The sequence below is a fragment of the Curcuma longa genome, chromosome 21, assembly GCF_044706935.1.
Source record: "Curcuma longa cultivar G26 ecotype Majalengka, Jawa Barat chromosome 21, ITB_CL_G26_1.1, whole genome shotgun sequence".
In the NCBI taxonomy this organism is placed as follows: Eukaryota; Viridiplantae; Streptophyta; class Magnoliopsida; order Zingiberales; family Zingiberaceae; genus Curcuma; species Curcuma longa.
Window position 1 is genome coordinate 12,866,718 of NC_133881.1, and position 133,528 is coordinate 13,000,245.

The 133,528-nt window shown below is 37.7% G+C and overlaps 18 protein-coding genes across 22 annotated transcripts; 8 read left to right on the top strand and 10 right to left on the bottom strand.

Moving 5' to 3' along the window:
- The first annotated feature begins 150 nt into the window (after positions 1 to 150).
- LOC141815561 (thioredoxin H2-2-like) lies at positions 151 to 1,049 on the top strand. Its single transcript, XM_074703512.1, has 3 exons — positions 151 to 333; positions 464 to 586; positions 724 to 1,049. Exons 1-3 carry the CDS (start codon positions 178 to 180, stop codon positions 856 to 858), a joined length of 414 nt encoding a protein of 137 aa, XP_074559613.1. The 5' UTR covers positions 151 to 177; the 3' UTR covers positions 859 to 1,049.
- A 3,543-nt stretch (positions 1,050 to 4,592) lies between these two features.
- On the bottom strand, positions 4,593 to 5,339 carry LOC141814305 (uncharacterized). Its single transcript, XM_074702240.1, has 2 exons — positions 4,979 to 5,339; positions 4,593 to 4,760 (listed from the first exon to the last, which is right to left on the bottom strand). The coding sequence occupies exons 1-2, from the start codon at positions 5,253 to 5,255 to the stop codon at positions 4,684 to 4,686; spliced, it is 354 nt and encodes a 117-aa protein (XP_074558341.1). The 5' UTR covers positions 5,256 to 5,339; the 3' UTR covers positions 4,593 to 4,683.
- Positions 5,340 to 6,513: 1,174 nt separating this feature from the next.
- LOC141815248 (uncharacterized) lies at positions 6,514 to 7,934 on the bottom strand. The gene is made up of 3 exons (XM_074703160.1): positions 7,773 to 7,934; positions 7,616 to 7,682; positions 6,514 to 7,494 (listed from the first exon to the last, which is right to left on the bottom strand). The coding sequence occupies exons 1-3, from the start codon at positions 7,836 to 7,838 to the stop codon at positions 6,647 to 6,649; spliced, it is 981 nt and encodes a 326-aa protein (XP_074559261.1). The 5' UTR covers positions 7,839 to 7,934; the 3' UTR covers positions 6,514 to 6,646.
- A 681-nt stretch (positions 7,935 to 8,615) lies between these two features.
- LOC141814934 (protein disulfide isomerase-like 2-3) lies at positions 8,616 to 19,809 on the top strand. Its single transcript, XM_074702894.1, is given in 11 exon segments — positions 8,616 to 8,764; positions 8,888 to 9,046; positions 12,064 to 12,177; positions 14,006 to 14,042; positions 14,045 to 14,162; positions 16,507 to 16,606; positions 17,299 to 17,475; positions 17,550 to 17,695; positions 18,995 to 19,141; positions 19,243 to 19,462; positions 19,571 to 19,809. Coding segments are annotated over 10 exon segments (1,305 nt in total). The 5' UTR covers positions 8,616 to 8,647; the 3' UTR covers positions 19,433 to 19,462; positions 19,571 to 19,809.
- A 704-nt stretch (positions 19,810 to 20,513) lies between these two features.
- Positions 20,514 to 29,286, top strand: LOC141814185 (ubiquitin-like protein ATG12). Its single transcript, XM_074702136.1, has 5 exons — positions 20,514 to 20,628; positions 20,726 to 20,784; positions 25,972 to 26,040; positions 26,130 to 26,192; positions 29,177 to 29,286. The coding sequence occupies exons 1-5, from the start codon at positions 20,595 to 20,597 to the stop codon at positions 29,234 to 29,236; spliced, it is 285 nt and encodes a 94-aa protein (XP_074558237.1). The 5' UTR covers positions 20,514 to 20,594; the 3' UTR covers positions 29,237 to 29,286.
- Positions 29,287 to 30,183: 897 nt separating this feature from the next.
- LOC141815621 (uncharacterized) lies at positions 30,184 to 35,286 on the top strand. Its single transcript, XM_074703571.1, has 8 exons — positions 30,184 to 30,381; positions 31,215 to 31,364; positions 31,475 to 31,609; positions 31,716 to 31,765; positions 32,891 to 32,957; positions 33,071 to 33,160; positions 34,887 to 34,977; positions 35,081 to 35,286. Exons 1-8 carry the CDS (start codon positions 30,184 to 30,186, stop codon positions 35,284 to 35,286), a joined length of 987 nt encoding a protein of 328 aa, XP_074559672.1.
- A 1,673-nt stretch (positions 35,287 to 36,959) lies between these two features.
- LOC141814181 (phosphatidylinositol/phosphatidylcholine transfer protein SFH12-like) lies at positions 36,960 to 42,564 on the bottom strand. Its single transcript, XM_074702134.1, has 14 exons — positions 42,519 to 42,564; positions 41,580 to 41,829; positions 41,304 to 41,403; positions 40,670 to 40,936; positions 40,328 to 40,405; positions 40,128 to 40,229; positions 40,007 to 40,056; positions 39,722 to 39,815; positions 39,479 to 39,574; positions 39,274 to 39,405; positions 38,546 to 38,651; positions 38,066 to 38,430; positions 37,361 to 37,438; positions 36,960 to 36,983 (listed from the first exon to the last, which is right to left on the bottom strand). The coding sequence occupies exons 1-14, from the start codon at positions 42,562 to 42,564 to the stop codon at positions 36,960 to 36,962; spliced, it is 1,788 nt and encodes a 595-aa protein (XP_074558235.1).
- Positions 42,565 to 46,727: 4,163 nt separating this feature from the next.
- LOC141814184 (serine/threonine-protein kinase 52-like) lies at positions 46,728 to 49,989 on the top strand. The gene is made up of 6 exons (XM_074702135.1): positions 46,728 to 47,167; positions 48,028 to 48,149; positions 48,262 to 48,458; positions 48,617 to 48,791; positions 49,390 to 49,524; positions 49,601 to 49,989. Exons 1-6 carry the CDS (start codon positions 46,921 to 46,923, stop codon positions 49,808 to 49,810), a joined length of 1,086 nt encoding a protein of 361 aa, XP_074558236.1. The 5' UTR covers positions 46,728 to 46,920; the 3' UTR covers positions 49,811 to 49,989.
- An 8,099-nt stretch (positions 49,990 to 58,088) lies between these two features.
- Positions 58,089 to 63,118, top strand: LOC141814387 (proline-rich receptor-like protein kinase PERK10). Of its 3 annotated transcripts, none has more exons than XM_074702344.1 (10): positions 58,089 to 58,154; positions 58,267 to 58,338; positions 58,422 to 59,481; positions 59,671 to 60,081; positions 60,180 to 60,266; positions 60,362 to 60,432; positions 60,530 to 60,612; positions 60,729 to 60,876; positions 62,377 to 62,538; positions 62,704 to 63,118. In XM_074702344.1, exons 3-10 carry the CDS (start codon positions 58,653 to 58,655, stop codon positions 62,887 to 62,889), a joined length of 1,977 nt encoding a protein of 658 aa, XP_074558445.1. In that variant the 5' UTR covers positions 58,089 to 58,154; positions 58,267 to 58,338; positions 58,422 to 58,652; the 3' UTR covers positions 62,890 to 63,118. The 3 variants fall into 3 exon arrangements, with proteins under 3 accessions (XP_074558445.1, XP_074558446.1, XP_074558447.1); XM_074702345.1 differs by having other exon boundaries at positions 58,103 to 58,168; XM_074702346.1 differs by having other exon boundaries at positions 58,103 to 58,168; positions 58,647 to 59,481.
- Positions 63,119 to 63,650: 532 nt separating this feature from the next.
- Positions 63,651 to 64,545, bottom strand: LOC141815203 (transcription factor RHD6-like). The gene is made up of 4 exons (XM_074703121.1): positions 64,264 to 64,545; positions 64,083 to 64,178; positions 63,864 to 63,995; positions 63,651 to 63,782 (listed from the first exon to the last, which is right to left on the bottom strand). The coding sequence occupies exons 1-4, from the start codon at positions 64,543 to 64,545 to the stop codon at positions 63,651 to 63,653; spliced, it is 642 nt and encodes a 213-aa protein (XP_074559222.1).
- Positions 64,546 to 73,799: 9,254 nt separating this feature from the next.
- Positions 73,800 to 83,945, bottom strand: LOC141815392 (uncharacterized). Of its 3 annotated transcripts, none has more exons than XM_074703341.1 (3): positions 83,628 to 83,945; positions 82,355 to 82,819; positions 73,800 to 73,925 (listed from the first exon to the last, which is right to left on the bottom strand). In XM_074703341.1, the coding sequence occupies exon 2, from the start codon at positions 82,798 to 82,800 to the stop codon at positions 82,360 to 82,362; it is 441 nt and encodes a 146-aa protein (XP_074559442.1). In that variant the 5' UTR covers positions 82,801 to 82,819; positions 83,628 to 83,945; the 3' UTR covers positions 73,800 to 73,925; positions 82,355 to 82,359. The 3 variants fall into 3 exon arrangements, with proteins under 3 accessions (XP_074559442.1, XP_074559443.1, XP_074559441.1); XM_074703342.1 differs by lacking the exon at positions 73,800 to 73,925 and adding an exon at positions 80,660 to 80,868; XM_074703340.1 differs by lacking the exon at positions 73,800 to 73,925 and adding an exon at positions 80,660 to 80,873.
- Positions 83,946 to 85,763: 1,818 nt separating this feature from the next.
- LOC141814277 (protein ASPARTIC PROTEASE IN GUARD CELL 1-like) lies at positions 85,764 to 86,801 on the bottom strand. The gene has a single exon (XM_074702213.1). It carries the CDS (start codon positions 86,799 to 86,801, stop codon positions 85,764 to 85,766), a length of 1,038 nt encoding a protein of 345 aa, XP_074558314.1.
- Positions 86,802 to 87,954: 1,153 nt separating this feature from the next.
- On the bottom strand, positions 87,955 to 89,413 carry LOC141814276 (uncharacterized). The gene has a single exon (XM_074702212.1). The coding sequence runs from the start codon at positions 89,367 to 89,369 to the stop codon at positions 88,176 to 88,178; it is 1,194 nt and encodes a 397-aa protein (XP_074558313.1). The 5' UTR covers positions 89,370 to 89,413; the 3' UTR covers positions 87,955 to 88,175.
- Positions 89,414 to 95,790: 6,377 nt separating this feature from the next.
- Positions 95,791 to 100,050, top strand: LOC141814275 (phosphatidylinositol 4-phosphate 5-kinase 2-like). The gene is made up of 8 exons (XM_074702211.1): positions 95,791 to 97,166; positions 97,249 to 97,416; positions 97,507 to 97,672; positions 98,052 to 98,162; positions 98,270 to 98,463; positions 98,556 to 98,656; positions 98,751 to 98,850; positions 99,543 to 100,050. Exons 1-8 carry the CDS (start codon positions 96,016 to 96,018, stop codon positions 99,847 to 99,849), a joined length of 2,298 nt encoding a protein of 765 aa, XP_074558312.1. The 5' UTR covers positions 95,791 to 96,015; the 3' UTR covers positions 99,850 to 100,050.
- A 3,242-nt stretch (positions 100,051 to 103,292) lies between these two features.
- On the top strand, positions 103,293 to 110,018 carry LOC141815241 (O-fucosyltransferase 7-like). The gene is made up of 12 exons (XM_074703153.1): positions 103,293 to 103,445; positions 103,722 to 103,820; positions 104,011 to 104,110; positions 104,202 to 104,269; positions 106,992 to 107,080; positions 107,525 to 107,705; positions 107,799 to 107,927; positions 108,017 to 108,150; positions 108,225 to 108,438; positions 109,242 to 109,426; positions 109,512 to 109,607; positions 109,687 to 110,018. The coding sequence occupies exons 1-12, from the start codon at positions 103,293 to 103,295 to the stop codon at positions 109,808 to 109,810; spliced, it is 1,572 nt and encodes a 523-aa protein (XP_074559254.1). The 3' UTR covers positions 109,811 to 110,018.
- Positions 110,019 to 110,723: 705 nt separating this feature from the next.
- Positions 110,724 to 113,978, bottom strand: LOC141814535 (putative protein phosphatase 2C 9). Its single transcript, XM_074702489.1, has 5 exons — positions 113,735 to 113,978; positions 112,062 to 112,301; positions 111,678 to 111,954; positions 111,168 to 111,322; positions 110,724 to 111,069 (listed from the first exon to the last, which is right to left on the bottom strand). The coding sequence occupies exons 1-5, from the start codon at positions 113,786 to 113,788 to the stop codon at positions 110,929 to 110,931; spliced, it is 867 nt and encodes a 288-aa protein (XP_074558590.1). The 5' UTR covers positions 113,789 to 113,978; the 3' UTR covers positions 110,724 to 110,928.
- A 4,785-nt stretch (positions 113,979 to 118,763) lies between these two features.
- Positions 118,764 to 123,214, bottom strand: LOC141814534 (lipoyl synthase, mitochondrial-like). Its single transcript, XM_074702488.1, has 4 exons — positions 122,766 to 123,214; positions 119,694 to 119,905; positions 119,219 to 119,598; positions 118,764 to 119,096 (listed from the first exon to the last, which is right to left on the bottom strand). The coding sequence occupies exons 1-4, from the start codon at positions 123,206 to 123,208 to the stop codon at positions 118,971 to 118,973; spliced, it is 1,161 nt and encodes a 386-aa protein (XP_074558589.1). The 5' UTR covers positions 123,209 to 123,214; the 3' UTR covers positions 118,764 to 118,970.
- Positions 123,215 to 124,231: 1,017 nt separating this feature from the next.
- LOC141815236 (LRR receptor kinase BAK1-like) lies at positions 124,232 to 132,813 on the bottom strand. The gene is made up of 11 exons (XM_074703146.1): positions 132,475 to 132,813; positions 131,372 to 131,504; positions 131,238 to 131,309; positions 130,766 to 130,909; positions 127,461 to 127,532; positions 127,297 to 127,368; positions 127,091 to 127,203; positions 125,956 to 126,090; positions 125,532 to 125,873; positions 124,999 to 125,393; positions 124,232 to 124,758 (listed from the first exon to the last, which is right to left on the bottom strand). The coding sequence occupies exons 1-11, from the start codon at positions 132,566 to 132,568 to the stop codon at positions 124,444 to 124,446; spliced, it is 1,887 nt and encodes a 628-aa protein (XP_074559247.1). The 5' UTR covers positions 132,569 to 132,813; the 3' UTR covers positions 124,232 to 124,443.
- Between the last annotated feature and the right edge of the window lie 715 nt (positions 132,814 to 133,528).

Genomic DNA, 133,528 nt, shown 5'->3' on the forward strand with positions numbered 1-133,528 from the left:
AATTTATATATATATATATTAACAGTACTGAAAATTAAAAAAATATATATAAAAAAGTAATTTTCCCCTAATTACCTTTACCATCTCTCCCTCTATATAAGCATGCTACCATGCTTCCTTGAGTAACAACCATTCTCTCAACTCTGAGCAGAGAAATAGAAAGCCAGATAATTAAGCATGGGCCTTGTCTTCTCCGGCACCTCATGCAACCTTGAGGCTACCCGCGTCAAGGAGGCCGACGGCGCCGACGACTCCTCCTCCTGCGTCATCGCCGTCCACTCCGCCGCCGAGTGGTCCCAGAACTGGCAGTCTCACATCCAATCCAACAAGCTCGTAAATATCAAACAACCTTTCATTCATCGAAAAGAAATTAAACTGATGACACAATAATTTTGCTTTTATTTCAATTAATTAATTAATCTTTCATTGCTTTGGTATTTCTTTTTCTGTCCGGTTAATTAAGATGGTGATCGACTTCACTGCGTCATGGTGCGGGCCGTGCCGGACGATGGAGCCGGCGTTCAAGGCGATGTCCTCCCAATTCTCCGACGTCGTCTTCCTCAAGATCGACGTCGACGAGCTCCGGGTGGGTCAATGATATATACACATATTCAATATTCCCCCACTTCATGCTTTAGCTTTTTTATTTGCTTCGATATATAATTAATACGTACAATGGGACGACGACGACGACGATGATCATCATATCAATGGCTAATGCAGAAGGTAGCGCAGCAGTGGAAGGTGGAGGCGATGCCAACATTTGTGCTGGTGAAGAGAGGGCAAGAGGTGGATAGGGTGGTGGGGGCCAACAAGGACGAGCTCAAGAAGAAGATCCAACTCCATCTCACCAAGTGAATTAAGCATGAACTGATCGATTAATTATTAGTCGATCGCTATATATATATATATATGCATGTAAGCATATACTGCATACCTCTCATAATGCAGGCCTGTGAGTGTGAGCTCCAATAGTACGTTAAGGAAGTGCATGTGACTTATAAGTATGAATCAAAGGAGAGCATGGTGTGAGTTTATGAATTGTATTTCTGATCTAAACGAAGAGATATATAATATCTTCTTATTCTCTTCCTTTCTCTTTTTACTCGTAAAAAAAAAAGTTTTTATACTGCATAAAAAAAGATAAAAAAAGAAGAGAAAAAAATTAAATGTTGTTAATATACAAACAAGAAGTATATATATATAACTGTTTGGTCAAATACCACGGATGATCAAACCATCAATCAACTAATTATCTGATGCGGACGATCTCTGGGTTGGGCCAAAGAGCGGGACATGATCTGAACCTGAAGCACACTTAAAAGAAGAAGTTAGACTGATGCTGAAGAATTTCGGCAGGCCATTCCGATGCTCAAATTAGGATTTCGATGAAGGTAGTGTAAAATGAGAAAGAGAGTAGCAGTAGTAGAGTTTCAAGGATCGAACCTCGAACATGGTGGTAAGTTGGTCCTTTTATAATCTGCACTGGGTTTCCTCATGTATGGCAAAGTGACATCTTCCCCCTTGCCTGCGGCCGCCTACCGAAGAAGAAAATTCCTTCTAATTTCTCTTCTATTTTGGTTGTATGTGCAAGAAAAAAGGAGGGTATCGGAGGGAATCAGGTCTGACACTTGTGCATTCTCCTTGGCCTTATGTGCAGAAGAGAAGGTACCGACAGAGACCATGCCTAGACAATCTGGTACACCCTCTGTCCGGATGTGCAAAAGAAAAGGTATCGGAGGGGACCAAATATGTGATGCCTGCGAATATATTCTCCTCCGGGTGGTTGTGTGTCACACTGGCACTTAGGGGGCTTGAGGTGGGGGCCCAATACGAGGTAGAGCGAGGAGTGATTGAGAATATAGGTTTGAGATGGCTGAGACGAGGCTGGCTGAGATGAAGTTAGTCGAGACGAGGTTGGTCAAGATGAAGTTGGTCGAGACAAAATTGGTTGAGACGATTACGACCGAGCTAAGATTTGCCGAGATGATTATGGCCAAGATGAAGTCGGTCGAGACGATTACGGTCGAGACGATTATGACCGAGACGAGATTAACCAAGGTGGGCTTGGTAGGGGGGATGAGATTGGGCCCACCCGACATCTCTACTACGGTCTAATTGAACTCAAGGCATGAGTCATTTCAACTTGATGGAGTTGGATTTATGTTACTGATCTTGACACCTCAATTTAACTATGATCACTGTCTTATTCTTGACTTTCCTTCCATCGAAAGTCATGTCATCTATATCATCCGCATCAAAGAAGTACCTTCAATTCTGATCTCATATCTAGCAGGACATGCTTTAAGACACGAAGAATAAAACACGTTATTGTACAGTCGCATGCATTCGGATGAAATTGAATATATCCATCGAACCAAATTTTTTAAAATTGAAATTAATCGATTTCTTTTTTAAAAAAAAAATCATGGGACACAATATGCTGATTCTTAAATTGTTTTTTTAAAATCATTTTTGATAATTCTATTAATTTACGGCGTGTGTTATGTGTACCTTTACCCTCTCTCTCTATAAAAGCATGCTGCCATGCTTCCTTTGTGTAATCATTCTCTCAACTCTCCGGCACCTCATGAGCTGATGCAACCCTGCCGCCTCCCGCGACGAGGAGGCTGATGGCGCTGACTCCTCCGCCGCCGAGTGGTCTCTCAGAACTGGCAGTCTGATCACATGCAATCCAACAAGCTCATCAATATCAAACAACCCTTCATCGAACAGTAACTGACACAATTTTCTTTTGTTTCAAATAATCTTATAAAATTCTTATGAATGAATATATATTCATTCAGGATCTAACATGAATAAACTCCAATGAATTATTCTTGAAATTTTACATGTTCAGCTCATAGCAACCAATAAACTTCGACACGAGATATATTAACTCTAGAAAATCTACCTTAGGATATGTGCATGCATGTTTCTCTTCGCTAGAGGTGTTGTCTCATGTAAAAGAATTAATGCCCTTGAACATCAAAGCCTTCAAGTTTATATATATATATATATATATCAAAGTTATGATTATCTTAAATATATATCCTTTCTAAATATTGAAGAAAAAGTTTTATGATGATCAAGTTCTTCTATTTCAGTCAAACTTTTAGCTACAACTAGTCTATCTTTATATCTTTCAATATTATCTAAAACATCTTGTTTATTCTTTATAATCCATTTGCAACTAACTATTTTAACCATATAACAGGATATAGTTTAACCAGTTTTAATAATATTTAATATTATGACTTAAATAATTTGTTAACCGGAGCAGAGAGTTTCCTGTGTTCTTATCGTGAAGCCCAAATCATGTGGATATGTTGTAACCAATTAATCAACATCAATGTGCTTTCAGGTATAGGTTGAAGTTAAACATCATAACAATAATAATTGATCCAACTTTGTGATATCAAGTGCTTATTTTATGGCGATTCATAATTTGTTTTATTTACAATATATATAATAGTTAAAGATGATCTACAAGAAATTAATTTGTGTTATATATAAAAGACTAAATTTATAAGAGATAATTTTTCCGTCTTCACATCCTAAAAGAAGAAAATATAATAATGGTGTTACTAAAATTCTAGACCATGTGATAGGAATCAAAGATTCCGAACTATATAAAATCGAGATATTATGCTTGTATTTTATTTTTGTATTTATTTCTTATTTTTCATTGTGCATTAATAACAAATAAATTTAATTCATAGAGTACTCATTAGAGAATACAGTACAGTGTGACACATAAAAATATTTTATTGAGGGAGTATACTTATCAGAGTCCATGTGCTCTATAACTGTGAAGTGATGATAATAGCCCCCGAGCATAACTGAGTTGATTACGACGTAACAGAGTTTCAGAAAAGGACAAGGGTTCGAATTCTGACGAAGCCAGACAATACCCTCCTGCGTCATGATCAACTGCAGTTTCTAATTTTATCTTCTCACAAATGGTCGTGAGACCGACCGTGTGAAGCCGTTAAGGTAGCGGATTCCACCTTTGCAGAAGTGGAGTGATGGTAATAATAGAATAATTAAAATTGTGGTAGGAATATGAAAAGATAGACTTAATGGTCTTCTATGTGTTATTGTACTTCCTACAGAATCTTTGGGATTCAAAGGATATACTTTTTTATGGTAAAAAGCTCAAAGTGTGAAGCTCAAAGTCTAATCTAATATAAAGGTCATGACTTTCCATCAAGTTCATAGCATAAAGTTTCATTAGCTATAGACTACAAAGACTCCTTCACTAAGTAATCTCAAATGTCTCATCGACTAGTTCTTCATAACTTGTTCCTGGACACAACTTGTTCATGGACAATCATAGCTGGAGATATGTTTCTACTGGTAAGCAAAATTATGCTTTTGGAAGCCTTCAAATTCACTACACATAGTCTACACATTTTTTTATATATGTTTCTTTCATGACTTGGACTATTCAAATTATATACAGAAGCCTTTCACAAGATTGTAGCTCTTTTTGAAGGTAAAAAATTCCAATGCATTGTAATATATATCAACAAACCCACCTGCCAAAACACAAGGGGCCAATCTGATCTGGACTGTTGGCCTTTGCCAGAGATGCTCCCACACATGCCACAATCTCCAGCCACTCTTAGCACACTGACTGAAGCAAAGCGCTAATGATTTCCCTCACTCAATTGTAGCTACTTAGCTGCCTACCTTCTGCTTCATGATCTCCACCAAAGATGAACCAACGACATCAGGCATGGTGCATTCTGTTTTTCCTGCAAGGAGAGACACTATCATTGATCCATTGACAAAGGAGTAGTACTCTTCTGGTACCGACCAATCTTTGCCACCATAATATAATCTAAAGTTGGATTATATTATCACTTTCCAACTGGAGGTTCATCCATCATATGCACAGCTTTGGCCAAAGACACCGATTAAGGATGAAGAGTTGGATGGGCAAGAGAAGGCGCAAGGAGCAGCAGCAGTTTGCCAAGAGGAACGGCAGGCACCACTCCAGCGGGTGCTTTTGCTGCAGCTCCAGGCTCAGTGTCTCCTCCTCCAACAGCGGCATCAAGAGCTCCAATGACTCCGAGCAGCTCAAAGCACTGTCCAGCCTCGCGCATGGCATGGTGCAGGCCCGGCTGGAGCAGATGATCAGCCATCACTGGGATCCAGGCGTGCACCGCCAGCGGAGAATGAACTCTGCAGTAGGCGAAACAAGCAGAAGTAGGTGCAGTTTGTTGATCGCCATGGACAGGAGGTCTCATGATCCCAAGAGGGACTTCAAGATGTCGATGATTGAGGTTATCACGTCCAAAAGGATGGAGGAGCCGAAGGAACTCCGGAGCCTCTTGAATTGCTACTTGTCGATGAATTCCTCAGAGCAGCGGCTTGTGATCCTTGAAGCCTTTCATGAAGTGTGCTCCAGTCTTTTCTGTTGTAGAGATAAGTGATAGCTAGAACAGGAATGCAGAGAAAGATGTAGACAACTCTGAAATAAACCCTGTTCACGCTATGTTTAAGGCTGTCAGTACTCTTTTGTGTTTGGCATCATTTTCAACACAGGGAATGCAAAGCAATTAGCTAGGAAAATATGCTGAATAGGAACCTGAAGCAACAGGAAAAAATTGAGGATGCCAAACAAAAATTCATGGATCTAAGTTGAGATTCTGCGCAACAAGAAACTCAATTAATTGACGCCGACCAGCCCAGCTTGCATCTTCCTTCATAACATCTGAGGCACAATCCTAATGTAGATCTAACAGCAAATAATATAATAATAAATACACAGCTTTAAACCACCAAAAGTTAAAAACAATACCAAGAAGCCAACTTCATTCTTCCAACAAAGAACTACAAGAACAATGTATTTTGTGTCAGCTTCAGATACTCCAGCTATCTATAATATATAATATATATACATATATATATAGAGACAGAGCAATATATATTCATAACCTTAATCTTAATGATAACAAACATGTAGCTTGAAAACTTGGATGTTACAACAAGAGATATTCAAGATAACCATCAGTAGTATAAATGAAAATTTAATCAATTTCTAAAGCCATATAAGCTTCAACAAGCATAACAGAGCAAATAGGGAAGACTACTGGGAATTGTAACATAAGGTGCGCTAATTTTAAAGCAATGAATAAATCAAGGTACATGTGGGAGCAACCGAACCTTAAATCGATATCACTGTAAGGGGAATAAAGCACAAGAATTCACCATAACTCAATATGTTACCTGTGGTAAGCTTAGGAATCTGTTCATTAATGCCTAGACAAAAGAAAAGCAATAAAACAGTTAGATTTTGATTGAGTGAAATGGAATTCTAAGATGTGAGAAAAAAGAGCTCCATGCAGAAAAGAAAGAGAATAAAATGATGCGGAAAAACCAATTTTAATATTGTACATGACAACCTAAACTATAAGAAACAATAGGTTCACATTAACAGAAGGTGCAACAATTATACTCCAGAAAGTGTCCAGAATATAGAGATCCAATACTGCAACACCAGTCTATAAGGCCCCTAAAAGATATTCACATTCATCTTTGAGAAAAAACAAACTCTATAAGAGCTTGATACCAGCAGCATCCTCATAAGAGATTACAATAACGGAAAAGAGAGAGCTAGAACCATCCTTCAGCTATTCTAAGGTCTTGAAGTACATATATGAGACAATTGCATTTGCAGAACTGGAGGCCCTGCTCCTCCCACGTTCACTTCCACCATTCCTCCTGGGAAATAGTTGTATTGCTTCCTGCATCCAGGACAACGACCATCTTCCTCGAGAATTCTTTTGTGGCAGAACAGGCAAAGCCGAAATCCACAAGAACAAGGAAGAAAGCTCGAATCCGTCAGATCTAGATCCTCACAGCAAATAGGGCAGGGAATTGGCAAGGGAAGGATACCCTTTTGTTGGGAAATCCGATGGTCCCGGCCTGCATTCATCGGAAGGATCCACTGTTTGGAGATATTCGGAAGGCTTGGAGGACGAGATGTGTCATCTGGTCCCCAAGCTCTTTTGGTGTCACGGATGGGCTCCGGCATTGTCATTCTCCCTCCACGTGAGACCTCAACTGGGACACCAGGTGTGGCAGCTGGCTCAAAGGGAGTAATTTCATGAACAGAACGATGACTATGGTTAGCATCACCAACATCCTTAGTCAGGGCGTCAGCGACCGCCTCCCAATCATCAAGGATCCCGTTTTCTTCACCTCTGTTGTCTATATACTCTTCCTCTTCACCATCGCTAATGCTTCTCGAGGTGGAATCCAAGCTGCTACTTCTGCTGCTTCTACTGACGCCTGAAGAGACATCCCTTCTATGATGATTACCTACAGTAGGGTTACGGAACGAGGAATCCATATCCCTGCATTCGTGCAACGATGAAATGCCATCTCGGCCCTCTTCTTCTCTCATCATCCCTTTTGGAGCCAAGGGAGGATCTTGCAAATGAAGACCGGCGGTGACATTGGAATCATCATCCTTATCCTTACCTGATCCACAATAGGAAAGAGAAAGAAAATACAATTTTTAAAAACAATGAATATTCAACGTTAAAGATCGCCGAAATCTAAATACTAGAAAACAGAAAAGGGGGGGAACATCGGATCGAACCATGAGAGAGCCATTGCTCACGCCGAGCATCGAGTTTGCACTGCTTCAGCTTCGCAGATCGATTTGCCTGATGAAGAACACAAGGACTTCGATCATTCACTATATGAATCATTCCATTGGCATAACAAAAGTTACAAAAATACAATCTTTGACGTACCCGCTTCTTCTTTCCGGACACCATCGACGGAAGCGCAGGAACGTTAGCCATCGAGTCGTAACCCATCGATCGATCCACCTCAAGAATCCACCTTTTCCTTTTCTCCTAGCAAACCCTAAAAACCGGCGGACCAAAGTAACGGTAGCGGTTTCGCCTCTCGCTTTCTTCCTGAGCACGAATGGTTTCCACAGATCTTCTGCCCTAAAATAAATAGGCAGAACCGAAGTTACAAAAATATCCCTACAAGGATCTAAATTTACCCACTGATGCGGAGCGCAAAGAAAGGGACAACAAGGCTAAATCCGGAAGTAGGTTTGAAGTTGGTGACCTCCCGTTGACCACATCGTCACCCCACGTGGAGTCCAAAGACGTCATGCAGTCAGCGGGCGAGTATAAATCTGGGTTGCTCTCGATCAAAAAGTATTATTCCTTAAAATTAAAATATATATATTTTTTATTTTAATTATCAATGATATATTTAGTTAACAAAAACAATAATTTGGCAATATTAATTGGGCAACATTCGAAGGAACAACTCAAATGATTTTATTATTTTTTACTTAAAAAAACTAATAAATAAATATAAAAATAAAAATTCTAAATTCTAAACTCTAAAATCCTAAACAGACAGTCAATCGTGTGCGTTGAAAAAATCAGCCGGGCTTAGCCACGTCTAGCTCGCCCGGTTTGTGTCCGGACCGATTCGATCGGTTTTGACATGGAACCCAAACGCGGGATAATCCACGTGGCAGCTCTTTATTGGCGAATGTACGTGTCTTTTTGTTTCAGGAACCATCTCGCCGTCGCAAAAGGTTTTTCCACAGCTCTTCACTGTCAGCGAAGCATACGCAAATCAATTACACTTGCTGAGAGAAATGTTGGAGGCTCTCCTCCTCTTCTCGTCCCTTGCCTTCTTCGGCTCTCCGGCGAACGCGCTCTACTCGCCTTCCTCCCCCGTCGTTCAACTCAACCCGTCCAACTTCCAATCCAAGGTTTCTCCCCCACCTGCCTCGTGTTTTTCTTCCCCCGGATGACGATTTTACGTGCCTTCATCGTCGCATCTAGATCCAATTCGTTATCTGATATTTTCGAGGGGACTGATCGATCGGTGGCAGGTGTTGAATTCAAACGGGATCGTACTGGTGGAGTTCTTCGCCCCATGGTGTGGCCACTGCAAAGCTCTGACCCCTACCTGGGAGAAAGCTGCCGCCGTTCTCAAAGGTGTAGCCACAGTGGCTGCTCTCGATGCGGATGCTCACCGTTCCCTTGCTCAGGTAAATATCACCATTCCAATTTCTTTTTTTCGAGATCGTGCTAAAGATCGTTTTATTGTTGATGAATTTTCTCAATATTTTTTGATGATTAGTTGGTGGATCTTATATGGTCAAAACTTGGTCTCTGGCAGTATAAGCCTTTTTAATTTCTCTATCAATCTATTTATTGCACACAATTCATTTGTTAGAGGCAATGCATAAAGCTCATTTGAATTTAAGATTGAAACTTGGTCTCTCCTAGCGCAAGATCAATCTGCTATACTTAGTATAGGCGCAGAATAAGATATTAGATCTAATCTAAACTTTGAATCTGACAGCAAATGCTAGAGAATATGTTGTGTCTCTAAGAACACTTTCTATTCTCACGTCAGTCCTAATCCCTAGTCTTCCTTCAACACAATATTAAAGGGCCAAAAATCAATGAATTATCCCTGTCTAGATTTTCCGTGGTGCTAGATGGATGGCTCAATTATAAGATGTACTAACTGCATGGTATTGGTTTCACCTCAACCAATTCAGGCACGGATAAAATTCACCTATTGAGCCTGTAAACTCCGGGCCTTGCATGTAGGCTGATGCTTGGGAGGGCTTGTCATTCTTCCTTGTGTGGTCACTAGGCTATAACAATGGAGGCAAGAGCTGGGAGGAAAACACACATATACAAAGTGATAAAGAGAGAAATTGAGAGATTTAGAGGGGTGTTAGCATAGAATAACTAGAGAGAGAGATGTAGAGAGCAGTGACGAGAAGAAGAGACATACTAGAGAATGAAAATAAATTGTTTTATTGCTTGCCTTCTAGTATTATTTTGTGATCTGATTGCAAAAAAACTTTACAATGTATTCTTATTCAATTTGATATCATTCTTGTCTCATTCCTATTATTGCGTTCCCCAAATGTCCATCCTGCCGAGTCTAGATTTTGTCAAGTTTATAGCTCTTGATGATCTTAACATTCCCTGTCCCACTGAAATTGTGCTTATCCTCATAGTTTATGGTGCAAGCTGATGGTGGTTGGGACCTATGTTATTGGAGATTGGGGAACATCATTGCATGTCCCGTTAGTGCATATTCAAGAAATATTTTTGGTTTTTCATCTTTGTAAACTTTGTCTAGGGTGAACAACTGCTTGTGCTTGCGGCTACTTGAGAATAATTTATGACAATTGAAACAAAGGCCTTTGGCACATTGTTTGTCCATCTTGGGATCGGTATGCATTGAATGGTTTGTGGTTGTGGTTGTGCATTAAACTGCTATTGTGGTTGTAATTCTCTGGGTGCTTATGATCTCTTTTCATAGTGATGCACTGGGAGACCTGGATTTCCTGTGTTACTGGAAGGAGGGTTGGATCAAGTCTGTACTAGTTTTGTTATTACTAGTTGCACCTCAAACCAGATTAGGCACTGAATGAGTTCTGGAGGCCTGCTGATCTTGTGGTCTCTGATCGTATAAAGGTGGGGGACGTGGGAGCACTCATGATTTCCCCTAGCCTTAGCTGCTAATTTGCAGCAAAGGAGGCAAGAGTTAGGCAGACAAGCATGCAAAGAGAGAGATGTTTTGAAGAGAGAACTTGAGAGATTGAGAGGAGTGGTCTAGATGTAGAGATATGTTGAGAGAGGAAGACATAAATTAGAGGAAAATTAATTGTTTTATTTCTTGCCTTCTAATATTACATCATGATCATTTTTGTTGAGAAACTACAATTTAGTCTTATTGAATATCTCATTGGTTTTGTCTCATTCCCAATGATAAGTTCTCCAAATTTGTTTGTTTTGCCAAGTCTAAGTTTTCCCAATTTTTTCTTGTCAAGTCCATATTTTACTGGGTTGTGTTGGTGCCCTGGTTTCACCCCCTCTAGCCGGTCCAACCTGATCCAACAGGTTGGTTTTGGCGTCAATTCGGCTGTCCTTGGTTTTGGACAGTAGTAATCAAATAAATAAACACACCAAATTGGCATCCCATTCCGCCAAGCTCATACACTATTTCTCTTCTATCCCATAAAAGAGAACAAAAAATAAAAGAGAGAACCTTTGAACCACCATGCCTAAACTCCCTTTTCCCCTCATCTGCATGCCATTAAAGAAATGTCTCCATCCCATGACTTCTCCAAATTGTGACTATTCCTTTCTCACCCCCCCCCCCCCCCCCCCCCCCCCCCCTTTTTTTTTTAATCTTTTATAGATGAACTTCCCTTATTCTGTACACCCACACCTCTTTTCGTTCACCTCATCTACCCCCTCCTCCATGCTCCCTCATTTTGCATGCCACTAAAGAAATCATCTCCATCCTGTGACTTGCCCCCTACATTTTGACTAATCCCTGCTTTTCTTCCCTTTATTTATCTTCCATAGATGAACTAGCTTGCCTTTATTGTTCTGAACGATCACTCTTCTCTTCCCCCTCCCCTCATAGAGAGTCTCTCAAAGGCACCCTTTCTGCTGCAACAGTTCTCTACTATTCTCTTGATGACTCAAGCAACTCAGTGGACACATGTCAGCAACCCATAAACCATATCCTCCTCCCTCATCCCTTCTTCTCGTTTCCTCTTCCAAGCATCACACTTCCCCCTTCTCCCTTCATACCATTGTCACTACGTCACTCCTTCCTCTTGGCATGTGACTCATATTCTCGCAGGCAGAGGCGGCGAAAAACGGCCACGCGAGTGCACACGCATCGTGCTTCTAAAGGAGACAAATACAGCCTAAAGAGTATTTAAAAGGGAAGCTATTTTTATAGCCATGAAGAAAGCCTGCACTTCAGCTGTTTGCCACATATTTGTTTTGGACATATTTTTATTTATTGTGATAAATTTTTGCAGCTAACTACATTACTTAATAATATTTCCAATGAATTTGCAATCTGTTCAGATTACATTTTCAGTCAATTTTTCATGCTTCCAATGCAATAGTCATCTGTGAAGTATTTTTCCATTAATAGTTTGCTGGAACACGGAATTGTATGCTTTGTTTTACTATCTTTTTTTGCTTTGCTTGATATCTGTTGATTGTGTTCTTTTAGGAATATGGAATTCAAGGATTTCCTACAATCAAGGTATTCTCACCTGGCAAATCACCAGTGGATTATCAAGGAGTAAGAGATGTAAAACCTATAGCAGAGTTTGCTCTCCAGCAGGTTTTATATTTTCTTCAGCAATTCTTTTTGGAATTTTCCATTTTAAATTTACTCAGCAATCATGCTTTATGTTTCCTATTTCTAGTGCTTTATTGCAATGTTTTGACCATGAAAGGACTCGCATACACAGAGGTTCAAATTTATTTATGTGATGTATTCTTCAAAGAACAATGCCACAACTTTATCCTTCCTTGTCCTTTGGTTATTCTATATCATTCATGAGAACATAATTTAAATATTTGGATAGTTTTTCATGATTGTCATAATGCTAACACTCATTCAAGTAAACTAAGTTTATTTTGAATAAAAATGCATTAAGGAGATTTAAGTGAAAACAGTTAAGACAGTCATTTTTTTTTTAATCACAGATGTTGTTCAATGTATGTTATTTATTTCTCCAATTGTATCATAAATAGCGAGTATATTCTGAAGGGACCAAGGTGATCTTAGCATAACCATATATTATGGGTGATTGCCTTTAGCACTAAAATAGATGGTAAACTTCATGGTAAGTAAGGAATAGCTAGCATCATTTGCTGACTTTATAATTTGTATATTTGCATAAGAGCAACAACTACTTGCTTGTATTATTTAAAACTTAAGGACATCAATCTTTGTTAATGTGGAATATCAGCAAATGGATGGCATTTATTTCTCTATTTAAGCCATAATAAGGACTAACCATATGTTGTAGGTTATGACCTTTAGCATTAAATTTAACATAAACTGTATGCATAATGAATCTATGTTTTCTTTCATTAGATAGGTTTTGTGGTCTATGTTAAGACAAATTAGTAGTATTGTACAATTATCTTTATACATTGATAATCTCCAAACTGTATCTTAACATCTTCATCATCATAGTATAATTTGTTTGTTTGCTAATAAAATCTTTAGCTCTTTACAGAGTGACATATCCAAAAACCAGGCCACTTCATTTTTTTAAAGCACTCATAATTAACTTAATGGGTGTTTAATAGATTAACATTCAGCAGTTGGCATTCTGTTAGTAGCTTCCAAATACTTTTCATTGTTTCATTTTTGATTTTCTAAAACTTGTCCAATTTCTGCATATGGTATGCCAGTCATAATAATATGTATTTGAGACCTGATGGTTAAACTAATAGGTGGTGATCTATGATAGTGATCTCAACTCTCTCCATCATGTGACAACTTGTTATTGCCCAGTACAGCTACATATGTTTACACGCTTGTTAGGAACTACAATCATAGGCATCTATTAAGATTCTGGAATACTCAGCTTGTATTGCTACCAAGTTCAGTTTCAAGACTGACTCAATGGATCCCAAATAGTCTTGACAATGTGGAACTAAGTAATCATTTTCATTATTCTTGATGAGTATTACCTATTTTGAATTTTGTCATTCAATAATAAAGAAGAAATTTGATAATTTTAAAACTCGTGATCATATGACTTTCCATTCAGCCAATGGCTCAAAATTTTTGAATTGTAAATATTCTTAAAGACTCATGAGTTTTGGTGCTTTATTCTAGATTTGGAGTGATAATAATAAATTGTAGTTATGAGTTATGTCATACTATGCAATTATATTCGATTATCACTTTTTGTAATAACATATTTACACAGATCTATCACTGCTTCCCCAGTAACCCTTGGGTCCTAGATCCGCATTGTATCCTAACAATGCTTTCTTACTTAATAGACAGCTCCTAGCATCTAATGTTTCTGAGTCAAAGAATTAGTTGATTTGGAATTTATTTTCATTTCATCATTAGAAACATACCTACTTTCCATAGAAAAGGAATAATTGGTGAAACTTACATGTCAACCTTATTTCTATGGTAGGTTAAAGCTCTTCTTAAAGAGCGTTTGAATGGAAAGTCATGGGAGATTCAAGTGAGAAATCTGAACCAAGTGCTTCAATTGCACTGGATTCTCAAAACTTTGATGAACTTGTCCTGAAAAGCAAAGACTTGTGGATTGTGGAGTTCTTTGCACCATGGTATGTTTCTGCATGTACTTACCCTTCCTTAAACAACATAGATATTATTTTTTTTACTTTCTATTTTTTTCTGAGAGAATGTTATCGATTCTTATGCCTTTCTTTCATTTCAAAGGCCTTTTTTGAAACTAACTTGTTTCCAAGGGCAGTTCTTTAGAAAGGTCAACCTACACGAGGTGTTTTTTAAACAGCTTGCAAAAAGCTTCCCTCAAACAAGGAGATTCTCCTTAGCTAACTACGGATTAATAGGATAAATTCCTAATCTTGTATCGTCAATTCATTTGATTAAAATTAATCCGAAGTTTGAAGCATAAAATTTGTAACTGTCATAGAATGTTCAAGCATACTAGTCACATATGATCCATCACTTTTTACTGAAAAAAGATAAACAATCCTGAAGGTAAATTGTAACGACCCGGCCCAGCCCATTTGGCGGTCCATTCGGCGGCCCATTTGGCGACCCTGGTGGTCGTCGACCGTCGACCGTCGGCCCGTCGACCGTGTCGTTACTCATCTGGACTTCCCACCCCTGGAAGTGGGTTTTTGCCTTCCCCAGGATTCGAACTCTAGACCTCCAGGCTAAGTACTAAAGTTTATGAATCATGGTACCAAGTGTTCTTTTTTATTGTAACGACCCGGCCCAGCCCATTTGGCGGTCCATTCGGCGGCCCATTTGGCGACCCTGGTGGTCGTCGACCGTCGACCGTCGGCTCGTCGACCGTGTCGTTACTCATCTGGACTTCCCACCCCTGGAAGTGGGTTTTTTGCCTTCCCCAGGATTCGAACTCTAGACCTCCAGGCTAAGTACTAAAGTTTATAATCCTGGTACCAAGTGTTCTTGAGAACACTTGGTACCAGGATTCATAAACTTTAGTACTTAGCCTGGAGGTCTAGAGTTCGAATCCTGGGGAAGGCAAAAAACTCACTTCCAGGGGTGGGAAGTCCAGATGAGTAACGACACGGTCGACGGACCGACGGTCGACGGTCGACGACCACCAGGGTCGCCAAATGGGCCGTCGAATGGACCACCAAATGGGCTGGGCCGGGTCGTTACAATAAAAAGGCGCCTTTTTATTGTAACGACCCGGCCCAGCCCATTTGGCGACCCTGGTGATCGTCGACCGTCGGCCCGTCGACCGTGTCGTTACTCATCTGGACTTCCCACCCCTGGAAGTGGGTTTTTGCCTTCCCCAGGATTCGAACTCTAGACCTCCAGGCTAAGTACTAAAGTTTATGAATCCTGGTACCAAGTGTTCTCGAGAACACTTGGTACCAGGATTCATAAACTTTAGTACTTAGCCTGGAGGTCTAGAGTTCGAATCCTGGGGAAGGCAAAAACCCACTTCCAGGGGTGGGAAGTCCAGATGAGTAACGACACGGTCGACGGGCCGACGGTCGACGACCACCAGGGTCGCCAAATGGGCCGCCGAATGGACCGCCAAATGGGCTGGGCCGGGTCGTTACATAAATCATGCTCAACCAGCTCAAATAAGAATTTTAACCACTCTCCTTTTATAAAAAGGGAAGCCCGGTGCACGAAGCTCCCGCCTTGCGGGGTCCGGGGAAAGAATCCACTCTCTTTTTATATTCTACCAAAATGGAGTTCTTTTAAAAGCCTGCCACATATTATATACTATAAATTAGAGTGATTGTCAGTCTATGTAGGGTTAACATGTTGAGAGAAATAATCTAACTGTGAAAACACATTGACTTTTCAAAGAAGTGAATATTGGCATGTTTAAGAAATGAACTGTTGCCATCTGTCCACATCCTGATAGTACTGTTTTTGTATTTTCAAGCAGTTAGAGGTGGAAAAAAATATTCTGAAGAACAGAGCTCAAAGTTCTATGCACTTAAGATCAACTAACAACTTCTAGATCCCGTATTCTCCTATGAGATATAAATTCAAATCATGGCATTAGATTAGAGTTACGCATTATTGCAGAAGAATGCCCTTAAAGTCTATTAGATGGAAAAGATTGATGATAGTATGATACTCTTATTCAAATGAGTGAGAGTACTGCAGATGATTCCATCATGTAACATGTGGATGTCATATACAAAAATCTTCTTGTGAAATTGATGCTTGATACTCCATAATCTTAGGTCTTTTGCCTAGAGCTTTAACATTAATGCTACAGAAACTGTTGGATATTTTTTAACATTGCTGTATTATATAAACTAAATGATTTTTTTTTACTTTGTCTTGCCATTGAATAGTTTACTCCTTTGGATCAGTTTGCATTTCAGCTGTTCAGACCTATACTTTTGTTGGCTTTGATTTCTTCAACATCTGTTCATATTTTCCTTTTGAGTTCCTAGATTCTTTTATTTTTATATTTAGGTGTGGACATTGCAAGAAACTAGCACCTGAGTGGAAAAAAGCTGCCAATAACCTTAAGGGGAAGGTCAACTTGGGTCATGTTGACTGTGATGCAGAAAAGGTCTGTAATATTACACCAATGACCAAACTGCTTTCTGTTGGCTCTTCTTATGTTATCCTTGCTTTATTTGTTTATATCCGTAATTTTGGCTTTTCGGTAGCTTCATTGATGTATATATAATTTTAATGCCTATTCCACTGTAACACGAGGGTCAATTATGCAAGGAGTGTGCTGGCCTACTATGACCACTATTTGCACAATTGCCCTATAGTGCAAATTCATACATCTTGTTTGTTTCATAGGCTGGTCCATATGAAGTAGCGCATTATTGGTAAATGGAACAACGGTTAACTCTTTGGCAGAATTCATTTGTAAATGCTTGTTGGGTTATAAAGATTATAGACATCAAGGTTCACTGCCTTTTTAGTTAAAACATGAGCTGAGTCTATTAGTCAGTATCATTTATAGCAGTAAAATTAGCCAATTATAATCACTTATATGATAAATCAGAGTAACTGTACATTGGAGTATATAGATGCTAATCATGCCAGGACGTTCATTTATGGCTTTGTAACCATAATACTGGAATTGTTATTATACTTCTGTGATGTACTAAAGGTCACAAGGGTGAGTTTGAATATGTAAATGGCCATTGTTCTGTATTAAAACAATGGAAGTGACAAGTATCTGAAACAAAGTTATAATATGTTAAATAGATATATGTAAACTGTGCTAAATTGCAATTCTGGCAGTATTTGATGAGCAGATTCGATGTACAAGGCTTCCCAACTATCTTGGTATTTGGTCTTGATAAGAGCAGTCCCTATCCTTATGAGGGACCTAGAACTGCTTCTGCAATTGAGACATTTGGATTGTATCAACTTGAAGCCAATCTTGGTCCTGCTGAGGTGTTTGAGTTGACTGGCCCAGTGAGTATAATTATCTTTACTTTGTCATTTTGCTCAAAGTTCAGTGATGTGATAATGGCCGTTTTCTGTCGTAGGATGTGATGGAAGATAAGTGTGCTTCAGCTGCTATATGCTTTGTAGCTTTCCTTCCTGATATCTTGGATTCAAAGGCAGACGGAAGGAACAAGTACTTAGATCTTCTGTTGTCAGTTGCTGAGAAATTCAAAAGGAGCCCATACAGGTAAGTGAGCTAGCTCCCTTTATAAAAAAAATATAATCTTTTATAAATATAATCTTTTAAGATTCTCCCTATTCACCTATTGGTGATAACTTCTGATACTTCCAACAGCAAATGATTCAAATATACACTCAAACCTGTAAGTATATCAGAAGAAAAAGTTACGAGGAAAACCAAATAAAAAAAGAAAATGATGCCACTGGATTATGCTGTGGTTATACCAAAGAGCCAATGGTACTGTTCCAATGATTCTGTTTTGAATGATGGCAATGCATTCTGTCACTTTCTAGCTTATGATATTTAACATTCTTTAATATTCTTACTAGTATTCTTTCTCTGGTCTAAGCGCTTATGAAAGAATGTCAGAGTGAAGAATCAAGCTTCAAAGGTTTATCATATCAACATAAAATAGGATGATGTCTAAGTTATGGCTGGCTTTGTGGATAGCCAAATCTCTGTTGCTTCCACCATTGTTTCTTTGCAGTAACCACAGTGCGGGATAAGTGCTTTTACAAAATCTGATTCTAGGTCTGAATAGTGTTGACTTCTACCCAGAGGATGAGATATTGAAGTTTGGTGGTGTTAAGGCAAAAAATGGTGGAAGTATATAGAAGAGGTTTCAGCAGGTGGGATAAGTTGATTTTTTTTAATCTAGGTATTTGGGCTTTCGGTTCAATTAGTGCCGGAGGTCGGAGGCCTTCCTCTCGGTTCACCCACTAATAAATCCAAAAACACAAGTAGCTTTTGACATGATAACCCAACTGTTTGAGTAGTTTGAGCGATGCGGATGTAAGGTTGTCCTGCATGAGAATCGAACCTTAAACCTTAGGTGCATGGGAAACCACCGAATAGTTTGAGCTCTTGGTTCGACTGAGTCTTCATATGAGTTCTTGGATACGTGGCTGCCTAACTGAGTTTTCGATTATGTTAGAATCGTTTGTCTTTGCTAGGTCGTTTATATTAATTAAAGAAAGAACAATGATATGCAGTATGAAAAAATGCAGCATGAAATCAACATGACACACTGTATGTAGTGGGTCCCACATCCATGCAGTGGGACCCACAATCATGCAGTTGAGTGTGTCATGTTGGTTTCATACTGTATTTTTTCATGCTGCATATCATTTCTCTTAAAGAAAATATTTTCCAGCATAACCAACAATTCAACATTAAATAGTCATTAAAGTATCTAGAAAGAACCTAGACATTTTCGGAGAAACAAAAATACTGCATCTGATACAACAGCATCACTGATTGATGTATGTTTTGAGCTCCATGAAATTAAAGTAGTTCTCCTTGCAGCTTCGTTTGGTCGGCTGCTGGCAAGCACGCTGATTTTGAGAACCAAGTTGGAGTTGGCGGTTACGGGTACCCAGCTATGATAGCTTTGAACGTAAAGAAGGGTGCTTATGCTCCACTCAAAAGTGCTTTTCAGCATGATCAAATCATGTAAGTCTGTTTCTCATTCCTTTTTTATCAATTTATGATCGAAAGCTCCTACAAGACAAATATTTCACCTTCTCAAGTAAACTAATGAATTGTTTTTGCAGCGAATTTGTCAAAGAAGCAGGTCGTGGTGGAAAAGGCAACCTGCCCCTCCAAAACGCCCCAACTATCGTCAAAATAGAACCATGGGATGGTAAAGATGGGGAGGTCATCGAGGAGGATGAGTTCTCCCTCGATGAGCTCCTGGGTGAAGATAACAGAGCTAAAGATGAATTGCAACCGCGAGAAGGGTAGTGTAGGTGATTTTTGCACGAGTTGTTCAAGGTTAGTTTCCAATTCTACTTCCCTTGTAATCCCTGTGACAGATTACGTGAACTAATTAATCTCTCGAGATTTACATGGGGCTTAGCTTTTTCTGATTTGTGTAATCAGGAACGAGAACCCCGTGTCTGCGTTTGCCGAGTGATCCAGGGGAGGAGGTGGCATGTATTACTGCTCGATTCGGATTTGGTGTTAATTTTACAAGTTATCAAGGAAAAGCCTTCTGAGCTATTTTAATATGCTATTTGGATTCTGGAATGTGCTGGGCCTATTGGTCAGTCATCATTTCTTAAATCTTATAAATACGTGCACCACTCAAATATAAAAGGCTTGATTCCTAAATGCTAAAAGTTTTTAATATTTCCATCACAAATTTTCATTGTTCATAAATTTATGCATGTATTTCTTCTATGCATTGCAGCAGTATGTCTTGATTTGAGTTTCAGATTCATTTCAGGGGGTTGGTTAACTAGCTTTAAAATTCATTAAATGGAAAAATGTCTGCTAAACGACTCTAAATGGTTGACTGATAGAAAGTTTATGAAGGATGAAGGGATGATCTTGTAGAGAACTCTCAAGCATCATGATTTTTTTGATCCTATCGTTAAAGTAAATAATAACCGTCTTCTAACATGTAATGATTCTTGCAGAATAATAACATCAAATTTTGCTTACTGTTGAATTGTTCACAACTTAGACAAAAAAACTTTGCACACTGTTGAATTGCAAAAAAAGGGACCAAAAAAATAGTCACTACATTTTTTAGATTGATCAATTACTCGACTTTAATTTTCTGGTCACTTTTACTTCAATGCCCGGCTAGCCGCCGCCGATGCTTTGAAGGCCGGCTGCCGAGGACTTTTGAAGCAAGGGTACTTTTGATATTTAAGGCATTGTTTAAAAAAGGTATTATAAAAAGCGAGGACTTTTTAAGCAATTGCCCATATTATTTCATAATTAGTTTAACGAGTCTAGGCGCATCCCTTCGTGCCGCTCTCGCCGCCGATTTCCGCTCGCATCGATCCTTTACTTTGTCAGCAGCTCTACCTTTTTTTCTTCCTTCCCCCTGGTTACAGTGATCTGAAGCCTGAAGTCCATCGATCTTTTTATCCCTCTGGTTTTCCGCTATCGGCATATGGCGGCTGATTCGCCCACGGCTGACCGGAAAGGTACGACGATACGCGAGGTCAAAGTGAACAAAATCCTTCCTTTCCTTGTCATTGATCTTTTGGTTTCTAATTCCTCTTCCTTCAAAATTGATTGCAGTGGTTGTTCACCTGAGGGCCACTGGCGACGCTCCTATTCTTAAACAAGCCAAGTTCAAGGTACCTCGTTTTGACCTTGTTGCTGTTCCTTTGTACGAGGTCATTGTTCCGAAAGCCTTGTCAATTGAAGGCCCAATCTAGAAAGCAAAGTTATAGTGTGCTAGTTCTGAGGATATATTATTTAGATCCTTGTTACTATCCAAAGCTCAATACAGATTGTTACTTTATTTGTGTTAGAATGCATCATTCCCTGCACAGGTTCCACATGCAGTTTACTTTTTTTTTTTTTAACATGAGGATCAGATTCCATCATTGATATATTGCATTTTAGCAGATACAAATTGTACAAAATTTATACTACTTGAAAATCTTTGAGTTCATTAACAAATAGCACTCCATGGTAATTTTACATGCATTGGGAAAATCAACTGGTCTGAAGTAGGTTTCAAGGTTCTAGAAAGCATCAAACTGACGTGTTATTGTCTATTTATTTATTTATTTATTTTGTGCTCGTTCTCCTTCATACACTAATTGTCCTTGATGTATGATAGAGGGCCTTGAAGACTTGGAAATTAACTCTTCTCCTAAAAGAGGTTCTAATATAGTATAGTTTGCTTCAGTACATCCTTTGGCAAGTTTGGACATGATACAGCAAGTTGAGTACATAAACTTGGTGCATGACAAAATATCATTATGTTTGACAACCATAAATGTGGCGGGCTGTCTTATAATAAAACATCAGTGAACGTCACCTTGTACTGTCACACTGAACCCTAGTGTATCCCGCGTAGTACATTTCAAGTTTAACTTTTGTGAAACATGTGCATGGTTATACCATCCAGCTGCATCCTACCCTTGCCAGGAAATTATTGCTCTGCTGAAATCAGATCATTTTTGCATATATATTTTTTAAATCATCAAGATTGGAATCAGCCGAATTGGATCAGGATACAGGATGCATGAGGATTGTTCTGATTTTGGCTGAAAAACAGATTCCAATCTACTTCTAACTAGCTGGCTTTATCAATAATAAACAGTACAAAATCATGACAAATTTGTCAAGAATCAGCACAGGACAGTCAATAATTGGATGATACTTCTAAGCATCAGGTTAATCCAATCAAGCTCTGCCATTCCCAAGTGCATGGAGCAAATCCAATGGGTAGAAGAGTAGAGAATAAGTGAGATGAGCAGAATGAAACCCTTTGCAGCCACCCTATAATTTTCATGTTCTGATGCTTACAATTGTGAATGATAAATTAACACACGAGGAAGAAGAATTGTGGGCATGTTTTGAATAGTAGGATAATATTTCACCTTTCTATTAATGGATTAGATTCTGATCAAAATCAAGAAAATAGATAAGCTATAATATTCAATTGGTAAGATGTAGTGCATGTTAGCCAAAATTGGTATATAACTGATAAAGACTTAATTAACCATTTAATTTGATTCAAATAGTCATAATGATATAACCCTGCTTATAAGGTCAGCCCCAAATGGCTTGACGATGATAAATATACAAGACAGAATAATATACAACAATTAAGACCATAAGTTAATTAATAAAATAAGAGACACATGTGTTAGCTAGAATTGAACTGGATTAGGCGTTGTATGCACTGAAGAAAAAATAATATGCATTACAAGTGCAGTTGGCCAACAAAATATAAATACATATTTCTTAAGATTTACATATTTATATATGCAGAAAATATTTAGAAAAATAATTCCAAATCACAAAGAGCATATTGAAAGTTTCATTTTGATGGTTGATTTGAAATTCCAATGAGAGAGAATTATTAATATTTTGGATCCATTAAGGAATCTGAAAGCAATCTTGACAAAAAGATCATTATTAGCAATAATTATTGTGTGCCCTTTAGGCTTAAGGAAGATTTAGTAAGACTTATGTATGACTGTTCATGTTCTATGACATAAATAAGATGCTAGACTATGGGAAAATATCATGTACTAAAAGAAAATAATGTATTAGAGATGGAAATGTTAACATCGATAAGGTTACCAGAAAAGATAAAATAAAATAAATGGCAGCAATTAGGTGCTTCCTATAGATGATAAAATGAGAGTAAACAGATTGAACTAATATGAGCATGTTATAATTAGACAAAATGAACTGATTAAGTGGATGGTATTAAGGGGCATAGGGAGATCAAATAAAATTCTAGGTAATGCAATTTTTACAGTTCTAGAGGGATATAACCTTATATAGAATTCAAAGGCAGGATGATATTCATGTAGCCAATTTTGAATAGTTGGGCAAAACATGACTTAGTGCAGATAGAGTATTTTTTTGCTAAATATGATTTCATAAACAAGAACTCAACTTAATATAGCTGAAGTCTATGTCCATATTGAAAAGGATAAATAGATATTGGACCAATATATCATACATACAATGAATTCTTCCTCTTGATTTTTAACTAGTGTAGTTCTTCTTTTATTGCGTCATACAACAAACAATTTTATTTTTCTTTCTGGCCCTTTATATCCTATTATAGTTTAAGCTTATTATTTTTCCATTTCCAACCCTATCAATCCAATATGATCAATACTAACTATCATATCTTGAATGAGATCTTTCCTTGCCCTAGCAGGTGATAATTTTGGCTAATTTAAAAATCCCAACATTTCGCAAGACCTCCCATTTATGTTCTTAATGTGAAAACCTTGTTACAGTTTGTGTTGACAAGTTAAAACACATTTCAAAGTTAAGTGTATTTTTTGTTCAAAATTTATGATACAACTTCGTAGCAAACAAATCACCAAAGGAAAACATACATATAGTAGACGAACAACAACAGAAGATTCATACAACATAAGTGCCACATGATACATCTCAAAGCATGACAGCAGAAAATTTAAGCGAATTACGACACAACTAATTAAATCCAAAATACCTTTGGAGTTGCTAGCATGCCCCCAAGGAATGATTTAGAACTTACCAACCAACTTCAAATCCTTTACTCAATTATTGACAAAGAAACGGGAGGCAAATAACAATGAGCCAGCATCAAAATGCACTGTGTGGGAATGCTAGTGTGCAACCACGTAAATCTAAACATTTTATTTAATTATTAAGTGCAAATAGAAATATAAGTTCATGTCACAACTAAGTTATATGCATTACAATATGATGATCAATTGTGTTAAAGGACACCACTACTACGATGATGCAAGAAACAATCATGAGCTAAACCATACATTTGGGTTTCAACATGCATTCACCTGTAATAGCACTCTATCCATGCTCAATATGAGTACAACCATACTAAATGACTTTGGGTCCAAAACTAACACTCAGATGAAGGTGCATAAGATTAGTATGGCTCACTTGAGGACACACCAATGACTTTTATGGTTTCAAGGTTTTATGAATGAGTATTGTAATTTGTTTAAACCTTCCAATGTGTTGCTTAGTAATGTATCTTATTTTGGTACTTATGTTGTATAAATCTTCCACTGCACTTTTACTGTATGTATGTTCTTCTATATTAATTTATTGCACATAAAGTTGTATTATAAATTGCAAGCAAAAAACAATAGGGTGATGTGTGTTCTTTGTTTGTGTTGTAATTTGAGGGAAAATTATTATGGTTGTGCCTAAATTGATTTGGGAGCTCACAAATGTAATGATGATCCCCTTTATTTTACTTAAAGTAACAATTAATCTGTATCCAATCTGCATTTGAATCTCCTACAACTTGGAGGCGACCATAGTAATGTTAAATAAGACTCAAAGCTGCCTTCCAGTGATACATAAAGCCTCAAAGAACTTGACTTATCATACTAACAACAAATGAGACATCAAGTATGATTACTATAATTTAATTTAGTTTAGTAACTAACCTATGGTGTTTGTATGGGTTAGACAATGTGAGGTGAATTACTGGTTGATCTAAACATTTCTGAGCATTTTGAACTGAAGAAAAGATGTTGAAATTACCAATTCATGCCCATCAGATTGCTTCAACCCATAAAGATTTTTCTTCAGTTTGTGTGCAAGATCACTCTCCTCTTGAGCAGGGCATTTCTTCTATGCATACCCATTTTTTTCAAGATCAACCCATAAAGAATGTTTTATATCCAGCTGGTAATCAACCACTAAAACATTACTGCTAAGTGAGGAAGAGTTGTACTGAAGCAATCTTAGCCAAAAGAGAAATTTATTTCAAAATACTCAACTCCATTCACTTGAGTGTATTCCTTGCCATCAATCAAGCAATACCTGTAGATTGTCTTCACAGTGAACAGCCACTTAGTTGCATCCAACAAGAAAGAGGATGATTAGCAGTAAATTGAGTCAACATCAGAGAAGATCATTATTGACCTGGTTCTTGTTACTGGTTTGTATCCCATGAAAGTGACTTTGAAGGTTGTGTTATGATAAGTGCTTGGAATTGTATCTTACACGTTGAAATTTAGACAAATGGATCCAGTAATCAGGACTCAGTCATATGATATTGATTTTGCATCCTCTTGATATTTACCTGTAACAAGTAGTTAATTTGATAGCTTATCATGTATGTAGATTCTAGATTTTATTATTATTTCTTGGATGTTTATATTTCCATGTGTATTAATTAGGTACTTTTAACATTTTGGCATTTGCGATACAAGTTTACACGTTTCTTCATCTAAGCTCATTCCAATTCCCAAATCAATTTATGTTCAGATGATGTCAATGAATGCTAAATTTAGTTGCCTCGAGGGCAAGTTGGATGGCATCAACTCACATAGGCAAACTGCAAGTAACGATACATTTACATTGTCTCATCTTCTTCACCATGCTTAGTTGGCAAATTATAATTGCAAGTTTTTATTTGCATACCATTTTATGTTATTCAAGGTCAATACAAAAACTTGATTTGCAGTTAGTAATCGTAGTACATAAGCAATGGTTGCCTAGAGTGGAGAAGTAGGGAATTGAATGATAGACAGTTGTTTTTAATCTTCAGGAAGGAACTCTGTTGAAAATGGGCGTGCCCAAGGAGAAGGAAATCTGTGTTGAGAATGGAAATGCCTAAGGAACTGAAATTAGACCAGGATTATGTATATTCTCATTCTAGTCTATTGTTGTTCAGAAACTTACTCTTGTTCAGCTGATTTAAATCTATTCTACTTTTATTTTTGTTTGAAATTTGTCAATGAGATTCAGAAAGGCAATAAATGATGGCAATTAGTAATTGTGTAAAAAATCTGAAGCAAATTACTTTCTGTTTGTAGATTTCCGGAAGTGACAAATTCTCAAAGGTCATTGAATTTCTGCGGCGCCAACTGCACCGTGATACTTTGGTATCATATCGTTACTCTCTTTTTCATATGCTTGGAAGTTTATAGTGTTGTTACATTGCCCTTTCTAAAGATTTCCTCATCTGTAACAGTTTGTATATATCAATAGTTCGTTCTCGCCAAACCCAGATGAATTGGTGATTGATCTCTATAATGTAAGCTTCTTTCTTTCTATCATATATGCTGGTGAATTAGTTATGCATTGGATTATCTCAGAACTTACAAATAAAGCCTTTCTTTCTGATTAGATGTTTGATGTCATTCTTTATATCCTGTTTATTCTTGAGTTGCTTGTGTTGTAGGTCCAACTCCTTGTCTCTTTATTACATGTGACTTTATAACAATAAACAATGCTGCAGGACTCTATATTAGAAATATGTTATATTGGGAAGTCATCTTGTTTATCACTTCAGAAAATAACATGTTGCACAACTAATTATTTCTAGGTACCTTTTTTATTTTTTTATTTTGTAATCAACAAAATTGGGTGTGGCCAAAGAGATATGTAAAGGTCTCCCATTCTTGTGAACATGATGCCAACTTTTGAAGATATGGGAAATGAATTTTTTTTCAACTTGTATTTGTTTGACAAAGAATTCATCCAAGCTTTTATCAATCCTTCAATGTCACAAACCAAACAAGAAGCACTTACAGAGGAAGAACTGTCAGTCTTCTCCTAGCAATGAGTACTGTAAAAACTGATTCTACTCAAAATTGATTTATCTCCATTTAGCAAACATTCTGTAAGAACAAGAAAAAGTGAAGGAAAAACGAATAGCCTATAAGAAATTATATATTTGTAAGAATGAAGAAAATTTAAAAAAATATACATTAGCTAAAAAAAAGGCTAAAAAAGCAGTAAATGAAGCTAAAAATACAACTTTTGAGCAGTTATATCGAAAATTGGATACAAAAGAAGGAGAAAAAGACATTTATAAAATAGCTAAAGTGAGAGAGAGGAAGACAAAAGATATTAGCCAAATAAGATGTATTAAAGATGAATGCAATAGGGTATTAGTAAATGATGGAGAAATAAAAGAGCGGTGGAAGAGGTATTTTCATCAACTTTTTAATGAAGGTGTAGGTGATCAACTTAACTTAGGTAAATTAAGCAGGTCAAATGAGTATAGAAATTTAAATTTTTACCGTAGAATTCAAATTTCAGAAGTAGAACAAGCTTTAAACGGAATGAAAAATGGAAAAGCCGTTGGACCAGATGATATCCCGATAGAGGTATGGAAGTGCTTAGGGAAACAAGGTATTGAATGACTTACAAAATTATTTAACATGATATTAAAAACAAAGAAAATGCCAGATCAATGGAGAGTAAGTACTCTAATTCCCTTATATAAGAATAAGGGGGACGTACAAAATTGTGCAAATTATAGGGGCATTAAATTAATGAGTCATACCATGAAACTTTGGGAAAGAGTAATAGAAAAACGATTAAGGAAAGAGACTATGGTCACCGAAAATCAATTTGGGTTTATGCCTGGTAGGTCGACAATAGAAGCTATACATCTTCTCAGGCAACTAATTGAAAAGTATCGGGAGCAAAAGCAAGATCTACATATGATATTTGTTGATTTAGAAAAAGCTTATGATAGAGTCCCAAGGGAAATTATATGGAGAATTCTAGAAAAGAGGGGTGTTAGCGTAGTATATATTGACCTAATTAAGGATATGTATGAGGAAGTAACGACTAGAGTGAAGACTTCAGGCGGATTAACTGAAGCATTCCCAATAAAGATAGGGTTACATCAAGGGTCAGCTCTAAGTCCTTATCTTTTTACACTAATCATGGATGAACTTACTGGACATATTCAAGATACCGTACCATGGTGCATGTTGTTTGCAGATGATATTGTATTGGTAGATGAGACACGTGAGGGAGTAAATGCTAAATTAGAATCTTGGCGAGAAACACTAGAAGAAAAAGGTTTTAGGCTTAGTAGAGTAAAGACAGAATATATGGAATTTAAGTTTAGCAATATTGAACGTAGTGAGACAAGTATTAAAATAGGAGATGATGAGTTGTCTGAAACTGAGAGTTTTAAATATTTAGGATCATTTTTGCAAGCCGATGGAGGGATTGAGAGAGATGTCTTACATAGAATACAAACAGGATGGTTGAAGTGGAGGAGAGCATCAGGTGTTTTATGTGATCGTAAAGTGCCTCTAAAACTTAAAGGAAAGTTCTATAAAACGGCAATTAGACCTGCCATGTTATATGGCGCTGAATGTTGGGCTATGACTCGAGCACATGAGCAAAAGATGAGAGTTGCGGAGATGAGGATGTTAAGATGGATGTGTGGACATACGAAGATGGACAGAATAAGAAATGAGAGCATTAGAGAGAAAGTTGGAGTTGCATCTATTGAGGGAAAACTTCGTGAGACACGTTTAAGGTGGTACGGACATGTACTTAGACGACCGATAAATGCTCCAGTTAGGCGGTGTGAAACTATAACAAATACGCATATCAAACGAGGGCGAGGTAGACCAAAAAAGACTTGGTTAGCAACAATAAAACAAGATAAAATTTATTTAAATATAAATGATGATATAATAGGAGATAGAGCTCAATGGCGTAAAAGGATCCATATAGCCGACCCCACTTAGTGGGATAAGGCTTGGTTGTTGTTGTTGTTGTTGTTGTTGTTAGCAAACATTCTGTAGTCATATATGTTTAATCGATTAGGCATGTAGGTAAACGATACAGGACTCTGCAATTAAAATGATCTTGATAATAGTTATCAGTAGTGATGTAACTTTATATAGCATTTAGTGACCGAACATGATCCAAATAGCTAATCACAAATTTATTGACATAGTTTTTTATTGAACGATTCAACTGTGCCAAATCTGACCTTAAGCTGGACTATTAGAAATCTGTTGGTATAGCAGAATTTAGGGCCACAAGAACTCGCTAAAGCAGCCTGTGCAGCTAGCAAGATGGTTATCTCTTTTTTCATTTCTGTTCTTTGGTAACATTTAAATAATAATAATAGTAGTAGTAGTAGTGGGTATTTTGTTGATATACTTGGGAGCAAGTGTATCAAGATTCTCCTTTCTTGTTAGCAGCCTGCTACGTTTGATCTAATGGATACACATTTCATGGTTGTTTTTGGGTTTGCAGAGCTTTGGATTCGACAGTAAACTGGTTGTTAACTACGCTTCTTCCATGGCATGGGGCTGACCAAGATCTACTGCTACGTGGATCGACAAGTTAAAAAAAAAACATTTCTCATTGTAAATTCTAATTAAGTCGAGTAAGTTTAGAAGGAATCAAATCATTCAAATGATTATTCAAATTTGATATTATTTATTTTTTATGAGATTGAATTTTATTCGTTCAGATATTATTAAATTTTTAATTTTTTATATTTTAAATGTGTTTAATTAATTATGATCCTATAAATTTATTTATTTATTTTAAAATCTTTTATTTATTTAAGATATTAATAAAAAGTTTATTCATGAATATAATTTTAAAATATTATTCATAATAGCTGAATATATATATATATATATGTATATATTTAAATTTAGTCGTTTAATTAATTTTATTAGAAAATAAACATAAATAAATTTTTATTAAATGGAAAAATTGATTAATTAAAATTTTTAATTATTAAAGATTACTCTTAGAGTTCATTTGGAATAGAGGTGAATAAAAATTTGATTAAATTGAATAAATTAATCAAATTTAAAATTTTAATTTAGTTATTTTTGAATTTTGATATTTTAAAAAAATTAATTAATTTGATTTGATTTTAATTTTGAAATTTTTTATTTGATTAAATTAAATTAATTAAAATTAAAAAAATAATTTTTAAAATTTTAATTAATTAATAAATTTTTTATAATATTTTAAAATTTTAATTATTTTGATTAATTTTATTAAAAATTAAATTAATTGATATTTTATATTTGATTTTTCCTTAAAAATTTGAATCGATTAAAAAAATTGGATTCTGATTTATTTGATTTTTATTTAAAAATTCGATTCGGAACAAATTAAAAAATTGGATTCGATTTGATTTTAATCGAGGCCTTTTTGGCAACAGCTCCCAACAATTCTGAGCGCAGGAAAATCACCGTCGTTTATTCAACGATCGAGGAGGGGATACAGGTCAGGCGAAGATGGGAGAGCGCAAGGTGTTGAACAAGTATTACCCGCCGGACTTCGACCCGGCCAAAATCCCTCGCCGGAAGCAACGCAAGAATCAGCAGATTAAAGTTCGGATGATGCTTCCGATGAGCATCCGCTGCAACACCTGCGGCACCTACATTTATAAGGGTACGAAGTTCAATTCACGAAAAGAGGACGTCATTGGAGAGGTGAGATGGTTTCTTTTCCTTTGTCTCTTCTCCGTTGCGTGGTTTCTGGACCTTTCTTCTTCACAAAGTGGTAACTTTGATTACATTAATAATCGAATGCACATGAGATTCTGAATAGTTGGTCCCTTAGCCTTAGTAGATATTCTGGTGTTGCTTGTCCTTCCTGGATCTGACTCGTGCTTTGTCCTTGAAATATTGGTTAATCTCTATTCGGATTCTAAATCATGAAAATTAGAAATGACTGTTGGGTTATTCATATTCTTAGATTTCCCTAACACGCCATGATTTTGACACCCCTGGACTTTGTCTTTCCATGTTGACTAAATTTTTCTCCCAGATGTAAGTTTTTAGTGCCTTTATTCAAACATAAAGTTTTATGGAATTACTCTATCTATTATGTTGGACCATGTACCCATATTGTGTTTGGAAAACAAGACGTGAAAATTAGAATTCAATTATCCAAAAAAATAGGAATTAAGATTTCCAATTACATGCGGCTGGTTATTTTTTTATGTTTGAGAATTTTCTACGAATCACTAGACTGATTTATAATATAATACTAAACATTCTTACAGTATCATTTCAAGCATAAGAAGTGAAATTCTGATTTCTCACTTAATTCCAAACATTAAATTTGGAAAAATGTCCTTCACGAGAGTACTTTCTTTCTGCAATTTTTCCTTACTCATTTTTTCAGTTGACAAATTTAACTTTGTTTATTAGCTTGCACCCTTCATTTTTCTTAAACACTATACGACACTATACGAGTTCAGGAACTTTTCTATTGTGAATTTGATTTTTGCAGTAAAGTTACCATCAATACATTTTTGCAGACATATTTGGGGATCCAAATATTTAGATTCTACTTCAAGTGCACAAAATGCTCAGCTGAGATAACATTCAAGACAGATCCTCAAAACTCTGACTACACTGTTGAATCCGGTGCTTCCCGTAATTTTGAGCCTTGGCGTGATGAGGATGAGGTAAGTGATTTTTCATACCTACAATACTTTTTTTTTGTTTTGACATTGCTTTGATTGATTAGTTTACACTGTATCCTGTTGTTCAAGAATGCATTTTATAATCTTACTAGGCTGTCGAGAAAGAGAAGAGAAAAAGAGCTGAAGAAGAAATGGGAGATGATATGAAGTCCTTGGAAAATCGAGCTTTAGATTCCAAACAAGATATGGACATTCTTGCCGCACTTGAAGAGATGAGGTCTATGAAGGTGTATTTAAAACTTGTTCTTCATTTACAACTTGCCGATGGTGTTTTTGTAGATTAGCTTTTTCAGGAAGCAAATGTCCTAAGCAGTGTTCTTTCTCTTTTTGCAGTCTAGGCATGCAACTGTGAGTGTTGATTTGATGTTAGAAACCTTAAAACAGTCAGCCTATGAATAGGTAATATTTGTCTGATTCCTATTGCTTTCATTTTTCTTTAATTTGCTTCATAAAAAACATGTGTATTCATTTGTGGTGATATAATGTATCTTTGGTGTAAAATTTGATCTGTACGTGGTGCATGTTTGATCATTACTTTAAAGACATTTTGTTTACCTCCCTTAAGTCTCATCACAATTAACAATGTTTTGCAAACCCAGATTCAATGAATGGACATTTTATAGCAACATTACAGCTTTCAAATTTTTAGCGTGTTTTGTTTTCTTTCTAAGGATGATGTGCTATCCTTCCAATCTCCTTTATTCGAATTGAGATTCTACCAAAGACAATGGAGAGGTTCATAGGATTAAACTGTAGGATGAGAACATAGGATTTTAAGGTTCTGTAAATTAACAAAATAGTTTCTTAAAAAGTATATTTGGCACTTATAACTTATTATGCTAATTTTCTACTATTTATGGTTTGCCATATGTATTAATTTTTTACCACTATCATAGGAACATTTCAAGCTTTACGTCATTATAATATTTATTTGGTGGGTGTATGAATTATAAAATATAATTTTAACATGTTACAATAAGAATGACAAGTTAAAGGAGTTCTTCTATATGCAATGTAAGAAGAGCTTCATAGAAATAGAAATAGAAATGTTCTTACATAGTATGTTAAAAGATGATATCGGTTCTATCAATATGTTCTGTTAGTTTAGTATTTAATATGTAGTATAAAAATAATTTCATATAAATACAATTTTTCTTAGAGGGTATGATAGGACAAAGATGATGCCCATTTTTTAAAAATATATTCTGTTCATCTAATTCTAAAAATTGATGTCCTACCTAGAAATGGTGAGTGACCTTTTAAAGGTTACAATTTGAACGTATTTGCTATTTAGCAGCGTTATGCTTTTATGTACAGATCTGCTGAAGTCCCTTAATATTTATTTTGTAATTTCTATTAGTATATCTTTCTTGAAAATTTTGATATCGTCTAGTGTTTATTAGTATAAAAAATTGTAGTTATTGGCTACTATACTATGGTTTTGAATCTCATCCGCAATTTCTTTCTTTACTTTTTTTTTCTATAAATGACCATCTTCTCCACAACAGGACAGAAAAAAAAATGGAAGAGCTAGATGAAGCTGATGAAGCACTTATTAAATCCATAACTTTCCATGTAAGAATCCAAGAACTCTTTCTATTTCTTTATTGCATTTGTGGTCACTATATGCTTTCTTTTTCTAGGTTATAATTTTTTTTTTAAATTTTGATGACAAATTGCTGCTTCAGGGTTCAAAAGATTTTGTTCGAAGAATAGAAGATGATGATGATATCGAGGAGCTAGGCCAGTCATCTTCTAGTCTAAGCGGCAATTTAAAGGTATTTCATTATTATCTTTATCACTTGATGTTCTCTTTGTGCTATTAATGAATGGTTCCAGCAAACTGTTGCAATAAGTTTGTGCCTAAACCCTAAAACCCTAAAATTATAAAACCCTGAACTGTAAAACCCTAAATCTGAAAACTCCAAACCCTAGCCTCTTTCTTGGGTTCCATACCTTGGGCCTTTATGTTCATAATGATGTCATGCTTGCTTTTGGTACTCTAGTAAAACAAATCTTGATCGAACCCATGTTTGCCAAAAGGATACAATCCGCTCATGGAACGACTTCATATGCATTCGATGTACTCTTATCTTCAATGAATGGTCCAACATTCAATGCAAGCCAAAGCATATGGTTACTTGTATTCTTTTAAGGGATGGGAGATCTACAAACTATTTTGTGCCAATCTCCTTGTTCGGACTGGAGTCTTGGCTTAGGAAAACTTATAAGTGTGTCACAAACCTAAATACATATAGCTGCACTATGAGATGATAATGCTTCTTTTGCATTATCCTCTTGAACAACTACTGACTTCTAAGATACTTATTAGTACCCTAGTAGAGTTTTGGTGTGTGGTCAAATATGTTTGAAATTAGTTATGTATTATGTTTGATGCGTGTGTCTAAGTGTACAGGGACTTAGGATAATACACGTACTTCAGATGATGAACCTTGGCAAAAGACACAAGCAAGCGAGAAAAATAACACGGGAAAGGAATTGACGGGCTCAATGCATCCGAAGTGCGAGGAGCTGCGGAAGAATACTCTGACGGAGCGAGAAGGACACACAGGAGTGAGCCGGAATGGCTCGGTACATCCAAGGGACAAGAAGCTTGAAGATTGCATAAAGCGACCAAGGCAAAACGAAGGAGAAAAATGGTCCAGGCACCTGGAATTGTTCCAGGCGCTCGGATCCTTCCGAGCGCTCGGATACCCAGTCCAGGACAGCGTAATTGTTACCAAAGCGGATCAGGATGGAGTTCACATCAACAAAATCCAAGCGCCCCGATCATTTCCAAACGCCCGAATTGTAAGGAGTCATCCAAAGCCATTAGTGGACCATTGTCAGAGTGGATTGGGTTCAACGAATCCGAGCGTCTAGAAGTGTCACATCAACACAATGGCCAGATCGAGGTGAATGTTATAAATAGACTGAAACTCGAAGAAGAATCAAGACACTCTCAATTTTCATTCTCGTTTAGTTTGTTTTTATAGTTTTACGCTCAACCGTTGTACAAGGTCTCTCCACCTCTGGATCGTTTCCGACGAGGAGATTTTAGTGAAGCTTTCATAGTTCTTGGACTAACAATCCAAGAGTTATAACCAAGTAAATTCGTGCCTGGTATTTTTTATATTATATTTGTATTTTTTTTATTAGTGTGTGTTCTTGTTAAAACGTTAGCAAGCGAAATCGAACTTTTGATTTGCAGATCGTTATTCATCCCTCCCCTCTAACGGTCCAAACTGCTTCCGCTGCACCAACATTTCTTAGATATACTTGTTTTGTAAATAATTTACTTAAAACTGTGATTATGAACTAATAAGGCAGGTCTTATATGGTGGGTTTGACAGTTTGAACTTCGCCCTATTATGCTTTTATATGATATATTCTAAGTGATTGATTTTTTCGTGTTGCTGGATGGCTAGTTAGAGCCAGATCACATCTGTTTGTAGTGTTTTATGATTTTTGTTTTTGATCGATGCTGAGTTCATACTCATGCAGAGGAAATTTGCTGCAGAGCCTTTGGTGAAGGTGGAAGAAGCAACAGACTATTTAACCAAAACTACCGGCACAGATTATGCTAAAGATGGAGGTATCTTAACTACTAAAATTTAAACTTTCATACTAGAAGTTTATGGATTCTTCTCAAGTTTATTGTTATATTTACAGGCTCTGGTTATTTGCCTGTGTTACAGGAAAACTTAGAGCATCTATGAAACCGAAGTTCATCGTCAAACCACGATCGGTGTTGCAGGTCGGTAAGAAGCCCCATATTACAAATAAAGATTCAGACCCATCACATGACAAAGGAGATGGTAAAAAGCATGATATCAAGGAGGCCCAGTCAGTAAATGGACTTCAATCCCTCTTTCAGAACTATGACAGGGATGACAGTGACTAGGGGTTGCGTTTAACAGAACTTTGTTTATTCTTTCCCCATTCTAATCCGTTTCTTGGTCAATGCTTCTACCGAGATAATCGAAGATGAAATGGAGTTGTGGGGCTTGGCGATTGTACGTTTGTGTTCATGGAAGAAAGAGAAACTTGGATGAAGGCTAAAAGGATTAATGTTAGAGGGATTAATGGACATGCGGAGAAAAATAAGGGTCAAAAGCGCATGAGACAGAGGTTATGGAGATAAGAATGTGATCCAAGTCCTCAATGGAATTGACGGAATCAAGCTCAACTAAATTATAGTCTAAACTTGAGCTCTATCCAAGTTGGAGTTGCCGTTAATGTATGTTCTCATCTTTTAGATTTTGATTATTATTTATGCTTTCGCCAATTTGGATGCTAATTGTTTGTATTTTCTGTTGTACTAATCAAACTATCTTGGTTTTATTCACAGCTAGATTCTTCATTTCATGAAATTCAATTATGATCAGTTTGGCTCACTCATGCATAAATTACAGGATCAATATTAGCAAGGACATTTTCTTGAAGTTTTAGGACCAAAAAATGAAGCCATAAAAAAAGAGAGGCAGATGAAAAAAAAAAACAGTTGAGCTCTCTACAATTGCAATGATATTGTGTGTTTATCATGCTATTATTTCATTAAAGTGAAATTATGGTATTAATGATTAAGTGATAAAATGATGGTTTTTCTAGACTCCACCTATTAAGATTTACTAAAACAGGTAGCGGTTTTTCGTTTAAGTTGACTCGACCAAAAGTTTAATTAAATTTGAATCACTTAAACTAATATTGGGTCTGCTAAGAACATTATGATTCAAAGATATCAATCTTTTGATGTTCAACAAAATGAAAGGTGTATAATTTGAGAGTATGTTCCAATATTATTTCAACAAAAAGGTGTAATCTGTCACCCCAACAGTTCTATACGGTCAGTCTCACGATCATCTGTAAAAAAGTAAATCAAAAAATTACAGTTGATCACGATGGAGAGCATTGCCTTCCAATATCATAATTATATTGTGCATGACAATACCTATTTTGTTTTAGATATAATAATGTATATCAAGCTTTAACCTTTACAATGATATCAGTATTTGTTGGGTATATTTTTAAAGCTCACGAGAGAATAGCTTGACCTTGTGTTGTTATGTTTGCTAAAACATGTCTTGTATTTTTCCCATTTTAATTTGATTTGTGAATATGAACTCACACAAATATGCAGTCATATTCAAGGTCCTCCATTATAAGAAGTCCATAAGATATCTAATTCTGATTGTCCATATGCAGTCATATTTTGTCAATTCAAGATCTTGATGAACAAAATGAGAGTAAATTTTCATGGGACTTAGATAATGACTTTTCAAAAAGAATCAAATAGTGTCACTGAACTCAGACTTTGAATCAGTCTTACAAACAATCAATAGTGCCTTATTGAAAATAGAAGCAAATAGTGCCTTTGTTTAGTTTACAAGTATTCACATTGCAACAATCAATATTCATTCGGAACGATATGAAACAAAAAAGGTCATGATTTAGATACGGAACTCAGACTTTGAATCAGTCTTATAAACACAACACTCAAATTACACTGGATTGTTTAAGCTGACAATATTTCCGGACTTGCGCTTTGTTTCAGTGAGATCTGAATTTTTCTCTTCCTCACTTGCCCCAGCAAAATGGATTCTGCAAATGAATGAAACAGAAGGAAATGATCAAGAGAGGAAGATAAAGAGAGCGATGCTTTCTAGAGTAGCTACACAAACCTGACTTTGTCCTTGAATAAAACAAGGATTAGCTACACAATCCTTTTGCATACACAAGTTCTCAGAAGACTAGAGAGATTCTAAAATTAGAATTTTTACCAATATGTTACATATTCTTAATTGTCATCTCAATTCATGTTAAAGTGCCATCTTCTTTTTGTTTGTTTTCCCTTTGGATTCAGAAGCTTTGGTGTTCAAGGGTTTGTTATTTCTTTGTTTCTAACATACTAACTGAAATAGAAACACCTCATTGTCCTTAAGAGAAGAAAAAAAAAAAACACAGCTGAGGAAACTTACCAACATCTTCTTCCTCTTCTTTCTCTTCTCGACATAAGCAAGAAGCTCCTTCTGTTTCTCTAGAGCATCCTCGAGAGCCTGGAAACACCATAACCTAGAAGCCTTAGATAATTGCATTGTCACTTTATTCTAAGTGAGAGCCATTATTAAACATAAAAATAAGTAGAGAACGCAGCCTTGAATCAACAAGGACTATACAAATACAAGGAACTTGTAAAATGTTTAGATCATTCATCTACAAGAAATGGCAAACATCTTATAGCAAAAGCTTGGAAAAGAGTTCCATTTCTTCAACACAATACCTGCTTGAATGTAAAAAGTTCGACCTCTCTAGGTTCAAGTGCCATTTGTCTATACAAAAGTCTACCACGTCCAAGCAGCAAGATAATTATTCTCTGCTATATTCATAATGCAAATCTGACCAAATCTAGTTACTAGAAGAAAAACAGTAAATATATGTGTGAAATTCTGAAAGTAAATGCTGTTTTTAAGTATTGAACAGATAGAAATAAATGATTTTAAGCATGCTATATGGTAAATGAATGTCATGAAACATTTTTTGAATGATAGGGCATTGAGAGCATGTTTCTCAGCATTTAAGAAGATCCTACATCGAATGTGCATCATCAAACATATCATAGGTTGAATATTTGTGTTGAACAGTTTGTTTAGAAAAATTATTTTAACACTTTTTCAAGCCGATACCTTCTTTGTTGCAGCAAGCTCTGCCTCCAAAACATCCACACGCTTGACAGCAGCATTTAGCATCTCTTCCTTCTCAGGTGGCATCTCAGTGGGCTTATTGATGAGAACAGTTACCTTCTCTTCGAGGTCATCCAGGCGTTTCAATACGCATGAGTATTCAATTGCTGAGACAGTCGGTGCTGGCAGCTGCCTCTGGTGCATTTTGCTAGAACAGGAGTCAATGTCTGCATTAACAATCTTCCTTGTTATATTCCGACCAACACGGACCATGGTGAAAACCCCCATGACAATAGCCATGGCCCCGGAAAGAATCCCATTACTAAATCCATCAGGACCTTTGTAAATTTCAGAGACAGCATATGAACCTGTAATTCAAGTGGATTATAAGAAAAATAAAGTCCATAAATGTGAGTAAGAATTCTGAAGTAATAGTAATGTGAAAGCTTAAAGATTTAATCATGCATCAAGTACAATATGGACCTTTAGGGACGTCAAACTTTTTGTTCCAGTTAGCATCCACAGCCTTGTCCACAATTGGAACAAAACCACCATATGAACAAGGTGCAGGGAAATTTTCACGAGTAATCTGTACATGCAAATCCTTATGGTTAAATGTTAGTGCAGCAAATTTTCAATTATCATGAAATAGAGTCATGTAGAACTACAATAGGCTTTATTTGTATTCTATGGTTTCTTATATTCTCAAATATAGAGGTCCTTTGATCTTGTTATCTTCAAGAAGAAAAAGTGAACCATTGATATAAGCTAAACCTCAGGATTGTAGCAACTAGTACTTGAATATTTGACGTAATCAAACATCATGATTTGGATTAAGGATAGAAATAGGGTATAGTTAAAACAAGTTTTCAATTTTTTTCTCAAGAGCTCCAAGGCCGCTGAAGAAGGATATAGTAACATTGTAAGACATTTCTGTAAATCAATGAAAAAACTAAGGAAGAATACCTTGCTCTACAATACAAAATGAAATATGCCTGTAAATGAAAAATATTGCATGAAAGTTTCATATCATTATTCTCTGAAATGCAAACAGAAAAAATAAACACATTGTCTCTTCTCCATGTAGAGTAATAAAGAGAATGACGACGCTCTGTCAAGGCATACTTGCTGCTAAACAGGAAAATCAGCAAGCTAGATTACAAGAAAAGACTAAATAGGGTTTGCAAGGGTAATGGTTTACTAGAAATTACCTGCCATTTGGAACTGTCTACTTCCCGTATAGGTGACATGTGTGGGTGCTCAATAGTACTCCTTGGGGGACTTGGAGAAATAGAACACTTATCCACTGTTAAGTGAGCTTTGGGATAGAAGGAATCTTGCTTCTTCATTGAACAGGAATTACTTCAGTATCACAAAATTCCAAGGGAGAAGTACAAAATATGATATCATCATCACCTTAGGATAGACTACTTCTTCTTCAGAAATGGTTTTTTCCTCAGCTCCAGATGTAAGATGCTGCAATTCACAACTTCCAGCGCCATTTTGAACAATCTACTGTGTCAATATATCAAAGAATGTTGATGCTTAAAATATGATAAGGTTCTCTTTTGGAACTTTTTGATGCAATGTATAATGCAAGAGACCACAAACAAGGAATTAGAGTATGAACCAAAAGCAAAAATGAATGGAAACAACCACCTTCAAGATTTCAGTATCCTTCCATGGGCCTTTATCTGATCGAAGGCATCCACCTTCACAATTGCAAGTACCACCAAGGAACTCCGGCAATTCACTTGTGAATTAACCCACAAATTAGGAATTAAATAAAATCAATGATTACGAACCAATATTTCTTCTTATCGTATTTTTGAAACAAAAGAAATTTTAATTGCTTGAAAAAAATCCAGAACTATATTTTGCTTTATGTCAATTGGCATTTGTCCCAGCTTTGAAAATTTTCAACCTCTAGCCATAAGAAGATACCTGGCATCAATTACTTCTAGCAATTTACTCTGGTACTTGTTGCCTAAAACCTGCAAAAAAAAAAAATTTAGATGCAAAATTCTTTTGTTGTACACATTCCATGTAGAAGCAAAATTCTTACATGGATCTTGGCAGTGGTTTTAGGATCAAGGAAGGACTTTATAGTACTCCAAAGCAGTCTGAATCCCTGCCCTGCATTGACGATAAACATGCGGCACAAGGTCTGAAAAAAGACAAACAGTTACAGTGATTGGACATTTAAGATTCTAAATATAGTAAAATAATTGATAAGGATTTATGTCTCTCGAATAATTAAGATACCTCAGGATAATTGTCACCATCAATTTTTTGAAGGCATCCTATTAGTTCTCTTGCAACCTTACTGAATTGTTTAACACCCTACATTTAAATTTGTCACGTAAATTAGAACCAAATAGAGATATCTGAGACATGAAAGGAATAAAAATGAAACGTCTAAGTCAAATCTGAATTCTTCTAGAACAAGTAGGAGATATACTGGACTTATAAAGCTCAAAACATCTCATCTATAGCATAATCCTTTGCAGCATCTAGAGATGCTTTCATTTTGTTTCTAAATCATGCTTGACAAAGGATGAAAACAGTGATATATTTCAAAAGTAGTTAAAGTCATCTCAAGCATACCACTCCCTGAACATCAATGATGGTAGTGCTCTGGTCAATGTGTTGTTTTGCCGCAATTGAACAAGCTGGAAACTTGACAGCAAAAGTCCTCTCAAACTCTTTTACATGGTATTTAACATATCGATCCATGGTTGTGACTTGCATCAGCTTGTTGGGATCAACTTGACCCAACCTTTCGATATAGACAGGTCTGCCATCCTTATCTACCCCATGATGGCCTTGTGGATAGTATTCTAGAACTTGATCAAGTTCCTTGAATTCAAAATCCTGTTGTACAATGGAAAGACGAAGAGGAATGTGTTATTCTGAAATACCACTAACAATAAATATGTTGCAAATAATTATAAATATAAAGAATCTGATAACAATTGAAAATTGATTAATTGCCACACTAAAAGTAAGATGAGCATACTTGATTATGAAATGGACTTTGGAGGAAGTTTCTTTATACTAGAACTTATAATTATTCTCCGCAAGCCACACCACTTAGAAATGTGCTACACTATGTTGCACATGTTCCATCATATGTTTTAAAGTAGGCAGAAAGGAGTCCAGGAAAAGAGAGAATTTATGAACTAAAAAACATGTTTTTTGCATGAATAATAAACATACCCCAAGGAGAAAGATATATTACCTCTAAAATTGTGTCAGCTCCAAATTCCTTCCTCCACTTAAGCATATCTGCCCACATTTGCTTTGTTTTCTCAATGTCAAATTTTCTGGCCTTGAGAAATCTGAATCACATAAAATTTGCATTACTAAGGAAGAATGAAATAAAAGAAGCTAGATGGGTTGGCAATCTAAGTTATTGATTTTTTCATCCAACTTCAAGTAATCGTGAAAGAAACAATTCAGTGCTTAATTCTCAGGAAAGAATTCATTTAAAAAAAACATCAAGCAAGTGAAAAACCTGAGCATCATATGATAATCATCATGCTTAGAAGGCAGCATCTCTTCCAAAATTAGAATCTGACGGAAGGCATCAACGGCCTTCATTTCCTCAGCATCACGCACATCCTCAATGGAGACAGACATGACCTTGCTACTTCTCCTGCCCCTTTTTGTCAAAGAATTCCTGAACTTTGAGGATGCATTGTATGCCTTCTTCTTTAGTGATTCAATCTTGGTTTTCCTTTCATCCTCAGAGATTGTATCAAGACCTGAAAATAGATATCAGCATTCAATAAGTCTTTCAGTAAAGAACCCCTTTAGAGCCTCAGACTTCAAATGCATGTGTGTCTGTGTATTGTGTAGTATATTTTCTAAACTGAGGAATCATAGCCTAGGCCACAATCATCATTTCAAAGACACAGTATGATATGTAATGCATTCATATAGTTGTTTTTCAGCTGCCTATTTCAAACACTTTTTTGTGTCATCTACAATCTTGAAATGTGTAAGTCATTAACAGAAGGCATCAAGATTCATGATGTGATGTGAGATTTCAGAATCAAGCGTTTCTTATGTTTCTAAACTATGTATTTACCCTAGGGTCATATAAATACTTACAGGAAGACCCACATTGTTGAGCTATTTAAAATCCGTTAGACTAACCTTAAACTAAAATTCAGTACAGATTGGGGTTCACCACAGGTCTTGCTATTGTTATCACAACTTCCATATTCTCATGATAGAAATCAAACTGCTATTCAAGAACAAGAAGATTCTTTTTATCAATGAAATAAAAATGATATTGTGGGTAAGCGAAATGAATGTCACAGGTAAATTCAATGGCACTTGGTTACATCCTGAACTGCTGTAATACTTTTGTTGATGATAGCAAATAAAATTGGATGAGGAACATATGCAAACAGATGTAACGACACGCCAAATCTTGTCATCTACATACCATGTTTGTGGAACTGGTTAAGTTGTCCAGACATGACTTCACACATTTTTGGTGCTCGCAAGTTCAACCTGGTTAAAGATAACAAAAGGCAAAGGGGTTATGCAAAGGACACCTCCAAGCACCTGAAGTGTGCAATTTTATCAGTAATTAAACAACAACAACAACAATTTCTGAGGGATGGAGGTATTATATAGATGCACGTTTCATCACACGGGAGCAAAGGTATAAAAAGCTGATGCACAGAAGGAAAGATGAATCTTTCTATTAATCGCAAGATATAACTATGAGCCACCCATGTTGAAACAAGAACTCAAATCGAATGCAAGCTGTAACACCAACGGAAAATGTCCAGACTCAAACAATAATAAATGGATCCCCCCAAGTGTAAGACAAAGCCGCAAAACTAATCAACTTGTACATGAAGGAAATATAACCGATTGTTGGTATAGCTTAAAAAATCTAGATTCGCCTCGCTCGACATGAATAAAGTCAAATGCATTGCAGAATACCTTCACAATGTTCACCAGAAACAGAAAGGAAGCATTTTTCTTCCCAAAAACTCACAATCGCGGAATGGAGAAGAGATAAAAGGTGAGAAAAGACATTACCTGGGAATGGGCGAGAAATCTGTCAGTTACAGAAGAGAAAAAAGGCGATTGGGGGATCGAGCAGCATAAAAAGACCTCGCTGAGGAGGAGAGAGTTACACGAAGGCAACGACGCGATCGCAAGCTGTAGGAGACAGAGAAAATCTCTCCTTTTTTTATCAATGGATGGCGTTGACGAGGTCCCTGTCTTCAGCCGTGTGTCGTTGGCAAATGGCAACAGAAGAGCCGAAATGCATGCCACTCCCTTCTTTGGAAACGCTTTTTAAAAGCTTCCCGAGAGTCAACCTACCTAACTGCTATACCTGTCAAATTATATATATATATATATATATATATATATAGAATAATCTCGGCTGTTGTTAATATTTATGAATAATTTATTTATTAATTTACATAAAATTTAATTTTAAAATATTATATATATATATATATATATATATATATATATATATATATATATATTTATGAACGGATTCTTTTTAGCGTCCTTTTCAAATTTAATATTTTTTTTAAATAGACAAACGAACGTGAATAAGTATTTTAGAGGAGAAAAAAAATTAGGATTATCTATTTCTATCCTTTTGAATTTTATCCTCGAAAAAATTTACGATGAGGATCAACGTCAATATCGATGTCGTAAAATGCGAGTGATTAATTAGACACTGAACGATAATGACACGTGTTGAATGAGGAGCAACGACACAAAGACGAGACATCTAAATACATAAGTTAATTTAAAAATTAATATTTTATAATAGTGATAAAATTAAAATAAAATATTTTTTAATTTTCTTTTTCTTTCCTTACACTCTAAATCATAGTTTAAAAAATTTTAACAATTCATGAGTATAAAAAGGTAAAATTTATCCTTTTCTTTCCTTCTCTTCTTAACTCACTCCATCCTAAATATACAACGATACCCGCCGGACCGCCGGTGAGTTGCGGTTCCAACGGGTCCGGTCCGGCGGCAATCGGTGGTCGGACGGCAATGAACGGACGCCGGGAAGCGGCGAAGGTCCGAGGAGAAATACTGTGTAATCGCGATTTTTGGACGGTGTGGGTTGATTGCGATCGGGCGTGGGTCGGGTGTCGCGCACGGGAGTCGGGATTTTTCGTCGCGCAGTATATCATTTCTATATATATAACTAGAGAAATGATATCCTGCGCGACAAAAATCCCGACTCCCGTGCGCGACACCCGACCCACGCCCACTGCCGCCGCTCCCGTTTCGCCGTCCGGCCACCTCCGGCCGTCGGACCGGCCCCGATCGACGCGTCACTCGCCGACGCGTCGACAGGCGTCGGTCCGGCGGCTGCCGGTGGCCGGACGACGACGAAATCGGCCGGAAACCGCCGCTCTCCCACCCACGCCCACTGCCACCGCGATTTCATCGCCGTCCGGCCATCTCCGGCCGCCGGACCGGGCCGGTCTCCGACGCCGGGCAGTCCTTCCCCGGCCGGGCGGTCCTTCCCCGGCCGGTCTCCGGTCGGAATTTGGCCAGATTCCGGCCACGATTTGGCCGGAATCGCCGCCGGCCACTGTGGTCTCGGATTCCGGCCAAATTCGCTGCCGTTCGGCCACCTTCGGCCTCCGGACCGACACCGGTCGACGCGCCGACGAGTGGCGCGTCGATCGGGGCCGGTCCGAAGGCCGGAGGTGGCCGGACGGCGAAACGGGAGCGACGGCAGTGGGCGTGGGTCGGGTGTCGCGCACGGGAGCCGGGTTTTTTCGTCGCGCAGGATATCATTTCTATATATAACTATATATATATATTTATGAACGGATTCTTTTTAGCATCCTTTTCAAATTTAATATTTATATATTTTTTTAAATAGGCAAGACTTTATTTTTTGAGGAAAAAAAATTAGGATTATCTATCTCTATCCTTTTAAATTTTATCTTCGAAAAGATTTATGTCGTGAGTCAATGTTAACATCAATATCGTGGAGTGCGAACGATTAGACATTGAACAATGATAACGTGTGTTAAATGAGGAGCAACGATATAAAGACGAAATGTTTAAATAGATAAGTTAATTTAAAAATTAATATTTTATAATAAAAATTATTTTTTTAATTTTTTTTTTCCTTTCTTACCTTCTAAATTACAGTCTAAGAAATTTAATGATTCATAAGTATGAAAGAATAAAACTTATCTTTTTCTTCTCTCCTATTTTCAACTCACTCCATCCCAAATAAACAAAGATCAAAATTCTTTTCATGCTATTTATCCTTCTTTTCCCTTCTCTCATCTCTTCCGAAACAAAGCGTTAAGAAGTTTGAGAGTCTACCATGTGCAAACGGATCAGGCGAATCCGGTTCCATCCAAAACCCGACCTCTGATTAGCCAATAAAAAAAATCGCCCCTAAATTTGTTTTGGAAAGAAAAAAACGAGGAAAAAAAAGGAATCAGGAAGAAAAATTCTACAAAATTATTTTTAAACATATTTTATGCTAATTGTGTATTAATTCAAACAGTGAGATATATATTATTTAAAAATCAATTTAAGAATCAAAGTTTTTTAAATTTGAATTTATCAATACTACCAAAACAGATATATTAAAGTTTTTATGATAAATTAATTTACCATTGTGTCACTTTTATGTTAATTTTAATATCCTAACCTGATACAATATTATTTTTACCAAAAAAGCTCATTTTAAAAATAAAAAAAATCACTAAAAATGGTTTTGCAAATGATTTTAAAACTAATTTGCAAGGTATATATTTTATGTCTTTTATTTATTTTGCTAGTTTTAGTGGGATAAAATGATTTAAAAATTAATTAATTTGCTTCTTTTGTAAACATAGTATTTCTTTTCGTTACAATTATCCATCATTTATGGACAATTCAACGTAACAATAAAATCTAACTGTTGGATTTAAAGTAGTTGATTGATACAACCAACATAATGTGTTTGCGTGTGAATTTAACTATTGCTCTTGGGATATAATTAAGTTGGTTATTATGAAATAGATTTATTGAAATGGATAAAAATCGAAATAATATCTTGACGATAATGATCAACGGTAACTTTCTAACTATAAAAACTAAAATAGTTGATTGATGCTGATACTGTCAAATCTTTCTTGTTGTTCATCATATGTGACAACTCCAAGGTGACAGAAGAAGAAGAAGATGATTTTCTTGAGGTCCCTGTTTCATCGGTTATAGTCCCAGCATAATACGACCACTCCACACGTTGCATGTGAAGTCACTTTCCTGACCTAATCCTTTGCTGAGTCCACAAGAGCTGCAGGCATGCTTGTTCACGAAGAGAGTGTATGGTTTTCTCGAGGTCCTCGATCGTTTCATCAGTTATGGTCCAAACATTGGAACAAGATAACTTCACAAATTGCGTGTGTAATCACTTTCAGAAGAGAGATGCAAATTCCAGGATAAGCAAGCAGTCAATTCCCCCATAAAAAGCAATTTATTGTGGGCGCCTGTGAGTCTACAGTTTGGGAGAACGAGGAGGATAAAAGGGAGACGCCAAGGAAAAAGGGCGGCGCTTTGGATATCAGACTTGTGTCTTGTGACCATAAAAAAATATATATATATATAAAAGATGAGCTTTGATTGGAGAGAGAGAGAGAGAGATGAAGGCAGCAGGCAACCCATGTGCCCGCATGGATAGGTAGAGAGAAAATGCAGTGAAGAGAAGAGAAATCGGGAGTTGCAGAGGAGGCGGCGATAGGCGAGGAGCGAAGCACCGGTAAAGGTCTCATTTTTTTGGCTTTCCGCGGTGGTGGAGTCTGCGAAGAGTCGTTGAGGGAGGGGAGAGAGAGAGAGAGATGAAGGAAGGGCGCGGAGATGGGTTCGTTAGGGCGGACCAGATCGATCTCAAAAGCTTGGACGAACAACTGGAGCGGCACCTGAGCCGGGCATGGACGATGGAGAAGGCGAAGGAGGTGGAGAGGAGGGGCAGGCAGCGAGAGGAGTGGGAGATTGATACATCCAAACTGGTGATCAAGGCAGTCATCGCCAGGGGCACCTTCGGTACTGTCCACCGCGGGGTCTACGACGGCCAGGACGTCGCCGGTGAGGCCTAAACTAGAATTCTCTAAGATTCTGATTCTTGCCTGCTCCTCTTCGTTAGGGTCTTTGTTTGAGGTATCCTAGTTTTCTCGATCACGCCAACTGTTTGAGAAATTGCTTCTGTTCCTTTTTTTTTCTTGAATTTCTAGTGAATTCCACTTCTCTATGATACTTCATCCTTTTTCTCCGTGCTAAAGAGTAGGCAAGCTGTAGTTTTGATGGATTCGATCCCTTATCCAATTGCTGGGAAACCATTTGAACTAGTGTTCAATTGAATCTTGAACTATCATCATCTTCATATTATGTCTTTATTTAGTCAAACTTGTTCTTGTATAAACAAGTAATCTCCAGTGGATTGTTTAATCTGCATGTCCATTGTTGAAATGTCTTTAGTATCTTGATTGCACTCGCATTAGTGATACCATTAAATTTCTGGTTATCTCTAGCCTTTGTAGTTAGTGATTCAGTTGGTTTCATATGCAGAAGAATCTTGTTCATTGCCTGTGAGTTCACATGTAGGTGGGTGTGCTTCCCGTGACATATGTTGGATTTGTTACTTCCTACTTGTACTTTCATGTGAATCTAACTAAAAAAACAAGGGAAGGTGTTGGTCTTGTGGAGGAAGATCAGAAAGCAACAATGAGATTTTTACTGTCACCTACTCACTTATGCTGTACAGCCATAAGCCATGAAACTTAAATAACCTTGATCAAGTCCATCTCAATTCCCTTGCTGTGATTTAGCTTTGACTCTGTGTTTTTCATCTTGCTCTTGTGTTTGTTAAAAATAGCGTACTCACTCAATGTGCTATGTACAGATCCATTGGTAATCACGGTTAATCGATCATTCCTTTCTATTTGCAGTGAAGTTGCTTGACTGGGGAGAAGAAGGAAGCAGAACAGAATCTGAAATTGCTGCACTTCCGGCAGCATTCTCTCAGGAAGTTTCAGTTTGGCATAAACTTGATCATCCAAATGTCACTAAGGTACATATGATATAGTAAAGCGAAGATAAACCACTTTCTATATTATATCTTTTTTAGTCTCATGTTTTTTTTTTGCTGACATTGGCAATTAACTTGAACTTCCTTGTTGTAGTTCATCGGAGCAACCATTGGGGCAACAAACTTAAACATGCAAACAGAGAACGGCCATCTTGGCATGCCCAGCAATGTTTGCTGTGTCATCGTTGAATACCTTGCCGGTGGTACACTCAAATCATTTCTTATAAAACACCATAGAAGAAAGCTCACTTTCAAGGTAGTGATCCAGATAGCTTTGGATCTTGCAAGAGGGTGAGTACTGATCTTTGAATTCTTCTATCTGAAAGCTTTTAGTTAATGCCATTTTGTTCACATTTGTACTTCTTACTGATTTCTTGCCTCCACTGATTGATCAAAGAGATGTATGCACGCTAATTACTTTGTCTTTCAATTTACATTTGTTTTTGTAGATTAAGTTATCTTCATTCGAAAAAGATTGTGCACAGAGATGTCAAGACAGAAAATATGCTTCTAGATAGGACGGGAACGGTAAAAATTGCCGACTTTGGTGTTGCTCGTATTGAGGCTCAAAATCCCAATGATATGACGGGCGAGACAGGAACCCTCGGTTACATGGCACCAGAGGTATGACATACTATTTGGGCATTGAAAGTTAGTTGATTTTCCTAATTTTTCTCATAAACTTCAGCAACTCAAACTTTACGGAATTCTTGAAATGAATGCTTCTGGTTTATTGACATGCCAACTACCTATCTTTACCATCTTCTGCTTGTGATTTAATGGCAAAAGAATGGTCTTGTGAGTCTCTCTAGTGATTCTAACCAACAGATAACACATCTACATGCCCTTGCTATTGCAAATCTCCATCACCGAGCATGGCATGTGCTCAAGCATATCAAAATTGTAAGCACCCTCGAAAACTTGATAAATTATTCTGCCTTCAACTGCCATCAGTTCTTTCCTTTCTTGATTTCTGTATGTTTCGATTTATTCATCTTTCCTCATTTCTATGATGCTAGAACTCTTCCCTTGCTGCCCACTACATTCATCACAAATTAGAAGAACTTAAAGCCTTGTCGAACACCAAGATTGATTTCCATGTCTGATATTGATACCTGTATATGTGAAAGAGACATAGCTCTTTTCTATTATAAACACCTAGCCCATCTGTTGTCTTCTTCTTCACTTTCTTGCTTTGACAATGGCACTAACAAACTCACAGGTGCTTAATGGCAGCCCGTACAATAGAAAATGTGATGTCTACAGCTTTGGCGTCTGCCTGTGGGAGATCTACTGTTGCGATATGCCCTATCCTGACCTTAGCTTTTCTGAGATCACTTCTGCAGTCGTGCGGCAGGTACATTTCCTCGTGTCGAATAGCTAAAATTAATGACAAAAGCAGAACTGCAGCCACACAAATTTTCTAAGTGCAGAACTTGAGGCCGGACATTCCGCGGTGCTGCCCGAGCGCTCTGGCGAACGTGATGAAACTCTGCTGGGATGCGAACTCTGTCAGACGGCCAGAGATGGACGAGGTGGTGAAGATGCTGGAAGCGATTGATACGTCCAAGGGCGGTGGTATGATCCCTCCTGATCAGCAACAAGGTTGCTTCGGGTGGTTCCGGAGACGCCGAGGCCCTTGACAAGTTAAATCATGGCGAATGTGGTTTAGAGAAATCGACCAGTCACATCTGGAAGATGCGGCGCTGGGCTATTTATAGCAATGCATCTAGATTCTGTCTGTTCTATGTAGTATCTAGCTCTATTTTTTATGATGTTGTAAAGATTTCCCCTTTAAGTTTATGAAATAATTTATTTACCATTACGAGTTTTAGTTTTGGACGTGTGCCCTCTAATTCTAAAGCTACAAGTATTTCATGAACGCCATTAGTTTACACTAAATTAATGTTAAGAAGGAAAGGTGTAATTAAAACTGATGGTGGTGTAGATTAATGTGCATGACCAACACCAAATGTGTATATAGATATATACAATTCTCTGTTCACGGGCTACAAAGCATACAATGAAGCAAACAAAACACTAGTAGAATTGTATATACATAAACAAGCATACTGACCTTTTCTAATCTCATTGACACTGAATTCCTACTCTTAGTGTCTGGGGCACTCATTCTCCTCCTAGAATGAATTACACAAAAATAAAGAATTAAAAAAGAACACATAAAGAACACCACTTGATTCACTAGTAAATGGTTTATGCAATAAATGATTAAGCATGGTATTGAGTAAACTTGATGCCATAAAAAGCCTGAAGGTATGGAATAAAACTAGATTGTAATGCCACCTTTCATCGTTCAAGCTTTTTACAACAATACAAAGCCAGCATAGAACATAACACACCAGCAGATCAAAGTGGAGATCTTTGTGCGATGATAATTTTGTAAGACGTGATTAGATTGGAAAACCACATATTATATGCTATTAGACTGATCAATTCATAGATTCACTAAAGAAATAAAGGCAGTTCCTCGACAATGAAGAATAATTGAAGCTACCGCCTATGTGTAAGCATGGAGCTTAATGCATCAAATACTAGAGACGATCACAACTTAATGATGATGATGATGAATTGTTAAAATATATAGCAAAGGATGGAGCAAATAAAAACCAACATATGAGCCCATCCAAACCCATACCATATGACTTTTTTATTTTTGCAAACCTATTATGGTATACAATTTTAATATAAGATCTAAGAAATGTTTAGATAAATTACATATGTGAACCATTTGAATTTACAATTCCTACAAATCTTATTTTAATTTACTTTAGTTTATATAATTAAATCTCTATTTTTACTAAAAGCATCACCTAAAAAGGATTAATAGACGCACATGTTTTCTATTTAAATTTACAATATTTATGTGTCAGTGGCTTATCATACATTCATGGTTTCCTTAAAATATTTGGGCATTTTCACCCAACTTGAGTCCCAAAAAAATGTTTCATATTAAACCTAGCAAAATAAGCTGTTGAATGATTCAACTTAAGATTATTAAATTACAGTAGTATTTGATGATTCTAATTTTTTTGTCTATGTGCCATGAAAGCAACTGAATTTATTAAATTAGAAACTAAATGATATCTTATATACTAAAAATCAAATAAGCATTATTGTATGTTTCCATTATTAATTGACAAAACAGACATTAGAAATACTAAAAATAAAGTCAAGGCCAAGATTTTAAAAAGTATATGTGGGAGATATGTGGCTGACCTATTGCATAGCGAGCGCATATGCAATATGCAGAGGCAAAAGAGGTCGATATAAAACACTAAAAATATTTAGATTGATAGCTAAAGTATTTATCACTTACAGTACAATTGTTTTAAGTTAGCACTTACAAATTACAAGCTACTGAATAAGGTAGCATAAGGTTTTTAGTCAATTTGGTTTAGTTTAAATACCCCAAATAGGGTTATTAACTATATACATAGGATGCATATGCCATGTACAAACATATATCGTTGCTATGTTCCCCTTCAAAACATGCCTATGGTCGCTTATGTGACTTAAGCTTGAGATAGAGCTTTTTAAAACCATGGTCAAGAGTAAGGTTAAAAATCTCGAGCCGTACCAAAGTTTTAGACTTCATGATTGTTAGTACCGATGGAATCAAAATATCTCCACAATGGTATGATATTGTCCACTTTGGGCCTAAGCCCTCCTGACTTTGTTCTTGAGCTCTCCCCAAAAGGCCTCATACCAATGGAGATATTTTCCATCCTTTTAACCTCATGATCTTTTCCATGTACTTTAGATGTGGGACTATGTTTGCACCCTTGCAACCCAACAATCCCCCCTCAAACAAAGGATCACAGGCCCCCCAACGTCGTTTTGATATCTGAATCCTCGACCCACCAGGACTTTTTGCCCCTCGGTACACCCGACCTACTAGGACTTCCCACCTAGCCGCAGCTAAAACTTTTTGCCCCTCAGTCCACCCGACCTACTAGGACTTCACACCTAGTCGCAACTAGGACTTTTTACCCCTCGATCCACCCGACCTACTAGGACTTCTCACCTGGTGTCTGGTCCTCTTGATTCAGACACGGGAGCACCCACTTCCTTTGTTTAAGATTCAAACCACATGGTTAGATCTTGATCATGGCTCATCCGGCGGTTAGTCCGGTAAAGAGCGGTCTCGCTCTGATACCACTTGTTAAAACCGATGGAATCAAAAGATCTCCACAATGGTATGATATTGTCCACTTTGGGCCTAAGCCCTCATGGCTTTGTTCTTGGGCTCTCCCTAAAAGGCCTCATTCCAATGGAGATACTTTCCATCCTTTTAACCCCATGATCTTTTCCATGTACTTTAGATGTGGGACTATGTTTGCACCCTTGCAACCCAACAATGATTTGGTGTTTGTGTAAACAAAGGGCCATGAAACCTTCTTGCCACAGCCAACAATGACTCAATACAAAAAGATAAAGAGAAGCAGCAAAAATTAATTACAACAAGGGGTCTAAAGATAGAAATTTGATGAAAATATACACAAGAAAGAACTTGACAAGTATATCTCAAAAACAAGCTTCAAAGATCAACATTCACAATGAATACTAAAAATGCAAAGAAAAAACAGAAGATACCGTTTGTAATCGTAATAATTCTCTTTAGGACGACTTGAAGAACATGGATCCTCATGCTCATCACTCAAGGACCTCAACTTAAATCTGCCAACACATTCAAAAGGTGTTTGTTTGAAGAATGTTTTGTTTTCTGCGAAGTTATTATAAATCGATGCCCTCTCTCATTCTTCGGTAGCTCATTTTACCCATAGCCACCGGCCTGGCCTTGATTGATAACATTCGAGCCCTCATCAAAAGTAGCATCTGCCTGATAGAATATTGAAATGCCTATACCAGCAATGTTATAAAATAATAGTATTTACAAGGTCATGCATTTACCTCTCCTTTTAACTTCTCTATAAACTTAGAGGCAAACTGCGATTGTATAGGATTTTCACTGTGATCTTTAACTGTATCAGAGACAAGAAGAATGACAAGCATTTCTTAAAAGCAAAGCAGTGAAGGATCATTTTCTACAGTGCAACAAACTCTAGATACTATCGAACATTTTTTTAACATTGAAATGCTGGACTTTAAGATGTCCTAGAATAGTGAACCACATAATTGTTGGGTTGCAAAGGTGCAAATATAGTCTCACATCTAAAACACATGGGAAAGATCATGGATTTAAAAGGATGGAAAGTATCTCTATTAGCATGAGGCCTTTTGGGGAGAGCCCAAGAACAAAACCATGAGAGCTTAGGCCCAAAGTAGACAATATCATGCTATTGTGGAGATACAGACATCCTTGGGGACCCTACAATTGGTATCAGAGCGAGGCCGCCCTTCACCGGACTAACCGCCGGATGAGCCATGATCCGGATCTAACCATGTGGGTTGAACCTTAAAAACAAAAGAAGTAGGGGCTCCCGTGTTTGAATCAAGAGGACCAGACACCGGGTAGGAAGTCCTAGTAGGTCAGGATGGACCGAGGGGCAGGAAGTCCTGATGGGTCGAAGATTCAAACATCAAACGGAGGTTTTCCGTTTGAGGGGGGTCTGTGATCCTTTGTTTGAGGGGGGGGTCTGTGATCCTTTGTTTGAGGGGGAGATTGTTGGGTTGCAAAGGTGCAAACATAGTCCCACATCTAAAACACATGGAAAATATCATGGGTTTAAAAGGATGGAAAGTATCTCCATTGGCATGAAGCCTTTTGGAGAGAGCCCAAGAACAAAACCATGAGGGCTTAGGCCCAAAGTGGACAATATCATGCTATTGTGGAGATACAGACATCCTTGGGGACCCTACAATAATTATGTTATTTCCCTTCCTTTCTGGAAACAAGTTTCCTTTAACTTGTTCTTCTAAAATCGCATCAATTTTTTGTTTTACAAAAACTATAAACCTTATAGAACAGCGAGCAATCAAATCAAGGAACGTGTATATTTTTCACCTCTTAATAGATAAGCATTGATATTCCTTTGGGAAAATTATTTCAATACATGTACTTTATTGGCAGGAAAATCAATATTAAGAGCCACAAATACAATTACACTTCAAAGAACTCTCTTATTCCCCTATATCTAGCTACCTTACAAATAACAAGGAAGAGTGATTTATCTGCTAGTTGTGACCTGTAATAAATGGAAGGATTAGTTGGAATTTGGAAAGATTCTCATTGCTCACTCTCCTCATTTTCCCTCCCTCTCATTGTCTTCCCAAAAGGAAGAACCTCACCTTTAGATTATCCTCTGTTCCAATTTTTTCTCATAGAACAAAAGCAACTAAAATCATAAGATTGGAACCTTGGTTTCAGTGTTTTAAACTCATCCTGAACTGCTGCAGGAGAAAAAAAAAGTGGCACGGTCAAAGTTATAGAATTTGACAATTTAAACAGTGAGTTGGCTAAGTGTGGACCTTCTAAACCAACCAAACTAATCCAACTAGTACCTTCAACAGATTTGCTTGAGATAATCCAATAGAGGAAACCAAATTAGAGACCCTCTAACAGACTTACAATATCTTCAATCAATACATTTAATACTAATTCACCGAAAGAAATAGTATGTTGCAAATAAGCAGGATGAAGTTTGGAAGAAATGGCCTTCAAAATGTAAGCTTTCATTGATACAACGTTTTCAAGTACAGTAAATCCAACAAATGAAGATAAGTAATATAGCACACTTTTGAGAGCAGAGATTCTTGGCTTCTTGGTAATATATTAATCCAAAAGTAAACAAATAGACAGTGTGATGAGAAATTATATTAAAAAATATCTAAAAATAAAACTTTATCATAGCTATGTTATCTAAAAAAACTTTATCACAGCTATGTTATGATAGGCATAAAAACATGGGTGTTAATGTGGTTAACGAGAAAGTGAAAATCAGAGGAAATATTGCATATCTTTAAGTCTGCCTATTTTCATACGGGGAATGTTTCCAAGTATGAATAAAGAGTTCGAACTGTACCTGAGTATTCTATATTTTTTGACTGAATGGTTGTATCGCAACTTCCAGTGTCCTGGAACATAACAAACCAGTAAATTTACAATCACTAGACTTCATCAACGGTAGCGGCTAATATAATAACTAAAGTCAGAGCGATCTTTTAACTAAAATCTTGAATGATTTCATCCAATACATACCAATTTCTTGTTGTTTAAAGTTTGAACAACAAAACACGGGAACTATGTTCCACCATAGTGATATTTTCTCACTTCAATCCATTTAATTTCCAAATGCAAATCCAACCTTACCTCCTGCCACTACCACATGTTCCCATTTGTCTCTGCCCATTTGCTCGTTATTAAAAATCCCACTTCTAAAACTAACTATTGGGCAAAACCACCCTTTTTTAGGGACTCCGACTGTCGCCTCGCATTGATAGAATCTCATCAACCCTATTCCTCCTCCTTCTAAACAATCACAGTAACAAATCCTTTGCTTCCTCCATCGAAGCGAACATCGAACGAGTAGCCGTCAACGTACCTCGGGGTCACGGACACGATCCCTCCGATTGCGCTCCGCATCCATCTGGCACAGCAATGCCTTCAACTTGGCGCCGCCGTCACTCAGCCGACTGCTAATCTCCGACGAAAGAAGCTTCTTCAACCGCTGGATCGATTCCAGCAACGCATGATCATAGAGATTCGCAACATCCGAACCTTCTAGCGTCACCATGGCGACCACTTCGACTTCCAGAGGCGGGCCGTTGTCGCGCATCTCAGGAAGCACCGTCTCCCAATCAATCTTTATAGGCTGCTTCGCCGTCTCCGGGATGAGCGAGGACCAGTAAAAGAAAAATAAATAAATAAATAACAAAGATGCGATCTGCAGCTTTATTTAGGGTAAAAATGCACAATATTGCTTGAAAAGGACAAAAATGCCAGCAACCTTATCAGACATTTCAGCTTTCCAACTTCTAAATTAGAAACATTTAAAAATAGCAGAAACTAAGCAAAATCACTTATTGAGATTAAGGCAAAAAATCAAAAGGGTCTCATAGTTTTTGGAATCATCACGTGAGTGTCCTTTTTATTTTTATTTATCAAAAGGAATTATTCTAGTAGTTGGTATAAAATGATATAATTACCTTTAACAATATTATTTGATATTATTATCTTCTAACATACCTATTAAATCTTAAATCGATCAAATAATTATATGAATATAAAAAAATTCATATTGTAGCAACTACGAACTAAGGTGCTACAATATAAATATTGTTAAATAGAACGAGTTTGAATTGTAACATTTATAATTTGTAGTTACTATAACGTAAATGTTATTAAACAAAATAAGTCTACAATGTAATAGTTATAGTTTCTTAACTGCTACAATGTGAATGTTAGATGAACATCTCAAATCATATTAATATTAATATATATATATATATATATATATATATATATATATATATGTAATATTATAATCGATGATAAAAAATTATATATATTACCTAAAAAAATCCAACCCTTTCTCTTTCTTATCCTAAAAACTATATTTTATGGAGTGATAGATTTGTAATTTCAAGAGTTGAACAGTTGCTTTAATAAGGTGAACACAGAGTTATTGTTATGTATTACTTATCTTGATCCATCAAATTCATTCTCTATTTATGATAAAAAAAAATACTTCAATTTGTTCAGTTTTATCCATCCAATTTCTCTTTGATAGAGTTAATGCAACTTAATGACTTTATTTTTGACATTCAAAGTAGCAGTCAATTTTTGAAAGTTGTGGGAATTAGTGAGTTTGTTAAAAGGATAATTTACTTGAAGAAACATCGATTGTATCTTTTAGTATATTTACTTCTGAAGTTAGCATTGCTATTACTCATTGCAATTGTATGTTCAATAATGAAAATAATCAAAATCTTATTTCGCAACTGATTAGAATATGATATAGTAAATAATTATTTGATATTATTTATTAAGTAAGATATGTTTGATACAATTGATAATGAAGTTATTATTTAATATTTTTAAAAATTTTCAAAATATAAAATCTTGCAAAGTGTTATTGTAAAAATATTTAAAACTAATATATAATTTTTATTATACATTTTATATTGTATTAATTTTTTTAGTTTATTAAATTTGTTCTCCTTGATAGAAAATCCTAAGGACACCATTGATGACAAGTCCAATACAAAGTTCACTCACTTTTTAATTATTAGTTTTTTATATTTTTGATAATTTATGTACTTTTTCAAACTGATTAATAATGAAGTTGATTAATTCGATCTTACACAAAATTTTTATCAGTCATCAAAATAAATTTAAAAAATATAAAATAATCCAACACTCACAATCAAATTTTTTAAAAATTAATTATGTTGGATAAATATCTTTATTAAAAATTTATTTTAAATAATTATATTTACGTCATCATATCTTACCACATGTTCTGTGTTCCGATTGGATTCGATATACCACGTGCTGTGTTCCGATTGGCTTGGCTAATGGCTACACTTTTAGTGGATTACGTGTCGAGCGAAGTGAGGAACACTTTAACATGGCATTGATCATTATTTACCATTTTTGTATATTCTAAGAGTCTGTTTACTTAAACAGAAAATTATTAAGGAAGAAAAAAGAACACCACAAAATTACCTTTAAAAAAAAACAAAATCAAATGAGAGGCATCATCAAATAAATCTTCCTAATTTGTTTTTATGATTTTTATTATTATTTACAACATGAAATAGAAAATCGATAGGAAGCCTATATTTAAATTAAATTCTCAGTTAATTGTGTCACAAGTCAACTCTGGTCTCCTCCATCAACTTTTTCTAACTGCATGCTCCAATAACGCCACGTTCAAAAAGTAAGCATTAAAATAGGAATCCACGCAAGTGTGGAATAATAATAAAGAACTATCTGTTGTCAAGAACATGGTTTGATTTCCACAACAAAAGAACCAATAGCTTGAATGCATCGAAAAATGGAAGGTGGGAATTTTGAGGTAATTTTCAAGTGTGTTTTACCAAGAAAAAGATGGAATTTTTCGTTTCTGACATAATGCCATTTGCTTCTTGGATCTGCGGCTTCCACCGGCGGCAGATTTTGGGGCTGCGATTCGCGGCGGAATCTTGCGGAAAAGGTCGGACCTTGTAAGTTTCTGCTCAAGAACAGGTGCGAGTTTTTCTTTGGTTGCCAATCTCGTGGCCTTATTGTCGAGGATGTAAAGGTTTGACCTTGACGTGTTTGTTGAACAGAAGTTCGAATCTTGGTGAACCATAAACCACCGCGAAGAAGAAACCTAGGGGTTTTACCTTCAGCGGATGGATGGAAGTAGATTTGAAGTAGGGTTTTTGTTTGTGATTTAGCTTTTCGTGGTGAATTGGAGGAGTTCTTGCGACTTGACATTGTTGATTTGTTTGTGGCTCTGCGAAATTTTGAGTTCCTTTGAAGGAAGATAAGGAAGGAAGTGAAAATTGCAGGAAAAGATGTCTTCTTCTTCTTCGCCTTCCCCTTCTTCCTCGGCCTCTCCTCCGAGTCCGACATCTACGGCGTCTCCACCTTCACCTTCTTCTCCCGCTGCCTCCGGCGCACCACCTCCTCCCCAAATACCATCTCCGGCGCTTCCTCGACCGTCACCTCCACCACCTGACGCCGCTTCGCCTCCTTCAGGTACTGCCCCCTCGCCGCCGGTGCCATCTCGTTCTCCGCCACCTGCCACTTCCCCGCCACCACCTGACGCCACTTCGCCTCCTTCAGGTACTGCCCCCTCGCCGCCGGTGCCATCTCGTTCTCCGCCACCTGCCGCTTCCCCGCCGCCACCTTCCACTGTCGCCCCTCCACCTCCTTCTCATTCTGTTCCTCCGGAGCCGACTACTCCCAATGCGCCTCCACCGTCTCCTCCATCCCCACCTCCTCCAGCGTCACGGCCTCCACAATCTAGGCCGCCGCCCACAGTTACTCCACCACCTAGGAGTTCGCCTTCTCAACCACCACATCCACCGGCGTCCTCAAGCCCTCCTCGGTTGCCACCTCCCAGTAATTCTTCAGCAACTCCTAAGCCACCGAGTCTTTCTCCTCCATCTACAGTTATTCCTCCAGGCACAACTGATTCTAATAGACCGAATGCCGATGGACCAAGAAATTCAAGTTCCAGCCTTGCGACTGGAGCTGTTGTAGCTATTGGAGTGGTAGCAGCTCTTATTGCATTTGGTTTGGCTGGACTGGCAGTTTGCATTATCAGGAAGCGCAGGAAAGCTGTTGCTGAATACAATGCAGAGTTTGTCATGCCTTCACCACCTGCATCTTCAATGTCAGGTGATTCATAAATTTCATTACTTAGCTGTAAGTTTCTTCTCTCTTTCTATGCCAGTCTCTGTTTGTGTGGCCTGTGAGTGAGATGAATCCTCATTTATTTTCAGATTCATGCTTCATAAGTAACTAGATGACAAAATGTTTTGTGACTCCATTCTGGCCATTCCATGACATGTTGATTTTACCTATCAGATTCAGCTATTCTGAGGTCCCAAACAGCCCCTCTTGTGCAGCGCGGGAACTCTGAATCCACTTCGAGAATCAATTCATTATCTGAGACACCAAGAGCTGGCACAACACCTTCATTTTCATATGAAGAGTTATATAGAATAACCAATGGTTTCTTGCCTGACAATATATTGGGAGAGGGTGGATTTGGTTCTGTTTACAAAGGGTGCTTACCTAATGGAAGAGAAGTGGCTGTGAAGCGATTAAAAATTGAAAGCGGGCAAGGTGACCGTGAGTTCAAAGCTGAAGTGGAGATTATAAGTCGTGTGCACCATCGCCATTTGGTTTCCCTTGTAGGCTACTGCATATCAGATGACCAAAGGCTGCTTGCATATGATTTTGTGCCTAATGGAACACTTGAATCTCATCTTCATGGTATGATTATTATTTATTTATTGAAATACTCTTTAGTTTTTGTAGCGAAAGTTGATGAGTTCTATGGAGAGTCGTTCAATTTTTCACTGCATCTTCAGGGAACACAAGACCTGTAATGGATTGGACAACCAGGGTGAAGGTTGCTGCTGGTGCAGCTCGTGGCATTGCTTACCTGCATGAGGATTGTAATATTATATGAATGCTCATCAGCAATATATTTACAGTTATTTGGTTACCCAGCTGCATTTTTGTTTAATATTTGTGTTGGCATTATAATCAGGTAATCCAAAAATAATTCACAGAGATATAAAGTCTTCCAACATTCTTTTGGATAACAATTTTGAAGCTCAGGTTTTCCTCATCATAGTGATTTTTATTTAGTATATCGATGTTCATTGTCTCACTAGAGTTGCTTTGCTTCTTTTGCTAATTATCCATTATGAAGCAGGTTTCTGATTTTGGACTTGCAAGGTTAGCTTTGGAATTAGATGCTCATACACATGTAACTACCCGTGTAATGGGGACATTTGGGTAGGTGAACCATGTTATTATTGCAAATATTTAAATTTTAATCAGAATGATAACGGATGTTGATCAGAATCTTGTGACTCTTCCAGTCTAAGCATATATGTCATTTGTACTTTTAGGTACTTGGCTCCGGAGTATGCATCCAGTGGCAAATTGACTGAAAAATCCGATGTTTTTTCTTTTGGTGTGGTGCTTTTGGAACTTATTACTGGGCAAAAGCCTGTTGACAGCACAAAGCCATTTGGTGATGAGAGCCTTGTTGTGTGGGTATGATTAAAGCCTTCCATTTTATAGGCTTCATTTTTGTCATTGTATTTTTTTGTGCTAATGGTTCTCTCATATGATAACAGTCAATAATTTAATTCTATTAAAAGTTGTCTAAGTCGTTCATTTTTATAATTTGTTGGAATTTTTTAAAAAGTTATTTAGATTTTTTAGAAAAGTCCATTAGATTTGTATTAGGATTTTATTAGAAAAGTCTATATTTTACACACAGAAAAAAGGTTGTGTTATTAAACTATAAAAGGAGATTAGGATCCCATGTGATAGATAACTTTTGAATTAATACAATTTACAATTTCCTTTTCTTTGGGTGAGAATGACAACTTTTCTTGGGTGAGGATCGTATCGTTATCCTTCCACTGTCCGCATCAGTTGGAGCTTGAAATGAATCGGCAAGTCTTAACAATTAAATGCTCTTAATTTTAATTTGGTGTTTAAGATAAAAAATCCAGGTTGCAAACGTAATCACTCGTCACTGTTCTAACATGTCAGGATCATCTGATAAACAAAAGGGCTAGCTGTGTACAGAACTTGTGTCAATGTTGAGTCTGCAAAGTTTCATGTTACATAGCATATGCCATTGCATTGTTTCAGATACTAAGGACATCTGATGGCTTGCTTCCATTCACCAAAATCTTATCTTTGTGTTTCATATCAGAACGGTTCTTTTGCTTGCTGCCGTTTCTAATTCAAGTACCTCCTGGCTAGCAGTTTGAAATTTTTGTTGACACAACATTTCATACTCATTAGGTTAAGCATTTTCTCTTGTTGTGAATTTTAATGCCTTTGCCAGTGCCATCGGGTAGTACAGAATTTGAAGGTTAAATCTCTAGATTTGATTTGGCAGAGAATTGTCATCTTTGATAGTAATGCACATATACCATGCTTAATCTAGAGATTAATACTTAGTATGTGATTGAGATGTTTTATTTCATTTTCTGAGATTGATATCTTTACCACTGGTATTGATCAAACTCATCTGTCATACAGGATCTTACAGATTGAAACTAACTGGACGTTCTTGTCTTTGCTATTATTTTGTAGTTCTACACATTTTAATTTGTCTAAAACCATTTTTACTTGTATCATTCGGCCCACCTATAATTAACCAAACAAGGCACGTTACTGACCTCTTAATCACACTTACACTCATGGATGGTGAATTTTTTTTCCATTTTTTTTAGTTAAATCATATTTAATTTTTTGGATAGCTTTTTACTCAAAGCAGTATAAATGCAATTTTTAACTTTATTAATAAGCAAAGTGATTGGAAAAGAAATTAGAGGTATGCACATTGGAATTTGCTGAAGCACATGTAGCTAAACCATAGTTTGCCATGCTCTGAAATGAGAACTCAGTCGGTAAGTGTACCGTCTAACTTATTGCGCTTATTACATTTATTACACGAGTGTCTAATTTGTCTCAGATATCTTCTTGACTTCATAATTATGCTATTTATCTTGCTTACCTGCTAATGAAATCTAGGCACGACCATTGCTTTCTTGTGCACTTGCAACTGGAGAGCTTGGGGAATTACCTGACCATAGACTTCAAAAGAACTATGACAAAAGAGAAATGCTTCGTATGATTGAAGCAGCCGCCGCATGTATTCGACATTCAGCATCAATGAGGCCTCAAATGGGGAAGGTAACAATGAATACCAGCAACTCTGGTCCTAATTTTTCATGAATAAAGTCGAGGGATGCATTATCGATGATTAATGATATGTTCTTAGAGTTCAATGGTGCAAAAGTGCAATTAGTTGCCATTCACAGCCAGTTGTTGTTGCCAACTAATGTTTTGTTAATACAGGTGGTCCGCGTTCTTGACAGTTTCGCCGACATTGATCTTACCAGTGGTGTAACACCAGGACAAAGTGAAGCGTTCGATGTAGCTAATTCAGCAGACATCAGAATATTCCAGCAGTTGGCATTTGGTAACCCTGGTTCTAGTTCTGACTATGCACATTTCGATCGGAGTCATCAAAAAGAGGCATAAAGATGGTTCATGTGGCATTTGCACTTCTATTCTTTTGCATATATCCTTTTTTTTTCTTCTTCTTCTTCTAAATCCAGATTTGATTTGAGTAAACTCGAGCTTTAATGTATAGTTTTGCCCTTTTTTAGCACCACTAGTAAAAGCACTCGTAGGAGGCAGTTTTTTGTATGGCTTCCTGCAAAAACAAAAACTCCAGAGGTTGTTCTTTTCCTTGATCAGATCTCGTTATATTTTGTCTGATATTTTGACTAACAATTGAGTGGATCAAAGTTAGAGTATCTTGTTGTATTGTTTGATATTTAGGCTTCAAGTTCGGTTTGCCAAAATTAATGTTTGATACATGTAATGAGAATTCCATAACCAATGCAAAAAAAAAAAAACTTATCCACATGTAGTTATTTTGCAACTTTACAAATGCTACACTAAAAGAACTTAGTTTCTCTACTCTTTCCATGTCCTCCGGCCGTCAATGTTTTTCGTTACCAATTGAACTACTACTACAGATAGAACTCTCAAGCTCATAGAGTTGGAGGAGCTCAATCTTTTGGTGCCACTTATGGAGCTCTGTCTCGTACTTCCTTCTTTGTGTCCTGTTTTTAATTGGTTTAATATCTTAAGGAATTGAAGATCTAACGACAAGATTAAAGCAGAAGTACAAAACTAAGATATTACCCTCACTATAATCTTCAGTTGAACTACAAACTGAGGATGTTTACAGCAGTACTTGTGTTTCAGCTAACATCATTACGTCTCAGTAATCCTTAATTATTACGATCTAGGATTTCCATCTCTGCTGGAAGAGAATTAATTGCCTTTTTCGTTTGAGCAACATCTGGTGCAATCCCTCCTCCTCCTCCTCCTTGTGCTGGCCAGAACTCATCAGTTGCCAAAACCTGAACAAAATCTCTCAATCTACATATATAATATATATTTAAAGAAGAAAAAGTGCAAAGTCAGTCATTTAATTCAATTACCTTCACTTGCAACTGAAGAAACTTCACATAGTTGATGGCCTTCTCGAGCATGGTGACCAAATCTACCTTTGTTCCATTGGGCACGAGATCTTGAAGAATCCTCAGGCGTTCACTTATTCTTTCTCTTCGGTTCTGCGACACCAGTACATTAAACTGAACTGGTCAATTATTTCTGATATATAGAAAATTTTCTTTGAACAAAAATTAATGCGTGCGTACCTTTGCTGCAATGCTCTGAAGGTCCTTGGATGGACTCTGCTTCTCCTTGGCTGTTGTTCTTGTACATCTCTTCTTAGGGCTTGGTGAGTCACAGTCCTAATCAAATTTAATTAAGAGAATTAGCCAAAATAGACATCAACGGAGGCACTGGATTCGAGCAGCTAGAAGTAGCTAGAATTACCAGAGTCGGGTGCTTTTGCCGGCGTTTGGATTTCTCAGGCGAACTGATCATCATGCGTCCATTCAGAGTTTCAGCATAAGTTCGGTCGATCCACTCCTCGCAGTCGTCGTCCTCAGCCCCCCGGCCGGCGAAGTTGAGCAACGAGGAGGAGCTGGAGCCACACAGCCATCCCCCGCCGCTGCCGTCGGCTGACAGGGGTTCCGGCGAGGGACCATTGTCGAGTATCATTTGAGGAGACCAGGAATAATCGAAGAAGCCAGTGCTAGTGTTTGCGAGAGCCATGGAAGAAGCGATCGATAGCAGTGATATATATATCAGAAAGCGAGCAGTGTACGTACTGTAATTGTAATTGCAGGTGGCCGGCGTATATATAAGATCGAAGGTGGCGTGGTGCATCAAATGGCAGCAGGCAGGGAATTTGATTAATTAATAGATCGATCGGAGATGGCCACGAATGCATGAGATGGCCGGAAGTGGCGCAGCTGCACGTCTGAGATTCCTTCGTGCGAGTCGATGAGCTTTTAATGCAGCTACCTGCAATTAACTGATTTAAAATGAATGCTTCGACGTGGAAGAACTGAAGACGAAGAAGAGATCGATCGATCAAGTCGTCCGTCCGTCCGTCGCAGGGTTTAATTAGAGTAAACAAATATGTATTTGGTTAAAGATTAATATCGGGTATGTTAATTAGGTCCGAGCCATCATTTATGAAGCATTAAATGAAGTCAACCCTGTAATTGCTGCTGCTGAAACATATTATAATATTCATTTTTTATAGCCAAACTTTGTTCTTTAAACAATCTCCCGTCAGGTCCAGCCACGAGGAGAAATTGAAGTTGGATAAATATATATCTTCGTTAAATAATTCTCGCCATTGTTACGGTGCTTAATTTATTAATGATAAATAAAAGGATAAGAAGGGTTTACAGAGTGTAACAATCGTAGATTAAGAGTCATCATTATAGAAAAAGGTGATAATAATTTTTTTATTATTTTAATTGACATCAGGTATATATCCCGTTTATACTAACTATAGGGGGAGACTCCTCCATTAAAAGAAATTCATCTGCTAATTTATCAAAATTGATACTCGATCCTTGAATATTTGAAAAACTGAAAAGACATTCTATCGTTGTGTTATTGCCCCCGGGCTCTGTCCATTGAGTGATTATTGGAGCAAAAAGTGAAATCGTCACCTTGACGGCTTAGGATGAATCCCCCCTTCCATTATTTGAAAGGGGATAAATCACAGGAACTTCGGCCTTAATAACAGTAATCTATGTAAGGGGGTGAGATAACCAACAGGACATACATTCTGCATTTATTGAAATTTGACCCCAGACCTATTGAGAATAACATCTTTATCGGAATCATCTACGTTAAGTTGTGGGACGTCTGCTGGAAGAGGATAAATCATGGAGGATTTCGTCGTTAGCAATAGTAATGCCTACAATGGGGATAAATATATATCTTCATTAATTCTCGATCGCCATTGTTACAGACAAACAATAGGATAAAAAGGATTTACACAGTGTAACAATAGTAGATTATGAATCATTATTTGCAGTAAAAAAGTGATAATGGCTTTTATTATTAGGTCCGGTATTATGAAAATTTTCATCTGAGTATCAAAATAAACCAAGAAGTACTCACAGTAACTGGTCTATCAACTAAACATTTTTAGATCAACTGCTCATTAAAAAAACTTATTCGTTAATTCATCAAAACTGAAACTCAATCCTGATGCTTGAAAAATTGAAAAGACATCATATCGTTGCACAATTGCCTTGAGGTTCAGTCCATTAACTATTAAGTGATTACTAGGAACAAAAGTTAAAATCGTCACCTTAATAACTCAGAGTGATTTCTCACTAAGGGATAAATGACGGAGAGAATTTTACTCTCGGCAACAATAATATCTGAGGATGAGACCGTCAACGGAATATTCTGTATCCGCTAGAATTCGATCTCATACATTATACATACGGCATCCCGTGCGATGCCCGTTGAGTGATTATTGAGTGGATGCATGAATCATGCATTGATCGCACATGGAGATGAAAATGCATGCATGCATGAATCATACATTGATCGCACATGGAGATGAAAAATGGCCCTCTCCGTACGTTGAATTTTACCTTGTGGGTGGTTGGTTGGTTGGTTGGATTGGATTATTAGAAAGATTGCTAACTTAAAGATAATGTTTAGTGGGCCGCACGTTCCCTTTCTATGCTAATGCCATGCGCATTATTAGTACACTCCAATTATGTATGCGCGTACGAACCATTTAATGCGCGCTAAGGAACCGAAGGACAAATTATTGTAATTAAATAAAAATATATGCAGAATACAAATATTAAATTATTGTAATTTTTATTAAAATATAAATATCATTAAATTATTAATAAATAAATAAAAACTATTTTGTTTTCTCTAATTGATGGATATCAGGATATAAGAAATAAAACCTATAAATCTCTAAAGATTATTAATAAAAGAAAATAGATTGAAAGGTAAATTAAAGCTTACCATGCTAAAGATCAGGGAAACATTCAAAGGAGCCCTGGGGCATAGCTGAGTTAGTTACGATACAATAAAATTATAAAAGAGGGTAAGAGTTCGAATCCTAGTGAAGCCAAGCAATATCCTCCTGCGTCGTGAACAACTATAGTTTATCGATTTACCTCCTTACAAATGGTCATGGGGCCGATCGTGTGAGACCGCTAAGGTGACAGATTCCACCTTCTTACAGAAGAGGGAAACATCCAAAGGAAGCCTCATTTTGAAAAACATATTAAAAGGGCATCTCTAAATCCTATAGTTTCTCGATTTACCTCCTTACAAATGGTCATGGGGCCGACCATGTGAGACCGCTAAGATGACAGATTCCACCTTCTTACAGAAGAGGGAAACATCCAAAGGAAGCCTCATTTTAAAAAACATATTAAAAGGGCATCTCATATTCTAAAAGACTCACTTACTTACTCTAATATATATTATTATTGTAACAATTTTAATCAAAATTATGATTAGAGCACCTGCTACATCAAAATAAGGATGATAATAGATCAGATTCGAGTTGGAGTCTAAATCCTCCATTTTCATCTTCATTTATTATATTCATTTTCATATCCTCATCTTTATTGGATATTTAACTTTCATCCTCATTTTCATACCCATCAGAGGATGAATATCTATCCTCATCCTCATATCTATCAGAAGATCGATTATCCTCTATACTAACAAATTTCTTTATTTCATCCCATTATTATCATTTAACAAAAGTATATTAGAATTAACATCGTATCCAAAAAAATATTATTCAATGAAAACAGAATAAACATCCATAGGCTAATTTAATTTGATAGTCAAAGATAAATTGAAAACTAAGCAGTATTAATTAAGATACCTCGGGAAAAAAGAGAGATGTCTCATACGTTATCCATAATATGTGGAAGTATCGACGTAATTTCATAGAGTCATTCGGTCTGAATGCTATATAACATGAGTGATTCAACATATTTGGATTCCTATATATCCACTCATGTGGTACTTCATCATACGATTTATATAAGATATGTCTAGACATCATCATATACATCTAGAAAGTCGTATGCTTTTAAAGAAGCTTGTAAGTTTGGGAAGAGATTTTTATTAATAAAAAAAGAAGAATCCACTTCAATTGATATGCCTTTAGGCACGACCATACATAATATAGGAATTACACTTGGAAATGGTGGACAATTAGCTAGAGCAGCAGGTGTTGTAGCGAAATTGATAGCAAAAGAAGGTAAATCAGCCACATTAAGATTACCATCTGGGGAGGTCCGTTTGATTTCCAAAAACTTCTTAACAACAGTTGAACAAGTGGGTAACGTTGGGGTGGACCAAAAAAGTTACCATCTGGCTAATAGCCCGTCGTGTGGGCCTCCCACTGGGAGGCCTGCTATACCAAAAGCGAGAAAAACTCATCCCTCTCTTTCCTTTTTATGTCCACATGTCGCCACACAGGAGGGACATGCATGGGGACGTAAAAAGGAGATTCTATTAACTAATTTGTTCCGACCTAGAATAATAAGCTCATGAGCTTGGTCTTACTTCACCGTTGATAAACGAAAGAAAACTTCCATATCCAAACTTAGCTCAAACATAACTCGTTTCTTTTGGGGTGTGAAGTAGTGTCAAACTAAAATACTCAACAAGCATAAGTATTAACTCTCCCTGAAAAGGAGGTGATCCAGCTGCACCTTCCAGTTCGGCTATCTTGTTATAACTTCACTCTAGTCACTAGCCCCGCCTTCGGCATCCCCCTCTTTGCGATTATGGTAAGGACTTTGGGCATGGGTTATGGTAACGACTTTGGACATGGTTAGCTCCCATAGTGTGACGAGCGATGTGTACAAGGCCTGGGAACGAATTCACCGTCGTACGACTGAGCGACGATTACTAGCGATTTCAGCTTCATGCAAGCGAGTTGCAGCTTACAATCCGAACTAAGGACGAGTTTTTGGGGTTAGCTCACCCTCACGGGATCGCGACCCTTTGTCCTGACCATTGTAGCATGTGTGTCGCCCAGGGCATAAGGGGCATGATGACTTGACATCATCCTCGCCTTCCTTCGGCTTATCACTAGCTAGCAGTATGTTCAAGGTTCTAAACTCAATAGTGGCAACTAAACCAAGAGTTGCACTCATTGCGGGACTTAATGATGGGAAAGTCTTGAAAAACCGTTCCGATGAATTCTTGCAGAACAAAAATTTTTCGGAAACGATTTCAAGTTGCCCTCATAGTTAATCAAGCCAAGGTTTGATCAACGCATTTATATCATTGGACTCTTGTGTTTGGTTTACAGGATCCGAGATAAAAGGAATAATTTAATTATAGCGGAAACATTAAATTATATCTTTTCTTAACGAGATGTCTAGAAGGAGTTGAAGACCTCTCGATCTTCTGCTGTATATCCTCTCCTCTTCTCGAATGTTGTGTGGACAACGATCCTTCGAGATGATTCCACCAAGTCTCTTCTCTCCGATGGCAAGAATGCAAGTAATGAAGCAAGCTCTTCTTCCTTCTAGTTTTCTCTTCTCCTCCTTCTTGTTGTTGGCCGCCGGCCCTAAAGGAAGGGAGGGCTTGGATTGCCAGCCACAAAAGAAGAGAAGAGAAGGAGGGTGGGCGGCGGAAGGCAAAAAAAAAAAAATTACTTTGATTCTCCTTGGCCGGCCCTAGAGGGGAGGAGAAACTTTTTGTTGTGTGTTCTTTTGCCTCCCCTAAACCCCCCTTTATATAGTTATATCATCTCACAAAATTTGGTATGATTATAATCAAATTAAATCTTCTTATCCAGATTTGATTAGAAAAATCATAACCAATTTTGTCTGCAGAAGAGATAAAATTATGATTCTAATCAAATCAAATCTCATCCAGATTTGATTCTAATCAAATCAAATCTCATCCAGATTTGATTAGAAAAATCATAATTAATTTTCTCTACGGAAGAAAATTAATAATTTCGTAACGAAAATTTTAATTGAAATTTCTTAACAAAATTTTTCTCTAGAAAAATAATTTCAGAAATTTTTAAAATTTCCTATCCGAAATTTCATATAATTTTCTTAGGTTGATACGAGGTTTTATCCAGAGGCTACAGCAGGGACCTAGAGGAGAAATTGATTTTGGCCTCATAATGGACTTGGGCTTCTTGTGTTCTCCTTGAACACCCAACTTCAAGCCCATCAATAATAACTCATTCCACTAGAGAGTTATTATTGCACTACCGCACCAATCCCATATTATAGTATGGACTCCTTCTTACTATAAGTACAGTAATATCCATGTGTTTAAGATATCGTATGTCTGTTAATTAAATGAGTTACTAACAACTCGAATTTAATTAACTTCTGTTTCCGAGAGTAGTACCACTCATCCTTTGTTATCATGCGGATCTGAGTCCACCTGCAGGGTTTACATGATAATCCTTTATGAGCTCCTCAAGGGGACATCATCAGCCTAGATTATAGGACACAGTTTCCTTCTATAATCAACAACACACCATGTACATAATATTATTTTCCAACTCATCAGGCCTTTTGATCTAGCACTTTAAATCTCACCCTTTGATGAATCAAGGAAGTATATACTAAGTACATATGCTTGTTATTATATAGGGATTAAGAGCATGTACATTCATAGCAACAGATGTTTAGTTCGATTATATAGTCAGTATAAATCGAACAATCCTCAGATGGTCCTGCTCAATACACACTGAGTGTACTAGTGTAATTTTATAGTCAAGACAGACTAAGACCAAATTACACTACAGCCAATCCAATGGTTTGTCCAATTCATCTTGGTTGTGAACACTGTTTGTAATCTATAAGGAACTGATAACATAGTCTTATATGTGTGACTCCGCACACCATGTTTATCTACAATATAGATTAAATGGACACTTGCATAAAAACTAAATACAAACATTGACCAAATGTGATTCTTATTTCAGAATGTTTATTTACATAGATAGCTAGGATTCTGGTATACATCCCAACACTTAACCCAACACTTTATGGACGAGCTGACAATAGCCATGCACCACTTGTGTCCGCGTTCTCAAAGGCACCCCTCTCTTTCAAGAGAATTCATGGCATGTCAAGCCTTGTTAATGTTCTTTCCTTTGCATCGAATAAAACCACATGCTCCACCGCCTGTGCAGGCCCCTGTCAATTCCTTTGAGTTTCATTCTTGCGAACGTACTCCCCAGGCGGGATACTTAATGCGTTAGCTACAGTATTGCACGGGTCGATACACACAATGCCTAGTATCCATCGTTTATGGTTAGGACTACTTGGGTATCTAATCCCATTTGCTCCCCTAGCTTTCGTCTCTCAGTGTCAGTGTCAGCCTAGTAGAGTGCTTTCGTCATTGGTCTTCTTTCCGATCTTTATGCATTTCACCGCTCCATTGGAAATTCCCTCTGCCCCTACCATACTCCAACTTGGTAGTTTCCACCGCTTGTCCAGGGTTGAGCCCTAGGATTTGACGACGGACTTGAAAAGCCACCTACAGATGCTTTACGCCCAATCATTCTGGATAACGCTTGCATCCTCTGTCTTACCGCGACTACTGACACAAAATTAGCTGATGCTTATTCCTCAGATACGATCATTGCTTCTTCTCCGAGAAAAGAAGTTCACGACCCATAGACCTTCTACCTCTATTGCTAGGGGAGAAGCTGAGAAGCAGAAGAAGAATAATATCAGATTTATTTTCTTATTTTTTTAATTTATTGGATATATATATATATATATATAATTATTTAATTGAATCTAAAAAATCCTCTTCTTAACTACCTTTCTCTATTCGGATTGAATATTAGATCCTCCATTGAATTTAAAGGAAATTATAATCCCTAATTAAAAGGTAATTTTCTATCCATTTCAACGAAGGAGTTGTGATCTTGGCTATCGCCAAGGGAATAGAACTTCTCGCTAGGAAGCTGAGCGTGCGTGGAGGAGAAGATTTAATAGAGAAAGCGTGATATCGAAATAATTAAGAATTTTCTTCCAACAAGTTGAATGAATGATACTAGTCACCTCCAAAATAAAAAAAGTTCATTTTTTTAAACCATGAATATATAGCTACGTACCTAGCTCATTGCATAATAAACTAATTAAAATTAAAATTTTTATTAAACTCTTTAATTCTTATTTCTCGAAAATTAAACACTACTGATCATTATGATATATAGCTAGTACGAGATTCTTAGATGATGTGATTGTGTCGTCTATGACTCACTATCAGTTGATCGACTAGTCTCAACTCTCATGCATCATAATGTAAGAATACACAAGGATTATACTCCTCTTGCTTTGTAGATCTACCAAACTTAACCAAAATTCTATTGAACTGATCATACGTATGTAGATACAAAAGGCAAATTTATCGTGTCTTTTTTTTTTTGTTCATACACAGACCGAAGCAACGCTTTGAGTCATTGGTTCGCTAATCGGACAAGGGGGTGGTCAATCATCAAACCACGTGTCGACTAAAGAATTGACCCAGTCAGTCAACTTTACAAAGTCAAAGTTAAACTTAGACAAGCAAATAAACAAATCACTGTTTTAAGGGACATGAGGTTTGAATCTGTCTTCCCATCATGGAAAATGAGTCTGTTTGTTTGTTGGTTTGCTCGAATGAACTTCATTGAGAAATATTAAGATGAAAACTTTGCACATCGGTCGTATGATACAGACAGCTAGCGACTTTTGTCAGATTAGCCGAAGACAAATTCCATTTCATGATGACAATGGCGTTGATCGCGATGAGCTAGTTTGAATTTGCTTCAGACTTCAGGAGTCAGTTTCAGTTCCTCAACATCAAATTTTGAGTTTAGCTACTCCTTTCTCATCTAGATAATAATATTAATCTGTCCGTCGTCTAAATTCTGGTGTGTTTTGAGATGGCACTGCAAATTAAAAGCAACCAAACTATTATATATCGACGCAGAGCTAGTCGCCCACACATACATGACACTGAGCAGTACTGTCTATCTTTTTTATTTAGTAGATGCATATGCGGCCGTAGTTAAGACGAAGACGATGACGATGAGATCGAGCTGCTGCAGCTAATTGCAGCTCGGAACGGACACTCTGCAGGCGGCGGCCACCGTCCGGCCTCGGCTGATGAAGGGAGCCAAGGATGGGTTCCTCGTGTACTGGCAGAAGCAGGGGCTCTGGGACCTGAGCGCTGAGCAGCATTGGCTGGACGGCGAGCTCATGACTAATATTGCGCCGGCGCAGGAAGACAGCTGCGACGAGTCACAAGCCGCCGACTCCACCGCCGTCAGAGCTCCGACGAGCAGGAGCAGCACAGCCACCGAGAAGAACACACACGCGGGCTTCATCATCTCGATTGATCGAAGCAGGTGGATGGTGAAGTGCATGGGAGAGCCCCAACCCCCGGTCTAGTATTTATAGAGCTAGCAATGAATCTGATCAATTAAATGAAAAACGTCTCGATCTAAAAGAAGACATCTGCCCAACTAAATGATTAATTAAATATATAATTTTTTTTTTACCTCTGATGGCTTTCGAGGCAATTCATTGCGAGAATATGGCAACGAATTAAGTAGGGCATCGAAATACTGCTTCTACGTCGACAATTCAATTTCAAACGCACTGTTTGAAATCTTCTATAATGTTTCTGATAAATACTTGTGGCTGTAGAAACAGCGAGTGTATTTAAGAGAAGTATGTGTGCCCTTCATCATGGTGTGTGCAAAGATTAGGATGCATGAACCGCTGGGAAGACAGCATTTAATATTTGAAGTAACTTGGATCTAATGAAAAGTCCAGGTGTGGGTGCTGGGATTGAAGTTGTTTTGATCTTGAACATTGGTCAAAACTAGGATGAAACTTTAATCATCCTTGTGATTCATGGACTCAGAGAGGCATAGACATTAATTAAAAGAGGAAGAAGAACTATGAATGTCTCAGAGAACATTTGGTTGTCTTATGAGCGATTCAAAACTGAGATGACATGAAATAATCCATCGCATTATTACTGCTGATAACAAAAAGGAAAACTGCATTTTAAATTAACCGAGCTTACTTATGAAACCTGTATCTGCTAGCTCGCCATCAATTTGTTCCATCCGCTTGACTTACCTAACATAAAAATCAAGCCATTTTAATCGATAATATATTCCAAAATGACAATAAATCTCATTTGTTACATGAACCACGATGCAACTATCACTTAAACAGTATAAGCACTAGTGGTAGATCTACCATCACATCTCAGATCAGACTAAAAACACTAGAAAAAGAATTTCAGAAATATAACATTTCAGGAGCAAATTAATTTTGCCAGCAATAAACCAGAGCACCAAACTCCAGAGATGCCATTCCTTAACATCCTTTGCAGTTTGATAAAGGAAAATTTTTGTTGCTTATCAATTTATAACTCACTTGCACAACTGGAAGAGATATTTTGATCGAGTAGATTTTCATTAAGGAAAATCTTTGTCGAGTAGGTTATATTTGTGATCTTTAAGAAGTTTCTATTGCTGAATTGTGGAACACACACATATAAAAAGAAACATAATGTACCTCCTAAATGAATCCTTAAACACAGCTGGAAGACAGATAAATAACATTATCTAGATAAAAGAAAATTGAGAGCCAACCTCAAAAATTAACACTACTACAAAAATAATAACAATAACAAATAAACAATAATTGAAAGATGATCAAGTGCCCTTACTGAGACCTTCATGTGTACTTAAACTATGATAGTCGACTAAAAGCTACGACTCAGAATTCTAAACATTAATTTGCCTTTAGTAGAAGGTTAAAGCATTAAGAATTGTTATCACTGTGATGCTGAAATTGTTAACTAGTGCAAAAGAGGAAAGGAGATTACTATGATTGAGATAAACTATGAACAAAGCATTTGAGAAGGTCAGTTGGCATAAACTAATGAATGTTGATTTTTCAATCCTACATTTACTGCTCCAACTGTTGAGGGTTCAAAGGCATAAGACTTGAGAATACAAATTTACTACATGAAGGTCATCCAAAATAGTTGGCAAATATGGCCCATTGAGTCATTGTTGCTCGAAGACCTATATTTGAAGAATTTATGAAAGGCGATGAGTAAGATTGTGTATAATAGATCATTCCCCAGAAGCCCTCATTGATGGGAGATTTGTGCACCAAGCTGCCCCTTTTTTTACACTAATACACATATTGGGCCACAAACATTTTTATGTATAAATCATTTGTGGGCAATCAACTAGCCTAAACATTATTAGAAATAGCTGATTAAAAGGAGGGAGAAGATCATGACTAGCCTAAACATTATTAGAGATAGCCAACTTAAAGGAGGGAGAAGATCATGAAGATGGAGATAACTATCAAGTGGTTTAATCAGTCTCTTATCATATAAAAGTTGATAAAATTCAGAATTCGTGATGATGACATGTTTGTAGACACAAAGAAATAAAATGCACAAACAGTGCAGCTAGAAAACTTCGCTCCTTGCAAAGTTTGCTACTTAAAGTTTAAGACGCCCAATTTTGAGAGCAATTCAGAGCAAGTAAGGAAATAAACTCCCACATAATTTGGAAAACTCGTGCAGGAAATACCGAATTTAATTATTAAAAATATCAAATATTAAATTATTGTAATTTTTTAAAAATCAAATAATATATATAAAATATAAATATCATTAGATTATTTTTAAAAAATAAATACAAACTATTTTGTTTTCTCTAATTGATCGATATCAGGATATATATAATAAATAAAACCTATAAATCTCTAAAGATTATTAATAAAAGAAAATAGATTGAAAGGTAAATTAAAGCTTAATTACAATGCTAAAGATTAGGGAAACATCCAAAGAAGCCTCATTTTGAAAAATATATTAAATTATTTTAATCAACATTATAATTGGAGCACATACTGCAACAAAAATATAAATAACAATGCGTTGAATTTAGATCGGAGTCCTATTTTTTGTACTCATCCTCATTTATTATATTTATCATCATCCTCATTTTCATCAATTATTCAACTTTCATCCTTATTCTTATATCGATCGAAGAAGGAATTGAATAACCATCTTCATTCTCATATCCGTTAGAGTATTGAATATATTCTATATTAATAATTTTATTCATTCCCTCCAATTATTATTATTCAAAAGTATATTAGAATTAATATTATATCCAAAAAAATATAATTCAATGAAAACAAAAATAAACATTCATAGACTACGAGAGAAGAAATTGAGAAGGAGGAGAAGATCAAAATTATTTTTTTATTTTTTTAATTAGTTGAGTGTATATATATAAACTCGTCTTATCCGAAAATCTCCATTATCTAATTATTTAATCGAAACAAAAAAAAATCCTTTCATATTCTTCTTCATAGAGTTTGGAGGAAAATATAATTCCTAATCAAAAGATAATTTTCTATCCATTTCAACGGAGTTGTACATGATCTTCTATCGGCAAGCTAAGGTAATAGAACTATCGTGAGCGTGCATAGAGAAGAAGATTTCATAGAGAAAGCGTGATATCGAAATAATTAAGAATTTTCATCCAACAGGTTGATGAATGATACTAGTCACCTCCAAAAAAAAATCATTTTTTAACCATGAATATATAGCTACGTACCTAGCTCATTGCATAATAAACTAATTAAAATTAAGATCTTTATTAAACTCTTTAATTCAGATTTCTCAAAATTTAAACACTACTGATCATTATGATATAGCTAGTACGAGATTCTTAGAAGATGTGTTTGTGTCATCTATGACTCGCTATCAGTTGATCGACTGGTCTCAACTCGCATGCATTATAATGTAAGAATACACAAGGATTATAATACTCTTGCTTTGTAGATCTATCAAACTTAAATGATACGTTTGGTTAGTTATCATATATAATTTTGATTATGTGATTATTAGGTAATCAAATAACTAAAGTTATAGAGTATAAAATATAATATAATATTATTTAGTTCAACTTATTTATTTGAAAAGAATAAAATATAATTAGTTTAATATTTACTATAGTACCATTTATTCAAATAAATTAAATTAGTTCATATATGTTCTATATGATATACTTTGAACTTTGTTGTTCATCAGATGCCAATTGGATAAGATAATCGTAGGCACTGATTGTCTCTTGTGTAATCTAGAGAGTCAACGGTCAACATTAGTCATCTAATCCCAAACAAGGGATTTTTCTATCCACACTAATCTCACATTGCTTGTCTTGGCAATATGATGGCTTCAATAGTGGCCATCTGCATGAATGCTGCCCTCTTATCAATGATGCAACCCATCTTGTATTGATTGTATGATGCATGATGATTATCCCCCCATTGATATCACTAACTCTGGAGGCCTGATGCCAATGATAAGAACTATACATAATAAATGATGCATTTATTGTTGTTCTCATTACCTCTATTTCAAGTACAATCTATCTGGCTTTGCCACCAAAGCATTATACCACTGGGCCCATTTGCACTGACTGATAGAATTCATCCCCTATATATCTGGAATTGAGCTTTAACTTTATAAAAATAGTTTCCTCAAAACCTTGTAACATAGTGCGCAGGATATTGTTTCTTTGCCAATGTAATATAATGATTCAGGGGTGAATGACGTATAAAATTGTTACAATTCTTGCTACTGTAACATCTATGTTTCTTGCTCTAGGCCAGTTATCTCTATTTTTGGTTATTGAAAAATTGCAAAACCTTTTGAGAATGCAAATATCAGCCATATGTTAGGGAGTATAGAAGGATCATTTAATCTTATTTTAAATGTCTTTTATGTAGATTCCATTTGTCAGTCTTGATTATTTCCCATTATGGCATTTCAATTTGTTGACTTAACAAATTTCAAAATCCTTGATCCCTTTTTTTCAGCCCTTATTGCTGCATTATGCCAACTTATATAGCTTAGCAGTCTTACACAAGCAAGATAAAACTCCATAACAACAGAATAACTTATTCTCATAGCCGGTTTCAGCTTGTTCACTAATCTGGTGGGAATAAATATCTCCAACTTGAGGTAGATATAATTCAAACCAGTAAATTTATTGCTTTAAGTGATACTATGATAATTCCAATACTGGAAGTCTGTGGTTCACTACAATATCTTATAACTATCCTTCTTGAAGTCTATGCATTTCATCACTTTATTCACGCTGCTGAAACTTCCTCTGAATAAGTGATAATGTATTCACAACTAAAACACACCCCCATAAAATTGATTCAGAATTTTACTAACCCATTTCTAACTAAAGCATCCCCCCCAAATGGGTTATTTAGTTATTGTGGTACTATACTATTATATGGGATATATTTTATATTTCCTCAATCAGATAATATATTTTCATCTCTCAACTTAGTATAAGAGTACACAAATCTAGAATAGGGATTTCCAATTTCCTTCCTTTTGTTTCTTTCAAGCTCCATTGACCTTCTTTCAAGAGACTTATTAGCAGAAGAATGCAATTCTATGCTACCTGTGAGCACTTGCAAATCATGCTCCACATCTTGCAAGTGTTCTGTAGTATCCATACATTCTTTCCATAGGGAAGCAAAATCTTCCTCCATTCGAGATTTCTCTTGCTATACTGTGGAAATAAGATCTTCTGGCTCGCTGTTAGTATCATTTTTATTTCGAATAAACTTTGTGTTATAATATTATTTGCAGATACAGATATGTCAGGCAGCAGCACCAGGTGGCCGGACAGTTTTGAGAATTGTTGCGGGTGGTAAGTATTGGTGTTATTAGTACTTTTTAATTCATAATTTGTTTTATAACATATGTCTAACATTTATATGTTTTATAATGCAGTTTTACGCCAGATGGTCATAAAATTGCAGCCTATATTTCTAGTAAGTTCCGCGAGCGAGTATGCAGGGCATACTTAGAGGCATGTCGACGAGGGCATGCGAACCTTCTACTACGAGGAGTCTGACGTAAGCATCGGAGTGGTCGCGTCAGGGCACCCCTGGCCTTCCTGCTCACGGTTGCTTTTCTTGCAGGGTCAGCAGCTCCGTGATCCCTTCAACCCGATCTCGTCTTGGTGCTGAGAAGCCGACAACATGTCCTGAAGCTGATCTCAACAGAAACAGCTGATGTGGCGGTGATATTATCTTACTTGGGAATCGATTATAACCTGAACCAAAAAAAGATTATGATCGATAACTTTAAACAGATAACTAAGATTATCAATAATAATCCTAACCAACGCCCTAAAGATATATCAAACGTTGACCAAAATTCTATTGAACTGATCATAAGTATGTAGATACAAAAGGCAAATTTATTGTGTCTTTTTTTTTTTCATAAACAGACCAAACAGACCAAAGCAACGCTCTGAGTCATTGGTTCACTAATCGGACAAGGGGGTGATCAATCATCAATCCACGTGTCGACTAAAGAATTGACCCAGTCATTCAACTTTACAAAGTCAAAGTTAAACTTAGACAAGCAAATAAACAAATCACTGTTTTAAGGGACATGAGGTTTGAATCTGTCTTCCCATCATGGAAAATGAGTTTGTTTGTTTGTTTGTTTGCTCGAATGAACTTCATTAAGAAATATTAAGATGAAAACTTTGCACATCGGTCGGCCTGTCAACAAACCGAGAAATCATTCACCGTATGATACAGACAACTAGCTACTTTTGTCAGATTAGTTTGTTTTCCAGACCTTGCCTTTGAATTTGCTTCAGACTTCAGAGCCAGTTTTAGTTCCTAAACGTTAAAATTTGAGTTTAGCTACTCCTTTCTCATCTAGATGATAATATTAATTTGTCCGTCGTCTAAATTCTGGTGTGTTTTGAGATGGCACTGCAAATTAAAAGCAACCAAACTATTATATATCGACGCAAGCTAGTCGCCCACACATACATGACACTGAGCAGTGTCTATCTTTTTTATTTAGTAGATGCATATGCGGCCATAGTTAAGACGAAGACGATGACGATGAGATCAAGCTGCTGAAGCTAATTGCAGCTCGGAATGGACACTTTGCAGGCGGCGGCCACCTTCCGGCCTTCGCTGATGAAGCGACTCAAGGATCGGTTCTTCGCGTACTGGCAGAAGCAGGGGCTCTGCGACCTGAGCGCTGAGCAGCATTGGCTGGACGGCGAGCTCGTGCCTGAGATTGCGCCGGAGCAGGAAGACAGCTGCGACAGGTTACAAGTCGCCGACTCCACCGCCGTCAGAGCTCCGACGAGCAGGAGCAGCACAGCCACCGAGAAGAACACACAAGCAGGCTTCATCATCTCGATTGATCGAAGCAGGTGGGTGGTGAAGTGAATGGGAGAGCCCCGACCCCCGGTCTAGTCTTTATAGAGCTAGCAATGAATCTGATCAATCGAATGAAAAATGACTTGATCTCGCGATATTAACGCGGCTTAAAAGAAGATGGCCCGCAATCAATGGCATTGAATAGACAGATTCTGCCCAACTAAATGATTAATTAATTTTTGTTTTTTTACCTCTGATAGCTTTCGAGGCAATTCATTGGGAGAATATGGCATCGAATTCAGTAGAGTATCGAAATACTGCTTGTATGCCGACAATTCAACTTCAAACGCACTATTTGAAATCTTCTATAATGTTTCTGATAAATAATTGTGGCGCTAGAAACAGCGAGTCCATTTAAGACAGGTATGTGTGCCCTTCATGAACCGCTGGGAAGACTGCATTTAATATTTGAAGTAACTTGGATCTAATGAAAAGAGTCCAGGTGTGGGTGCTGGGATTGAAGTTGTTTTGATCCTGAACATCGGTCAAAACTAAGATGAAACTTTAAATCCTAATCATCTCTGAATAATCATCCTTGTGATTCATGGACTCAGAGAGGCATAGACATTAAGAAGAACAACAATGAATGTCTCAGAGAACATTTGGTTGTCTTATGAGCGATTCAAAACTAAGATGACATGAAATAATCCATCGCATTATTATTGCTGAAAACAAAAGGAAAACTGCATTTTAAATTAACCGAGCTTACTGATGAAACCTGTATCTGCTAGCTCGCCATCAATTTGTTCCATCCGCTTGACTTACCTAACATAAAAATCAAGCCATTTTAATCGATAATTCCAAAATGACAATAAATCTCATTTGTTACATGAACGACAATGCAACTATCACTTAAACAGTATAAGCATTAGTGGTAGGTCTAACATCACATCTCAGATTAGACTAAAAACACTAGAAAAAGAATTTCAGAAATATAACATTTCAGGAGCAAAATTAATTTTGCCAGCAATAAACCAGAGCACCAAACTCCAGAGATACCATTCCTTACCATCCTTGCAGTTTGATAAAGGAAAATTTTTGTTGTTTATCAATTTATAACTCACTTGCACAACTGGAAGAGATATCTTGATCGAGTAGATTTTTTCATTAAGGGAAATCTTTGTCGAGTAGATTATATTTGTGATCTTTAAGTAGTTTCTATTGCTGAATTGTGGAACACACACGTATATAAAAAGAAATATAATGTACCTCCTAAATGAATCCTTAAACACAGCTTGAAGACGGATAAATAAAATTGTTGAGATGAAAGAAAATTGAGAGCTAACCTCAAAAATTAACAATACTACAAAAATAATAACAATAACAAATAAATAATAATTGAAAGATGATCAAGTGTCCTTACTGAGACCTTCATGTGTACTTAAACTATGATAGTTGACTAAAAGCTATGACTCAGAAGATGGTTTCTAAACATTAATTTGCCTTTAGTAAAAGGTTAAAGCATTAAGAATTGTTATCACTGTGATGCTGAAATTGTTAACTAGTGCAAAAGAGGAAAGGAGATTACTATGATTGAGATAAACTATGAACAAAGCATTTGAGAAGGTCAGTTGGCATAAACTAATGAATGTTGATTTTTCAATCCTACATTTACTGCTCCAACTGTTGAGGGTTCAAAGGCATAAGACTTGAGAATACAAATTTACTACATGAAGACGCCATGGTAAAGTTGCTACCATGTGACTTCGAGATCACGAGTTCGAGTCTTGAAAATAGCCTCCCATAAAATAGAGTAAGATTGTGTACAATAGATCATTCCCCAAGAGCCCGCATTGATGGGAGCTTTGTGCACCAAGCTGCCCCCTTTTTTTTACACTAATACACACATTGGGCCACAAACATTTTTATGCGTAAATCATTTGTGGACAAACAACTGGCCTAAACATTATTAAAGATAGCTGACTAAAAGGAGGGAGAAGATCATGACTAGACTAAACATTATTAGAGATAGCCAACTAAAAGGAGGGAGAAGATCATGACGATGGAGATAACTATCAAGTGATTTAATCAGTCTCTTATCATATAAAAGTTGATAAAATTCAAAATTCGTCATGATGACATGTTTGTAGGCACAAAGAAATAAAATGCACAAACAGTGCAGCTAGAAAACTTCGCTCCTTGCAAAGTTTGCTGCTTAAAGTTTAAGACGCCCAATTCTGAGAGCAATTCAGAGCAAGTAAGGAAATAAACTCCCACATAATGTGGAAGACTCGTGCAGGAAATACCGAATTTAAGCAGAAGATTGCTTCTCCACTTGGGGGGTGCCTTCAATCTTCTTTTTGGATTCAAGAATATACTTCCAACCACGTTTGTTCACCCCACTCATCTTGACAGGAGTATCTGAAACTGGTAAACCAGCCTTGTGCCTAATTCCCCATGCTTTTCCATGGCGTCCATCCTTATACAAGTTGATCTTGGTTATCTTGTATGAGAGGTCCCTCCACTTCCTCTTGGCCATTTGATATCCAATTCCCCAGTTGGGTAGGAATTGGGCGACATCAAAAAGATTCTTCTTCTTATTCTTCTTTGGCTTCAGTTTCTCATCCTCCTGTGTGTCCATTGAGGGAGTTGCAGAAACATCGCTGAAGGATCTTACAACATCAAGTGAACGGAAAAATAAACTCATTGCACTGCGCATTGAGGGTCGATGGTTCACCAGAGCCACCGCCATTGCAGTTGCTGTACTCTTGCTGCACACAAAAAAATGATCAACACCTAAAGTTAACATGGTTCAAAACCCTACTAACATGGCAGCTAATTGAGTTGGACCAAAGCCAACAAGCATTAATAATTTGGTGACAATAAAAGGAAAAACTATTATACAAACAAATGAAATGCACAAACAAGCGAAAAACAAACTAGTAAAATAAACTAAATGGCAAAATCATAAATCACCAAAAGCACATACCATAATAAATACAACTAAAAAACTCCTCAAGAATCACAAACAAGAATAAATAAATATCACAAACTTCAGCCTCCCAAGATGCTAAGTGTTTTAAAAGCAAATCACAAATGTAAGTCATACCATGAGTTGATTAATACATGACCCAGATCAATCATCGTAAGCATCACAATTGCTAATAACAATATGTCTTCAATCGGATGACTAACAAAAACAAAACAAAACAAAAACACTATATCCTGCAATTGCTAAGAAAAAAAACAAATTAGATGGATTTCAAATACAAAAGTAAATTCGAAAATTAACATGCATTCAAAAGTTGGACAGTGCTTGAATACACATCTAAGTAGAAAGAAAAATTCTTGTCTAGAAGCTTCTCAAACCAAGCAACCGAAATAGCTAAAGGCCTTAACAGGCTATTGCACACACAAAGGAAGCTTAGAGATAATAAAAAAAAAGGAACTAACAAACCTAAAAGACGACTACAGGATGGAGGCGTGCTGGTATGTGTATATGTAATTTTTCTACACGTAAACAAGGAAATGAGGAATGTAATTTCGAAAAATATTCAGAAAACATGAACGGCTGTAGACCTGTAGCGGGCTTCTGAGGACCAACGGAGGAGGAAGACGGCAGCCTGTGGAGGAGTACGTCTGCGCGTAGACGACTTCACGACCGACGAAGTGCAGGACCAGCGTCGTGGGTGAGCTGAGAACGAGGACGTGAGGTGGTGGGGGATGTTCCCGCTTGGTGACTATCCGGCGGCGTGGCTGTAGTGAGGTGAGGCGGAGGGGAGATTAACGGGTGTCGAACGCCTGTGGCTTCCGTGCGGCGGCGGCGGCGGTCGCCTGCTCAGTCGGGGAATGGAAAACAGAAGTGAGATGATAAGTGACGTTGGAGTCGGCGGCTAGGGCAAGGTAAGCCGTGGAAGGTTAAGTAAATTTACAATAATATTGATAAAATGTTAAAAAGGATATTTTCGTGGGAATGAAAATTTTCCTCAACATTTTATCAAATGACCCATTAAATTTTGGTAATTATCAAATCGTAAATTTCTTTTACAAATCCGAGCTGGATTATATAGACCTCGAGATTGAGCTAGTAGTATTGAGAAGCGCCCAAGAGGATAGTATTTGGGAAATGAGACTGTTTTTTTTTATTATTTTTTCTTTCATTTTTATTGTTTATCAATTTAAGCCAATAAATTTTTTTAATATATAAGTTCAAGAATTTAAACAAATAAAAGCTAATAAAAGGTGCTTATTGTCGTATGTTCCGATTGGGTACCGTAGACAGTTAAGTCACTAGTCAATAAGAATCCGACTCACATATAGTTTCGCTTTCGTCGATGAAGAGAGATTGAACAAGAGGGTTAGGTGGATGCCGGGGATTCTCGACAGATTATTTCAACGCTCAAGTTAGTATTTGTGAAAGAAGATGTAGAAAAGAAAATATATGAAGTTGCTGGGAGAGTTTCTCATACATGTTATAGGGCTTATATACTTATGAGAAAGGAATCTTCACGTCGACTTAAGGGCAGATCTCTGCCAGAGTCGAGAAGACCGATTCTGTCGATTGCTGACCTGGGGTCTCCACATGAGGCATCTAGAGGATCATGCCTGCCGACCTCGTAATCGCCCTGTGGTTTGGCATTGCTGATTAATATTATATTTTGGTTGTATGCTCAAACACGAGGGGATCTAGGGAACTAGGTCTGACAACCTTATAGCCGCCCTATGGCTTGGCATTATTGATTATTTTTATCTTTTGGTTGTATGTGCAAGCACGAGGAGATTCAGAGAACCAGGTCCGACAACCTTATAGCTGCCCTGTGGCTCGACATTGTTTATTATTCTCACCTTTTGGCTGTATGCGCAGGCACAAAGGGATCAAGAAAATTAGACCTGACAACCTCAAAATCATCTTGACCCCTTGGTAGGCCTCACACACTTTGGGGATTTTGATAGTTTTTGTATGAGACGGGAGAGGTGGTCAAGATGGGGCGGCTAACTTGCTGAGTTGTTGAGTGGCCGAAGGAATGTAGTGTTTGAGTGGCCAAGAGGTAGAGCGGTTGTGATCGAGACAGCCGAGGTTAAAATGGCCGAGTGGCCAAATGACCGAAACGGTTGAGGTCAGGATGGACGAGTAACCGAATGGCCAAATGACCCAAATGATTGAGGTCATGCCAAGTGATTGAAACGACTGAGGTTAAGATCCCCGAGTGGCTGTATGACTGAAAAGACCAAGTGGTTGAGACCGAGACGGTGGAGATTAGGCCAAGTGATCGAGACGGCTGAGATCAGAATGACCGAGTGGTCGAGAGAGATAGAGGGGTTAAGTGGTTGTGTGGTCGAGAGATCAAGTCGTTGAGACCGAAACGAGTGAGATCAGGATGACCGAGTGGCTGAGAGAAACGGAGGAGTCGAGTGGCCATGTGACCGAAAGACCAAATGGCTCAAATAACCGAGTGGCCGAAATGGCCGAGTCAGCTCAGGTCGAGATAGTTGAGTGGGATTCAAACTGACAGTCTATTTGATGTTAACTATTAACTTTTTAACTTAACACATCACTTTACCCCTTAAATACTTTCGCCACACACAACTAATCAAGATCCACGGTATCACCCTACTTGTTTAAGTTTATTTTATTTAAATAAAAAAATATTTTAAATCATTTTATATTTAATATACTTTTAGTATCCTTTTATTTATTTTCTTCTTTGGCTTGTTTCAACACATGCGTCGAGTAAAACCCACTTGGGATCGAACGAGGTCGATGCTGACCCGTATCCCCTGTTGCTGCACGCTGCCGATGATGTTCGCCGGCACCGACGACGGCGCGAACGCCAGGCAGTGGGTCCCTGCATCGTCCACAGGAATCAGGTAGTTCTTCGCCGGAAGCTGCAGTTCCTGCCCTCTCGGGAAGTGCAACGCCACCGTGGGCACCTCCACGCTCTCCATCCCCGACAGATTGTAACACGTGTCGAAAATCGACCACTCTTTTGCCGCCGGCAGCGCCGCTGTCCTCGCCCGGAAAGCGTCTCGCAGCGCCGCGTACACCTTCCCAAACAGCCGCGTCACAATCGTGCCCGTATCCAGGATCACGCCGCCACCCCAGTTGCTCTCGTCCACCGCGAACGTCGACGGCGGCACGTCCAGCATCTTCCCGCCCACGCTGATCCCCGTCATTCCCACGTAGTAGTAGGGACTCGCAACGCCGTTGCGGATGAGGGGAGCCGTGATCTCTGCCCTGCCGCCGTGGCCGGAACCGATGCGGAGGGTGGAGGCGGCGATGGAATCGCGGTCTACGAGGCAGTAGGACAAGGAGCGGGCCGATACCTGAGAGACGAACGAAAGGGACCCGGCGCCGAGACCTAGAATTCCGGCGGACCCGTAGAACAGGCCCTCGTTATCATGGCCGCACCCGATGGACACGCCGGAAAACTCGGCCTCCGGGCTGAAGGCCACCGTCTCCGTGGCAAAATCTCCAATCGAGAATGAGTTGTCACCATACCATGACTCATAAAGACAGGTGCCCTCGCCGCCGTTGCGGTTGCCGCCGCTTCCGGTGGCGTTGGAGGATGAAGAGATTGTGGAATTGGCGCAGGCGTATCCGTACCCGAGATCGAGGCATTGAGGAGATTGGCAGGAGAGAGGGGTGTAGGAGGAGGAGGCGGAGGGATCGAAGAAGGCCTCCGACTGTTCGTAGCAGTTGGCGCAGGGGAGGCACTGGATCCAGTTGACGTCGCTGCCGGTGTCGACCACCATGTAGAATGATCTCGCCGGAGTGCCGATCCGAACCCTAGTCAGGTACTCGTCGTTCCCCTCCCTGCGTCCGGAGTAGATTTGGCCTTTTAGCAACGAGGGGGCATCTTCCTTCTCCTGGACGAGGGAGTTCAGATCTGCGGACGCGACGGCGCGGAAGCGGTGGCCGATGTAGCGGACGCGGGCGGCGTCGCGACGGAGGCGAGCGACAGTGAGTGCCTGGTAGGAGAGGGGTCGGCCGGTGGCGTAACCGTGAGAGGAAGGAAGGAGGTCACGGGAGACGAACTGGAGGGAGAAGGCGTCGGACGAAGACGAGTTGTGGTGGTCGGCGAAATGGGGGTTGGCGGTAGGGTCGAAGGAAACGATGGTGTGGGCTTTTGCGAGGCTGTCGGAGACGTTAAGGGTGGCAGTGTAGGGCGGCGAATGGTGGCGGCGAGATGCCACCGAGGAGATGATGGAGAGCGCGAGTAGGGAGAAGTGAAAGAAAAGGAAGCCGCGGTGCTCCGCCATGGTTGTCGCCGTGAAAGCGCGGAAGCTATCGGCGCGGATAGCGTTATAAAATAGATTAATTATGCTAAGGTTACTTAATTAATTAATTAAGCGTTTAACGGCGAGAAAAAATTAATTGGCTGATTAATTAACTGATTGACACGTGCACTTTGAAATACATGCATTCGCCGGCAGAAAACAATTAATTAATTTAAACAATTGATTAACTAATGAATAATATGTGAAGGGATAATTTCCCAAGAAGGATCCTCCTATAGCCGTCCGTTCTGACTGTGACTAAATCTCAAAATGAGCTGTCATCACCAACCGTCGAGATTTAAAGTCGCCGAGCCTTTCATCGAAGAACCTGTGGAAAGCTCTGCCAAAGCCTTTCCATAGGATTCTCATTCTTTAACCATCTTCAGATGTACTTTTCAAAAGTCATTAGCTTTATACTTTTTTTAATCCTTGTCTCATTTTTCACAGCTTATAGTGTGGTCCTAGAATCTCAATTACTAAAGTGAGTCCGAAAGTAAGAAGAACATTAAAGAGAAGAATAAACTTTTTACATTTTCTAATTTAATTGAACAAATTGTTTATTTTAATTATCTATGAGGTGAAGCAAGTGCACGACAACTGTTAGTTTTTACAAACTCAAAGAGATATCTATTTCTAATAATATTAAATCTCTCATTAATCATAGTGTCGATGGATACATATACGATACGCTGAGTATGTAGATGACAGATACTCGACCCTAATTAAGTTATTAACTGTAATTTTAGGAGTAATTATATATATTTCAATTTATAGTTAAGATCCATTTCTTAATTAGTGCTGCTAAATTATTAACTATATGCTTAATTATAGTTTGCTTTTTTTGCCAAATTAGGAAGTGGCGATGCAACAAGGGTCCCAGATGAACAATGGCATGCGCAGCTCGCTGCACCTCCTCATGCTCCGCAGCATCTCCGCGCGGTCGCGTTTCTTCGACGTGAAGAGCAGCTTGTTGTCCTCCGGCAGCTGGTCGCGCCCGTCGCCAGTGGCGCTGAGGGTGGAGGTCACGACCACCGCAGCTGCAGCGGTGGCGCTGGTTGGCGCCGGGGTCCGTCGCGGCGTCGATGTGTGAGGCGATTCTGCGACGTTACTCTGCATGCGCATTTGGCCGGTGTCTTTTTCGCCCTCGCACTTGCCGCCGCCGACGAACTTGTTGATGACGATCGAAGAACGGAGGACCTTGACGGCGCCGCCGGTGCCGCTCTGTTGTTGGCTCACTTTGAACTCGACGACGGTTCCCCTGTCGAAGACTTCCACTTCCTCCTCCTCCTCTTCTTCTTCCTCTTCCTCGGGCTCCTCTACGGCTTCGGATTCTTCGAGTTGGTTCTGTTCCGTTTTAGCTTCGGCGGCGTCGGAGGGGGCGCCGATGAAGGAAAGGAGGAGGCGGCCGTCCTCGCGTTGGGCTTGGAGGTAGTTCAGGCAAGGCGCCTGGACGGCGTTGAGGACGAGGCGGCCATCGCAGCGGCGGGGCCTCACGTGAAGGCAGGGTGCGCGGCGGCTGGAGATGGACGGAAGAGGGGGAGGGAAGCACCTCTCCCGCGATAGTTTCCCGTTGGAGCGATGGTAGTTTACCTCGCGTAGCGGCGGCGGCGGCGGAGCCGCCTCTGTTTCCTGGTCCGTGTAATCATCAGCGTCCAACTCCTCCACCTCCTCTTCCTCTTTTTCTCCATGTTCTATCTCATCCTCAGAACTGATGCCGATCTCGAGGCCTTCGAGGAAGTCAGAGAAGTCGTCGGAGCCAGTTTCGGAGCCGAGTCTCTCGGTGCACGTATTAAGGCTCCTCTGGCTCATGGAGCTGGAGGAACGCCTCACGAGAGGGTGAACGTAGGGAGGCAGCAGCGGTTCAGCGGTGGCCTTCTTCGCCTGGATTGCCTTCCAAACGTCGGCTTGCCACGGCTGATCCTCCGTCGCCGCCTCCTCCTCCTCGTGATCTTCCTTCTCATCAACTCGCTGTTGCTTCGGCAGCCGTACACTCAAACCGACCTCCTCCAGTGGCAGGGGAACTCGGAGCACAGCCATAGCCATGTGTGAGGGTAGAGGCGGCGGCTGATGAGAACTGAGATAGAGAGGAAGCAGAGCAGGGGTATTTAATTTGTAGCGGCAGGGAAGAAAAGGCAGGAAGATCCTTATTCCCTTCCCTTATTTCCTTCCCTACCGCACTCGTGTCTTGTGATTTCGGTGCCTCGGGAACATTTGGGCCGCAGTGGGCCCACCCCACTACTATTATCAAAGTTAATTAGTGCAATTAATTACTTTTAATCCAAAATTTTGAAAAATAAGCATGTTTTATTAGCAGAAAATGACAGCAGGGGAGATGCATTTCTATCTATATCTATATCTATGTATATATCCATTCACAATAAATAGAGATATATTTTGGGGACCGAGCAATATTGTTCTGAGAATAAACCGGTGGAATTGAAAGAGAAATATGCTGGAGAAGAACGTAGCCTTTTCACGACCATACATACATGCACGGAGATACGCAGCTGCAAAAGCCTCTTTAATTATGGGAATCGGCACTTTAATTCCCGCCCAAACCACTGGCTGATGATGCACGAGGCCGGTTCAAGTGGACCGTTCGTGTAAAGTCTTGATGGATGGCTATCGGATCACTGTGCTGTCACAGTCCTTCATTAGCCTCAACGATCCTTCTGCTGCCACGTGGATAAGTAGAGATTAAACATTTGGTTAATTATATATATATTACACTAGCTAGCTCTATATATATATAGCTCGTGCCAATTGAAACACTTAGAATATGCTTGGTTTGGACAACTATCTTCAACTCACATAACTTATGAAGTCTGATTAGATGTTCATTTGACTAGATGTTCACTACTTTATACAAATTGCGAAGGTAATTACTTAGCCTTAATTAAACTAGCTAGACTAATTGGCTAGAAGTCTAGATGCCCTACTATTACCACTAATGATCGTTTGCAAGGCCATGCACCTACTTATGTCCCCTAATTAACAATGTGTGCTAGTTTCATAATTAACCTCAACGATCCACCTGATGCCACGTGGACAAGTAGAGATAAACACTTAATTCGTTAGTTACATTAATTAATTTGGATCGCTAATTACTTTGCTCAACTTGTTTAGTCGATCTCACTTCTAAAAAATGTGGAATCCGCCACCTTAATGGCCTCACACGATCGGCCCCATAACCATTTGTGAGGAGGTAAATCGAGAAATTGCAATTGATCATGACGCACTAGGGTATTGCCTGGCGATTCGAACTCTTGCCCTCTTCTGCAAGTCTGCTGCGTCGTAACCAACTCAGCTATGCCTCGAGGGCACTTTGTTTAGTCGATCTCACACTAACTAGCTTATGTGAATTGAAGCATATGCACTTTGGATTATTTTCATATATAAACTTTATGCCTTTAAATAATTTTCAATCATTTCTCTTATTCATTCTCTAAACATAAATAGTACAATACTTTGCAAACTAAACCAGCCAATAAAAAAAAAAACTAAAACCTCCCTTCTCGTAAAATAAGCTATATATTACAATTCAAATTTAATTTCATTATTTTCTTGTCACAAAAGAATAACATAATCACAAGGTCAATATAGATGTCATCAAAACTATGAGAGGATTGTCTTCTTTCCCTGAGACAATGTGTCAATTTGAAGATCACTGTTATGGATTTGTACGCCTAAGTCAAGAAAGTCAAGATCTGATCTAATTGATAGTGACACGACAAAGGTAAATTTTAATTTCGAGGCCAACTGGCTCAATTCAATACCCCACCTCATAGCTAGCTTGGCTCAAGGCCCCATACTCTAAACCCGAGCTCTCTCCTCTAGCTCAGTTGCCAATCTCCCACTCAATTCCTTGGTCAACCGCCCGAACTCTCCCCTCTAGCTCAGTTGTCGATCTCCGACTCAACCTCCTGGTCAATTGTCCGATCTCCCCACTCTAGCTTAGTGGCCGAGTGGCAGCTCAGCTCCCAGATCAACTGACTCTACGACCCACTCAATCCCCCACTCGGTGCTCCACTGGCTTTGCTCCCAAATGAATTTGTGATCTTTTAGCTAGAGGTCAACCCCTCCATCAGTTTAGTCTCTCTGAGTCAGTGCTTCTGCCTAGACCGCCGCCAGAATGACATATGCAATAATATAATATTTGATGGTAGCTCACCTATCTTATCAGTACAACATGATTAATATAGCGTGGTCCTGGACCATATCGAGTATGGGCGATAAGACCCTTAACTATTGCAACGATTAGATATTCTCCTTATCGACGATGGGACATCTCCTCCAATGACTCTATATAATGAGTCCGCTGCTAACGGACGCAAGTACGCGAACACACAATCAACACTCACCTTCTCTAATATTTTTAATTTTTTTCTTCTCCATCTCCGATTTGTGGCCTGACTTGAGCATCGGAGTGGTTAAGCCATGACACCCTCTGGCCTCCGTTCTCACCCTCCTTCTCTTTGCAGTCTAACAGGAGCTCCACCGTCTGTGGTCTTGCGTGACTTCACTATCATTAGTCGATGACTCATCCATAGATGATCTCAAACATGAACAATCACTATGATAACCCTAATTAACACTAACCTACTTCACTATGGAGTAGAATCCTCTACGTTAACAAGCCATAATGGCCCTAAGGAACACTTATCTACCCATTTGCAAACAATATCTTTAAGACAAAAAAGACATACACTAATCCTTGTTGTGAATTGACCACCTTTTGATTGAGATGGTGGACCAAACATAGGGAAGCCACTCATTGGCTTTATATAGCAAGGAGACAAATTGAGTGGTTCTTAACTTCTTTCACTATGTGTAACAATTTTACAATAATAACTCCATTCACAAAAGAGTTGCTATTTGCTAATGAACCTATTGATCTAGACATTAGGTTAAATTACATAATGAGCCTATTGATTTAAGTCATTGTGCCGATTTAGCTAAATGCATGTGCTAGGGCTACCTTTATCCTTGGTGAAATCATACACACAAGGGTGGACAAGGAAAGGCAAGTGAATCATTACCCTTTGTAGAATCATGTGCATAAGTCACAAGCAAAAACTATGTAGCAAGAGAGGCTACATAGAATAACCAAGAGGATTTCTTATTCCATGCTAAGCAATGTGTAGAGACATATAAAGGATAATCTAGTAGCTCTTGTCAATATAAGATCCTAAAAAAGGATCAGATCTCATTGAATCTATTATACATAGCCTTATTCTATATTGTAAGAGGCTATTTTCGCAACTCATATATAGAGACAAATGTGATAGAATATTTGTACATTGATGATATATTAATAATGAGCAACGGTTGTGATACAATTGTAACCATTACAAAAATATCAATAAAGATTTTAGAATTATAAATTAATTAATAGATATATTTTCGTGACTCAGTTTGAGACTTAGATCATGATGTTGAAGTTTAAATTAGGCTAAATCAAAACTTGATAACTTAACAACTTAAATTTTAAGATAGCAAGTAATAAGTGCATGTTTAAGTTGAAAGTATCTTGAAACTAACTTAAATTTAACTTTTTCATTTTCACAAATTTGTCTAAATCAATTTTCTCTCCGCTTAACTTTAAACTTATATCTCTTCTTTTCTTTTGACATACATCAAAATAGGGATCATTGCAACTTAAAATACTATAAAATATTTTCAAGGACATTTTAAGAGAAAATATTTTCCAAGAATATTTTTCAAAATAAAAATTCATCTAAAAATTATCCTTAACAAAATATCTAACTGTTTTCTTGACCCAAATGATATTAATTAATCATTAAGTTTGGTTTAGACTTAGCCATGATAGTGGTCAATTTGTGTTTATACCCCTTTTGATCATATTGATGCACTGATCTACATTAGGTACCTAGAGTCAAACCCTAACATTTTGTCTGTCTACGTGGCTTAATATGTAATCAAGTTAAACCTAGGTGTTGTGAGATGCGAAAGTAACATAGATCTATAGTTACGTGAATTCTAAATTAAAACATAGGTTAGTTCGATTCTGCATATATAAGTAAATACAATAAAATGTTTAATAGTAATAAAAAAGTATTATTCTACTAAATACATTCCTAATTATCTTAGTATTGAATTTAGCCTAGGTAGAGGTTTAGTGGATATGTCAATCAAGTTTGATTTTGACTTAATATAATCGAGTACAATATTTTTTTTGACTACATATTCCCTAACAAATATTATAAGAAAATAGGGTTTTAGAGATGGATTGTTAAAACAAAAATAAAATATATTTTAAATTTATATAACTCAAAGATAGATTTATTATGAAATTATTAATCTGTTTCACTTTAATAAAATATAATATTTTTAAAAAAATATATAATTTAAAATAAATTTGACATGAAATTATATATAAATTTTTATAAATAAAAATAAATATGGATTATAAATGAAATTTAAGACCATATGATTTTTGTTAAAAAAATTCATTTAAAATTTAATAAAAAATTAAGAGAAATTAAAATCTGTTTCTGATTTAGATAAATCAGAGATGGATTGATTATGGAAATACTAATCTGTTTTACTTTAATAAAATATACTGTACGATAAGAAATTTATGACGGAAGTTATATGAATATGAGATGGAATTATAAATAAATTTAAAAAAAAATGAATTAAGATTACAAATAAAATTTGAAATGGTATAATTTTTGTTAAAAATTTATTTATTTTTTTTAAAATTGTGATAGAAATAAATCAATTTTAAATTTATATAAATTAGAGATGATTTTTACAATAAAAATAAAATCTGGTTCAAATTTATATAAATCGGAGATGAATTTACTATAAAATTATTGATTTATTTTACTTTAATAAAATCGTTGTGTTCCCTTCACTAGGAGAAAAATAAGAATTATTGTTAGTAAAATAGTAAAAAACTAACCAATTGAATGTTAGCCACTCAAATATTGAACAATAACTATTAATTAAGTTTTAGCTAATAATTATGATTATTTATAGATCAAAATAAACTTTGTCTAAAATTTTTTTATTTCGTACTAATTGAACATAATTTTGGCTAATAAAATATTAAAAAAAATACTAACTCATTCATTTTTTGATCGATATTATTTATCGGCCAAAATGAATTTTAAATAATATTTTTAATTTTTTAACTATCAAATAAATTTTGACAAATAAAATATTATAAAATATCATCTCCTCTAAAATAAGAATTATATTCCTCCAATTGTTCCTTCTATAACGTCCAGCGGTTCAGGTAGGCTTTCATCTCCATTTTTTTATTATAATATTAAAAGAATAAATAACTATTATTATTTTTTAACATGGATATATTTATATATGTGATTATTGCTATTTATTAAAAATATAAATTTAAAAATATATATTAGATTATTTATAATGATATTTTTATAAATGTCACCTTTGTCCACCACCGTAAAACAATTATTTTGATCTCAAATTTATTAATCCTAATTTTGTTCCCTAATAAATTTCTCTCAAATCCATCCCCAATTCCCTTCCTTTTCGCATGAGCGACCATTCTTTTTCACAGAGATGACAATCTCCTGGAGCTCCCTCGGGATGCCATGGAGTTCCTCACAGTGCCCCGGCCAAGCTAGCGGCCGGGGTTGAGAACGAGCCTCAGCTCGTGGTTGATCAAGCTCGTGATAAAGTTTATGATCCATAAATCTGTCGTTATTTTAGCGATGAAAATCTTATTTATCGTTAAAATAATAACGTAAATTTAATTCTATTATTATTTTAGAGTATTCTTGCAATGAAATCTAACTCAAAAGATAAGGTTTATATTTCTTTAGTCAATAGAGGTCAACCAAAATCTAAGGATCAATTATTCGAACCCTTTTATACTTTGAAATTATGCTAATTCGAGAAATATAGTTCAAAAGTTGATTCCTAAGCCAATTCGATCCAACTTATTTTGAATTGTAAAATATTTATTATTATTATTTTCTCTTAATTTAATTTAATTTAATTTTTTGCTGAAACTGATTCTTTAAAATCAATTCGAATCCAAATTGATCTCCATCTCGGGTCCGACTCGGGCGAATCTACCAAATAACGGCTCCGGAAAGAAAAATATCATGTCGGGTTTTTCCCGGGACGACACTGTTACAAACTCGTTCGCGAAGGAAAAGTACGTGAAGATACAAACCCACCCACGGCCAGAGTATTATAGGCCCGAGGCATCTTGCCACGCGGCAGATAGTTGTCGATTAATTCGAACGGAGTGGAATGGTGTTGCGTGGTTGGAAGAGGACATGGGATGCATTTTGGATGTCTGTGGGGCGACAGTTGGAATGCAGTCGAAACGAGTAATTCTTGGTTGAAATCAGGGGTAATTTGGGTATTTCGTAGCAAATAGAGTCTTTCTATTGTTATTATTTCCTTTCGCTCTCTTTCTCTTTCTCTCGCTGCTGCAAGGGAAGGTAAAGCAGCGGCCGAGGCGTCTCTTTCTTGGCCTCCTCATTATCCGCTGTCTCTTGCTCGTTCCTGCTTCGATTTCTCCGAGTTTTCTTCCCCATTTCGCTTCGGAGAGAGAGTTCCTTGGATTCTGGGTGGAGTTTAAGAGGTTGATCGAGGTCTGGTGGGGAATGCGCGGCGCGGCTGCCGGCGACTAGGGCTTTAGCTCGCTGGAGGTGGCAACGGAGTCGCATGTAAAATGCGGCGGGTTGTCGATGATGATGCAGTCGCGGGTACAGCGGCGGAGGACCTCGCAGAGAAGTCCCTTGTGCACGCGAGGGGCAGATCTCAGGGTGGGGGTGGCGGAAGACGGGTGACCCCCACGGTTGATCACGATGAAGACGAGGAGGATCCGGTCGGGAAGAAGGTGTTGCCGAATGGGGATCTTTATACTGGTGGATTCGCTGGGAACGCGCCTCACGGGCGTGGGAAGTACCTGTGGGCGGACGGGTGTATGTACGAGGGGGAGTGGCGTAGGGGGAAGGCCTCCGGGAAGGGGAGGTTCACATGGCCTTCCGGCGCTACCTACGAAGGCGAGTTTCGGTCCGGCAGGATGGAGGGATTCGGCACGTTCATCGGCGCTGACGGCCATACCTACCATGGTCAGTGGGTGGCTGACCGCAAGCAAGGCTTTGGAAGCAAGTCCTACGTTAATGGAGACTACTACGAGGGCCTGTGGCGGCGCAACGTCCAGGAGGGTCACGGCCGCTACGTTTGGCGGAACGGCAACCAGTACGTCGGCGAGTGGCGTGGAGGTGTCATAAACGGCCGAGGTGTCCTCATATGGACCAACGGGAACCGCTATGATGGTCAGTGGGAGAACGGCGTCCCAAAGGGGAGTAGCGTATTTACCTGGCCCGACGGCAGCTGCTATATCGGCAGCTGGAGCCGCAGCGATCCCAAGGCCCTCGACGGCACATACTACCCCGCCACCGCCACTCCCCGGAAAGAGATCGCCGCTGGTAGGAGAAGCACCTCCCCCTTCTTTCAACTGGACGGTGGATCGCTGCTGGTCCCTTCGTCCAGGAAGCGGTTGTCCGTAGATGTAGCCCATCGATTGCCTGGACTTGTCAGCTCCGTGGCTGAAAAGAGCTTCCCCAGGATCTGCATCTGGGAATCGGACGGCGAGGCTGGGGATATCACTTGCGACATCATCGACAACCTCGACGCGTCGATGCTCTACAAGGAAAGATCCTTGCACGAGCATGTTAGCGGAACGCTCATAGGTACCATGCAACGGCGACAGTCTTCCCGCCCCTTCTTAACTTCGGAGGTAAAAAAGCCAGGGCAGACGATATCGAAGGGGCACAAGAACTACGAGCTAATGTTGAACCTTCAATTAGGCATTAGGTAGATGGTCAAAGAATTAAGTTGTTGGCGCTGAATTGAAAATGTGGTTCTTAATTTTTTGGTAGTGATTTTTTTGATTCAGGTACTCAATCGGGAAGCCTGGTTCCGCGCACCTGAGGGAGCTAAAGCAGGAAGATTTTGATCCAATGGAGAAATTCTGGACGAGGTTCCCTCCTGAAGGATCAAAGAATACTCCTCCGCACCAGTCACCGGAGTTCCGATGGAAGGATTACTGCCCCATGGTCTTCAGGTACCTTTTTGTCGAACGATTTGTTCAATATTTTCCCCCGTCTTTCTTAACAGTTCAATTGAAGGATTTCACTTGATGCCTGGATTGCAGCCACCTGAGGAAATTGTTTTCAGTGGATCCAGCAGATTATATGTTAGCTATCTGTGGAAATGATGCACTGAGGGAGCTCTCTTCACCTGGGAAGAGCGGGAGCTTCTTTTTCATGACCCAGGACGACCGTTTCATGATTAAGACAGTAAAAAAATCAGAAGTGAAGGTTGGACATTTCTAACTTTTTTCCTTGAGCTTAATTGTTGATTATCAAGGTTCCAATATCGATGAGCATACCAAACTATAGCCAGGAAACTCAACAGTTTTTTTCCCCTTCAGCTGCGTACATTGATTTTAGTACTGAAAATACAATGAGAATTGTAAATATCAGACCAACATGTAACCTCATTCTGAGATTTCTTCTTTCCCTATTGTTGACATGCCCAACAATCATTTATTTGGTATTTGTCTTCATTCACTGTTTCTCTTAGTAATTTTCCTAAGAGTGTTGATGAACATCCGCTGGTAATGCAGGAATTCTTGTATTATTTCAGAAAAGCATTGTCAGTTGATATTTGACTGCATTTACTTTGCGACTTTACCAGGTACTCATTAGGATGTCACCCAGTTATTATCGGCATGTATGTGAGCATGAGAAGACTCTAGTGACAAAGTTCTATGGAGTCCATTGTGTAAAACCTAATGGTGGTCAAAAGGTTAGCAAATACTAGCATGATATTTTGCTGGTTATGCCATTGTACATATTAATTGATTCATGCATCTGTTATTAACTGATCTCATCCCACATGTTTGATGAAGCCAGGTCCGGTTTGTTGTCATGGGTAATTTGTTCTGCTCCGAATACCAAATACATAGGAGGTTCGACTTGAAAGGTTCATCCTATGGTCGGACAACCGAGAAGACTGAGGAAGAGATTGATGAGACAACTACACTCAAAGATCTTGACCTAAATTTAGTATTTCTACTTCAAAATTCTTGGTACAAAGAGCTCCGTGAGTAAGTTCTCATAGATCTAGCTAGAAGTTTAATTGATTCCTCTTCTTTTGCATCTATGCTTTATTTGGTCTGAGATAGCAATGTTGGTGTAGACAAATCAAACAAGACTGTGAGTTCTTAGAATCAGAAGGGATCATGGATTACAGCCTCCTTGTAGGAGTTCACTTCCTATCACCGCTTCTCACTTCACCTCGTAAGTCAATACCCCTTTACAAGCCTGATTCCTTTTTTCTAACACTGTTGGGCCATTTGACATTCATCTAATCATATCGATGCTGCTTAATCAGAGTCATCTAAGAAGGAATCGTTTCAACGCAGAGAAATCTGGTCTGACCTATGCGACTCAACTTTCAAATGCCAAGATGTGGATCAAATTCCGGACACACGGTATGTCTTATACCTGGCAGCAATGCTAATATAATTATATGGCCAGTACATTGATTATTTCCTGCCTGCAACTCAGGAAGTGCCTGTGATTCACTTTCATTCATGCTGTTTAAACCTAGATATCTAATGTCTCATCTCGATGCTCTTGTTGCTAATTGGTCAAATATGCATCACCGAATCTGGCTTTACAAACTTGTGGTAGGGTCAATTTAGGAGTCATTGTCTGCTACCATCCAATACTAGGTATGGCTGTTGCCAAATCTTGTCCAAGTTCTTGTTTGTTCTCTCTTATGCTTTAACCCGTTTGCATTGGATCAAACAATCCGTTCATGCCACCCACGAATGAAAAGGCGTCACTTTTAAAATCCACTGCCAAAGACTTGTCGTCACCCAATGACTCATTGTGATTCCATGAACGGAGTACTTGGCGCAATTAAAAACTCGTGGACTCTGCTTCTTCTACAGACCCCACTTCAAAATTTTATAGGCGTAGTGTCGCACTCATCATGATGTAGCTCTACTGTCATGCTGGTGGCTCACAATTTTTAATGTTCCATTATGGAATCCTTGGTGCTTGCCCCAATTGTAGCGCAAGTTAGAATTTGGCCCCTCATCTATCTTGTTAGATAAACTTCTTTCTATTTCCTAGTCTTTTGCGTGTGTATCATTAACACTCTTTTTCTAATGATCAGGAAACCGTTGGTCCGGCTGGGTGCTAACATGCCGGCGCGAGCTGAGCACGCCACAAGAAGCGGATTGGTTTCATTTATTTCAGCGAGTAGTGGGATGTCGACGCCTACAGCAAGCGGCGAGCTCTATGATGTGCTTCTCTACTTTGGCATAATCGATATCCTTCAGGACTACGACATCACCAAGAAACTAGAGCACGCCTACAAATCGTTGCAGGTCGATCCCAACTCCATCTCCGCGGTGGACCCGAAACTGTACTCTCGGAGGTTTCAGGATTTTATCAGTAAAATATTCATCCAAGATGATTAACTTCTACGGTTGCTATTAGGGGCTGAATTTTGAAGCTCAGCCAAGGGCAGTAAAAGGGGTATTGAAGTTCTTTCCTTTCACTTTTTTTTGTTGTTTTTGTTTTTTTCACTTTTCCTTGTTAGAGAGGAGGGAATAGTAAATTGTTTTTACATGCTGAAAAGAAGGAAATGTTAAGGATGTGTACAGATGGATAGTGATGACGATTGTGTGCAACAAAGAAAAAATTAGATGTATGCCGAAATGCAGCAGCTGCTTGTGCCCTCCTTTTCCAGTACTACAATGGTGAAAGAGTAAGCTTTTACAGAGAAGCTCTTAAAGTCCTGTAAGGATGGTAAATATATAAATAAATAGCATCAAAAGAAGAGAAAGTGGAAGATGGAAGATGAGGTGGTGATCCAAGATCTTCTCTTTAACGTTTGATTACACATGTTTCTTTATGTTTTTTCAGCACTGCTTAATTAGGCTTTGTTTGTCCCTGGCCAGGGCGGATGATCCTTCTTTCTTGTTCTTTTGACCACGGAGTTTGGCATGCCCACGTGGCTGTTCGACCTGTCCCGTGGCAGTGGGTCCAGGTCAATCAAGTCACGTCCTTGTGATTCATTGAATTTTAAAATTTACAATTATTCGAAATGACGTCTTTTTTTTTTATTCTTTTACATTGATTATTCTATTTAATAACGAAGACAAATGTTTCATCTAATTAATATAATTTACCATATACATACAAAGAAATTATAAACTAAATCTTAAAAAATCAAGATTAGTCAAACGCAATTCGAATACTGAACGACTTGGGAAGTTATTTAATGCGCCCAACGAGCAGCAGACCGATGTTAATGCGACGTTGGCGTTTGTCTCCCTGGCGTCTTCCTTCCCCGGCAACCCCATGGCTCTTGCTCTGTGTGTTGGCGGCGGCAGCAGCAGCAGCGATGAATCAAAAAAAAAAAATGATAATCCCAATAGCCACATCTCTGGGGTGGTCAACAGCGATGAATCAAGATGCATGTGCATGGTCACTTGCACGCGTTTATTCTCGACAAAATTGCATCGTTACGAACAGACTGGAATGAGACTTGCGGATCGGCAGTGTGCCCTTCCCCAGCCGGCGACTTGCGCTGTCGCCGTCGTCGGCACGGAACGATAAATGTTGGGAGTTCCTCTGTGGGCCCCACGGCATGACACTTGCCGCTCCGATGGGCTGCAGGAAAGGAGCCGAGGGCGTGTTATTAATTGAACCTTAAACGCCGGCATTCATGGCTCATTAAATGCCTATTATTTTAAATTTTTTTAAAAAAAAATACACACGTCGACGTCGATCGATCGATCGATCTCCACGCGTGCATGCATGGTTCACAGCGGCAGTCGGGCCGATGGGCATTTAATGAGCCATGAATGCCGGCGTTTTGGTGGCTTCTGAGTTTGATTTTCCGGATTGATTTGGGCCGAATCAAAAGCCTACGCTGTCTGTGTATTGAATTTGGATCCAACATGTATTGGATCAAGACCCGCCATTCAAAATCCATTTAAGCCACTCGAAGTTTAAAACCTCCACTCAAGTCACATCTCTCTATCTGTATGAAATATGGAGCCGCACTACACATTTAAGGATTAATTGGCTCGTAAAATTCAGATATCTTGTGTGTATATATAAATAAATGATATGTTACATATTTTATATTATACATCCCGTGAGTATCTAAGTATAAAATATATTTTTTATTTTTTTAATTTAAAATTTAAGATTTAATATTTAGATTAAAAAAATAATATATATATATATATATATATATATATATATATATATATTTCATTATTATTATCATAAAAGACTTCGTCCTATATTTTAAAAAAAGTCAAAGGACTTTTCATTTTAAATTTTCATATCAACTTACTCTTTCTACGCAATCAATCCAATATTATTCAAATATTGATTAATTTTTAATTCAAAATATCACAACCTAAAATAATGTAGATTAAAATTATTCAAATATTGATAAAACACTAATAAAATTAGAGTATTTTTAATCAATATTGAAGTAATTTTTAATCATTTGCAAGAACCACAATTTCAATTGACGAGGACAAAATTAGAGCACATGTGTTCATTTTTTTTAATTGCCATCATGTATCAAGTCTTTTGGGCCGACTAATTCTTAGAATTTCTAAGGATAATTGATTCGATCCTATAAAATTTTTTCATTGATCATCAGTGTTCATCTTTAAACATCTATCGCAATCAATCAACAAAATTAATCTGAAACATGGATATCCAATAATTGTTACAGTAGCAGGAATGCTATGTTTGGCTTGGACCACCCAACACCAAACCCAACTGAAGAAAGTGATCTCTCAGAGTCGGAAGCAAGCACTTATTAGGAAAGGGAGGAGGAGGAGTTTGGAGGGCGTATAACTGATCTCATGGGGACCAAGTGGGAAGTTTAGTGCTGCTATGGCATATATAGGAATGAAGATGGCAATGGAAGAAGAAATTAAACAGATGCAAGAATAATTGAGAATGAACCTTCATTAATTAGTATTGTTAAGAATTGAGAATGAATCTTCTTGACTGATATTATAGTTTCATCCAGTATCGTTAAGAATGAACCTCCAAATGGCACTTCTTAAGGAGATCTACTGCAAAGCTTAGCTAGCTGGAAGAGATCACAAGTCTTCTTCCATTTCCTTCACAAGTTGTTCTCGTAAATTGTAATCTGTCAAAGATTTAACTTGATCAGATGGAATAAATCTTGGAAGAAATGAAGGATTACATTTTATATAGATACTTCCAAATGGTGCATTGGAATGCATGTTTTTGAGATAATTCCTGAACAGTTCTTTCACGTGATTGCCTTTTCATGCATGCACCGAAGCAATAAATTAATAGATTTGGTGCCAGATTTAGCTCTCTAATGTCTCTCGTTCCTAGGACCATCATAATCTCTCTCTGCTGCACTTGTTCGTGGTTTGGATATCTGCATGTGGACTGTGGGAAGCTGCACTCAAAGAACGCATTAGCAAGAAAAACTTTTCGTTTTGGCTTGAGTTCAATGATTTCAGATTTCAATAATAAGCTTCCTAAGAATTTTGATTGTTGTCTTGTTATTGTCATAGTTAATCTTTCACCTAGCTCGTGATTTTTAGCAGTATGATCATTGGGTCCGAATTCATAAAAATGGAGAAACTTTGTAGTAAATATATTATTTTGACAGCTGCCAGTCTTGCAGCATGTATAGGGGCATACATGGAAGGGATGGGAAGGATGACGGTGGTGGCAGCACTGGACTTGAAGGACAAGGTTGGGAAAGCCTCTGTTTGCTTCCTTCTTCTCTCTCTCTGCTTTTCTCTGGGCTGGTGTCTTCGTCTTCCACCTTTCCCTTTACAAATCGAAGGAGAAGAGAAGCAGCATAGGGCGAGACTAAAACGAAGGGCAAAGTGGTGGTGGGATGCAGCGGCGCAGGTCGACGCCGACCGCCCTCTCGACTTTCTGGTGGACTCTAATGTGCGCCATAGGAGCTATCGCCGTCGCCGCCCTCGTGGTAGTACACGTGGTCCTTCTCCCCTCCGCCACCGCCCCCGACGCCTACAAGCTCCCCCAGGCATCTCCTTCTCTCTCGCCTCCTCCATTACCTTTCCCACTGTTCCTCGTCTTTTGTACCGGTCGTGTTTCTTCGACTGTTCTATTTTATTCACTTTTGAAACCTCAAGATGCGAAATTTTTCGTGGTTTCTCTAGATGATTTGTCTTCCGTGCGCATTATCGAGGCATGTATGAAAAAAAAACACATTTTTGGGCTTGGATTTGTTGCGTTTTACAAATGCTCGCACACACCGTGTGATATAGCTCGATTTTGTGGGATTTGTTTTGTTGTTTAGCAACGTGAGATTGGATACCGGCGAAACACGAACGAGCTCAGGTGGATGCGGGAGGTCGCACCGCCCCGACTTCCCAAGCTTCCCATTTCTGCACAAAAGGTGATTCCGCCCTATTTTTGAAATGTCAATTAACAGCTTGATTTCTGTTGTCTTTTTATGGGTGAACATTTCTTATGGTGTCTTGCTTTCCTTTTGCATTTGAGGTTCCTATTAGGACGGAGAAGTTTTCATATTGCCGTCGTTTTCATTTTCTTTTTCTCTCACCCTCTTCATACACTGCACTCTGCAGGTGGGCAACTCGAAAGGAGATTTTGAGTTTGCCAAGCTGTGGAAGTCACCTTCGAATCGTAACTTTATGCACTGTGTAACACCGAACTCATCATATTTGCGTAAGGGATCCTCATCAACGTCGATTTTGATTTCGTTGTTTGATTAGTGCATTTTTGTATGTAATTCTAAGATTTACTTAACTATTTTCAGCTCCTTTGAGTTCAAGAGGCTTCTTGCTAGTTCATGCAAATGGTGGGTTAAACCAAATGCGTGCTGGGGTATGTGCAGTGCTCTATCTCTCTCCCTAACTACGATTCAATCAAAGAAATCCATCATCTTCTTACTTAGACTCAACTAGAGAAGGAAAGAAATCATCCAAGAGAGATACCACCTAACAGTTACATTAAAACCAAAGAAAGCCTTTTGCCTTCTAGCTTTTAGATTTGATATGGGACGAAAATGAAAAAAAAATAAAGAGTTACCACCTATGTGCCTTGGGGGATGGCATTCAAAGCCGCTACCTCATTTAGTCACCTTTTTCTTGATATCAAAGAATTTTAGATGGGTACCAAGATTTAATTCTGAAAGCATCACTTAATGACTTGCCTCGAACTTAATGGAAATAGTAGATCTAGAATTTGATGTTACCTTGGTTTCCAAAGAGATAGTAGTTGGAACCTTCACCTTATTTGATACTCTTCTCTTGAGATCAATTAACCTTCGAATGAGTTTCATTTCTTAACTCCAAAGGAGTTACCTAATTGTTGGCCTCCTTTGAGAAATTCAACATTCTACCAACTTAAGGTCCGGTTCATAATTGTCAAATTCTTCCTTCTACCTTATGAACTAAAAGAACTAACTTAACAATCTTTACAAGGAACCAAGAATGTGAGATTCCTGTCTGCAAATTGACTAGTTTTTTATAGCAATACTACTAAATATATCTTCTAGTAAGTGCCCTTTTGTATTTAAGAGTATCAAGCTCTTCATCCTGTTATGATGATATTGTTTGTCTTATCTTTTTCACCAACTGAGAATTTGTTGTGCATAGTTGGATGGTACCTATTGAAGTTAGAAGAAAATTACATTGAGTAGCGAATACTAGGGAGTACATGTTAGTGCACCTCATAAACTATGATAATACAATATATGAGAACCTTGAAAATTCCTTATATACCACACTAAGACACCTCATGTTCCTTCCACTACCACCCATTTCATACTGTGAGAAAAAATTGATTCCATTTCCATTAATTTGACTTACCAACTCACTTGTACATTAGCCTAAGTTTTAAATATTAGAGGATTTGTTATCTTGGCATTCAGACCTTTTTTGTTGAGTTTCCACGAGTAGCATTTCTTTGGTCTTAATGTCAACAGTCCTATTAGATATGACAATGAGATGATATTATCTGGTAATAGTGATTAGTCAACCACTTAAAACGGGTTTGGGTACCCATTAAACAAGTTCGCAATGGGTTTGCATAAAATAATAGATACATGATGATGACACAAGATCGGTTTGAGTTTAAAGACTCAGGTAGCTGGTATTCAATCAAATTTAATTATTTTACAATGAATATATGAATATAAATACTTAATCTTGCATTGTATTTATTACATACCATGGTGGAGTTGAATTTGGGTGGGTACCTGATCCATTTAGTCACGTATGGGTACCATTTTGACATTATGGAACTGGTATGGACAGAGAAATCTAACCCATGATGGATATGAGATGAGTGGGTATTGTATCAGACAGGTATGGTATGAACAAACCAAATTCGTCTAGTAACCTTTCCCATTAGCACCAGTTACTCCCATCTTCACTATTGTAATTTGCAAACATCGAGAGTAGATTCGGCATAGTACTTTTCTGCCTTATGGTAACTTGCAATGTTTCCTTATCTAATCTGAATGGATGACTTGTAATACAAATGATGATGAGACAATTGTTATTGTTCATGAAATACAACTCCACCTTCAAGAGTTGAGTTCTCTATTGGTGGATGATAATGATGCAAATAAAATAAATATCTTTGACTAACATGGTCCAATATGGTAGATTGTTCATCCACGAAAGATCTAAGTATAATCTATTTTATTTCTACTTTGTTTAAAATACAATTATCTTCAGTAAACTTAGTCTACTTCGCCTAAGTTTTTTTAAGACCATGAATTAAAAGCCTATGAAAGTTACACTTGTCCCTCTAATTGAATGAATAGGATGATAATACAAAGGTAAATTTTCATATTTCTCTTCTCTATGTGGCATTACTAACTGACATATGTATCTATGTAAGATTGTTGTCTAAAGCACATGGATCTTTCTCGTGTTTGGTTTTTTTATTGTTTTATGTAGTCTTTGCATGAGGCAAGTAGATATTGTGAGTTATAATATGTTGAGATGTTATAGCCTTTTAATGTATGCCTTAAATGTGTATTTAATACAAAAATTGGTGTCTTCCTTAAAACATTATTTTCTGGTTCTTTTCTTGAAAATTAAAGTACAGATTTGAGTATCATGAGGGAAGTCATGTTGTTTTGCTAAGACAATAGTACTTTGTTTTAAGTTGCTTCAGTGTCAAATTCATCAATATTTACGGGTTCTAGTAAGCCTACAATATGAATGAATAACTTATTGGATCAAGATTATCCAAACTTGCAGTCAGCACAATAAATTTATGATTCTTTCAACCTTAAATAAACTGCAAGACACCTGGATGCCTAAAATGCTCTTGTACTGCAGATCCAGAATTTAAGTTGCATTGGAGTCGCAGAATAAAATTCATATATCCTAGGATCACACTTACATAAATACAATCTTGGCAATTGTTTATCTCTTCTTCATGATTGATAGGCATCTTAGCTTCTTTTGTTTGTAAGAGAAACAACATTATATTGTTTAAACTAGATCTCTTTCAGACGCTAATTTTTCATATCATTTTGTTTTTATTCGTATGGGTTAAAAATCCATGTGTATTGTGATGCTAATGGCAGATAACTGACATGGTAGCAGTGGCACGAATAATTGATGCAACACTTGTCATTCCTCGGCTTGATAAGAGATCATTTTGGCATGATTCTAGGTATAAATGCTTAGATTTTATTCTTATTCTTTTTTGTCTAGCAGGGTATACTTTCTGAATAAGGTTTGTGGGTAACTCACACACAATAATTGTGCTATTATGTCTCTTGTATATGTCGTTACAGCTACTGTAAACCTGTGCATAAGTTTTCGGAACAATGCCAAGTCCAATATGTCATGATAGCCAGTTCACGAATTATATTTTATGCAGTACTCTTTCTCTATTCAGTTTACATTGTGAATTCTTGTATGCATTGTTCTCTAATCCTTTCAGTAAATATGTTCAGTAATTTCTCTGATGTCTGATGATTTATCATCTTGTCCACACCATTTGATTCCAAAATATCGATGTTTTATCTCTTCTGCAACACTTGAGAGTTCATATACAAACTACATACATATACATATATAGTGTTCTCTGATTCTTTTCACGATCATGTTCCAGCAATTTCTCTGATGTTTTTGATGAAGAGCACTTTATCCATGCTCTGGCCAATGATGTAAAAGTTGTAAAGAAACTACCAAAAAAGTTGAGAATGACCACAAATGCAGTAGTACACTTCCGAAGCTGGTCAGGGCTGGACTACTATCAAACTGAGATATTGCCTATGTGGAATAATCATCAGGTACATCTGCTGCAACTAGAAGTTCATCTTACACCCATTCTACGATTAGTGGTTAATATTTCTAATGCTAATGTTATTCAATTTTCATTGAAGGTTATAAAAGCTGCTAAGTCAGATTCACGTCTTGCAAACAATAACCTTCCTGCTGATATACAAAAACTTCGCTGCCGTGCTTTCTTTCAGGCCCTCAGATTTGCTCCAAAAATTGAAGCACTAGGAAAAGTACTTGCCCCTTTTCTCTCTGTTTCTTACTATATAATGGTCATGATTCAACATAATATGTTTTTTCTTTCTTTTTTTTTAAACTGCAGTTATTGGTGGAGAGGATGAGATTTTACGGTCCATTTATTGCTTTGCACCTTCGTTATGAGAAGGACATGCTTGCTTTTAGTGGGTGCACATATGGCTTGTCACCTGTTGAATCTGATGAATTAGCAAGGATTAGGTATCCTTTTGATGTTTTTAGAGGATGCTTGTTCTGAATCTCTTTGAAGTTCAACAGCGTTCTCTATTTTGCAGAGAAAATGTTTCATATTGGAAGATTAAAGAAATTGTTTCCCAAGACCAAAGGGCGAAAGGGTATTGCCCGCTGACCCCAAAGGAGGTTGCAATTTTTATTTCTTCTCTTGGATATCCATCAAATACTCCGATATATATTGCAGCGGGGTCAATATATGGAGGCAATTCTCATTTGGCTCATTTGAAATCCCGCTTTCCTATTTTGTTGAGCAAGGTATGGAATTCATAGACGCAATGCGATGTTCAAATGGCAGGTTATTGAACTCTTGTTTCTATCATTTTCTGAGGAAACTTGCTCTAATTTAACTTTATTTTGTTCGATAACATTCTGAATCTTTTTTTTTTGTCTCTTGAACGTCACGATTATGTACGACTAGTACATGTTGCTGCTTTCCATTATCTCTAGTCCAAACCAGTCCATCAATACAACAGCACAATAATCCAGCCAACAGAAATGTCATTTATCAGATTCTATAAGAAAACATTTTCATTGTTAAGGCTGTTTTGAAGAAAATCACTCAGTCTCAAGTCGATCGAGATGATAGATTTGAGAATTAATGTACAAAATATCAAATATCTCTTGTGATCTTAAAAATGAAAAAAAATAATCATGAAGCAGCTTCTCCTTGTCCTTGACAATTCCAAGTGCTATAAAATTGCTATGGCACTTGGTTTCAGGAAAAGTTGAACTTTAAGTAGACCTAGCTATAGTTTGAATCTAATAATCTGGTCTTGTGCTACATTACTCTTTAGTGAGAGCAAGTTCTGCACATCGGCGTGCACCTGAATGTCTGTCAAAGTATTATCTGTTTTGAAAGTGAGACACTCATGCTTCGAGGCTGCTCGTTTGCCTAAATGAGGACACTTTCAGTTTTGGATGTGAGGTTCTCATGATCTTTCTTTTTTCTTTAACAAAAGTTGCAATAAAAGCTAGAAATCTCTTGGAGCCTTAGAGCCTTGTTGAGCCTTCAGGTTCCTTGTTAATATATTCAGTCCTGGTTATGAACTATTTTGCAGGAGAAATTGGCATCAGCAGAAGAGCTCGAACCTTTTAGGCAATATGCGTCACAAATGGCAGCACTAGACTACATAGTATCTCTAGAAAGTGATGTTTTTATCCCATCGTATTCTGGGAATATGGCAAGGGCAGTCGAGGGTCACCGTCGCTTCCTTGGCCACAGGAAAACAATTAATCCTGACAGGTGACTTGCTATGAGCTCCTATTCTTATCGAACTTGCGAAAGGCTACATTCTTTATCGAACCTTTGTCTACTTTTGAGTATGCAGAAAAGCTCTAGTTCATTTGTTTGATAAGATCAATCGAGGATCTCTCAGAGAAGGCAGGAAGCTATCAAATATTATTAGTGAGATCCATAAAAGAAGGTAGATGATCATGCAAGTTACATTTGTGTTTGAATTTCCATACATCTGTGGAACTTGATGTTTTGCCCTGGTATGTTAGGCAAGGTTCTCCCCGCAAGCGGAAAGGCCCTGCCACTGGCACAAAAGGCGCAGAACGGTTTCGGTCTGAAGAGGCATTTTATGAGAACCCTCTTCCTGACTGTTTATGTCAGCAGCAACCCTAAGACTAGGCTGTCTAACTTGCGCATAGATAATTTGACTGTGGTCAGTCTTTTCGACGCCACTAAATGGTGCATCAGTTCATACTTCTGACTCCATAGCAAATTCAATACAATCCAGTTGACATACCGACACAAGTTAGAATGCCAGCATGATCCTACTTTACTTACAAGTCGATGTGACCCATCCCGAGTTCGTATGCTCGAAGATGAAGAGGAGGTAAACTACTACAAACTCACACATGTTGTGATAGTACAAGATGAAACAAAAGTATCAAAAGTTATTATGCAATACAGATTGCTGAACAATATTGCATAGCTAAATCATAGCTTAGTTCTTGCAAAAGTTTTCATGATATATTTATTCGTTTGCAAACCAGGGTGTCTGGTCACTCGATCGGCATCTAGTTTACTCTTAGAATATCAACATGATGATCAACCCCTTTGTCTGTGCTTTAAACCTTAAATAAATCCCATTGACTCATAATGACCTGCTTGGACCTCTTGTTACTAAATTCTATGAAATAATTTTTCAAGAAGCAAACTCAAAGGAAGACAATTCAACTAGCTGCAAAAGTCTCAAGTACATGAATAAAGCATTCTAAACATCAACTTATTTTAAGGGCATGACCTTCTTGAATGTTTCTAAATATCAACCCTTACATCCACCCATATGCACTGGATTAAACACAACAATTATTTTAACAAATTACATAGAGATGATCGCAATCTTATCACGAACACTGGCAAGCTAAATCCCAAACTCTGCTGCAAAACTGCAATCCCAAGAGGAAAAGGAATGCTAAAGAAAAGAAAGTAACCAATCCAACCAACCATTGTGCGAAAGTCGACCTTCAGGAGGGGTCTACTAGTTTCCCTGCTCATAGAAACATGGGAGTCTCCTGATCGCCAATGATCGCCAATGCATTTACAGAGTTCATAACTTGTCAACATGAGCACTTCTCATATTTTGTTGCATAAAGCTTGACTCTTTGGTGCTTTCAGTTTTCATGGTATCATACCATAAGAATCTGTATTAGGAACCTCACCAATCTTCCAAATTTCTGATGGTCAACTGAAAATTTTATCTCTGGTTAGGAATGACTGAAAGAAACAAGTTTTTCTTATGATCTGAATTTTACAACCACACATGAAATGTCATCTTTGCTGTCTCTAGTCAATGCCTCGGTGGCCAATTGTCTTGCCGCGGATTGTGGATCCTTAAACCTTCTGGCAATCGCAACTGCCTCTTCATTGCTCATGACCTAAATCGAATTTGTTATAAAAAGTAAATACATATATGGTTCTTAGATGATTCCCAATATATAAATAACATTACTAGTTTTAGAGTTGAAGAAGAAACCTTCCATATACCATCACTAGCAAGGATGAGTAGCTCTGTTTCTGCTGTAATGTTTAAACAACAAATATCAGGATCTGACCGCAAATGTGATTTCAAACTCTTGTCTCCAAAAGCACGGGATACAGCTAACTGGCCATTAACCCTTGGGACGTCACCTGACAGAACGAAAAGAAGAATAATCATCTGATTTTGTAAGAGATTAAGACTAAATATAGTCTGAAGCAGCAAGCTGCTTGTTGAGGCTGATCAGCAATGTTTTTGATCTCTACTAATTTGAACCTTTGGAAGGAAATAAGAGGATGTAGGAAATAGGAAGGTCACTCCTATCCTTTCTCCATGTCTCATATGCCTACCCAAGAGCAATTGGTACTCACTCATAGTCGAAGGATCATCGTATATATCACTTACGAAGAATTGAAACAATAATGCAACAGGCTGGAGGAGGAAAGCAGGTTACCGATCACAAATCGATAAGCTAAACATGAAGCATAGAGTGGGAGCAGAAGGTACCTGGCAAGTTTGATACGAAACCTCCTCTATTCTCAATGCTTCCACGCTCAGTGTTGGGATCATGATCAACTGTCAATTGTAACACCTGTTGACCTTTTGCAAGAACTGCTCTCGAGTCACCAATATTAGCTATGCATAACTTCGTGCCATTAATGAGGATTGCAGTAACAGAAGTTGATCCACCTCGACCAAGATCAGGACTGTGTGAAAGAATTGCCCTGTCGGTCTTTTCGTAGGCTTCTGAAATAGCTACATCTGGATTCGTCCAAAATTCTTCCTATATTTTGGAAACAAAAAAGAAAAAACTCATACACTTGAAGTCCTTGAAATTGTCTATCTTATGACAATAAGTATACATATTGTACAACTAAGATAGTGATGCACCTCTTTCAAAATGTTTGAAAATAGATGCTTTTGTAAATAGGCAGGTACATTATTCCCCAGGTGTCCGTCAAATATAGCAAATAGACCAAGTTCCTGTCCTCTCATATGAATGAACTTAGCAACATGATAATCCTCCATAGGATGGTTTGTTTTCCCCTTAACAAGGCTAAATCCATAAGTGATTTTGGTGCTGCTACTAGAGCTTCTCCCTTTACCAGCATCACATGAAGAACCTGCAAACTACACAAAGAAACTTTACGCCTAAAGCATCTAAATTGATAGGCTTTTCAGTGCAACCAAACTGTAGCTTATGACGAAGACTAATTATTTTCTAACCAAAAAACCAATTTTTTTTTTTTTGGTTTGATCTGGCTACTCAAAAGGATGCTAAGAAAGAAACACGAAGGATATTGATATGGATAGTTCAACTAGGCATGATATCCAAGAGGTAGGAGCTTGAGCAAGCTGTATCTTGAATTGATTCAAACTACACAGAAAGTGTTGAACTGATTCAGCGTCTGCAACGTTGAGATGGTCATCACGCCATTAGCAAGTCACTTAAGATATCTACAGGAACAACAAGGTGGGCTCCTGAGATTTGAGCATCTGATGTATATCACTCATGCAAATTCTATAAGAGTGCGATGTATCTCATGATCTTTACCCGACATAATTTATGCAGTTGTTAAGGAACAGGTAGGTTCTGAATCTAGTGAAGTAGCACCAGAAGATGTTGAAATGGGTTGTAAGACTGCTACAAGGCCTAAAGGTGCTCAATTGAACTATGTATAATCATATTATCATGCAGACAAGGAAATGTTTTGAGTTAGAGATATTCTATATGGTGATATTAAATGTCATGGAGAATTAATAAAAGAATTTGCCAATGAACTCAGAGGTGTTCCTTGTCTAGTTATCTTGTATAATGAGAATTGGAGCATTGTATTATCTGAGCAGGTATTCAATATTCCAGGAGAAAGATAATTCTCCTTGAAAATAAAACAACAAAGATAATAACCTGCAATTATGTTTACGAAGACTCCTTCGACCACCAAATTTTATTAATGTTAGGATTTAGTAGGAATAAGCTGCAATAGGTGAGTCAAACAGGGGGCTTTCTCTGAACAGTCAAGTTCAGGTGAAGAATTGTTATGTGGACCTCCAACATCCAACTTTTTGATGATGTTTGAGAGTTGACTGAAGGATATAGGAGATGTGTTATAGCTCCTAAGCTTGGGTAGATTGGACCAATATGGTAGTAGCCAAGATATCAAGGTTGAACTGCTAAGTCGTCGACCTAAAGGGCCAGGCAGAATAGGTCAGCTCAAGCAATCCGCTACCATTTTCGGATGTCACCTTCACCAAACATGGTTAAGGATTTATGGAGTGTTGGTGTATGTTATCAATAAGTCACTGTGTTAGTAATCGACTTGGATCTGTGTGTTTGTTGTTACCTATCATACTTCAGTAGCAAACTAGCAATCAGAGCGATTCAAGAGAAAACAGACAAGATTAAAGAAAGGGGGAAAACAAGACCAATCGAAGCACCAGTTCATATCAAAAAAGAGGCGAGAAGCAAATCGTCCAAACAGGACAGAAACCGAAGTGATCGAAGGAATAAAGACGAAGTATAAAAAAAACACAAGGTAGAGGTCGAGGTCCAAATCCCTCACCCTAGAGGATGAACCCCTGAAGCAGCAGAACCAGTCCATAAAAATCCCAAGCATCTCACGCCAATCTTCCCCCAATCTTGCGAAAGCCTCCTCCTCGACTTTGCCTCAAGGAACCCACTCCCTGCGCCGTAGATTCGATCACGGCGACGAGAAACTGAAGAAGCGGCGAGGTTTTGGAGGAGAGCGAAGCACTGAGCAGCCTCTGAAGCGGTCCGACCTGGGAAGAAAAAGAATGGAGAAATTGTAGCACGCCGAGAAATGATGACGAGCGTTGAAAAAACTGAAAGATTTTAATTAATTAATTATTTATTTATTTTCAGGTGGAATTGTGAGACTGGATCATGATTGACGGCGCATGCTGGTCAACCTGACAAAGCAGCTGGAAACGTTTGACTTTAGATAGATTCCTCCGCCGTTTTGTATTTACCGCCGGTTCTCTAAATTTGACTTTTTACCAGTTTGATTACGTATCTGATCTAATAGAAAAACTAAATCGGTCAGAGCTCAGGTAAGATCTTTTTCGATCAGATCATCATCAGACTTGATCTCACCATCATTTGTGAGAAAGTAAATCGAGAAATTACAGTTGATCATGACGGAGGAGAATATTATACCAGTTTCGTTGAGATTCGATCTTTATCCACTTCGATAATTTTGTTCCGTTATAATCAACTCAACTATGTTCCGGGAATGCATAAACAATCTTTAATGTTGCTAGCTAGGATTGTAAATGAATTATATATTGATAAATAAGTTTAATGTTTGATTTGATAAAAAAAATTATATTAATAGTAAATTTATTTATTTATTGATATTTTGTCGCCCAACTAATAGATATGATTCAAAATGATTATTCAAATAATTTTGGATAAAATGTTTGAAGGGGAACTCAAAATCACAAGGAAAAAAAAATAATGGCATTGTATAATGATGCTCTTTTAGCATGAACATGAGACTTTTAGTGCAGTTAAATATTGTGAAAAATATTTAATAATCTGCAGACTTCATAGTAAAAAGAATGTATTTACAAGTTCAAAGAATCACTAGGAATACAATGATATTGATCTGATCTAATGTGAGATCAAAAGATGAGATGATTCAATAAAGTACGCATGATTAATAACCTTTTGACTTATTGGATATGAATCAAGTTGACTTACCGAGGCGATCCCAAATAAGCTTAGGGTGCGCGAACTTCGAAGAGCCTCTGTGACAATCAAAGGAGGGTTAGAATCGAGGCCAAAGCGGGTATTGGCACAATTACTCTGACACTCAAGTCAAATCTTGATGATTGGGGAGTAGGGAAGAAGAAAAAGAAATATTAGAAAAAGTGTCTCCTTGTGTGCGTACTTGTGCCCACGCCTCCAACTAGCCATGTTCAGATTGAGAGAATACCACGTACTCTCCCTGTCTGCGTCCTATGTTAATCACTTTTTGGTTGAGGGGATGTTACATCGTCCCACATTTTCCACCTCTTTCGTTAATCAAGTTTTCTTCAATTAGGTGTGAAGGTACTCACTTAGGAGGCAAGCGCTCGACATATTCGGGTGTCATGAAGTCAAGTTTCTACCGAGTCGAGCATCATGGAATCAAGCTTCTATTAAGTCGACTCAAAGTTCCTACAAACTGCATAAATTTAATTTAGTATAAGATCATAGGATCGGATGACTCAGCAGAGTACCCACAATCAATAACCTTTGACTGGCTAGATACGAATCAAGTTGACTTCCACTGAGGCGATTCCAAACAAGCTTGGGGTGCGTGAACTTTGAGGAGCATCTATGACAATCAAAGGTGAGGTAGAATGGAGGCCAAGGCAAATCTTAACGCAACCACTTTGACGCTCAAATCAAATCTCGATAATCGAGGAGTAGAGAAGAAGAAGATGAATAGTAGAGAAAAGTATCGTCTTGTGTGTGTACTTATGCCTGTGGGAGCGAGGCCTTATTTGAAACCCACGTCTCCAATTTACCACGTTCAGATTGAGGATGCCACATGCTCCTCCTGTCCGTGTCCTCGATTAATCACATTTGGTTGAGGGGATGCCACGTTATCCCATGTTCTCTACCTCTTTTGCCAATCATGTTTTCTTCAATTGGGCATAAAGGTACTCAGGAGGTAGGCTATTGGTGTATTCAGGTATTGTGGAGTCAAGCTTCTATTGAGTCGGACATTATGGAGTAAGCTTCTATAGTGAGTCAGACATCATGGAGGCGGGCTTCTACTGAGTTGGGTGTCATGAAGTCAAGCTTCTACTGAGGAAAACGTTGTGGAGTCGAGTTTCTATTGAGTCGGGAGTCGTGGAGTCGAGCTCCTACTGAGTCGAGTGTCATGGAGCTGAACTTCTACTGAGTGAGGTGTCGTGGAGTTCAGTTTCCACTAAGTCAGGTGTCGTGGAGTCGAGCTTCCACTAAGTCAAGTGTTGTGGAATGGAGCTTCTATTGAGTCAGGCATCATGGAGTCAAGCTTCCACTGTGTCAAGCTTCCGCTCTAGAGTGGATAGATCACCTCCAAGCCAAATTAGAGTTAGGTTTGGAACCCGACTGGACTTACATATGCCTCGACGACTCTTGGGTTGGGGGTCCATGGTTTGATCAAATTTGAACTCAATTTGATTTGACCCAAATCCCTTCTTGATTGATTTGTCACTCAATTTAACTTTTAACTTGACTATACCACATAGGATAGCCATCTTCCCCTATCAATGTTCTTTTAGTATGAATTCTAAATTTTTAGGATCGTTAAATATTTTGTTCAAGAGTATTTAATGATCTTAAATGGCTCAAAATTATGAAAAAAATAACATTTGCAAATTTGAAAAATTATTATAGACAATAATGCTTATATAACATTAAGATTGACAAATATTTTTAGTATGAATCTAAAACTTTTAGAGCAAGTTTAGTAGTCAAAAGCATTTGACAATTTCTATAGATTTCAAAATTAATAATAATAATAATAATATACAAACTCAAAGAATCATAAATAGTGCAATGATATTTTCTTGACATGAATTTTTAAAGGTGTACTCTTGGCCAAAAAAATTGATGATATTATACGCCTCAAAATTATTTTAAAAATGACATATTGATTCAATAAATCATTCTAGATGCAATGATGCCCATTTTAATAAATCTACAAATTAAAAGTGCAATGCTATTTGGCCAAAAGTGAAATGATTCTATAAATTTCAAATTTAAGAAAAAAATAGATAAGCATTATAGCAAAAGGTGAAATTTATCATCTTAACAATCTCATACGATCGGCTTCACGATCATATATGAGGAGGTAAATCGAGAAGTTATAATTGGCCACTATGAAGAAAGGCATTTTTTTTATTTTGTCGAGATTCGATCATTGCCTATTGTAATAATATCTACCTCGCAGTAGCCAACTCAATCATGCATCGGAGATAAAAATAAATAAATAAACATGAAACTACTAAAGGTGCAATGATGTCTGGCATGAAGCTAAAACTTATTAAACACCTTTCTATAAAAAAAAAATTGATGACCAATAATTGACTAAGATATGGTTGAGCAAAAACATATAATCTAAGTTGAGATTTAGAAAATAAATAATAAATATAACAATATGATAAGTGTTTTTTTAATATTCTAGTTAAATTTGCCTTCCATTTCCATACAATGCTGAGAAGATGAACATTGTTCAGAAACTGTTTTACATATATTTTGAGAATCAATTTCACAATTGTCCATCTTTTTCCTTGCTGCTGCCTAAATGTCTTATTAATTAATCCAAGACTGCTGTTTCAGATGAGGCAGACTTGCAATGTGACTCTGCACTTGCAATGTTTCATTACGAGAGAAATTGATTGTTGAAATGATAATACTGATACAACATAATGACTACTTAACAACCTCAATGTACAGTAATAAAAACAATAATATGCATGTCCTAACTGTGGAGTCAACTACGTGGACTTGTATCTGCTATTAAGCTCTATGTAAAGTAATATCATCACATAGGTCATTTAGACTTTCTAATTCTATTAAGCAAATTCTTTGTCAACAAGTGAACTCCTTTATGTGACTGAATATATTCATTACGACAAGAGACATAAGAAAAAGAAAAGCAATAATATTGCAGAACAGTAGTAAAGAAAAAAAGGACAAAAGTCATATGGATTCGTGTAAAAACCTTCAATAGATTGAAGGACATAACCTGCAATTTGACCCATGCGAATTATCAAGTGATTGACCACATGCCCTCTACTTGCAGATCTGTTTCATGCAATCAAAAGCAGACATCATCATTGCTCTAGCTTTTCTATCAAGTATGCCCATAAGAAATAGTTTATTCATAAGCATGTGGAACCTGATAGTATAATGATGAAAGTAAAAGCAATTTAAATGATTCAGACACAAGCATGTTTGTAAGTATTAAAATTTTTTGAATAGTAGCTACAAAGCATTTAGAAAGAAGATACTTTATATGATTCACCTTTCAGCAGATAATCTAACAAAAATAACACAATTGAGTTTTACATACAAGCACTAGACACGTCTAGGATATTTTATTTAACCATCCTAACTATATACTTAATCAAATTAACTCCCGTGTAAATCATTAATATTTTAGTATTCTGCATCTCTGCTAGATTTTTTTTCAACTTTCTACTGAGAACATGATGAAAAGGATAGTGGAAATCAGTTTCATTGCATGGCAAAGTGTCTGTATTCACCATGTAAGAACTATTTTCAACTTGTGCCAACCCGTGTGCTAACCCGAAAGTATAGCAATTTATAATAGCAAAAGTACAAAGGAGTAGTAACGCCTGCATCACTACCAATGTTACCACATGAAACAGAAAATAACCACAGATTTGACATGACCTTCAGGGACTTCTGGAGACATCATACAAAAGCTTTTGGCTGTTTCTGGATCAATTTACACAATTCATTTATGTACTTGAAAAAACATTATGATAGTTTCATTTGCAAGCAATTCTTAGTTGTAAATCAAAATTACAGTTGATTATAATAGACAAACTATAAGAAACAGGTCATTAGTGCAGCAAGAAAAAAAACATCTTCTGTATTATTTGTAAACACGGCACAATGAACACTGTTGATGGGTGTCAATCACCTGTGTACAGCTTCCAATCACTTTAACAACTAAGAATGCAACAACAATGCTGCCAAAGAACTTGAAGAGAAGTTATGACTCTTGTTGTCAAGAAAACTCAATTCTGTAATTTACCAGTGTAGAACTGTTAAGATCCATCATTTGATGCTGAGAATACCTTGGCTCGATCAGCTTCAATCATTGACTTAATATACAATTCACCTGCCTTATATGATGATCGGACCATGGGACCAGATGCAACATAACGGAATCCCTGCCAAGGCAACATAGCAGATTGAGTTTGGAAGAAAATGTAGTATAGATAGAATAATAGGAAATATTGTTAATATAATGTTAATTTGCAATCAAGGAGACTATCATTTTGTGAAACTCTACCATTTCAACACCAAGAGATCGATACTTTTCGAAAGCTTCTGGCGTAACATATTCAGAGACTGGCATATGCCTTTTTGAGGGTCTCATGTACTGACCAAATGTCATGACATCCACTCCAGCTGCCCTAACTTTCTCCATCGTGTTGATTACTTGATTGGGTGTTTCACCACATCCTAACATAATGGATGTCTTCGTTAGTGTGCCAGGAGGGGCATATCCTTTTGCCATTTTCAGGACATCAATTGATTGTTTGAAGTTAGCACGATGGTCTCTGATCACACTCTGCAGCTCTTCAACTGTCTCAATGTTGTGAGCGAAAACGTCCAGGCCAGATTTAGAAACTTTCTCTACACAGTTTGGATCTCCTCGGAAATCAGGAACTGGGTGCACATATTAGTTGCAAATAGCGTCCTAAGTTAAATGTACTGCATAGTAGCTACCAAAATGCTAAAAACAAACAATTAATAGCCCATACCCAATGCTTCTACCAGAATATTGGGTTTCAATGCCTTCAACTTTTGCACAGCTTCAGTAAAATGGCCACTTCCTTGATCAGGCAAGTCATCTCGATCAACGCTAGTGAGTACCACATAGTCCAAACCCCACGAAGCAATTGCTTTAGCAACATTGGAAGGTTCATTTGGGTCAGGTGGTGGAGGTGTCCGTGATGTCTTAACATTACAAAACCTGAAAACACAACAAAATATAGAATTGGCACCACACCTTGAAATAAACACATTTATACATAGCTTTGGTGCAAACCACATGACAAAACAAACATTGAGTTTAAGCATAGCTATATTTAACATTGTAGACTATGTTGCGATGAAATTAGGCTCAAACAAAATCATCAACCAAAGTTGCAGATAAATTTCACATCAATCCCCAAGCGTTTGGACAAATAACTCGTCGAGTTACTCCAATTAGCTCCATATGAAATGGTGAAATGCTAGTTAACATGTAAACTGAACACCAATGATAGGAGCACAGATAATGAATTTTGCATGTAAATGTATGCTAAAGGTATCTAAACTAGATGGAGAAAAAGGGAAAACATTTTCATTTCACTTTTAGAACTTGTCTTCCTTTAGTCTATTATAACTTTTCCCTATGTGCCACTTGTTAAAACTGCAAACCTAAATTATAAGAAAGATCTGCCGAACTTTTTGCATCTGTATTATTAGGATCTCCACCAAGATATGGGATACGGAGTACAAGTTGTTACAAAAGTGAAATAGGATAACCTAATAGGCTGACTTTAGGTAGTTTTGCAAGTAATACGATGCACACACCTAAACCAAACAAGCATGCCTGACAACATATCCAATAGATTCTAAAGTAAAGCCATCATCGTCATCCCACATTTGTTTGATTATTTGGAGTCAGCTCCATGAATCTTTTCCTTCCATTGAGCTCCAACATAGATTCCATTGAGCTCCAGCCTCTATGCAAGGCTCACTCACTAATAATATGCAATTGATTAAATCATGTTTATCAAACAATACTAAAAGAAAAACCATTTCTATCTCATATACCTTCCACTATAATTGATGCAACTCTTAACACTCCAAGACTCGTGCAAACAAATATTGTCTGGGAAAGAGTCTGAGGATTTTGCATAAATGCCCAAACAATTCATAGCAAATCTTGCACACTTGAATTATTGCTGACCTAGTCAGAATATCAATATATGCCAAATAACAAAGCCTTGAAACTAACTCTGACTTGAGTGGATTATAAAGGTAATCATACACCACTCTCACTGAACTCCAATTGAAGTCTAAGCCAATAAACAGATAGACTAGACTCAAGCATTTGCTACACTAGTAAATTGGAAGATAAGAAAATATCTCATAGCATATACAAACCGTAAATTCCAAGTGGAAGAACATACTAGTGAAAGCTAATATACAAATACATTGGACTCAAACCAAAACTAGCAACAGATAAAAAAAATGACAGAAAGGCAAAATATCCATCACTAATCACTTGAAAAAGACTAATACTGGTACTGGATTCTAAAACAACAAAATTTGATTCTAAACCATTATTTTTCTAATTAATTCATACAACATCTTCATTTTATCATACCTGATAAGCATGAAACTGGTTTCTAAAAGATGCAGTGAGTATCAACTAAGCATTAACTTCTAAAAGAAATCAAGAACGTATATAACGTTCTTCCATCTAATGAGTTCAATTCTAAACCATCATCTCTCAAACTATTTCCTTCAACATTTTTATCTTATCAAACCTGATAAGCATTAAACCGATTACTAAAAGATAAGAATGAATATTCTCTTAAGCATCTTCATTTTTTTCTCTCAACTTAAATAAAAGAAATCAGGAACCAACATAGTGTATCTTCCATCTAATAAATATCAGTTTATAAAAGAACGACCCCTGGTGTTAGGATCAATGAGTTTTATATTCTTTCATAGTAAGACTGAAAATCAATTTATTTCAATCATCCATGAAGTAGACAACATAAGCAAACATGCTGGGTTTCAGAGTATTCAATGTATTGGGAAGGAGAAAATGGTTTGAGGTGCACCGTACATCAAGATGATCAGATAGATAGCAATGCAAAATACAAACAAGATGAACTTTCTAAGTTTATAATAGTTTGTGAGAGATGATGCTCAGATCTCTTCTTCATTGGAAACTTGGTGAAACTACCATTCATTGGCTCAACTTTACTGAACCTCTTCTCCTTGGTCATTAACTGCTGCCATCTATGAAAGTTTCACTTTAACTGAAACTGGATATTTCAAGAATTCTTTTCCATTATCCCTCAAGACCTTGATGCAATTATTTAAGGATAATTGTGGAACCTCCAACAATCCAAATCAGAGGATTCAATTATATAGCGATGGCTAGCATTTAGGAACTTGATGAGAGTTTGCCGCCTTCTATTGCCATTTCTAGCTTAGAAATTGAGTTAGCAATTATTTCCAGACATTGTCTTCCTGCTTTTAACTAGAGGCCATTTCCATTAAGGTAAGTCTAGTCCCACGAGATTTAATTATCCGTCCAATCTGTTGTAGCTTCAAAACTAACACTGAGAGCATGCATCACCAGTTATCTGTCTACTAGACCACCTTATACTCTTGGACACTGTTGTCCATCTCAGGATCCTGACATGCTCAGCATATGCACATACATGGAAGGAGAAGGTGTTCATGGAATAATACTCTAATAGATGAGAAAAAACTGAGCTTGCTCCGGTTTTGGCATGGGCATGGTGCATATGGTTTCACAAAAACACAATTGTTTTCATAAGTATCTCACCTCTCATTCAGAACTCTCTATATGATGTAATTTGGTTGAACGCTTTACTAGATCCTCGTAGATTAATGGCTGGTATTTTTTTTTCACTTTTGGCGGTCGGAAGTATTACCAAAAGAAATAGAGCACGATGTGAACCAAAATTTTGCCAATAGAACAAAGCATGAATAGAAAATTCAAGCATACTTCATTTTTAAACAATACAAACGATAAAAAATAGAATAAAGAGAAATGAGGGACAAATATATAAGAACTAAACCTGCAGCCGCGTGTACAAGTATCCCCAAGGATCATGATGGTGGCAGTGGCGGTTCCTGTCTCGCCACCGGACCAGCACTCCCCCAGGTTGGGGCACCTGGCCTCCTCGCATACCGTGTGCAACTTGAGCTCCCGGAGCTTGGCCTTGATGGCGGCGTACTTAGAACCCCCGGGAATGGTCTCTTTCATCCATTTAGGCTTAGGCAGCGGGCGCTTCTTTGTCCCCACCTCGACGGAGTAGACAAAATCGGAGAGAGAAGGGGATTCCTCCGCCAGCCGACGCCGTAGCCCAGCGAGCGTCCCGACGGGCGACGGGGGTTGGTGGGAAGGTAAGGCTTGGACCGAGGTATCAGAGGCGGAGGAAGAATGAAGCCGGAAGCCTCGGAAACCGGTGACAGATCGGGCGGCGACGTTGCCGAAGAGGTGGCCGAGTCGCCGTTGCATCGTCCCCCTTTCTCCTCGATTTCGATCGGCAAAAGGGAATGGCTGCAATTTAGATAACGTAACAGCGGGCCCATGGGCCCGTCCCGGGCCGGTCAGGCCCGTTTCGATTCAGCCTAATGCTAACTAAACAGAGAAGATGATGCTAATAGAATCAGAATGAAGGTTTCTATCAGAAATAACAAAAGCAACAAACTGTGTAGTTGCAGTGCCACTTTTTACATGACACCAAATCCAAAAAAACAAAAACCAAAACGCCTCTGTATCTGTAAGAGAACTGATATCCTCGCGACTCGTGTACGACACTTTCGACTCATCGCCGCTGCCGCCGCCCTCGCCGCGCCGTCCGACCACCGCCGGTCACTGCCTTGGGCCCGATCGACACGCCGCTCGCTGACACTCCGTCCGATGGCGGATTCCGACCGGATAGTGGCCGGAATCCGACGAATTTGATCGGAAACGCGACCGACAGTGGCTCGCGCCAAATTCCGACGAAATCACAACCGGATTCCGGCCAAATCGCTGGTCTCCAGCCACGATTTGATCGGAATCCAACCGTGATTTGGCCAAAATCTAATTGCGATTTGGTCAGAATTCGATACCCGACACTGCCGACGAAATCGCAGCGAGATTCTAACCAAATCGCGGCCGAAGACCAGTCAAGAAAGGACCAGCGTGCGATGCCGATCCTTCCTTGACCAATCTCTGGCCGCGATTTGATCGAAATCCGACTGCAATTTCGTCGAAATTCAACGCGAGCCACTACCGACTGCGTTTCTGACCAAATTCGTCGGATTCCAACCACTACCTGGTCGAAATCTGACGCCGGACAGAGCGTCGATGAACTACGCATCAATCGCGCCCGAGGCGGCGGCCGACAATGATCGCAGCAACGGTGACAGTGGCAATGGATCAGAGGTGTCACGCAGAGGTCACGCAAGATACGTCGCATAGTATATCAAATTCCGTATCTGTAAAATCCTAAAATCCAAGTTGCAAAAAGATCAATTAGATTCCTTGCAGCCATTACGTTCTGTGGCCGGTATGACAAAGCTAGCGCACAAGCGACGGTTTGAAGGCCGTAATATTCCTTCTTGCAGAGCTCCAATATCGCTTCTTGCAACAGGGGGCATGTATGTGAAAGAGCTTCACTAAAAGTACACAGCTACCCCATTCAGATAAAATATACACAGTTTTCACTCTTTCTGGATTTATGATGAGGGCGTGTAACACGGTGGTTACCTTGGTCCAGATAATTCAACTGGACGAAGGTTGTCGGTGGAGTCGAGTATCCACTCGCTGTTGAGATGGCGGGGAGCCATCTCCTCCAGTCTTACCACTTCGACCTTTTGCCACTCCTCCCATCTCTCAGCGAGACCATCCCCTTCGAGCATCCTCACCACCTCTGACATCTTCGGGCGTTCCATTGGGGAGCCCTGAGTGCATAACAGTGCTACTTGTATGAGAGACTCCACTTCAGGCTCGACATAATCGTTTTGCAGATCTGGGTCGACCAGCATTTCCAGCTTTTTCTCTTTGAGCAATCCTTTGACCTGAGAGGAAAATAGTGTGAGCGTTTTAATTATTTCAATAGGACCAATAGTAGAACTAGATGCACTTAATCACTTGTCATCTCTAATACAGACCCAAACCTCACCTCAAAAAGGAACTTATAGTCCATGCACAGATAATCAGAAAATGATTCTTGATTCCAAGCAACAAAGAACCAAATACAAACCTGGTCAACTCTTAAAGTTTAATGTGATTAAAAGGAAACAGTAGAAGATGCTTACCCAGTCAAGCAACATAACATCGTCATCATTTGCAAGCCGGGCAAGGTCAAATGCCCTTTGCCCTGTAATCAGTTCCAAAAGCATGATTCCATAGCCAAAAACATCAGTCTTCTCTGAGGATTTTCCGGTCGAAAGGTATTCAGGGGCTATATGTCCTATAGTTCCACGGACAGCAGTGGTCACATGAGTATCCTTGTAGTCCATTAGTTTTGCCAAGCCAAAATCTCCAACAACAGCCTCAAAGTCTTCATCCAACAAAATGTTTGCAGCTTTAACATCACGATGAATGATTTTAGGATCGCAATGATCATGCAAATAGGAAAGCCCTCTTGCAGAACCCAAAGCAATCTTTCGTCGAGTTGACCATTCAAGGGGTGGCTCAGATGGAAGACGCTCTAGGCATAAAATATATATATATAAAGCTATAATCTATGGGAATTTAGCTTTCCTTGTGAAATTTAGGATTTATGAGTGGTGCAGCTGAACATGAAGATTTTTATAAGCAAAAACAAGGATTAAAGGATGACAAGTACCTCTTAAACGTGATGCAACACTTCCATTGGCCATATAAGGATAAACAAGTAATCTTTCAGTTGGCGTCATACAAAACCCTCGCAGCCTGAGTAAGTTCCGGTGCACAGCCATGCTAATCATCTCGACTTCTGTTTGGAACTGAAGCTCCCCACCTGGAGTTCGTTCTTCTTTTAGCCTCTTTACTGCTACAAGTGAACCATCTGCAAGTCGTCCTTTATATACTTTACCAAATCCTCCCCTCCCCAAAATGTTCTTGTTGCTGAAGTTGTCGGTTGCAACTTGTAATTCTCTTAAAGAAAATCTTTTTAGCTGACCCAAATGAACTTCTGGGTCCTCTTCAGCTGAAACAAAAAAAAAAAAAAATACATTCGCATATGGGAGTTAACCATAATAAATTTTTGGATTTATAAGTTCAGTACTAACCAGGTACATCAAAAAAGTGTTCTTGTGGTTTACGACGACGCCACCATGCAAACAACATTGCAGGGGCTGCAAAAACCAAAGCAGCACCTGCAGCAACACCCCCAGCAATTGCTCCAGTGCTAGAGGCACTACTTCCTGTTCAATGATGTTGAGCAACCTTTAGATTTCATTCATTCTGAATTTTAAATCATATCTATCTAAGACATTAAGATCCATGAAACAAAGCAAGAAAAGAATAAACCATCTGAAAAATATCACAAGAAGTAACTATCCAAAGTTCCCAGTCCAATATACATTATAGGCAATAGGTGGCTGAAAAATTCACCTCCAACTATTAATGTGACTGAACATTCATGGAATGTTGACCTTCAAGCAGCAACTATTCCAAAGTTTTCATCATCAAGCAGAGTTTATCCCAACTGTTTAAGGTTACCAACATGGATCTTTTTTCTCCATTGAGTACTAGACATGGCTATATCACTAGAAATATTTTGATCGACTTTTTTTTTATTTCATTGATTAAATTTTTTTTCTTTCTACACCCTATGTTCCTTGCACCATCCACACTAATTGATCCGAGTTTTATTACCATAGAATCAAAGGTCACCTTTGAACATTTCTGTGCCATGTTGAGTTCTCAACCTCTTTTACTCTCTGTTTATCATCTATTAATTGCTCTTAGATATTAATACTTTTTTTATTTTATCCTTGCACCTTTTATATTACTCATGTAAAGTATTTATTTTAGCCAAAGGGACACACAGATTACACAATCATAGAATCTCTTCTCCATTTTGACCAGCCACAAATACAGTATAGGCAAATGGTAGGTGGTTGAAAATACTCACCTTGAAACAGCAAATATGTCATCCTATGAGTAGCATGAACTCAATTAATTATTGAAAAACAACATGATCATATTATCCATACTATAGTATATTGAAGTTGAACCCTACATCATAATTGATGGGGAAAGAGAAAGGAAGAAGAAGGAACCTTGAATTGCAATTGTTTCACAAAACAAGTGTGTTCAACAATCCAAGCTGAATTTATATATCAAGTTCAACTAAATAAAGAAAGCAAAATCACCAGATGATTCAAAATAGCCTCTCGTAAGAACCACCACATTCTGTACCTTGAGATGAAGGTGGTGTTGGAGGCACAAATGGAGGTGGTGGAGATAAAGGAGGAGCACCAGGACATGCCTTTGTTGTACCAGGACCACATAAAAGAGGGTTGTTGGCAAAACTGCATAATGAATCAGTGAAAACATACAATCAGCAAGTCTTATAACCATTAACAAATTCACAATCTTTATAATTTCATTGGCATGACAGATACCTGATTGGAGTGAATAAAGAGAAAGACCCAGTTGATGGAACTTCTCCTGATAAGTTGTTATTTGACAAATCCCTGTATATTCAAAAACATAATCAAACTACATAAGAGCAAAAGAAACTAGTTTACATGGTTGTAACACATTATATACAGAATCCACAACTTACAGAACTTGAAGAGCGGTGATATTAGTCAAAGACTTGGGAATAGAACCAGACAAACTGTTGTTGTTAAGCCGACTATCCTTCACAGAGATTTAAAACTTAAGAATAATTCAACTATTTAATTCATAAAATGTAAATAAATACACGAATCATAGAGGAGAAAAACCAACTGTTAACAATATTTTGCTTCAACTAAAATAGAACCACAAAGCATTTTCTTTTAGCTAATTCAATGCAATGAGAGCTGTAGAAGTCAAACACCCTCCTAAATGTTGCTATAAGTGAGGAACAAAAACAAGACAAGAAGAGAAAGCACAAAAATAAGAAGGGAACCAATAGGATACATATTTTTATGTAATCCAGAAGAATTCCAATGTCCACAAGTACACTGAGAGAACCACGTTATGTAATCCACCACAACATACAGTGCTTCACATCCAGAGATAGTCTGTCCTTCTTATAGAGCAGAGGGTCTAGCATTTAGATAGAAAGGATAGTGTGAAAAAACAGGATGATATTTATTGAGACAGACATTCATGTCATGTCGAGATGCATATGCAACTGAAATTAGATAGCTATAGCATCAGGTTGATTTGTGGAGCACCTGCCTGAGTCAACAGCACACTTGGATTGCAAAATTTGAAATCAACTTGGGCAGGAAAAACCAGTCTTCTCAAAAGGCTTGAATGTAATCCTTTCAGGTTCAGGGCATCCCCCTATACCCTTGCACCCTGGTGAGCTCACAGTTAACATCATCTCTTGAATAACATCATAATTTATCAATCATCAACCAAACTCTACTCCAACAAGAGGCAGACCTATGCAGACACATTTACAAATGATGAACTAAAATTTTATTGACTCTTGAACTGAATAAATAAGGCAAGTCAGTTTCTAGACTTGGGTGCATCAAGGTGACGCTAACTATTTGATTAAGAACTTAATACATAGTATGCCCCATTTTGCTGATATTAGCATTCCCCTATACCTTTAGCAGGGGAGTGCTTCCCCTTGCAGCCCATTGAGCTCACAGATAAGATCACCCCTTCAATAACAGCACAATACATCAATCGATGACCAGGCCCTACTCAACAACAGGAAGGCTTGTAAAGATACTACAAATGATCAGCTAATTTAACGACTCTTGATCAGATTAAATAAGGCAACTCAATTTCTAGGCTAGGAATGTACTGGCATTCACCACAGTGATACTAACCATTTGAAAAAAAAAAAATCAAAAAAGAGCATGCCCCATTTTTCCAATATCAAGTATCTCAAGATCAATCTGAAGCAGGCTACAAATCCATCTATACTATTACAAACTGTATTCTTCTGGTACAAAACACAGCTAAATAAGTCATTGCAACTCATCAAGAATCAGGCTAGGAAAAAAAGGGAGCCTATACTCTGTCACTTGCAATCCTTCCCCTTGCAGTTGGGGAAATCTTCATCATCAAAAATGCTGATCCACAGAGATAAAGGCCAGGCTATGCTATACCACAAATATTTATCTTTGATTTCTCAGCCTCACACAAGGGTATGCCTACAGAAATTCCTCATTATACAGAAGGGTAAGTAATACAAAGATTTTACCTCGTCCTTGGGCATGCCAACCATGCTTTTGATTATCCAATCAATTTCTTATTAGCCTTACTGCTCAAGAATATGATGCTCATTATGAGTTCTGAAATTTTTACTACTCGATGAGCCCTTGCATGAAAATTTTATTACTAAAAAAATTTACTGGTGCAAGAGGCAAGAACCCCAACCAATGTCAATTATCTGCAGTACAAAATCAACAACTGTTTCTACTCGATAGAAGAAAAAAAAAGATCATCACAGGGCCCTCCCTGACTCTTAAATCATTCCATACCTCATAAGAAATTAGAAATATTAAAGAAAATGACAAAATTATTTCACTGTTTTCTAGTTTAAGATGCTTTGACAATTTAGCTACATTTTATACTTTATATACCAAGACCAGGTAGCAAAGTTTGCAGCAGATGTTTATTCTTTTTGTGCATAGAAGAAAAACAATGAGCCATGAATCCAACTACCTGTTGATACTAGGCTGCAAAAAGAGATGGACATGAAGCACTAGGCTTCCACAACTGACAAATTTACTAGAAAGAAAATATTATTGAAAAAAAATTGATTTACAAAGGAGGAGTTGGGTCTTTTTTAAGGCTCCAAGCCCAACTAAAATTGAAAATAAATTAAACAAATATGGTAAGAAATACCAAAGTTAAGAAAAAAAATTCAGTTCAGTTTGGGTTTGGGCTTTTTTAGTGCTTTTGTGCACACCAAAGACTACGTAACATATGCTTATATAGGATCATATAAGGCCTATCATTTGAAGTTCAACCCACAGTTGAACAGATTCTCTGACAGTGCCATGCCAACATGATTTTGAATGGTTAGGTTCAGGTTTTCAGGCTTTTACTTACAACCCAAAAACTCAATCAAAACTCAGATTTCAAAATAATTGAAAGCTAAAAGTCAAACCAAAATAAAAGAATCTGATTTAGTGGACCAGTGCAGTTCCATTTCCGGGTTGGGTTGAGTAGTTCGGGTTTTCTATAACACTATTAATTTCCATATCTTTGAAATCCTTGCAATTGTGTAATAAATTTTTCTATGACCTATTACCTTTAACACCTTTGCATCTAGTTAATTCAACTTTCTAGCTATAGAATGTATTGGACAACTCTGAACTTATTGATATTATCTTATAATATTTTCTCTTACTTTACAATTTATTAATCACACCTAATTGCTCTGAATAGAAATCCTTCTATTCCATCTTTTTAGTAATATGCACATCCATGTTTACCGTTTTGATCTATATTTCACCAACTTTTTGTGTGTCATTCCAATATTCTGGTCGATAATGGATGCTGATCATCCCACAATGCTACACTACCCATCACTCTATGTAAAGGTTCAAATAGCTTGCTATTTTCATCCTTCAAAATTAGAAAACATTAGACAAATTTATATCAATGTTTATTAACATATAGTACATTACCAATACCCAACTTGATTTGGGTTGAGAATTTAAGCCTGCTTATTAAGTAAGCTCTAGTAGATACACCAACAAAATTATCCTCCATTAGCAATACAGCTTTGCAATGTTGTCCACAAGAAAACATTGTGAAGAAAGGATACCAGTTTGCAATTGTTATAAAGCATTCAAAAAGTAGCCTGACTAACTAATATAGCAACACAATATAAACTATAGCAAAGCATTCTTTACATCAATTATTTAAAAAGCAAATGATCATAGTCAGGGAAGAGCATAGTCATACAGGAAACGCAGCTTCGTTAGCTTTCCCAATGAATCTGGAATTTCACCGGTGAAACTATTCAGGTAGAGATCCAAACTGACCAAGTTCGTCAGATTTCCGATGTCACTAGGAATTGTCCCACTAATGTTGTTGCTATAAAGTTCTCTGCCCATAAAAGAATAAATAGATTTAATCACAACAAAATATAAAGGTACAGTTCCAATTTCTGCAATTAGTCACACTTCGTAATTGAAACATGCCTCACTATCCAATAAGATTTTATTTAAATGAGAATTATAGGTACAACTGAGAACTATCTGAGCAAGCCAGAGATGAACAAGTATAACATAAGATTTCAGTAGTTCAGGTTGTGAGTTTTTATGAACAAGTGTCAGAAAATAAAAATCTAGAAGTTTTTTTTGTCAATTGTCAAAGTTTATGTGGCTCAATTAGAAGAATTCATGTAATCCAGAACATCTAACACAGAACTTACAAGTATTGCAGATTTTTCAGTTGACCAAGCTGGGGAACCAAAGCACCAGATAGTTGCGCATTTCCAAGATCACTAGAAGCAACTAAAGATTGAGTTCCATAACAAAACATCTATGAGGTGGTGAATACACTTACACTCGGATAACACTATTGTCATTGTTGCACGTAACATGAAACCATGTACATGGATTGACGAGGGTTGGGTCCCAGCTCTGTAGCACATTGTTAGGATCATTTAAGTTTGTCTTGAGGTAGTGCAAAGCATCACCTGTATACATGAGATACAAGAATATACAAGTGGTCTAGGAAACAGAAATTCCAGAAAGAGAAGAACTAAAACTGAGAATTTGACCGAAGTATTGAACTAGGTTCTCTAAATCTACCTAACAGTGCTATGTGATTGAAGCATCAATAACTTCCTAGTCAGGAACATTAACTTCACACAACTTTTGACATGAAAAATCTGGCAATAAAGAATTGACACATACAGTTGATGAGAATCACCAAAAAAAGGAACACTAAAAAAAACCACACAATTTTATCCAGTAATTTTGATAAAATTAAAATTTTATTTTAAAATGTAGATATATATTAGTAATTCCTTTAGGTTCGCTGTTGATTGACTCACTGCATCAATTAGTATCATACATGACTCTCGAATCATATATATCTTACTGAGAAATTGCCCCTCCAAGTTGACCAATTTGGGAAATAACAAAAGATATCATAATGTCCATCGTTCTCTAGAAGGCGACGTTACTATACAAAACTAATAGAGAAATCGACCAGAATTGCGTAGTACAAAGAAAGTTTCAACGAAAAAACATTCAATATTTGACCAAAAACAAACATTCGATATAAATTAAAATCTTTCTAGTTTGGTTGAATTGTCTAAAGACAGTTGTTAAAAACTAGAGTACCAAACATGTCAATCAAATCCAAAATCAAGAAAATAAATGATCCACATGGACAAAAAGAACAGCCATGTTCAGATCCAGCCAACGTTTGGCGTCCCTTTCCAAATCCAGCAGACCATGCTGCGCAACTAAATCATTTATCATGTTCCAATCGTAATTTCGTAAACACTTCGGCGAGAAATGAAGTACGACAAAAATAGAATTTTTATGACAATAGTGCCCACATCCCAATTACTCGACTCAGATTACGCGCACCGCAAAAGCTGTGGCAGGACTAATATTTCGCAGTACCCTATAGTACAAGGAATGATCACTCGGTACCTTCCATGTTGGAAAGAACCCTAGAGAAGGGATCGAAGACGAGGATGAGCCAGATGAATCCTTTGAACCTTATTTCCCATTCCACCTCCGCCATTTCACCCAGAAGAAGATCCGGTGCCCTCCTAGAAAATCCGGCACTGGTAATCCATCCCCAGCTCCAGTGAAAACAGTCCTAGATGCAAGGACCTCTCGTGGAACTGGTATTGACCACCATTCCTCGCCAGAAGCCCGTCCACAGGAGCAGAAGTTCGCGGAAGCCAAGATCTCGACGGTGAGCGCTTAGCCGAGTTCCTCTTCGCCGTTTCGCTTTTATTTTGGATCCGAGCACGACTGGAACCAGCCGAAAGAATGTGCTGTATCTTGTAATCCAGGAAGCACGCTACCAGTTTCGACTCACCCGTACAGAATGACGCCATGGACGTCATTCACGCGTCGCTCCCGTCTGATTTGGAGTTTCCTGAACCAGTACTCGCACGGTGACGATCTGAACCTCGCTTCAGTCAAACTTTTTCGGAGCAGAGATAGTACAGGGGAGGATGCGGGTGAGGAAGCGAGTAGACCAAGGAGAGTCGACGAAGGCGTGAGAGACTGGAATATATCAGACGATGCGGTGGAGCCCGCCAACTGCGGCCCACATATGCGTGAAATTATATGTGAAAATAATTTAAACAGATATTAAAATATAAATTCCTCATTTTCAATTAAAATCAGAGAATGTCCTAATTAACCTTATCCTTATTTTTTAATAATTATATTTGTTTGAAAGGTAAGTGTAACTAAGTCTATATCGTTTATTTTATTAATTAAAATATTATTTTAATTAAATTATTATTTACGGGAGTAAAATTAATGATATAAAATTATTATTGTAGAAATATATGAATAATAATCATTTAAAATATAATAAGTATTACAAAATCTTTATTATTTATTTTTTTATTGAAATATTCTTTTTAATTAATAAAATTAAAATAATATAAACATCTAACTTTTACAAGGCGTAGCAATTAGCTTCGATTGAATGATCAAATAATATAAAAATATTTTAGACAAT

Excerpts from the sequence above, each read along its gene's own strand:
- LOC141814185 (XM_074702136.1), top strand. The coding sequence starts at position 20,595 with ATGGCGGCTGATTCGCCCACGGCTGACCGGAAAG. Across the intron at positions 26,041-26,129 it reads AACTGCACCGTGATACTTTG|TTTGTATATATCAATAGTTC; the intron begins GTATCATATCGT and ends CATCTGTAACAG. Across the intron at positions 26,193-29,176 it reads TGGTGATTGATCTCTATAAT|AGCTTTGGATTCGACAGTAA; the intron begins GTAAGCTTCTTT and ends TTGGGTTTGCAG.
- LOC141815621 (XM_074703571.1), top strand. The coding sequence starts at position 30,184 with ATGGGAGAGCGCAAGGTGTTGAACAAGTATTACCCGCCGGACTTCGAC. Across the intron at positions 31,610-31,715 it reads AAGAGATGAGGTCTATGAAG|TCTAGGCATGCAACTGTGAG; the intron begins GTGTATTTAAAA and ends CTCTTTTTGCAG. Across the intron at positions 34,978-35,080 it reads AGATTATGCTAAAGATGGAG|GAAAACTTAGAGCATCTATG; the intron begins GTATCTTAACTA and ends CCTGTGTTACAG.
- LOC141814305 (XM_074702240.1), bottom strand. The coding sequence starts at position 5,255 with ATGAGACCTCCTGTCCATGGCGATCAACAAACTGCACCTACTTCTGCT. Across the intron at positions 4,761-4,978 it reads GGTGCCTGCCGTTCCTCTTG|GAAAAACAGAATGCACCATG; the intron begins GCAAACTGCTGC and ends CTCTCCTTGCAG.
- LOC141814181 (XM_074702134.1), bottom strand. The coding sequence starts at position 42,564 with ATGTGTGAAGTCATGTCTGGACAACTTAACCAGTTCCACAAACATG. Across the intron at positions 39,816-40,006 it reads CTAGAAGTAATTGATGCCAG|TGAATTGCCGGAGTTCCTTG; the intron begins GTATCTTCTTAT and ends TTAATTCACAAG. Across the intron at positions 39,406-39,478 it reads AAGAAGTAGTCTATCCTAAG|AAGCAAGATTCCTTCTATCC; the intron begins GTGATGATGATA and ends TGTTCAATGAAG.
- LOC141815241 (XM_074703153.1), top strand. The coding sequence starts at position 103,293 with ATGCAGCGGCGCAGGTCGACGCCGACCGCCCTCTCGACTTTCTGGTGG. Across the intron at positions 103,446-103,721 it reads ACGCCTACAAGCTCCCCCAG|CAACGTGAGATTGGATACCG; the intron begins GCATCTCCTTCT and ends TTTGTTGTTTAG. Across the intron at positions 109,608-109,686 it reads AGTGAGATCCATAAAAGAAG|GCAAGGTTCTCCCCGCAAGC; the intron begins GTAGATGATCAT and ends CTGGTATGTTAG.
- LOC141815248 (XM_074703160.1), bottom strand. The coding sequence starts at position 7,838 with ATGGGTTACGACTCGATGGCTAACGTTCCTGCGCTTCCGTCGATGGTG. Across the intron at positions 7,683-7,772 it reads TGTCCGGAAAGAAGAAGCGG|GCAAATCGATCTGCGAAGCT; the intron begins GTACGTCAAAGA and ends GTTCTTCATCAG. Across the intron at positions 7,495-7,615 it reads TGAGCAATGGCTCTCTCATG|GTAAGGATAAGGATGATGAT; the intron begins GTTCGATCCGAT and ends ATTGTGGATCAG.
- LOC141814275 (XM_074702211.1), top strand. The coding sequence starts at position 96,016 with ATGCGGCGGGTTGTCGATGATGATGCAGTCGCGGGTACAGCGGCGGAG. Across the intron at positions 97,167-97,248 it reads AACCTTCAATTAGGCATTAG|GTACTCAATCGGGAAGCCTG; the intron begins GTAGATGGTCAA and ends TTTTTGATTCAG. Across the intron at positions 97,673-98,051 it reads TAAAAAAATCAGAAGTGAAG|GTACTCATTAGGATGTCACC; the intron begins GTTGGACATTTC and ends CGACTTTACCAG.
- LOC141815203 (XM_074703121.1), bottom strand. The coding sequence starts at position 64,545 with ATGGCTCTCGCAAACACTAGCACTGGCTTCTTCGATTATTCCTGGTCT. Across the intron at positions 64,179-64,263 it reads GGCAAAAGCACCCGACTCTG|GACTGTGACTCACCAAGCCC; the intron begins GTAATTCTAGCT and ends AAATTTGATTAG. Across the intron at positions 63,996-64,082 it reads TTCAGAGCATTGCAGCAAAG|AACCGAAGAGAAAGAATAAG; the intron begins GTACGCACGCAT and ends CTGGTGTCGCAG.
- LOC141814184 (XM_074702135.1), top strand. The coding sequence starts at position 46,921 with ATGAAGGAAGGGCGCGGAGATGGGTTCGTTAGGGCGGACCAGATCGAT. Across the intron at positions 47,168-48,027 it reads CGACGGCCAGGACGTCGCCG|TGAAGTTGCTTGACTGGGGA; the intron begins GTGAGGCCTAAA and ends TTCTATTTGCAG. Across the intron at positions 49,525-49,600 it reads CTTCTGCAGTCGTGCGGCAG|AACTTGAGGCCGGACATTCC; the intron begins GTACATTTCCTC and ends TTCTAAGTGCAG.
- LOC141814534 (XM_074702488.1), bottom strand. The coding sequence starts at position 123,208 with ATGCAACGGCGACTCGGCCACCTCTTCGGCAACGTCGCCGCCCGATCT. Across the intron at positions 119,906-122,765 it reads ACTTGTACACGCGGCTGCAG|GTTTTGTAATGTTAAGACAT; the intron begins GTTTAGTTCTTA and ends TTGTGTTTTCAG. Across the intron at positions 119,097-119,218 it reads GATCTCTTGGTGTTGAAATG|GGATTCCGTTATGTTGCATC; the intron begins GTAGAGTTTCAC and ends TTGCCTTGGCAG.
- LOC141814387 (XM_074702344.1), top strand. The coding sequence starts at position 58,653 with ATGTCTTCTTCTTCTTCGCCTTCCCCTTCTTCCTCGGCCTCTCCTCCG. Across the intron at positions 60,433-60,529 it reads ATAACAATTTTGAAGCTCAG|GTTTCTGATTTTGGACTTGC; the intron begins GTTTTCCTCATC and ends ATTATGAAGCAG. Across the intron at positions 62,539-62,703 it reads TGAGGCCTCAAATGGGGAAG|GTGGTCCGCGTTCTTGACAG; the intron begins GTAACAATGAAT and ends TTGTTAATACAG.
- LOC141815236 (XM_074703146.1), bottom strand. The coding sequence starts at position 132,568 with ATGGCGGAGGTGGAATGGGAAATAAGGTTCAAAGGATTCATCTGGCTC. Across the intron at positions 130,910-131,237 it reads CTGAAAAATCTGCAATACTT|AGAACTTTATAGCAACAACA; the intron begins GTAAGTTCTGTG and ends TTTTATGGGCAG. Across the intron at positions 127,369-127,460 it reads ATCACCGCTCTTCAAGTTCT|GGATTTGTCAAATAACAACT; the intron begins GTAAGTTGTGGA and ends TTGAATATACAG.
- LOC141814277 (XM_074702213.1), bottom strand. The coding sequence starts at position 86,801 with ATGGTGGTCGACACCGGCAGCGACGTCAACTGGATCCAGTGCCTCCCC.
- LOC141815392 (XM_074703341.1), bottom strand. The coding sequence starts at position 82,800 with ATGGCGGTGGCTCTGGTGAACCATCGACCCTCAATGCGCAGTGCAATG.
- LOC141814535 (XM_074702489.1), bottom strand. The coding sequence starts at position 113,788 with ATGCTTGGGATTTTTATGGACTGGTTCTGCTGCTTCAGGGGTTCATCC. Across the intron at positions 112,302-113,734 it reads TCAGGGGTTCATCCTCTAGG|TTTGCAGGTTCTTCATGTGA; the intron begins GTGAGGGATTTG and ends TTCTTTGTGTAG. Across the intron at positions 111,070-111,167 it reads CTAGTGATGGTATATGGAAG|GTCATGAGCAATGAAGAGGC; the intron begins GTTTCTTCTTCA and ends AATTCGATTTAG.
- LOC141814276 (XM_074702212.1), bottom strand. The coding sequence starts at position 89,369 with ATGGCTATGGCTGTGCTCCGAGTTCCCCTGCCACTGGAGGAGGTCGGT.
- LOC141815561 (XM_074703512.1), top strand. The coding sequence starts at position 178 with ATGGGCCTTGTCTTCTCCGGCACCTCATGCAACCTTGAGGCTACCCGC. Across the intron at positions 334-463 it reads ACATCCAATCCAACAAGCTC|ATGGTGATCGACTTCACTGC; the intron begins GTAAATATCAAA and ends CGGTTAATTAAG. Across the intron at positions 587-723 it reads TCGACGTCGACGAGCTCCGG|AAGGTAGCGCAGCAGTGGAA; the intron begins GTGGGTCAATGA and ends TGGCTAATGCAG.